Raw genomic sequence first — 144,179 nt, 5'->3', positions numbered from 1 at the left:
ATGGCCCTACAGAGGCCACGCTTTTGGACCTCTCCATCATCTAGTACCTGGACACAGACTGTTCCCAAGAATACAGCAAAACCTGGCGAGGCTGCTTCCTTCTACTGAGGGCAGTTAGAAGCAAGAGACTCCAAAAGGAATTAGCAGCCCACACTTCCAGTAACTGCAGAAGTGAGCAAACGAATGAACACCTTGCCTAGAGGGGGGTCTGGGCAAGACACCACAGCACTCACTGGGCTAACTGTCCAATGCATTCTCAGTAGGCAGGACCCTCAGATGGGTAAGAATATGTTGGGTCAGAGCATTAGGGTAAATCTCACACCATTTACCAGGAGGATTGTGAACAAGTCCCCTCCGTACCTGGACTCTCTTGTCTGTAAAATTAAGGTAACAATGGTGTCTATTTCCTTGAGCAGTCCTAGAGATTCCATGAGGTAGTATATGTATAATGCTGAAACACCTGCCTTACCATGGTAAGCACTGAATAAATGTTTTTTGCTCTCAGAATACTCCTCTCATATACTACTATTTCTATTTTAACAAACAAGTTTGGATAACACACTATCTTTTCTCTGGTTTGCAGTCTATACGGTTTGCACAGGGCTGGCTCCACCCCTCAAGCTCCGGGAATGGGCCTGTGAATGGGGCCTGGCCATTAGGGCAGCACAGACCTTGCTGCCAATTCTGGAACAAGTAGCCAACCTAGATTGAGATGAGGAACCCCTCCCCTGACGCTTCCACTAGACTTTTATCAAAGTGCTTCCCCCACACACACCCCCAAAAAAATCTCAACTCAAAAGATTATATAAAGATTCTGAAATTTCTAGGAATCCTCTTTTCTAAATTTTGGAAAGTGCCAGCTCAAAAATGAAGCCAACCCAAAAGAAATAAAGCCAAAATAGGAGAGACAGATTCCTAATGACTAATTGAGTTTCTGGATCCTGTCATATCTGAAACTAGCCTTCTGGTAAGAAAAAAACAAAAACAAAAAAAAAAAAGAGGGAAGAAAAGAAGAAATTCCCTTTTTGAATTGAGTTTGAGCTGAGTTTTTTCACTGGCCATGCTTGCCTAGGTAGGTAACCAGTGGCCTGGTTAGATGGCAGCAAAGCAGAACCCTCAACTCTGGCAACTGGAGCTGCTTCCACCACTCTAGTTTGCACCTTTCTATCACAAGGCCTTTCTCACTCATTTAGCCCATCAGGCCGTGTGCAGGGTCCTGGGGCTCGAAGAATGTAAGCTATGGCCTTGCACTCAAGGGATTTGCAATTTAGGGACCACTGGGCAGCAAGGTCTCTTAGCTCTAGTGGGGGCTCCCAGACCCACTGCCTCCACTGTAGAGCTATTCTTAGCAGTTGGGTGGAGCTTTCAGATCTTGGCTTGGAGAACCCATGCACTTCAGATAGCTGGTTTATTGCAGGAGAAAAAAGGGAGGGAAAAAAAAAAAAAAAAACAGTTGGCTCAGGTGGCTGCTTCTGAGAAAGGAGCACAGGTTCTTAAGCCTACAGATCCACAATCCTATAAGGTCACTCCTTGACCCAGAATAGCTTCAGAACAGGGAATTTTTCAGAATTTTAGAAAGCAGACAAGTTGCATTACCAGCAGCTCCAGTGAGATCTGGGACCACACCCCATAATCAAATGCATTATCAAGGCAAAACATAAATATGTACTCAAAGTGGGATAAATAGCCTCATAGATTCTGGACAGGTTTTGCCATCAAAGAATGCTGGTGCCAATGCTGTGTGGCTCAGTGGTTGAGCGTCTGCCTTTGGCTCAGTCATGATCCTGGGGTCCGGGGATTGAGTTTCCCATCGGGCTCCCCGCAGGGAGCCTGTTTCTCCCTCTGCCTGTGCCTCTGTCTCTCTCTGTGTGTCTCTCATGAATTTTAAAAAAAAAAAAATCTTTTTTTTTAAAAATACTGGTGCCAAACACAGTGAAATTCCTGGTTTTCAGAGCTTTCATGATCCTATTAACCCTTTCAGCTTCAACCCCAAGAGAAAGTCAGTAGGACGCTTCCCGTCCACTTCATTCTCCCTCAAGCTGTGTTTATCTCCTAACCCTGAGGAAGATCATCCTTAAAGTTCCTCTCAAGCTTCTTTCAGCCATCTGACAATGTTGGTGTTTGGGAGGAAGTTGTCCTGAACTGGTTTCCCTCCCCAGCTGCTGCCTTAGCTCCCACCCTCTTCCCACCTCACCCACACAATAGTCAATCGTTCTAAGCTTGAGCACACAGCACAACCACCCAGAGGATTTACTAAAACAGACACTGAGTTCTGCACCCAGAATTCCCAATTCAGTGGGTCTGGAGCAGGGCCTCAGAAATGCATTTGTAAAAAGCTCCCATGTACATCACTTGGATGCTGCTGGTCCTGGACCCCACTTTAAGGATCCACTGCATTACTTGACGGAGCTTCTTCATTCCACACTTCATTCGACACTGCAGTGAAGAAATCAATAAACACTCAAACCCATTTTTCATTCTTATAGAGATTAGCTCCCAAATGACCCCAGTGTGTATTTGATGGCTCACAGCTGCCTGCCTGTTTGACACATATAGAGACAAAAAGCCAGCTGGATACTTGTGAAAAGCTTGATTGCCATGGGATTTTAATGTCACCCTGAAGCCCAAGCTAGGCTCATCATTGGTGTAGGACTCAAAACAGCCATTCTAAAGGGGCTTGAAGGGAGATGGGGAGGTTCAATTTTGATTTTAAAGAAAATTTGCTGAATTGAAGTTATTTTTCCTAAACCACCATAGCATGTTGCTATGTGGTAAAAAAGATTGCATATAATTTTCAAAATTCATTAAATAAAATGCTATTTTCCTTTTAATATAAATAATTGTCACCTAACACGAGAACCAGTACATACAGATTCACTTCCTCCAGGAATTAGGGAAATCATGCAAACTCTCGTGTGTTGATTTTCTTAATTTCTCTCTTAATGCTAACATCAAGATATCTTAAACATTTTTTTCCAACTCTATTCCTCCATCTTCATCTTCTAGATCTTACCTACTACCTTCAGAAGAATCTCTTCTTACTGTTTCAATTCTCAGGGGAGAAATGGCCACATCTGATAAGTAAAAGCTAGGCTAGATCTATTCAAACACAAAGCTACACATTTAGACACAAGAATCAGTACTATCAACCTCTCATATTTTTGGTGTCCTTCAATCTTTACACATCTCTCTTCATATTTCCCTGACAGTGCATAACTCCATCTCCTTTATGATTTTGAATATTCTAGTAGTACTCATCTCACATGTATCCTTACAAATATCATTTAACCTACATCATAGGTTTAATTTTGGAGGGTTAATCTGGAAATCTATTCATGATTTATAATTTTGTAAGTCAAGAAATGTACATTTTTTCTGCAACAAAGATCTACAAGCTGGGATGCCTGGGTGGCTCACTTGGTTGAGCATCTGACTCTTGATTTTGGCTCAGGTCGATCTCAGGGTTGTGAAATCCACCCCTACTTAGGACTCTCTCCCTCCACCCCTGTCCCTACCTCTCTCCTCTCAACCCCCAGCCTCATACACCCTCTCTTAAAAAAGAAAAAAGAAGAAAGAAAGAAAGAAAGAAAGAAAGAAAGAAAGAAAGAAAGAAAGAAAGAAAGAGAAAAAAGAAGAAAAAGAAAAAAAAAGAAAAAAAAAGAAAAAGAAAAAGAAAAAGAAAAGAAAAGAAAAAGAAAAAGAAAAAGAAAAAGAAAAAGAAAAAGAAAAAGAAAAAGAAAAAGAAAAAGAAAAAGAAAAAGAAAAAGAAAAATCTACCAGCCAATCCATTCCTTGCTCAGGACTAAATTTCACTAGTCCTCTAAGCATAACATGTATGTTATAACAGAGTCCCTTAATGAACATAACTTAGCCAAGTTGATTATCAAGTTGAACTGGTTTTTTTCTTCCACAAAAAGATCCTTGCTTTTCAAAAGAACCAACCACAGTTTCCTTTAAATAGTCAGATGTAAAAGCATATTTTGACTCACACAAATTTTCATGCACACAGCTGTTGCTAAAAGCAAATGAGAAAATGAAATAGAAATGAAGGGTAAGTATCATCAGTCTTGTCTTAGGCCTGTAGACTCTGCCTTATTAGATTGACTCTCACTTCCTAACAGAAAGGCTCAAAGCACGTGCCTTTCCATGTGGATATTAGATTTAACCTTGGCCGACACTGCTACATCCCCTACCACAGCTCAACGATAAGTAGCCAGGTGAAACCTAGAACAAGGGATGTTTGCTGATGCCTTACACATAGGGATACCAACAGCAAGAATCACAATGTCTAAAGAGCAAACAATTTGTTTCCAAGTATGTTGTCTGTAGCTCATCCTTAGAGGAAGGGTTGTATCTCAGGAAGCTCTGTTCTAATGGAAACTAAATTCTGATTCTAATTTTAGGGTTCATGCATACCCTGTCCCTCAGGGTCTCTGACTCTAACCCTAATTGGAAATATTAAGGATGGGCCTTATAAATGGATTTTTAACATTCTGTTTCAGCCCTTAAATGCTCTTACCTCACCATAGGTCTTAACTACCCTTTAAAAACAAAATCCAGGGATCCCTGGGTGGCGCAGCGGTTTAGCACCTGCCTTTGGCCCAGGGTGCGATCCTGGAGACCGGGGATCGAATCCCATGTCGGGCTCCCGGTGCATGGAGCCTGCTTCTCCCTCTGCCTATGTCTCTGCCTCTCTCTCTCTCTCTCTATCCATGTGTGACTATCATAAATAAAAAATAAAATAAAATAAAATCTCCTTTCTAGAGAAGGACCAGGTGGGTACTTGTTGCTGAAAGACATACACCTCCCCCTCCCCCATACTCAGGCAACCTGCTTCTGTGGTAATAAGAATCCCATAACTCACTGTCTGAGAAGACCATGGGGCATACTTCTCCCTCCTATAGATGCCACTGTGCTTGAAATCACACCATCATTGATGGCCTAAATGCATATTTACTGGTGCCCCTATGTAGCAGGTGGCTCCTTAGCGGCAGGAAATGGCCAACTGGCTTCTAACCTCAGGGGACTCAGGGTCATTAAAGGGTCCCTTCTTTGGGGTCAATTATTGTTCTGTCTCTGTTACACCTGTTAATATGCAACTACCTGTGGACATAATAAGACATACTATGGATTTGTCCATCATGTCTTTCTTCCCCAACCTAAAGTATCTGAGAACAGGTAATTTTTAAAGAAACTAATTCACACAAACCTGTAGAAATAAATACAATGACCCACAGACCCGTTTGAGAAAAACAACTCTGTCACCTTAAGACTCACTTCATTGCAACCACGGCCCTCCTAGGAGCCAGAGCCATTCACCTGCCTTGACTTCAGCAAAGCACTAGATGGCACTAGAAACCCGCCACAGAAGAGCAATCGCATGCACAGACTGGGCTGACGTCTTCCAGAAGCATTTCACAGTGCTTCACATTTGCCCCCACCAGTCACTTCCTTAGAGAGAGCTAAAGAAGCAAAAACAGATATCCTAACAAAAGAAGCACCTACCGTTCTCACTGTCAATATTCTGATTTAATGCACATGGCCAGCCATGGGGCTTCAAGGCTACTAGGCGTTTCCAAGCAACTTTGATTTCTTATTTCCTCAGATACTAATTAGAGTTTCACCTACATCCCTGACAGAAACATGCAGACTTCATATGGATTTAAAAGGCTTTGGTAAACTGTGGTGGGTTATTTAGGAATCGCCATTAGCACACAAAATGAACAGAAATAAGAACACCTGGCTTAACATGCTACCCCTTCCAGAAACATCTCTATTTATTTTTTTTATGAATTTATTTTTTATTGGTGTTCAATTTGCCAACATGCGAATGATAATAAAAGAAGTGAAAACAATCCCTTCATCTGAAGGGAAAACAACTAATGGTTGAACGTAAATCACTATGAAGAGATTTTAAGTTTCCATCTCTTCCCACTAGAAAAGTCATCTTTCATAGCTTTTATTTTTATTTTTATTTATTTATTTATTTTTTTCCTTCATAGCTTTTAACAGAAAGCCCAGCCAGCTTTTCCTCCTCCTTTCCCTGACCTCAACATTGGTCATCTGTCTGGTCTATGCAACTGACTACACTCTGATGTACCTGCTGGGCTCTTTCCTTCCCTCTCTGCCCCTCAGCAACCACATTTTCAAATTTAGGGAATCCTTCTTTCTGACCCTAAACTTAATGTTGAGGTTCTCCCTCCTAATACTCACATACTCAACAGAAATCAAGCTGACCACCAACGTAAGCACCAAAAGTTAGCAATACCATTCTTTCATATTACTTTATAACTGATGAAATGTTTCCACCCAATACATAAGAGGACAAGAGGATGCAGTAAATTGCCTAAAGTCTCAGGGCTCACTGGCAGCAGGATTCAAACCTAAATCCAGATCCCCAGCACCCAGCATCCCAAGGACTATTCTGGAAGCTATAGAAGAGTCTGAAGTCCAGAATGACACTGCCTCACACCTTCACCTCCAGGTCCACAGACTTCCCATGGGGACCCAAGGTAAATTATGTCTAGAATCAGCACTACTGGGGTAGCACCCACTATTGGGGATGAAGGAGAATGAAAGTAGAAGTATTAACTCAGCCCCTTGCCACTGTTAAGTATTTAAGGGAATCAGAGAGACCTAAGATAAATTCCAGACTGTGCTGAACAAGACCCAAAGGAAACTTCCCATATCCCAGATTCAGCCTTGAATCTCAGGTACCTCAAAAAACCATGAGTTGGGGGGAGGGGGAGAAAGAGCTCTCAAGAACAGAGAGATCTGGGCACTAAAACAGGTTCTTGAATCCAGATTTCTTAACCCTCCCTGAGGATGGCCATCTGAGAAGTACATCCTAGGCTGTCGAAAAACAGCACCACAACATACCTTTTGCATTTCTACTGAAATCCCTTCCTAGGACTTGACAGTACACCTACTGACAGCCTTTCTTCCCATTAGACCATTCATACTAGCACTTCCTCTTTGGCACCACAGAGCTGCACACCCTTCCTGGGCCAGCCTAATCCTGACGAGCACACAGTGAACCCTTTGTAAGAGCTGGCAGTCCTTCCCCGCTGGGGAGAGTCCAAGACCTGGGAAGAGATTCCCTTCCCCTAGAGTGGGAACAAGGTGCCCAGAACACCTTTCAGTCCTGAACATTTCAACGTGGGGAAGGAGGTGAACAAGAATTAAGAATTGAAGACAGCCATTGAGAAGGGCCACCACCCACCCACTGAGGGTGCAATCTTGGCAATGGCCCCTCTAAAAAAATAGACATCAGCATGATGTATTTCAGCATGAAATACCTTCATCTGAGTGCTGGGAAAATGGCCATGGCTCTGTAGGACACCCCACTCCCCACACTACTCTCCTCGTTAGATTCCATACCTAGAATGGACTTCCATAGAAGTCATCCAAGGGCAGAAACAGAAACAAGACAGGAAGCTCATTCAATCATCCCAAGAACACATCGGGAAGCCTTGACAGCACAAAGGTAAGGCTGAGGTCACTGCTGCCCTGGGACTTCCACACCCGTGGTTGAGTCGTTTCACTATGCTTGGCTTCTAGTGCTGTCTTCACACACCTGGCTACCGAAGGACAGGGGGAGACTGGATATACACAGACACACGTGTGCAGATGTGTATGCATGTATTTAGGTTTCTCTGTAGCTGTACACATCTATACACGTATTACAACCCTTCATGAATGTAACCAAATGAAACTACAAAGGAAAAATAGCCCTACGCTCTTATAAAGCTTTCTTACCTTTATCAAAAACTGTTTCAACCATTACTATATTGTTTAATTCCAAGTCATGAGGTAAGGGCACCTGGGTGGCTCAGTGGTTAGGGGTCTGCCTTTGGCTCAAGTCATGATCCTGGGGTCCTGGGATCGAGTCCTCCATCAGGTTCCCTGCGGGCAGCCTACTTCTCCTTCTGCCTATGTCTGTGCCTTGCTCTGTGTGTCTCTCATGAATAAATGAATAAAATCTTAAAAAAAAAAAACAGTCACGAGGTATACTATGCAGATAACATTAGCCCTATTAGATGAGGAAATTAAACTTCTAATATATTATGGTTTGAATCAAAACTAGACTTCAGATTTAATGACTTATTTATGTCATCCTGCACCTAATAGGTCTTGCTTAATAAGTATACAATAATTATGTATCACCCAGTCTGGGATATAAACTTTCAATGTTTTATAAATCTATCTTAATTATTTTTGCTGGGGCACCTGGACAGCTTAGTTGGTTAAGTGTCCAACTTTTGATCATGATCTTGGTCATGATCTCAGGGTCCTGGGATGAAGCCCAACATCTCCATGCTCAGCAGGGAGTCTGCTTGAGGATTCCCTTCCTCTCCATCTGCCCCTCCCCCACCCCCTCACCAAAATAATCTTTTAAAAATAAATTTTAAAAAATGATTTCAGTTGATAACCCCACAGATCACTTTTTACCTCTATAATTAAAATCAAAGTAGAAATGAGCTAAAGTCATTTAGATTTTTATCTTAAAATAGCTGTTGGTCTATTATTTTCAGGCCTATCTGCTTATTAGAAATCAGCTGGGGATCTTTTTAAAAATATCAATGCCTTGGGCAGCCCAGGTGGCTCAGAGGTTTAGTCCCACCTTCAGTCCAGGGTGTGATCCCAGAGACCCAGGATTGAGTCCCACATCGGGCTCCCTGCATGGAGCCTGCTTCTCCCTCTGCCTGTGTCTCTGTCTCTGTCTCTCTCTCTCTCTCTCTCTCTCTCTCTCTGTGTCTCTCATGAATAAATAAATAGAATCTTATATATATATAATATATATTATTATAATAATATATCTATATTATATATCTATGAGTAAATAAATAGAATCTTATATATATTATATATAATCATATATATCAATAGATGATAGATAGATAGATAGATAGATATGATAGATAGACAGATATCAATGCCTTACTGTAGAAGACTCTTAGAACAGACTGAAGCCTACCCAAAATGGAGAAGCAGCATGATGTGGTTGGAATCACACACACCAAGACTGGCATTTTAATGCCATCACTCCACTCACTAGTTGTAGGGCATGGACAAATATCTGAATCTCACTCGCCATCTTGGTCTGTGCAGAGGCTACCCTGTTTCTCTGCCCATCCCCTCAAGTTTGGCGACTACTTTCCCACTTTCTTCTAATACCCAGAGCTACTATCAGCACTGCCTCATGTGGGTGGGGGAGTCCCACTTCATAGTTGTCAGAATTCAGTAAGAACATACATGCCTTCTCTGGGCCAGACACTGCCTGGGATATATAAAAGAATAAGACATGACCCTCCCTACCTTCAAGGAGTCCACTCCAGCAAATCATCTAACGGGTACCTGGTATACAGTAGGAGCTCAATATTTTGTTGAATGAACTAATAAGAGAATAGTAGATTATTAAATAACTATCAAGGTCTGAGCTTCACCCTGGCCAATTGAGGCAAATGTTTAGGAATAGACAGGGCAAAGCCCCACATAGGATTTTACTGTGCAACTGTGGACTTAGGGGTATGGGAGTACACAATGTCCTCCAATGTACACCTTATGCCAAATCATTTTGTACATTTTGTGTATGCACATATCTACTTCTATAATTTCAAGATCTCCAAATTTACCAGCTATGTAAGGGTCATTCTTTTCACAAACATTCAGATACAGGAACTCAAGCCACTATCTAACATTTGGTGAGAAACCCACTCACTTCCTTGATTTTTGAGGCATCCAGGAAGCACATTTTCCTGGTTCATCTCACTCTAAATCCCCACAATTGCCAGTTTCTCTGTCCCACCTGCCATCTTGCTTCCTGCAGAGGCTAGCCTATTCCCTCAGCCCATCCCCTCACCTTTGGCCATGACTTTCCCACTTTCTTTCAATACCCAAAGCAATTACCAGCCCTGCTTCATGGACCAAAGCTTTACTAAAAGTATAATAGAGGATGACTGCAGCTCCTAAAAAAAACTTTGGGGCAACCCAGGTGGCTCAGCGGTTTAGTGCCCACTTCAGCCCAGGGCCTGATCCTGGAGACCTGGGATCGAGTGCCACATCGGGCTCCCTGCATAGGGCCTTCTTCTCCCTCTGCCTGTGTCTCTGCCTCTCTCTCTCTCTCTCTCTGTCCCTATGAATAAATAAATAAAATCTAAAAAAAAAAAAGTTTCTCAGGAGATTCCCACTGCCCGGTTGATTTGTGTGCTTGCTTGTTTCCCTTAATCGTCAATAATTTTCTGCTTTGCTGTATCCAACTAGACTTTTCCACCATCCTTCCTTCTGTCATAGATCCTAGGATTCCTCACCACCTTCTCACCAAGATTCCACCCAGGAAAGCTCACAGTCCCTCGATTTTATTACACAAAGCAGTTTAGCACTTTGGTCTCCTCCTGTAGATCATTCTAGGAGGCTTAACTTTTTCTTGTTTTTCACCAAAATATTCCATCCAGTATTTTCCTAAACAAAAGGTTCATCACCTTAAGCATCTGATGGAAGCTTTAAAATTGCTGTTTTTCTTTGATCTTTCACAGACAATTTGTAGATAGTGTTCTCTTCCCTCATGACTAAGTATATATGTAGACAGATACACACATAGATACAGGTAGGCTTGGGAGCAGAAGGTCATTGGCTGTCATGTGTAAGAATGGTTACAAGCTGAGGGAACACAGGACATGACAGGGACATTTTGGGGAGTACAGAGAGAAGAAACCACTCTAAAGCATGTGGAGACAGCCTGAGGCAATCAGGTTGTTCTGAGAAGCACCCAGAAAAGGCCCACAGGTGGGCCAAAGTAGTTGAGCACTGAGCCATCAGAGAACGTCCCAATGCCTGTTTCACCTCTAGGCAACCTGAGATCTTGCCTCAAGCAATAAAAAAAATATTTACCAAGAGCCCTCCCTGGCCTCCACAAGTGACACACTCTGAGAGGGAGGGGATCTACACTCCTGAGCAGCTATTCAGTGCCAAACACTGAACTGAGTACTGTTACCATAACAAGATTTTGAGGCAAGGGATGAAAGAATTCTTTGGGCAGGATGCTTTCTGGACATCCCCTATATCCCCAAATTGCACAATCTTGCTAATGAGCTTTTTATTAAAGGATGGCAGTCTCCTACTCATGACCCTCAAGGTCTTAATTAGCAAGCCTGACAATTCTGGATTATATGTATAAGCAGCTGTTGCAGAGTTTGGCCGAATATACAACCAAATCAGAAAGATTCCAGGAACAGGATATCTTACCATGAGGAATGATCTAGAATTTGGGGGCTACAAAAGAATTCAAATCATCTAATTTACCCCTTATGACAAGAAATCAGGGTCCAGGGGACACATCTCTTACTAGAAGCTCTTGGCTTCTTAGTGGCATGGCTAAAACTACTTGGTCTCCTGGCTTCCTGTTGAGGGACTTTTTGTGAACACACAACCTATTATAAGATGTATCATTAATCTTTATTTTTTTATTAGTAGTGGCCTTAAGATATAAAACAATAACAAAGCCGTGATGGAGAAGAAATACATTTCCTAACAAGTGTCATTTCCTTTATGGCTACACTGCCCAGTTCTGTCTTTCTCCCTAATACCACACCCATCCATCTACCCCAACCCCACCAAATATTATATCGCAATGACAGAAGACAGAACAAGTCTTCATGCAACTGGCCATGAGAACAGCCTAGAAAAAGGCCATGGTTCAGTCTGACCCCAGAATGAATTAACAAAAAAATTTAGGGCCTTGAATAAAACATGGCCTTAGTCTTGTGGGCTTAAGAGATTTTATCTCAACACATTTTTCTCAACTTTATTACCTCTAGGTCTGCTACTTGCTCTACTAAAGATATCAATGTCAACCTTGCCTCTTAAAGGATGAGCTTATAAAATTCCCAGAATTTAGTGAAGATACCAGGCAATCCTCAAAGGAAGTATATCTCAGCCACAAAAAAAATAAAAAATAAAAATGCATAAGCTTTCCAAGCTAGGGCATGATGAGCAGTACAGTGATTTGAGTGGGAGTCAGGAGACCTAGATCTAGTCCAGCTCTTTTAGGGACACAAAACATTGTCCCTGTGGGTCTTGCTTTCTTCAGATAAACTCAAGAACTTTGAACTAATAATCCCTAAAGTTCTTCCATTCACATTTCTACACTTTCATATAGTCATAAGGACATCCTCTGTCATGATCTGAGTGGTAGGACTTAGGTTGGATCATCCAGAAGACTAGATATGCCTCCATAGGCCACCTTGGCAAAGCACTATAAGAAACTGAACGTTGCTAAGAAAAATTGACATTGAAAGAATAGGGTCTTTTTATTGGAATTTGCCCAGGTCCCTGCTGGACTTGGAAAGAAAGCCTCAGAAGTGCAGTGGCCATGCGCCTTGACTGAGGCTGTGGGGTTCTTTACCCACAGCTCAAGCACTGCCTCCCCCAGCATAACAGGGGCCTCCTCTGATACTGGCTCAGATGGTACTCATCTGGCCTGACCTCTCCCTCACACACACACACTATTTTCCTTGGAACTTTCCCTATAAACACTTAACTACAGCCCAGCCCTGCCCTGCTTATCTTAAATGAATGTACCAGGCATGGCTCCTCCTGGTCCAGAGCTAGGAAAATAAAAACACAAACAAGTCATGGCTACTTGAGGGAGGGCTTTCTAGACAGTGAAGAAGAGGCAGAGAAGACACAAAAAAGGAAGAGGTCATTGGAAATACTGAATGGAAGACCCAAAGGAAGGTTAGAGTGCCAATAACTTTTGGCTGTTGTTAAGTCAGGAAGGAATTGAGCAGTGGCCTCTCTACTACCCATACGTGAGATTAATTATGGAAGATGATGGGTAAGTTGCATGTTTGGCTAGCAGAGTGTACATTTCTCAAGTGCCTATATTCAAGAGGCCTTCACACTCCACACGTAATTTGGTGCCGGACACTATGGCAGCCTTCCAATTCAGCATTCAGAGCCTCAATTTCAAATATGGCAAAAATGTTGAAATTAGTGTGACCCTGATAGAAGCGAACACATCAATGGTAATAGTTAGGATGCAGTCTATATATTGCAAAGCTCAAAGGTGGCAAAAGAGCTCCATTATGTTTTTCCCTTTCTCCAATCCATCACAGAATTTGAGTCATACCAAGTGTTATATATGTTTGTATGTTGAAGCCCTACCCTCTAATATGATATTATGTGAAAGGAGGGCATTTGGGACATTAGGTTTAGAAGGGGTCGTGGGGGTAGGGCTCCCATGATGAAACTAATGTCCTTGTAAGAAGAAAGATCCGAGCACTCTCCATGAAGAGATCATATGAGAGGACAGTGGCTTACAAGCCAAGGGAAGAGACCTCAGAATGAAACTTCCTTTGCCAGCACCTTGACCTTAGACTTCTAGCCTCTAGAACTGCAAGAAATCCATTTCTATTACTTAAGCCAGCCAGCCTAAGATATTGTGTTATGGTAGCCTGAGCTAATACACCAAGACTCCGAAGTCACAGTCCTTCAATAAACTGCTCTACCAAGGCCTCAGGTGCATGCGATGATGCATAGGAGGTCTTGAAACCAGAGTTTAATGGACACCACAAAGCAGATTAAACAAACCCTGAGGGTCACTGGTTATGGAGTAGAATTTTCCAGACAAACAGACCTCTGCTGCCTCCTCATTTCTGTCTTTAATTTCTAGCACAGGGATTCCTTGACAGACTGAGAGGCAAGCCTGAACTCCTGACTCATCTGACCATTTAGCTTTCCCCTCATGATTTGCAGCACACCGTTTAGTTAGGCGCTAGGGATTTTTTACATGTGTTTTATTGTTTTAATCTCTCTTCTCCCTGAAGATTAATCATAAGCATCTGAAGCACACAGACCACACCTCACTTGTTTCCAGCCTCCACAAAGCCTGGCATAATATTTACCATATAACAGGAAATCAATATGGATATGATTTATTGGTCAAATAAAGAAGAACTTTTGTGGTCGGGTGAAGAATTTTTAACTTGTGTTAAGAGAAGGCCGGCCTTCTTTTACAGACAGGCTGAAGAGTTTTGCTCTCGCTCCTCAGCACCTAATAGCAACAATTGTTCATATCTGCCTATCACTTTGAAGTGCACAAACGACCTTCAAACATTCGGGAAAGTTCCCTTTCCCCCCACAGATCTGACAAGTATGATCCTCAAACCAGAGCCTCTCAGGGTGGAGGTGATCATCAAGCTCACCTCACCAACCACCACCTGTCTTCCTCCAATCTTCTCAAACACTTCAGGTTTGAGACCACCAAATCTAGCAAAATTTCCATGGTCAAAGTAAGAGTCCTCTCTTAAAAGTTCTATCTACTCACAGGTAGGAATCCTAAGGAAGAATATCTATACATGACTTAGAAGAATTAATTTTCTTGCGGAGATGGTCAGATTCCTCACATTCAAAACTCCTTCTTAGTTGAGAGCTAGCTGGAGTCCTTCATCCCTAGAAAGGTTCAAGAAGCAGACTCTATCCTGGGGTGTAACCCCACATATAAATTAGAGTGAAAGTCTCTTGGAGACAGGTAAATTACCTATTTCTTTTATAAAACCAGACAGTTTTTATGGGAAAAGTCAATCACGAAAGGATAACATCATGTCCTTAGGCAGAGGGGTGTATGCAAAAGAGGAAGGAGGTTGTCAAAATGCCTTTGTCCAAAGCTCCAAACAAATCTCCAATTTGTTACACCCAATGAACGCTTTCACTGTGCAGGCAACCCCCAAATAGGAGGTCAGGACGGGCATGGTTTCAAAACTGAACAAACAGAACAGATCTACTTCAATACAAGGACAGAGCACTTCACACTTCAGAAATGTCAGAATTGCTCATGAAATTTTACGTATAAAATTATACTGGGTCTTCCTGCCATATATATTTCTTATGACAGCAGTGAACCAAAAAATTTGACGGGTTTGCCCTCGTAGCAGCAAGGCTGTCGGTAGAATCATGCTGCTTGCCCCTTCTCCTTTCCGCCTCTGAGCACAATGAAAGAACAGCATTGTTTGTTTTCTGATAGAACAGCACTGGACCCACGAGCAGCAGAGCTGGGTGCTGCAAGTCCTGGATTCTGGCCCATGAGTCATGGCTGCGTCATCACTGAGTAGATAGGCCTGAGGCAAGTTACTTAACCTCTCAGAGTCTGGTTCTTCATCATTCTCTGGGGATCCTATCTATTTTATTCAGGAGTCTTGAGGACTAGATACTGCCTACAAAGTACTTAAGCACCGTCCTCAGTAGATATTCAATAAATGGAACTTCCCACCCTGTCCGCACTCCCCACTCCACACCATCCCTTCTCTAGGGCTTTTCCTACGCCCCTTAGGAACAACTCTGCCAACCCTGAAGATGCTACCTAACAATCCCAACCACGTCATCGGAGGAGCAGTCACTGAGTCAAAGTAAGGTGGGCATAATTTCCTCAAGTTTCCAGAAACACATTTCTCAAGGAATTTATGAAACAAGATATCAAGAAAAACAAGACATCAAAAACTGTTGTCTTGATTTGCACAGAGCAGAAGCCTATGAGATATTTTGTGTGATAAATGGTTTTCGTGCCTTTGGGGTCTTAAAAAAAAAAATCAGTGTCCTATTTAAAGCAGTAAGATGACTTCTAGGTCTCCTCCCTCGGACTCTATGCTCCTGGCAATCAGGGAGTTTCTACATCACCTGGGAAGGACTCTCCAATATTAGCAGAGGAAAACCAGGCCAGGAGAAACTCTACTCTTCTCCTTTCCTGACTTAGCAATTAAATCAGAGACTGTTTTAGTCTGTTTCTGTGGAAACCCACCCCCACTTCCCAACCCTTCAATAAGGATCAGCCATTATTTAGCTGGTTTCAAACTCCATCAGGTGTTATAAAAAAAAGAAAAACACCAAACAAATTTAAGATCTATTTATTCCAGAGAGTATGTACAGGGGAGAGGGGCAGAAGGAGAATCTCCAGCAGACTCTGCACTGAGTGTGGAGCCCAACGTGGGCCTCAGTCTCATGACCCAGAGATCATGACATGAGCTGAAATCAAGACTCTGACAACCAACTGTGAGACCCAGGCACACAAGGTGTTAAACTTTTCTCACTGTGAAGGAGCAATTAGGGGCACCTGGGTAGCTCAGTGGTTGAGCGTCTGCCTTCGGCTCAGGGTGTGATCCTGGGGTCCTGAAATCAAGTCCTGTATTGGGCTTGCCACAGGGAACCTGCTTCTCCCTCTGCCTATGTCTCTGCCTCTGTGTGTGTGTGTGTCTCTCATGAATAAATAAAATCTGAAGGAAAGAAAGGGTGAGGGGAAAGAAAGAGGAGGAAAGAGCAAGCGAGCAACTGTCCTGATTTCAGGACCCCGAGGGAAGCAAGTCCATGTTAGGTGGCCCACCCCCGCTGAGTTTACACAGAAACACAGACCCTCAAAATCTTCTAGTTTCTCACCAGCAACAATTTTGTCTGTTCTCACTGTTGCTAACTTTCTCTCGCTCCCCAGGTCTCCTGCCCAAATACTCATGTTGGTCTTTGCATTGCCTACTATCTTGTTTTTACCTTTCCCAGATCACTTACTACGTTCTGATGCGTGTCCCAATTATTTAGAAAGGTGCATGTCCTCCCCGGTAAGCAGTGGGCACCCTGAGAGCAGGGACCCTATCTCACTATCTCATTTGTCATCACCCCTCCCCTGACCTTCAGCCACTACCCAATGCCTGGCCCACCATGAACATCCAATGCAGGCTGTTGAATTCCTTGATCACAATTCTTAACTTCAGTTGTCCATATGTACCTAAAAACCAAGTCCCAGGGACCTCTCACTTTGCCACGGCGTCAGGAGAGAGCATTTGAATAGACCTCAAAGAAAAGAAGGGCCTGGACGCCTGGGTGGCTCAGCAGTTGAGTGTCTGCCTTTGGCTCAGGGAATGATCCTGGAGTACCGGGATCAAATCCCACATGGGCTCCCTGCATGGAGCCTGTTTCTCCCTCCCTCTGCCTGTGCCTCTGCCTCTTTGTGTCTCTCATGAATAAATAAATAAAATTGAAAGAAAAAAGAGAAGAAAGAAAGAAAGAAAGAAAGAAAGAAAGAAAGAAAGAAAGAAAGAAAGAAAGAAAGAAAAGAAAAGAAAGAAAGAGAAAGAAAAGAAAGAAAGAGAGAAGGGTCTGGGAAGAAAGGAAGCCAAAGAGAAGGCCAAAAAGCTTTCTTCTGCACTATTCACCATACTTCACCATACTTCATCCCTCTGCCCACCACATCCGCCCTCTGGTCACCTAGAGCTACACTACCTATTTGACTAGGATCAGGGACCGGTTTTACCTGAAAAGCAGCTCAGCCACACTGAGGCTTTTTTTTTTTTTTTCAAAGATTTATTTATTAATTATGAGAGACACACACACAGAGGGAGAGGGAGAGAGGCAGAGAGAGAAGAGAGAAGCAGGTTCCATGCAGGGAGCCCGAAGTGGGACTCAATCCCGGGTCTCCAGGATCACACCCCAGGCTGAAGGCAGAAGCTGAACCGCTGAGCCACCCAGGGATCCCAAACACACTGAGACTTTCAAAGGCTTCCCAGATCTCTAATGAGAAGGACAACTGCATTCCCATTCAGGATCCTTTTTTACCATGGTCTCAAAGCATTGTCTAACTAAAGAAGCAAACTTTATCAAATCACCTGTTTGGTTCACCTCCCACCCACTATTCCTAACATTGAGGTCTTTGGAGCTGAGCCCCCGAAGGGTGAGGGTGTCCCGCAAAGTTGTGACTGCAAACACTATGTCGGTGCATCCACCCCTCCACCGGGCTAGGTGGCTCGCAAGCTAGCCCAGCACTGCTACGGTCACCAGTTTGACACAGGATGTTGCCTGGGAAGAAATGCTGGGAGCCCTTTTGCAGTGGCTGCAGCGATGTTTCTGACCTAGGTTCCCACAGCCAGAACAATGACAAGGCTCTTTTCAATTCCCTTTCTTTCCCCGAAGGTTTGGAGAAGTCTCCTTCATGAGGCCTGGCTGAGTCATAGACAGACACAGGGTTCTGGACTGCTCCCCACACATCCCTCACGGGTAGGATGCCCCAGGCATTTGCCTCACAAGGGCGGGCTCTTTACAAAAGCTAGAGAGGCATTTTTCCCTTTTAGGGCTGAGGGTGGCTCTGACCATTAGAGTATGTTCCATTAGCAAGAGCAGCCAAAGATTAGAGAGAAAGCCCAGTTTCCCTCCACAATGATCCCACCCAGTAGTAATTTGAAAAGGCTGAGCAGCCCAGCTCTGTGGCTACCTCTGAATTTAATCTGGCCAGGGCTCTATACTTCTCAGAGACAGCAGGAACCAAGACTAAAAACTGGTTACAGATGCTTATACAGACTCCCTCCATCTCCCTCTACCCCAGACTTGAACAACTAGGAGACTACCTGGGGATTGTCACCTCTGTTACAGTTCTCCTCATCCCATGTGAAGGTACACAACACAGTACATCCTGGGCTCCCACGACAAAGGCACAAGGATAGGTATATTCACCCAACATGATTTGTGGCCACACCAGTCACCCAGCTGCTGAAATAGCAGCCCAGAAGTCATTCTCATTGCTTCGTTTCCCCCTGTATCCAGTGGGTTAATTCTAAGTGGCTCTTACTCTTCCTTTCCCCTTTCTGCCATTGCTAGGCTACGTCCAGCTGATTTGTACTAGGTTCACTGCTTTTCTCTTTGAACGTCCTTCCACAAAGCTGCCAGAGTAATGTTTGTAATGTTTAAGTCTAATTTGATCATTCCCTTGCTCAAAATTCTGCAGCAATCCCCCATTCAGCGTGGGGATAAAAACTGACTTTTTCAGATTCAGGATTTGGTCCTCCCCGACTTGTCCATCCACACTTTGTAGCTCACCTTCTCCTGTGACTGCAGGGACTCAAATTGGCTTTGGGCTCACTCTAACTGCTAAACTCTTGCATTCCTCCAAAAGAGTTCCCTTCCCTAGAATGCACCTGCTCTCTGGCTTGTTCCAAATTTTTGAGACCTCCAAATATTCGACTGACTTGCCTACTTGCATTCTTTTTCCCACGCCCAAACCAGGACATATGTTAGTTCATTCTTCTCTATGTTCTGTTTCTTTAGCCAGCCAAGGTCAGCAGACGTTTAAGGAGTTCATTTTCTTTGCTCCTCCATTTTTCAAGCAAGAAAACCTTAAAGGGTGTCCCACAGGGTGGAACCTGAGAGTGAAGAATGTAGTGGAAGGCAGAACAAAGCAGCAAAGAAAAACTGGGTTCTTGGTATCTTTGAGTGACTGAACCATGCCTGTCTGGAACCCACTCTATATCTAGACTTTTCAATTATATCAACCAACAAATTCCTTGTATTATTTAATGCTGTTTGACGTGGGTTTTCCAGCTCTTGCAGCACAGGGTACCTTATCTGATGCAGCAGAAATAGTATTCTCTTTGGGTGGGGGGGAGCAGCTTTCCTTAGAATAAATGATAAAATAAAACCAAGGGGGTTCAGTAAATGTGGCTTTAAATAGAGTCGAGATGTTTGAATTCCACGCTATGATTTCATTTGTATGTGGAATCTAAAAAACAAAACCAATGAACAAACAAGAAAGCAGAATCAGACCCACAGATACAGAGAACAAACTGACAGTTGCCAGGGGTTGTGGGAGGTGGGCAAAATGAGTGAAGGGAGCTACAGGCTTCTAGTTATGGAATGAGTAAGTCATAAAACAGGGATAAAAGGCACAGCATAAGGAATATGGTCAGTAGTATTGTGATCCTGTTGTATGGTGACACATGGGAGCTACACTTGTGGTGAGCATAACAATGTACAGAGCTGTCAATCACTATGTTGTACACCTGAAACTAACTTAATATTGTGTATCAATTATAGCTCTGTTAAAAAAAATTCATCAGTGGGGATGCCTGGGTGGCACAGTGGTTGAGCATCTGCCTTCGGCCCGGGGTGTGATCCTGGAGTCCCAGGATTGAGTCCCACATCGGGTTCCCTGCATGGAGCCTGCTTCTCCCTCTGCCTGTGTCTCTGCCCCCCCCCCGCCCCCCGTGTGTCTCTCATGAATAAATATATAAAATCTTTAAAAATAATTGAACAGTAAAGCTAAGGTATGAAAAAAATCCTAAAAGCAGCTTGAATTCTAAATGAAAATTTGCCTCCAACTTTTGGGGTCCCGGCTTCATTTTTCTGCCTATAAATTAAGTATATTCTTACCAATTCCTAATTTATAATACAATTGATAGGAATAAATTATAGAAAAATACCTTAGTCTGTTTGAACTGCTATAGCAAAATAGCACAGACTAGGTGGTTTATAAACAACAGAAATTTCTCACCGTTCTGAAAGCTGGAAGTCCAAGATCAGGGTGCCAGTGTGGTCCATTTCTGGTGAGAGCCTCTTTTAGTTTGCAGACCACCAATTTGTTGCCATGTCCTCACATCATGGTAGAAGAGGTGAGCATGCTCACTGAGGTCCCTTTTTTTTTTTTAAAGATTTTTATTTATTTATTCATAAGAGACAGAGAGAGAGAGAGAGAGAGACAGGCAGAGGGAGAAGCAGGCTCCATGCAGGGAGCCTGACGTGGGACTCGATCCTGGGTCTCCAGGATCACACCCTGGGCTGAAGGCCATGCTAAACTGCTGGGTCACTGGGGCTGCCCTCAGAGGTCCCTTTTATATGGGCACTAATCCCATTTACAAGGCCTCTACCTTCATGACCTAATCACCTCCCAAAGGCCCCAAATACCATCATCTTGGGCTTTTGGTTTCCACCATAGGATTTCAGGCCATAGTGAAAGAATTTTGCTGCTCCTCCATGCACTTGCATTTGGTCATTTAAAAAACATTGCTGAGCATTTATTATGTGCTTAGCAGTGAGTGTCATATATATATGGACACACCCGAGATATCCTCTAGGCTAGGGTTTGGCAAACCACAACTCACAAGCCAAATCTGGTCCCCGTCCTGTTTTTGCAACTAAGTTTATTGGAACTCGGCTGTGCCCATTTGTTTACAGACCATCTATGGCTATATTCATGCTGTAACAGCTGAATTGAGTAGTTGCCACAGAGACCATATGACCCAAAAAGCTTAAAATACTTACTATCTGGAACTTCCCAGAAAAAGTTTGCCAACCTCCACCCTGGGCTATTTGCCACAGCTAAAAGTTCTGGTTACCATAAACCCTCCTTCCCCGAAGAGCCATAGTGAAGTATACTTCATCAACTTTTGTGTAACACAGTCCCAAATACCAAATTACACGCCTCGAGAAAGAAGAAAGTGTTCTTCAACATATATTCACTCGAAAGAATTTTGAGTTTCCAGAATTAACTGGTACCACAAATGAGATGCAGGCCCCGTGAACGATCATTAGGATCCTCCTTGAGAGATGGGCAAAACTCATCCCAGCTGGTATCAATGAAAAACCAAGTGTGGACAATATGACTCATGAACAAAGAAGAGAGGTTTAGTTTTTCTCTCCTCCATCCTCTTCCCCTGGTGCAGTTTATTTCTCAGAATAGTGATCTGATTTCAAGTTTCTTGGATTAGAAGGGAAAAATAAACACTGGCCCATTTCTAAGTATTAATGCAAAAGATGAAATCTAGAAATTAAGTCCTTGATCTTTTTCTTTTTTCCTATATTGGTCTGTGGTGACTCACAGATTAGCTCCTAGCCTAAATATCCTGATTTCCATTGTGCACTCCAGGCTTTCTCAAAGCTCTATTCAGGTGCTAGAGGGATTAATGCCAAAATCACTCACATTTTTGTACATTGGAGTGAAAACAGCACAGGCTGTTGAACCCAACAGAGACCTATGTGAATTTGTTTTGCCACTTAGAATGTATATGACAGGGGCGCCTGGGTGGCTCAGTGGCTGAGTGACTGTCTTCAATTCAGGGCATGATCCCTGGGTCCTGGGATCGAGTTCTGCATCGGGCTCCCTGTTCTCTCCCTCTGCCTATGTCTCTGTGTCTCTCCTGAATAAATAAATAAAATCCTTTAAAAAAAAAAAAAAAGAATGGATACAACCCAGAAGAATGTATTTTTCTTCTCTGAACCACACATTCCTCAATAGTATGCAGAATGCTAATTCCTATTTTTTCTAGTCCTTGGAGAATCAAATGAGGTCACACCTGAAAATATCGAACACAGTTGAGGCACAGAGCTTGTTTTCAATAAACACAGCTTTCTTCCTGCTTTCCTTCATCCTTCTACACAGGAGAAAATAAAAAGCATACCCTACTCTGAACAAGAGAATCACAGCCTCCTATTGTTTTGAGTCTTTCCTGTGTTAAAAGAGAAACACAAGTTAAAAGCTGAGAGATACAAAGAGATTTAATTGTGTTCTGGGACTTTCTCCCCATTACTCCAACTCCCAGCCCCAAGATTAAAGATGAGAGTAGGTTTCCATTTCTAAATGAACGGAATGCTGCAGGCATCAATCAGTAGTAACCAGTAATGGAAACTTGGCTGCTAGTACCTTCTCCGAGGCTGTCTGACACATTTGGATCTAATTGGCAGTCTGCTTTGGAGCAGCCAAAAAATATAGTGTCATACACATCACAGATCAAAGCGGAGGCAAGCTTGCTAGCAGCCATGCAGCTTCTATTGCCAGAATCAGGCAAGCAGGTCTGTGGGTTTTGTTGAGGGACAGGTAAAGGCTCACCACCTTATTTCAAGAAAACCTCTAAAATACCCTGTTTTAGCTAGCTTGGACCCAAAACAGGAAGGCACAAGAGAAAGCATTCAGGGTAGCTGGCAGCTTGGGTGGTCAGAGAGACCAACTTATTTTCATCTTGCCATGAAGCATGTTGGAAATTAATTAATATTCTCTACTGGGCTTTGACATAATGAGTGACTTAGACTTTTCAATAAGAAATATGCCTCAGCCTGAGGCTCAGGAATGTCAGTTATACCTAAAAACATTCTTACATCCATTATTTGTAGGAGAAAACAAAATTTCTCCTTCAACTACAAACCAACAAAAAAGAATGCTTCTTTCTAATTCTGACCTTACACAAAAATACTGACTCCTCAGAATTTAAAGATAAATGTTCCCATTGAATACTGTTTATCTTTCTAATGTCACAGCCCCCCTAAAAGTTACAGAACCCTCCTTTCAGATAAATATGTACACAACACAATTTTGCATATAATTTCAGTATTGACAGACTTCCTGAGGACCTCCCAGGGATTCCCCTGGGCTCCATAATTCTTAGATTATACTTCCTAAATTAAAGATTCCTGTATCAAAAGTATTAAATAGAGGGACAGAACCACTTACTAAATGAAGGTTTACTCCTGAAGGTCTGTCATTACTTCTAATTTGTGCCAGTCATTGTCAATTACCTACTCCTATAAGGACCCCCAGCTCACCAGCCAAAGATTACTACAGTCTGGTGTCTTCCTGGTCTCAGAATCCCATGGAATATCTGCTAGACAAATCAAGGGGGCTATGGCCCAAATTCCTAGATAACTTTAACACAAAACAATGAAGACAGTGGAAAGCCTTCAGACATAGGAATTATTCACTTACTCCACAAATATTCACTGTACACCTATTACTTTCAAGGCATTAAGGGTGCCAAGTGAACAAGACAGCAATGATTTCTGCCTTCATAGAGTTTATATCTATGTTATAAAGTTGGCCCTACATTTACCATATCAAGTTATCCAAAAATATTGCAAGACTTGATTTTCTCATAACAGATGATTATCATTTTCACCTTGGTAAGTGGCCGTAAATATTGTTTTAAATGGTAATGCCAATGCACCTGATTCACAGTGGACTTTCAAGTATTGTCCATTATTATTGTTATTAACACTACTATTGCTAATAGCAAGCATCTATTCTTCAGATTATGTATCACTGCTGAAAGATCTTACAACATCCCTACTCTTATTGGGTTCATACATATTACCAAAGTATTGCACAAGCATTGGAGGAAATGCCAAAGAGGAGGTTCGGGCTCAATTCTACAGTTCTGGACCTTCATGTACCAGCCTCAGTTGGGTTGTTTCCAGAATGAACTTTCATTATTACTCATTGATCACTGTGGAATTGCTCCTTGTTTAAGACAGTTCTTTCAGCATGAGTGACCCTCTTCTTTATAAAGGCTGGTATCTTCCCTCTTCTAAGAGGCTCCTGTATTTTTTTAAAGAAATTCCTTTTTATTCAAGTTGCTGTTATTTTCCACTTCAGTCTCCAGCACTCAAATATCCTATGTCACAAGGTAGCTTTTAACACTTGGGTGACTCCATCCTAAACCACATCACCTGCTAAACGTCCTTGAAATTGAGAAGCAGCAAGTTTGTAGAACCAAAATATCTGCAATCCAACCACCAGGAACTACCCACTGCCTTGATTATAGGAAGTGTGGCTGTCTGACATCTGTCTTGAACATCAGACATTACACTTGGAATGTGTTCCATTCTATGGGATACTTCTAGAATATTAAAATCAATCCTAAAGGGCTATAAATTCATTTCAACTCCTACCTGTGAGAAGTCCTGCATTCCTGTTGGGAAGACTAAGGCTACAAATATAATGAGAGGAGGAAGAGGACTAGAGAAAGATAATGACAACCAGAGTTACCATGGAGGGATCAGCAAGATGTTGGTCTAGTTAACAAAGGAAACACAAATCTAGGATTCTAGAAATAGAAAACAAACAAACAAAAAAAATCCATCAGCCTTTGGGGCATAGAAACAGCACCTTGAAGTCAGACATGTCTCTAAATTTTAGTCGTCAAGGGAAATACCAAAATGGAAATGTTACACATTTTCTAAGCAACTATTGGGAGAAAGTAAACCAGTTGACCACCTGTAGAATATAAGGGATGAACATTGAAATATGATGTGAATTTTCTTTTTTTTATTTTTTAAAGATTTTATTTGTTCATGAGAGAGAGAGAGAGAGAGAGAGGCAGAGACACAGGCAGAGGAAGAAGCAGGCTCCATGCAGGAAGCCCGATGCGGGACTCAATCTGAGGTCTCCAGGATCACACCCTGGGCTGCCCGCGGCGCTAAACCGCTGTGCCACCAGGGCAGATGATCCACTTCAGAAGAAGAGTCACAGAAATCTATCCTATTATATTAATTATCGGTGTGGTTGACTCTAAGCCCTAAGTCCACTCTTCATCGTCTGTTCTGTAGAAATGATACGGGCCTTTTAAATATTTCTTCTTTGCCAGTTGGTACAATGCTGAGCTTTCTCAGTGGAAAGAGAGGAGGGACACTGGAGAAAAAGAGGGATTTTTCTCCTCATGGTGTGGTAAGCCCATTTTTGCCAGACTCCTACAGGTCCTGACTTCTCCAGCATGGGCACCTGCAGTGCATGGCTTCTGCATATCCAGCTCTGCAGTGAACCATCCCTATAATGAATGTCTTCTTCAGCACCTGGTTCCTACAGTGTTTGGGGGCAGCCAGCAGCACTCAGTGGCTAGTTGCTTTTCCTGCACTCCCTCAGTTGGCCTTGCAGTGAATTGCAGGACGCAGAGCTTCCCTATGGATGGCACCACAGCACCTCAGAGGGTGGATCTCCAGCAAGACCCACACAGCATCTAGATGACTCTTCCATGATCCAGTGAGCCAAAGCTGAGCTCACCCCAGTGAAGTCTCTACGTCAGCCCTGTTGGAGAGGGAACACTCCATCCCAAACCTGGATGGAACAACTGCCCCTTATATCTGATTTTTGAATTATCCTGAGTTCTCTTTACTTCTTATAGGCCAGTTTCCCATTATTCTAATCGTCTATTATAGATACTAAGTCCTTATGTTAACCTTCCTTTATTCTAATTATTACTCTGTGGCTCTGTCTTCTGGTTGGGTCCTGACTTATACATTTGGGAACCATTTGTGAATTCATTCGGGGCACAAAAGCCATTGTTTTAAGGAAATAAGGTGCTATTTCTTCAAGTAGAGGACCACAGAACTAGCATGTCAGAAATGATAAGAATCACTTCCTTATTTGTACCATTACTCCACCTAGAATAAAATTGTAGTTAGGACGCTGTGCTAAATTATTTAATCACATGTCTATCCATTTAGAGCCTGTTCAGGGCATGGCTCATATATTATTTGTTGTATCCTATACACCAGGAAAGTGCTTAGTACACAAGAGGAGCTTCACAAACAATTTGTCCAAGATGAAACAACTACTTAATTTCAGAACTAATGTATTCTAGTCTCCTTTCCAAAGCCTTATTAACATTTAACCTTTAAATTCTCAAGCGATTGGATGCTCTATAATTAAAAAACTCTGGGATAGGTGATGTATTAAGTGTTCTCTATGATTAATACTGGACTCTTCCTCCAGGTTGGCTTGGGTTCATTCTTTCCTGTGAATATTATTCCTGAACTTTCCCTGGTTATTTGCTAGAAACCATATGCCATCTTAATCAGATGTTGTATTTATCTCCGTGTGAAAACTTTGAAGATTTAAAAGCAGATGAAATTGTGCATGAGGGAAGAAGGGAATAGAAAAACTCTCTGTGCCCTCTACTATAGGCATATTAAATAAGAGAAACTCTAAAGATTTAAAAATTATAGTACTTAACAAGAAGAAAACTAAAACCACAATATTGGGGATCCCTGGATGGCTCAGAGGTTTAATGCCTGCCTTCGGCCCAGGGCGTGGTCCTGGAGTCCCAGGATCAAGTATCACATCAGGCTCCCTGTGTGGAGCCTCCTTCTCCCTCTGCCTATGTCTCTACCCCTCCCTCTTGGTGTCTCTCATGAATAAATAAATAAAATCTTAAAAAATAAAATATAAAATATAAAATAAAATAAAACTGCAATATTATTAGCAAAGTTAAATTTAAGGCCAATAAGCCTTAAAAGGAACAAAAGAAGCTATTTTATTTTCATATTAGATAGAATGTAAAGGTAGGTTTAATAGTCATGAATATTAAAAAAAGTCATGAATATTTTTGCACTAAACATAGAGTATGTGTGAGCTTCATTATATAAAACAGAATTTTATTTCAGAACAGGAGTCCTGCAGAAATTGAAGTATCTCTTTCCTTTCTGTGAGAACTCATTTTAATTAAAGCAGTGATTTTTAAAAGTACAAAAATTCCAAAATAAAGACTAATAAGAAGAAGCCATCAGTGCAGAAAAGAGTTCAATAAATTGCTAGTAAACAGAACATACATGGAAAAGCATTGACCAATGGATAGAACACAGCAAACAGTAGCCACCCAGTATACAAACAAAGAGGGAACATGCTCCTACAATGAAGGGAATTAACTTGATAGAACCCAAAGGAAATCTTGACTGAGAAGCAGAATATACAACAGAGATGGGGAGTGAGAACTGGATCTGGATTAGGAAAACCAGTTGAAGACCTGTATAAGGAACAGTCCACCATGGCTCACTACCTGCCTTTCCTTTAAAAAAAAAAAAAAAATTTTTTTTTTTTTTATTTATTAGAGAGCGGGAGAAAGAGAGGAAGAGCATGAGTGAAGGAAGGAACAGAGGGAGAGGATCTTTCAAGCAGACTCCCTGCTGAGTGTGGATCCCCATGCTACCAGGTCTCAATCCCATGACCCATGAGGTCTCCACCTGAGCTGAAACCAAGAGTTGGATGCTTAACTGACTGAGCCACTCTGACGTTCTTACATCCCCTTCTTTGGCCAAAAGTTGAAGAAGGCATTTACCCTGTGGCCAAATATAGATGTTGATGATAGATAGATAGATAGATAGATAGATAGATAGATAGATAGATAGATAATAGATAGATAGATGATAGATTCTTCTCTAAAGAAAGTGAGTAAAATGTCTCCTGGGGAAGAAATAGACCAATTAGTGTGGAGTTGATAATCAGAGAAATGCATCCTAATTTAGAAGAAAGTTACAGTGTAGAGGTCAATTCCCTGACGAGTCAGCTCAGAGAGAAGCCCCCTCTGTCAACAGAACTCAGCCATATACGCCCCACTCCTGATCACTCAATTCACTTATCCTAAGTATGAACAGACAACCAAGAAACAACAAATATTTGAGAGAATCCTGGCAGCATCAAAGAGATTGTGGCAAACTTTTTAAAACTTTTTTCTTTCTTTCTTTCTCTCTTTCTTCTTTCTTTCTTTCTTTCTTTCTTTCTTTCTTTCTTTCTTTCTTTCTTTCTTTCTTTCTTTTCTTTCTTTCTTTTATCTTTCTTTCTTCTTTCTTTCTTTTTTTTTAAAAAGAGGAGAGCACAAGTGGGAGGGGGGCTGGGAGGACATGAAATGGAGAGCAAGAGAGAATCCCAAGCAGGCGCAGTGCCCAGCATGGAGCCCAACATGTGGCTCAATCTCACGACCCTGAAATCATGACCTGAGCCCAAATCAAGAGTTGGACACTTAACAGACTGAGACACCCAGGCGCCCTGCAGGGAAACTTTTTTTTTTTTTAATTGAAATTCTGGGATCCCTGGGTGGCGCAGTGGTTTGGCGCCTGCCTTTGGCCCAAGGCGCGATCCTGGAGACCCGGGATCGGATCCCACGTCGGGCTCCCGGTGCATGGAGCCTGCTTCTCCCTCTGCCTGTGTCTCTGCCTCTCTCTCTCTCTCATACATAAATAAAAATTTAAAAAAATAAAATTGAAATTCTAACTACCATCCTTAGAGAGATTAGAATAGATATTGCATTTACAGCAGGATGCTCTGGGTAAGGAAAGTCTGCAAATAAAAAGGAGCTCTTGGAGATTAAAAACAGTTGTCGAAACATGCATTGAAATAGAATGGTTGACAAGCAACAAAGTCTCCCATAAAGGAGAACACAGAGATGGAAGAAGTGAAAGAAAAGGTGACACATGTAGGGCGACAGAGGATTCGATATTTAATAGGAGCATTAGAGAGAGACAATGGCAGCAAAGAAATAATGGAATAGTGGAAGGAAAGTTCCCAGAAGAAGACTTGTCTTAACATCGAGATTTGTGAACTAATAAGAACAAAGGAAAAAGTCTTACAGCTACAAACGTGACTATGAAAGTTAAGAACAGAAGAAAACAAATCTCCTGCAAACTAATTAGATATTGGAAGGCACGGAATTAATATCTGTAAAAATCTGAGTGGGGAAAAAATTACAATCTAATATTCGGTACTCAGCCAAGGAAGACAAAAAAATAATTCAGACAAGTAAGGACTCAGAAGTTTTCACCTCTCACACATATTTTAAATGAAGGCATATTCTAGCAAAAAAAAAAAAAAAAAGAGGAGGGGATAAATCAAGAAACTGAAGATCTGAGATTCAGGAAACAGTAGATCAGAACCAGAAGCAGAAAGAGATGTCTTAACATGACAGAGTGAGGGAACTGGCCTACAGGTACAAATTGAGGCAGGAAGGAAGATTTGAAGGTAAGAACTGAAACCATAAAACTCCAAGAAAAAAAAACGTAGGTGGTAAGTTCCGGCACATCAGTTTTGGCAGTGATTTTCGGGGGGATTTGACCCTAAAAGCAAAGGCAACAAAAGCAAAATAAACAGGTGGGACCACTTCACTCTAGAAAGCTTCTGCATGGCAAAGCAAACCATCCACAAAATGGAAAGGCAACCTACAGGATGGAAGCAATATTTGCAAAATCTTTCCTTTTGGAAGAGGTTAATAACCAGAATATATAAAGGACTTACACGATTCAATAGCAAAACAGGAAAAATGCACACAATCTAATTTTAAAATAGGCAAAGGACCTGAAGAGACATTTTTCCAAAGAAGATACACAAATGATGAGCAGGGGCTCAACATCATTAATCATCACAGAAAGGTAAATTGAAAATCACAATGAGCTATTGCTTCACACCTGTCTTCAAAAAGACAAAAGATGGGGCACCTGGGTGGCTCAGTGGTTGAGCATCTGCCTTTGGCTCAGGTTGTGATCCTGGGGCTCTGGGATGGAGTCCCGCATACTTCTCCCTCTGCCTATGTCTCTGCCTCTCTGTGTCTCTCATGGATAAATAAATAAAATCTTAAAAAAAAAAGACAAAAGATAATAACACATGTTGGCAAGAACATGGACAAAAGAGAACCCTAATGTGCTGTTGAATGGTGAGCCACTCTGGTACAGCCACCGTGGAAAATAATATGGAGGCCTTTCAAAAAATGTAAAATATAATTACCATATGATCCAGTGCTCCCATTTCTGGGTTTATATCCAAAGGAAAAGAAAACAAGATATTGAAGAGATATCTGCACTCCCGTGTTCATTGCCACATTATTCACAGTAGCCAAAACATGGAAACAACCTCAGTATCTATCAACAAGTGAACAAAGGAGATGTAATATGCACACATGCATATCTGTACGTGTATATACACACACAATGAAATATTATTCAACCAGGAAAATGAAGGAAATCCTGCCATTTGTGACAACATGGACGGATCTTGAGAGCATTATTTTAAGTGAAATAAGCCAAACAAAGACAAATACTGCATGATATTACTTATATGTGGAATTTTTTTAATTTATTTTTTATTGGTGTTCAATTTACCAACATACAGAATAACCCCCACTGCCCGTCACCCATTCACTCCCACCACCCCTAGTTTGTTTCCCAGAGTTAGCAGTCTTTACGTTCTGTCTCCCTTTCTGATATTTCCCACACATTTCTTCTCCCTTCCCTTATATTCCCTTTCACTATTATTTATATTCCCCAAATGAATGAGAACATATAATGTTTGTCCTTCTCCGACTGACTTACTTCACTCAGCATAATACCCTCCAGTTCCACCCACATCAAAGCAAATGGTGGGTATTTGTCATTTCTAATGGCTGAGTAATATTCCATTGTATACATAAACCACATCTTCTTTACCCATTCATCTTTCGTTGGACACCGAGGCTCCTTCCACAGTTTGGCTATCGTGGCCATTGCTGCTATAAACATCGGGGTGCAGGTGTCCCGGCGTTTCATTGCATGTATCTTTGGGGTAAATCCCCAACAGTGCAATTGCTGGGTCGTAGGGCAGGTCTATTTTTAACTCTTTAAGAAACCTCCACCCAGTTTTCAAGAGTGGCTGCACCAGTTCACATTCCCACCAACAGTGTAAGAGGGTTCCCTTTTCTCCGCATCGTCTCCAACATTTGTTGTTTCCTGTCTTGTTAATTTGCCCCATTCTCACTGGCGTGAGGTGGTATCTCATTGTGGTTTTGATTTGTATTTCCCTGATGGCAAGTGATGCAGAGCATTTTCTCATGTGCTTGTTGGCCATGTCTATGTCTTCCTCTGTGAGATTTCTCTTCATGTCTTTTGCCCATTTCATGATTGGATTGTTTGTTTCTTTGGTGTTGAGTTTAATAAGTTCTTTATAGATCTTGGAAACTAGCCCTTTATCTGATATGTCATTTGCAAATATCTTCTCCCATTCTGTAGGTTGTCTTTGAGTTTTGTTGACTGTATCCTTTGCTGTGCAAAAGCTTCTTATCTTGATGAAGTCCCAATAGTTCATTTTTGCTTTTGTTTCTTTTGCCTTCGTGGATGTATCTTGCAAGAAGTTACTGTGGCCGAGTTCAAAAAGGGTGTTGCCTGTGTTCTCCTCTAGGATTTTGATGGAATCTTGTCTCACATTTAGATCTTTCATCCATTTTGAGTTTATCTTTGTGTATGGTGCAAGAGAGTGGTCTAGTTTCACTCTTCTGCATGTGGATGTCCAATTTTCCCAGCACCATTTATTGAAGAGACTGTCTTTCTTCCAATGGAGAGTCTTTCCTCCTTTATCGAATATTAGTTAACCATAAAGTTCAGGGTCCACTTCTGGATTCTCTATTCTGTTCCACTGATCTATGTGTCTGTCTTTGTGCCAGTACCACACTGTCTTGATGACCATAGCTTTGTAGTACAACCTGAAATCTGGCATTGTGATGCCCCCAGATATGGTTTTCTTTTTTTAAATTCCCCTGGCTATTCGGGGTCTTTTCTGATTCCACACAAATCTTAAAATAATTTGTTCTAACTCTCTGAAGAAAGTCCACGGTATTTTGATAGGGATTGCATTAAACGTGTACATTGCCCTGGGTAACATGACATTTTCACAATATTAATTCTGCCAATCCATGAGCATGGAATATTTTTCCATCTCTTTGTGTCTTTCTCAATTTCTTTCAGAAGTGTTCTATAGTTTTTAGGGTATAGATCCTTTACCTCTTTGGTTAGGTTTATTCCTAGGTATCTTATGCTTTTGGGTGCAATTGTAAATGGGATTGACTCCTTAATTTCTCTTTCTTCAGTCTCATTGTTAGTGTATAGAAATGCCATTGATTTCTGGGCATTTATTTTGTATCCTGCCACGCTACCAAATTGCTGTATGAGTTCTAGCAATCTTGGGGCGGAGACTTTTGGGTTTTCTATGTACAGTATCATGTCATCGGCGAAGAGGGAGAGTTTGACTTCTATTTGCCAATTTGAATGCCTTTTATGTCTTTTTGTTGTCTGATTACTGAGGCTAGGACTTCCAGTACTATGTTGAATAGCAGTGGTGAGAGTGGACATCCCTGTCTTGTTCCTGATCTTAGGGGAAAGGCTCCCAGTGCTTCCCCATTGAGAATGATATTTGCTGTGGGCTTTTCGTAGATGGCTTTTAAGATGTTGAGGAAAGTTCCCTCTATCCCTACACTCTGAAGAGTTTTGATCAGGAATGGATGCTGTATTTTGTCAAATGCTTTCTCTGCATCTAATGAGAGGATCATATGGTTCTTGGTTTTTCTCTTGCTGATATGATGAATCACATTGATTGTTATACGGGTGTTGAACCAGCCTTGTGTCCCAGGGATAGATCCTACTTGGTCATGGTGAATAATTTTCTTAATGTACTATTGGATCCTATTGGCCAGTATCTTGTTGAGAATTTTTGCATCCATGTTCATCAGGGATATTGGTCTGTAATTCTCCTTTTTGGTGGGGTCTTTGTCTGGTTTTGGAATTAAGGTGATGCTGGCCTCATAGAACGAATTTGGAAGTACTCCATCTCTTTCTATCTTTCCAAACAGCTTCAGGAGAATAGGTATGGTTTCTTCTTTAAACGTTTGATAGAATTCCCCTGGGAAGCCATCTGGCCCTGGACTCTTGTATCTTGGGAGGTTTTTGATGACTGCTTCAATTTCCTCCCTGGTTATTGGCCTGTTAAGGTTTTCTATTTCTTCCTGTTCCAGTTTTGGTAGTTTTTGGCCTTCCAGGAATGCGTCCATTTCTTCTAGATTGCCTAATTTATTGGCGTATAGCTGTTCATAATATGTTTTTAAAATCGTTTGTATTTCCTTGGTGTTGGTAGTGATCTCTCCTTTCTCATTCATGATTTTATTAATTTGAGTCTTCTCTCTCTTCTTTTTAATAAGGCTGGCTAATGGTTTATCTATCTTATTAATTCTTTCAAAGAACCGACTCCTGGTTCTGTTGATCTGTTCCACAGTTCTTCTGGTCTCGATTACGTTGAGTTCTGCTCGAATCTTTATTAACTCTCTTCTTCTCCCGAGTGTAGGATCTATTTGCTGTTTTTTCTCTAGCTCCTTTATGTGTAAGGTTAGCTTTTGTATTTGAGTTCTTTCCAGTTTTTGAATGGATGCTTGTATTGCGATGTATTTCCCCCTTAGGACTGTTTTTGCTGCATCCCAAAGATTTTGAACAGTTGTATCTTCATTCTCATTAGTTTCCATGTATCTTTTTAATTCTTCCTTAATTTCCTGGTTGACCCTTTCATCTTTTAGCAGGATGGTCCTTAACCTCCACGTGTTTGAGGTCCTTCCAAAATTCTTGTTGTGATTTAGATCTGATTTCAAGGCATTATGGTCTGAGAATATGCAGGGGACGATCCCAATCTTTTGGTATCAGTTCAGACCCGATTTGTGACCCAGTATGTGGTCTATTCTGGAGAAAGTTCCATGTGCACTTGAGAAGAATGTGTATTCAGTTGAGTTTGGATGTAAAGTTCTGTAGATATCTGTGAAATCCATCTGGTCCAGTGTATCATTTAAAGCTCTCGTTTCTTTGGAGATGTTGTGCTTAGAAGACCTATCGAGGGTAGAAAGAGCTAGATTGAAGTCACCAAGTATAAGTGTATTATTATCTAAGTATTTCTTCACTTTGGTTATTAATTGATTTATATATTTGGCAGCTCCCACATTCGGGGCATATATATTGAGGATTGTTAAGTCCTCTTGTTGGATAGATCCTTTAAGTATGAGATAGTGTCCCTCTTCATCTCTCACTACAATCTTCGGGGTAAATTTTAGTTTATCTGATATAAGGATGGCTACCCCTGCTTTCTTTTGAGGACCATTTGAATGGTAAATGGTTCTCCAACCTTTTATTTTCAGGCTGTAGGTGTCCTTCTGTCTAAAATGAGTCTCTTGTAGACAGCAAATAGATGGGTCCTGCTTTTTTATCCAGTCTGAAACCCTGCGCCTTTTGATGGGGTCATTAAGCCCGTTCACGTTCAGAGTTACTATTGACAGATATGTAGTGTCACCATGATATCTATTCAGTCCTTGTTTTTGTGGATTGTTCCACTGGACTTCTTCTTAAAGGGGAATTTTAAGAGGCCCCCTTAAAATTTCTTGCAGAGCTGGTTTGGAGGTCACACATTCTTTTAGTTCCTGCCTGTCTTGGAAGCTCTTTATCTCTCCTTCCATTTTGAATGAGAGCCTTGCTGGATAAAGTATTCTTGGTTACATGTTCTTCTCATTTAGGACCCTGAATATATCCTGCCAGCCCTTTCTGGCCTGCCAGGTCTCTGTGGAGAGGTCTGCTGTTACCCTAATACTCTTCCCCATAAAAGTCAGGGATTTCTTGTCTCTTGCTGCTTTAAGGATCTTCTCTTTATCTTTGGAATTTGCAAGCTTAACTATTAAATGTCGATGTGTTGAACGGTCTTTATTGATTTTAGGGGGGGATTTCTCTATTTCTTGGATCTGAATGCCTGTTTCCCTTCCCATAATTAGGAAAGTTTTCAGCTAGGATTTGTTCAAATACATATTCTGGCCCTCTGGCCCTTTCGGTGCCCTCGGGAACCCCAATTAAACGTAGGTTTTTCTTCCTCAGGCTGTCGTTTATTTCCCTTAATCTATCTTCATGGTCTTTTCATTGTTTGTCTCTTTTTTCCTCAGTTTCCCTCTTTGCCATCAACTTGTCTTCTATGTCACTCACTTGTTCTTCCACCTCGTTAACCCTCGTCATTAGGACCTCTAGTTTGGATTGCATCTCATTCAATTGATTTTTAATTTCTGCCTGATTAGCTCTAAATTCTGCAGTCATGAAGTCTCTTGAGTCCTTTATGCTTTTTTCTAGAGCCACCAGTAGCTGTATAATAGTGCTTCTGAATTGGCTTTCTGACATTGAATTGTAATCCAGATTTTGTAACTCTGTGGGAGAGAGGACTGTTTCTGATTCTTTCTTTTGAGGTGAGGTTTTCCTTCTAGTCATTTTGCTCAGTGCAGAGTGGCCAAAAGCGAGTTGTATTGGGAAAAAGAGAAAAAGAGAGGAGAGAAAGAAGGAAAGAAAAGAGAAAGAGAGAAAAGAAAAAGGAAGAAAAAAAGAAAAAAAAAGAAGAGAAAGAAAAAGAAAGAGGGAAAAAAGGTGGGGGAGGGAAACAAATAAAAAGGCAAAACAAAACGAAACAAAACAAAACAACAAAACAACAACAAAAAAACAAAACAAAACAAAAAGAACCATGGGGGAGTATCTTCTGATTCTGTGTACTTTAAGTCCCTTGACTTCCCCTGGAACTTGTCCGTCTCGCTGGTCTTCGGGGGGAGGGGCCTGTTGTGCTGATTTTCAGGTGTTAGCAGTTGGGGGAGCTGCTCTGCCCCTGCCTGGTGCAGGGCTCAGTGGGGGTTGTTTACCCCGTGAGGCCGCAGGAGGAACAGCCCCAGTGGCGGGGCAGCTCTGCAGCCCTGGATTCAGCCCCCGCAGTAGCTCCGGAGCTCTCCGTCTGCAGGGCCTGGAGGCTCCGGGCCGGGGCGCTGATCTGCTCAGCTGGGGCAGGAGCGTCCTCGCTGTCCTGGGCCCTCCCGGCCTCTGCCTGTCCCGGGTGGAGGCCGATCCTGGGCTGTGTCCCGGCGCCCTGTGCTCCGGCGCCTGCGCTGTTGGATTCGCGCTCCCGCCCCGCAGCCCCCTCCGCGGAGCCGCCCCCGAGCCCCCAGAGCTGCTCCGGGTCCCCCGTGCGCGCTGCAGCCCTTAGGGAGCTCGGCGCACTCTCCCGGGGCGCAGGTGCCTGTTAGTGTCCCCGGGAGCCCGAGGGCATCCCCGCCCTCCTGGGTCCTGCTCCAACTCCCCACGAGCCCCTTTCCCCCGGGAAGGTCGGTGCAGCTCCTGCGTCCTCCGGGACGGGGCTCTCCTGTCCTGGGGACACTCGCCCCGGCCTCAGCCCGGCTCCTCGCGGGCCCCTCCCCCTCGGAGGCCTTTTATTTCCTTATGTCTTTTTCCCCGTCTTCCTACCTGGATAGAAGCGCGAACTCTTCTCACTGTAGCGTTCCAGCTGGTCTCTCTTTAACTCTCAGGCCGAATTCATAGATTTTCAGGATAATCTGAAGGTTATCTAGGTTATCTAGGTAATTTGGTGGGGACAGGTGACTTGGAGACCCTGCTCTTCCGTCATCTTGCCCCGCCCCCTCCGGATTTTTTTTTTTTTTTTTTTTAAGTCAAACTCACAGCAACAATGGGAAAGGAGTTGCTAAGAGTTGGGAAGTGGAAATAGAGCTTGGTTCTTACCAAACCCTATCCTCTTATCCTCTTGGATACAAACTTTCAGCTGTAGACAAATGAGTTCTAAGTATCTCATGTGAAACAAGGTGGCTATAGTTGATAACACCACACCGTATCATTGAAATGTGCTAAGAGTAGAATTTAAATGTTCTTACACACACACACAAAGGTAAATATGTAAAAAAAAATAAAATAAAATAAAATAAAAAAACAAAACAAAGGTAAATATGTGCAGCGATGGATGTGGTAACTGATTGGAAGGAATCCTTTCACAATGCATACATTACATCGATATGAGGTATACTTGAAAAATCTTAGAATTTTTTTGTCAATTATCTTTCCATAAAGGTGAAATTAAAATAAATAAGTAAAAAGCTTTGTACCCTTAGAGAAAATGCTCATTTATGGAATATCTTCTAATTAGTTCCCACAAAATAATCCTCAGTATATTCCCTAAATTGGAAGTAGTACAGGTTATATGACCTCAATATAAAAATCAAAAATCTTAGAAATTTGTCATATTTTTTAAAGAGAAACAAAATATACCTGGAAACCAAAACATACCTTACCAAAACCATTATTAAATAGATATCACTATGGCGATTATTTTGCAGAAAAGACCAACAATGACAACATACTTATTAAAATTTGTTAGATGTTATCAAACTTACGTGTAAAGGGGGCAGCCCGGATGGCTCAGCGGTTTAGCACCACCTTCAGCCCAGGGCGTGATCCCGGAGTCCCAGGATCGAGTCACAGGATCGAGTCCCACATCAGGCTCCCTGCATGGAGCCTGCTTCTCCCTCTGCCTGTGTCTCTGCCTCTCTCTTTCTGTGTGTGTCTCTCATGACTAAATAAATAGAATCTTTAAAAAAAATTTACGTGTAAAGGAAAATTCATACCTTTTTATTTTTAAGATTTATTTATTTATTTTAGAGAGGGAGAGAACAAGCATGAGGGGCAGAGGGAGAGGGAGAGACAATCTCAAAAAGACTCTCTGCTGAGCATGGAGCCCAATGCAGGGACCCAACCCTGAGATCAAGACCTGAGCCAAAACCAAGAGTTGTTCGCTTAACCAACTGCGCCACCCAGGTGCCCCACCCCCAAATTCATAGTTTTAAATGCTTTTATAGCTAAACAAGAAAGAATGAAAATAAGTGAAAATTTCAACCCAAGAAGTAAAAAGGAAAAAAAATTAAAAGATGAGAAATGCAGGAGGGAAATTTACAAGGATTAAAAACTAAATTAATGAATTAGAAAGCAAAATAAAATTAACTAATCCAAGAATTCACTGAAAAAACTAAGAAAACAGATAGGGATCCCTCAGTGGCTCAGTGGGTTTAGCGCCTGCCTTCGGCCCCAGGGCGTGATCCTGGGGTTCCGGGATCGAGTCCCACGTCCGGTTCCCTACATGAAGCCTGCTTCTCCCTCTGCCTGTGTCTCTGCCTCTCTCACTCTCTCTCTTTGTCTCTCATGAACAAATAAATACAATCTTTAAAAAAATAAAACATAAATATCTGGCTATCAAGAAACAACAGAGAATGACTCAGATAAAAGGAAAATTCTGAGAATCAGAGATTGTTTTTAGTTTAAAGACCTCTCTATCTGACTCAGTTCTTCGCTCTCTCAATACAACAGGAGTATCAGCAGAATTGACAGAGGAACATCTGTGTGTGCTGGGATCTATCGAACTTAGGACAACAAACAGTGCAAGCATTTCTCCAAGTTACACCTTTCTCCCCTGCTCATCACTGATCAGCACAGAAGTGCGGAGGGCTGGGGCTTTCTGCACGTTGGTCTCTGATCATTTTATGCAACTATTCCTTTCTTTTTTTTTTTCCCTAAAATAATGTGTATTGATTAACAAAGGCCAAGTTGGCCAAAATTCAGTGTTCCTCGTTTCTCTTCTCTGGTCTCTGTTCAGCTATAATTAAGCAAAGCTCCCACAGCTACTGGGTCAGACTCAGAGAGCAAATGGTTTCCATGAGTAAAGGGCAAAATGAGGATACCCTAATGAGGTTGAGGATCTGCCTTCAGCTCAGGTCATGATCCCGGGGTCCTGGGATCGAGTCCCACGTCGGGCTTCCTGCATGGAGCCTGCTTCTCCCTCTGCCTGTGTCTCTGCCTCTCTCTGTGTGTGTCTCTCATGAATAAATAAGTAAAATCTTAAAAAACTAAAATAAAATAGAATCACTGAGTCAAGTGGTTTTGCTATAAGCTTTAGTTCTCCACCTAGAAGACAGAAGTATGTCTAACATAAGATTACATCAGTATCTCTTACTAGCAGACAGAACGGCAACTAAGGGGAAAGACACACCTTACTGGGCTTTCAAAGGGAATTCCTTGCCAAGTAAATGAAAACAACGTGGTCAATTGACGTCCTCAGAGCGCTTTCAGAACTCAGCTCCATTTCCCGTCTTTGTTCAGCTGGCTGTGTGCTACAGTGGCTCCCAGCTTTCCCCAGAACAGGAGCAGGTTAGGTGGGTTGAAAGCACTTCATAATCACTAATGAACTCATCAACACAAGAAACTCTCCTGTGCCCCTTGCTTTGTAAGAATCAAGTAGAAGCAGGAAGCCAAGTAGGAGATGGGAAATCCATCTCCCACACAATTGTTCTACGTTTGATCTGGCTGCCCAGTTATCGTGCCCCATGAGTGATTTTATTTATTCTCTGCTTGGTTTCCAAAGAGGATTTTAGGGTAAAACCCATGAGTAAGCTTCATGATAACAAAACCTCTTCTGAGCTGATTTTGGGTAAAGACCCAGAGCAACAGTATGGGGACTTTCAGATTCAAGTCAATAATATGTTCGAGCAAGAAAACAGCAGCGTAACGGACTACTTTTTAAAAGCACTTATGGAGCATCTCAGTGGCTCAGTGGTTGAGCCTTTGGCTCAGGTTGTGATCCCGGGGTCCTGGGATCGAGTCCCACATCCGGCTCCCCGCAGGGAGCCTGCTTCTCCCTCTGCCTGTGTCTCTACCTCTCTCTCTGTGTCTTTCATAAATAAATAAAAAAATCTTTAAAAAAAAACTAAATAAAAAGCACTTACTCTAAATGATATGATCACCAAAATGTTTTTAAATTTTATATGTATGAAACATCTTTCTCATTTGCGTTATTTACCCCCCACACGTTTCTCTGTGGACACTACGTTGCATCAGGCCTTAATTAAATAATACCTGGACAGATGCCACAGTCCTCTCTAACTTCATGCTACTCTCTTACAATTCAACCAACACACTGCTGTCAGATTAACCAGCAAATGTATACCTTTGCACAAACTACTCCTTCAGGTCACAGCCCTTAAATGGCTCCCACTATAAAAAGACCCACCAACTCCTGAGCCTGGAAGTCAAGTTTCTTTTCTCATCTGTATCTGGCCCTCCTCAGCCCTACAGGTGCTTTATCTCAACTTAATCAGACTATTCATCACACCCCAAGGCACGTTGGTGTCACCATACCCCCCTCTCTGGAATGCCCTCATCCCCTTCTTTGCAATCACAATCCTAACAATCTTCTAGAGTCTTGACTCAGTATCGGTTCTGTGAACCCCTAGCCAAAGAGTTTCAGTAATGTCTGTGCTCCTCCACATGCTCATAGCACAAAACTCTGCCACTCCCCTGGCATTTACAGGCATGACCTGATAGGGTTATTCATCATCCTATGGCCCGGTGTGCTTTCTCTCCCAAACCAGAGTAAGCCACTGGAGGGGAGCAATTGCCACACATCTGTCTGTACAAAGAAGGCTCTGAAAATGTGCTTCCTGACCAGTATGGTAGTCTGAAAGGCTTGCTTCTTCAGTGAGTTCAGCTATAGGTTCATGCTGCACAAACAGGTTTAGCTGCATCCCAGAGGGACTCAGTGGGTACTGGAGAACACAAGATGAAAAGGAAGTATCTTCAAAGAAGTTCATTTTATTTAGGTAATTTATAGTGTTATCTTTTCAATGAAATCAAAATAACACGGAGTAGTTTATACTTTTTAGATGAATTTTAAAGACAATAAAATTAGAAAACAAAACAAGATGTCAAATAAGTTTCTAGTCTTCAGTGGTTCACTTCAGGCAATACTTCCAGGTCATTTCGTTCTTCCAGGGGTGAATTCCTGTTCCTACACCAGCTGAGGATGTTTGTGTGGAAATATTTGAGAAATACCCTGTAGATTATGAATGCACAATAAGGAAAGAGTACAATCATTTCCCTTTGTTCCCCCCATCATTTTTTCCATTTTAAGATGCAATCAATACACATTTAAAAGATATTTTATTTATTAGAGAGAGAGAAAGTGCACACAGGCAAGAGGAGCAGCAGAGGAAGAAGCAGGCTCCCAGCTGAGCCGGGAGCCCAGTGTAGGGCTCAAGGCATGACCTGAGCCGAAGGCACGTGCTTAACTGACTGAGCCCTTCCTCACGCACCCACACACATTTTTTTTTTCATTAAAATGGGTAAGAGAAATTAAATCTGCGGATTTTTTTCAACTTTTTGTTTTACTTACTTGGTTATGTCACCAGCTAGACCCCAAAACCTGACCTTCACTGCCCACCTGCTTATATTCACCCACCTTTGTCCCACATCTTTCCTTAAGCTCTTCTTTCCAGCTTTTCTCTGAACTCAGGCAGATGGAAAGAGAAACCACCCTTCCAGCCACAGCTACTGCCCTGACCCAACCTCCAGCCAGCCAAGACCACCCAGACCAGTATGAGCAGAACCCCTGACCTGCTCCTGGGCAGATGCACCAGGGAGTGACCAATAAGGACCTTTACTTCATTATAATTCTAAAATCTCCACCCAATGAGGAGAACAAGCCTCATTTACATAATGCACAATGGATGTAGAAGCATCTTTCCTTAAGGTGCATGCTCAACCTATGCCCACCTCTACATTTGATGGCAAGGCTTCCCTAACTAGTCACCCTAACCCTCAATAAAAGGGACTCATCCGCCCTTGTTCAGGGAGTTACAGCTTTGGAAGTTATTCTCGGTAATCTTATTTGCTGCAAATAAAGTTTTCTTTGTGGGACACTTCCACCTGTTGTGTATCTGTGACTCACCAAGGAGAGAACTCACATTGGTTCATTGGGTTACAGTTCTGATATATTCGTGACATCTAATATAAACATTAGAAATAAGTTTAGTATGACTACTCTGAAAAATGTTACTCTTAAAAAAAATGTTACTCTTAGCTGAGGGTCACATTGAGCTGCAAGGTGCTGCAGGGGTGTCTTTAGAATCAGCACCATGGCAGAAGACATCAGGTCCAAAATCAAGAACTACCAGACTCCCCCTTTTGACAGCCACTTCCCCAACCAGAACCAGACTAGGAACTGCTGGCAGAACAACCTGGACTTCCACCGCTGTGAGAAGACAATGACTGCTAAAAGGGGTGATGTCTCCGTGTGCGAATGGTACCGGTGTGTGTACAAGTCCCTCTGCCCCATATCCTGGGTGTCAGCCTGGGATGACCGCCGGACAGAAGGCACATTTTCTGGGAAGATCTGAACTGGTTCCACCCACCTCTCCTCTGTCCTCCATCCTTCTCCCAGGGTGGTGAAGGGGGACCTGGGTACATGGTGATCCCCACCCTGGGATCCTGAATCATGGCTTAACTAATAATAAATACTCGTTGGAAAAGTGTAAGACTGTGTATGTGTAAAAGAACTGGGTGATCAGGCAAGAAGCTGGGATGGGAATTAATACCTTGAGCAATAAGAGGGACTTCAGGGGGATTGTTTTTTTTCTTTTTTGCTTTGTTTTATATTACTAAACTGATCACCTTCTCTATACTAGACAGTATAGTGAGTGATTATAGCCTCAGGCCCCTGTATGTGCAAAAATTTATCTGTATGTTCCCCTTTATTATCTATACAATTTCAAAAAAAACTTTTCTTATGTAATTTTTGAACCACATGGAAATAGTATAATAAAAATTGGGGATCCTTGGGTGGCTCAGTGGTTTAGTGCCTGCCTTCAGCCCACAACATGAACCTAGAGTCCCAGTATCGAGTCCCACATCAGGCTCCCTGCATGGAGCCTGCTTCTCCCTCTGCCTGTGTCTCTGCCTCCCTCTGTCTGTCTCTCATGAATAAATAAATAAATAAAATCTTTAAAAATAATAAATGATAAAAATAAAATTGTGTACCCCCCCAAAAAAATGTTACTCTTAAATGTTAAAAGCCCTAAGTGGGAATATTTTTTCACAAAAGAGAGCAATTCTCAGTTAAGAACAGGTTATTGTGGGTTTCAAGCAATCCATGGAAAAATAAACACATTTTGGTTCGAAAATAAAAAAAAAAAACTTTTTAAGCACTTAAAGATATTTATGTAACTTTTTAATTCTTAATTTACTGTTTGAAATCTGGAAGTAGTTTTGTGTTTTACTTTTGAAAGTAAAATTTGTTATTTAGCCTGAATAAAAATTTCATTGTACCTAAGTAGATGTAGATGTGCCAGTTTTCCACCTAGGTTTTTACTACTCACACACAGACACACACACACACACACACACACACACACACACATTGTCACATACTATCCTATCCATTAACACATATACATATATACCTTCAATTTAACTCAATTGATAGAACATGCAATGTGTTGAGAACAATATTGAGAACAATTAATCAACAGCAAGCAACTAAATGTTAAAAAGAATCCTCAGACTGACACACTCAGAATAGATAATCCATAATGTGCTTCGAATAAGGATATTGAGGCTCTGACATCTCTACTATAAAAACTAGAAGAAACATGTCCCTGGAAATTCCCCAAGCAACTTTTGCTCTAAGTCTTTTCAGCCACCGAAAGCTGTAAACAAACCATGAAGTTCAACTTGTTCTTTAAATTTGCTCATCTTAACTGGTAATATTTTTCACACCCTTCTGGAACTATCCATAATTTGATGCCTGGAAGCTGCTTCTGGCAATTACCAGTTCCTTGTCTAATAAGAAGTTCCCTTATGCTAACTACTCTCATGCATACGATCTTTTCCATCTTACACAAAAGGTTAGATTTGAATTGGATTTAGAAAACAGTCACTTCCAATTGTCCAGATGAGGAAAAGGGAGCCAAAATTACTTGTACAGTGTCCAAAGCCATGAGGGACTAGAAGAGCTCTCACACTTCCTTCTACTTGTCCATCTCTACTCAGAAGAATGGCTGTTCTAGCTTAAAACTTAAAACATCTGCTCAGGGTCTGATTGCTGCACTGGGTGGGAGAGGGGAAGAGGAGACGATCTTGATTTCTGGTGAGGATCTCTCAACAACACACAGCAACCGGTTAACTCAAATCCCTTGCTTTAGTGGTCTGACTTGAATGGAAACACCATCCCATACTTAAAACCAGCTCTCACAAGGCATTGTTCCTTCAGAAAGCAACACGAGATTCAGTCTAATCTTGAGTCTTCTGAAGCTTTGATGAAAAAGATGAGATTGGGTTTTCTTCTAAGTCCATTTGGGAAAACCGGTGTCCTATAAAGACCAAATGGGCCTCCCATCCAGAAGAAGGATTGCAGCTCACACCTTGGCCACCCCAGGTCAACTGAAACTTTAGACCAACAGTCCCCTTGTAGGAAAGCTAGGTTTTGCTCTTAACTCTTCCCTGAGTTCATGAATTCTTCAGCTGATGATAGCATCATGTCTGTGAAGTGTTGACCTCACAAAGCAGAGAAACCAAACAACAGAAAACTAAACTACCCACCGAGAATGACCAACATAAGCAGGTTCCCATTTGTCACTTTCAGGGAAATCAGAGATGGAGCAGAAGAGAAAGTCAGAGATCTGGAATATGAAAAGAACTTGGGTTAACATAAAATGCAAACAGAAACCAGCCTTGAAAATTCCCCCAAGCAGACAAAACCAGTTGAGTCATACAAACAAAGCTTAATTTAGCTTATTTTGCAAGGCTCACTTGACCTGGGTCATTTCTTGCTTGTGCCTCTGAAAATCCTAAGCAAAACTCAAACCGTTTCCCGAGGTTGATGTGAGGTAATCAGTGCTAATTTCCTATCATTTAAGAAAATTCTAATATTCTAATCAATCCCTGCTTTCTCACTATATAAGCTGCTTTATCACAATATCTGCTGAGCCTCATTCCATATTTTAATCTGAATGCTTCTTGTTTACAAACTGTCTTTTTTGGTGTATGCACAGTAATCTCTTACTCATGTCTACTCTGGCGATTCAGTGGCTTTACTTCTGTTATTTCTGAACTTTTGCCATTCCATGGCATGAGAAGTGAGATCCAAAAAAGACCCCCAATGAGTCTGAGGACAGCAAGCAAATGGGTGCTGGTACCCAGAGAGCCCACAAGCTCACTGCTTTCTCATCAACCCTGAAATTTGAAGGTCTCTCTTGGACCTAAGCTCCTCTGTCTTTGCATTCTGAGCCTCCCACTGTTCTGTGCATGCTTGCTTTCTGATTTTATTTGTTAAAGCTTCTTGGGAAGTCATTCTATTCTGTTCAAAAGTAGGGGAAACGTGATTGCCTGTATTTTTTAATAGCTGTTGGAAAACAGGGATCCTCATAGTTAAAACTTCGTAGGTTATCTTTTTTTTTTTTTTTAAGTGTACTTGAGAGAGAGAGAGAGAGACAGCACAAGCAGGGTGGGGGTTAGCAGAGGGAGATGGGAGATGGAGAAGCAGGTTCCTGCTGAGCAGGGAGACTGAACAGGTGGGGCTCAATCCCAGGACCCTGAGATCATGACCTGAGCTAAAGGCAAATGCTTCACCCACTGAACCACCCATGTACCCCCATTAGGGTATCTAAAGACAGAGATGGGTTCCAGTTGTCCTATGGACCGCTTTTTGGGAAATGAGTGAACTTTTGAAATTGTAGTGGCTATTTTGGGAAATCGAACTCAGATAAATCCACCATAAGGGACATCCTTAAAAGAAAGGATTCCAAACCTCTCAGGGACAATGAAATACATTATTTGATTGGTGTAGAGAAGTTTCTAAAAGATAAAGTGACTCCAAAAATAGCTCTAAAGCCTTACAGCATGAAAAAAAAAATAAATAAAATAAAACTTTATAGCATACAAATAAAAATATTTAATTAAAAAAAAAAAAAACCTTTGGTCATCTGAGCAAGTAACCTTAACTTAGTTCATCTGTTAAAACATAATTTGGATACAATTGTTCTTTTGAGTTTTATCCCTGAGTCATGGCTAAAACTTTTTAAACAAAAACTATAAGATCTCTGTTTGTATCTTTCTGTATGTTTATGTATGTGTATGTATGTGTGTTATAGATATGATATTTTTCTACCTCCAGATGATTTTGCCAAAGTGTATTTGTACAGAGCTCTACTTAGCTTTTTAAAGAAAATTAGGTGTTACTATGAATCAAGTATATTCTTAGAAATACAGAAACTAGCCTAAATGATTTTCAAGTTCACATGATCTGAGATAATCTTTGATAAATAAAAGCTAGTTTAAGTTTGTTGGTTTCATAAAGCGGGTGTGTCTTCAAAATTTGTCAACATGAAAAATATCATAAGATAATGGTTAGCTGTTTAATGTCTAATCCAAACCTAATTGTAAAAGCAAGTTATTAAATAAATGTAAATAGGAAAATTTTCTAAGTTGGACTAAATAATAGATATTTATTGAATATGTAAGTCATTTAAAAATAAGATAAGCATTAAATGACAAATATGTATATTTTACTTTGGGCTTTTAATTCTTATAGAGAGACAAGAGATATTTAGGTTTATTAGTAAACATGTGTTATGCTACATTGAAAAAAAAATTTTAAGATTATTTATCTGAGGGAGACAGGGAAGGGCCGAGGGAGAAGGAGAAAGCCTCAGACTCCCCACTGAGTACAGAGCCTGAAGTGGGGCTGGATCCCAGGACCCTGAGATCCTGACCTGAGAGGAAATCAGGCATCAGACACTTACCTACTAAGCCACACAGGTGTCCTGAAATTTTTATTTTAAAGAAGAACACACTTCTAGAAATTATGAAATGTATTTACAAATTGCTACTCCAATACAGGATGCTTATATATGATAGCTCACAATTGCTTGCTTCTGAGGTTTCTCTGGAAAGATAACTAAGATTACTAAAGATCACTAAGAGTTAAAATTTATAATCCATATGTAAAAATAAAATGCTAGAAATAATAAAAAATGAATGAAAACAATGTATGTGAAGAGTAGATTAGGAAAATAGTTGTGTTTTTTTTGTTTTTTTTTTGTTTTTTTAATGAGGAAAGGCCTGAAGGACATGAAGGAGTTTGGTTGGTTGGTTGGTTGGTTTTTGGTGAAGAAAAAGGAGAGCAATTTTGTCCTGAAGTAAAATAATTGTTCCAGAAAAAGAAGAGAAAAAGATACAAAAGTTGAATGGATACGGAAAGTGGTAGAAGGTTTGTGGGAGAGGAATCTTGAGAAAGGAATTTTATGTGTGGTTGAGTCTAAGACTGGAATGGATTTCTTTAAGCTACAAAAGAAAAAAAAAAGGAGAGTTTTAATATCAAAAGTACACTGCTGTAATATTTGAATTTGGTTTTCTGTTAGATTATTGATCTGCTTTTAATAAGAAATTGTAAGCAAAGTTTTTTCTTTATCTTTAATGTGATCTGCCTTGAAAACTGAGATTCTGTGTTTTGTCTTTGTCGGGTCTTTCGTTATTTAAGAAAACTGAGTCTTCTGTATTAAAAGAGTTAATATTTAAAAAAAAGAGTTCATATTTTTTACAGCTATGTAACTTTTTGTACATGTTAAATTTGATGGAAAATAAATAAATAAGAGGTGATGCTAAACTTTCTATAGGGGATATTTGTATGAAATTCCTAAAATCTCATAGGTCTTAGTATAATGATATCAGTTATAATTTTAAAAAGTATGGCACAGAAATAACCACATTCCCTTGTCAATTGCATTATAATGAATTCTCATCAGATCTTTAACCATGGCCACTTTTAAGTCTTTGGCCATTTACAGACAGCTATTGCTTTCATCTTGATTCTTCTCTGAGAGCATTTACATTGAACTATGAACAGAAATACTCCATCTTCAAAGAGATTCATGGAAAAAACCCTGACAAGTACTCTCTAATGTAGGTTTCTGAGAACTTGAGGATCACGACACCAAACTGGGTAAGAATTTCTAAAACTCGGGGGATCCCTGGGTGGCTCAGTGGTTTGGCGCCTGCCTTTGGCCTAGGGCATGATCCTGGAGTCCCGGGATCGAGTCCCATTTCGGGCTGCCTGCATGGAGCCTGCTTCTCCCTCTGTCTGTGTGTCTGCCTCTCTCTGTGTGTGTATGTGTGTCTTTCATGAATGAATAAATAAAATCTTTTTTAAAAAAAGAAAGAATTTCTAAAACTCTGATGGAAAACTGATTGATTCATAAAGCTGCTAACCTAAGGAGCAAAGCAGGAATCATTACGAGGGACTGAATGACCTGATGAAGATGGTTCTAACATTTTTTAAAAGATTTTATTTATTTATTCATGAGAGACAGAGAGAGTCAGAGACACAGGCAGAGGGAGAAGTAGGCTCCCTGTGGGGAGCCTGATGTGGGACTCGATCCCAGGATCACACCCTGAGACAAAGGCAGACACTCAACCCCTGAGCCACCCAGGCACCCCAATGGTTATAACTTTTTAGGATTTCATTTAAAACACTGCTAGTTCTTTAGCATTTTGTTTTCAAGATTTAAAGGACCCCTTTCCTCTTTTAAGCTCTCTGTAATTTACAGCAATTTGGTAGAGTGTATCTTTGCAACAAAGCTTGAAACGTTTACGTCCTTCTCCCTACTTGATCCCTCCAGCATTCAGAAACTCTTATAAAATGTTCTTACTTTCATGACATTATATGTGCTTGCATAAGTTCAGTAAGAATCTGTTTTCCTTGAACAAGGCCTTGGCTCGGCTTCCTAGCCTCCAGAGACTTGAAAGTCCAGTCTGAGGATTCCTTATGAAAAGCTCCAGCAAAGCAGGTTTAAAAGAGCCTATGTGGTCAATCACTATGCTTACTGCGGTTATATAAATAATCAGGACAAGTTTATTGAAACTAGACTTAATTTTCCGACAGATAAGACTTACTGTGGTTATCTTTGATGAAAATTAAGATGATTTATAGAGAAAAGTTATCTGATATTTATGGATATCAGATTTGGAGTGGCTCATTGTCTTTGAGGTTTTATGTTCTACCTATAAACTGGGCTGAACTCTGAATTTTCCTAGTTTCTCCCAACATTTGGCTAGAGCTCTCCAAGAGCTAACATTTCCAGTTTTCTCCCACTCCTTTGTTTTGTAATTGCTATGGAATTAAAACTGCCCTTTCCAGAAACCATGGACACTAAAGCTGGGCTACTTGATAAAAACTTTAGAGACAGCTCATGGGTGGGGACAATCTTCATGCCTGTTGCAATGTGGCCACTCAGAAAAATCATCCAAAACATTCACATTGCACACCTGAAAATCAGACAGATCACCACTGTCTGCCCCTGCTCCATCTGAAGATGCTTACAATCCAACGTCTAGAAGTCCTCTCAATAGGTTGCCCTCTGAACTCAGGAACCAGTTTTATAATCTGCTTGAACTATTAACCTTGGTTTGCCTTTTATTACCATAGAAATGGCTCTCATTAAATTACCTGGTTGCTCACATCATATAGAAGCCTCATTTAGGTGGAAGCCCACCTGCAGTACCACCTCTTAAAACAAAACATCCTCATGTTCATCCTGTCCTAAGTAATCATGAGGACATGTGACTGCTAATACATCGCGTTGTGCCTATGGGAGTTAAGTTCAAAAATTATAACCCATTTGAATTATTTAATTGGCCAAAGCTTGGCTCCTACGAACCTCTGCTCAAGAAAACTTTTCAATCCTTGACTATTATTCTTTTTATAGTGATCATATCAACTTCTCCAGTCTGTTCTGTATTCTCTAGGGCTTTAAACATCCGTCAGCAGCCACTCACACACCAAATGGTATCCGTCAGGATCAGACAACTGGATGAAATCAACAATGACCACAGAAGTGATGAAGATGTTGACTACATCTTGGCCTGATGATGCAACTGCACAAAAACATCAAATGTGTGGATTCTTCAGCCTGACAACATCAACGGTTGTTAACAGAGTAACATCATACTGTTGGTAGTACTCTCAGCCTACTGAGAGAATGACCAAAATGGGAGGGGGGGGAGGATTTAAAAAATAAAAATAAATAGAAACCAGTCTTGAAAAATTCCCTGAATTGCAGTTTAAAACCAGTTGAGTCATACAAACAAAGCTTAATTTAGCTTATTTTGCAAGACTAACTTGACCTGGGTCATTTCTTGCTTATATGTCTGAAAATCATATGCAACACTTGAAACTACCTCCTAAGGTTGATATGAGGTGACCACTGACAAATACATTATCATTTAAGGGAATTTTAATATTCTAACCAATCTCTGTGAAGGATAGACACTGTTTTCTCACCATCTAAGCTGGTTTATAAAAACTAACATGGAGATTCATTCCATATTTTGGCTCAGTGAGTGCTCCTTGTTCACAAATTGTCTTTTTGGTGTGTGCTCAATAAACTTTTACTAATCATTACTTGGGTGATTCATTGGTCTTCTGCTATTTCCGAACTTTGACAACTCAACGCGGCTTGTAGATACACAGGACCACAAGGAAGGCACGAGAAAGAATTGAATTCTGCTTGGAATCAGCGAGCTTGGAAAAGAACTCTGAGCCCCAAATGACAACACCTAGTCAATACGTTGATCTTGAGGGTCAGCATCTGCCTGAGGCTCCGGTCCTGATCTCAGGGTCCTGGGATCAAACCCCGCTTTGGGCTCCCTGCTCAGTGGGGGGGTCTGCTTCTCCCTCTCCCCCTGCCTGCCACTCCCCGATTGTGCACACACACTCTCTGTTAAATAAATAAATCTTTAAAAATAAAAATACCTTGATCTTAAGCCAGAGAGATGCCGAGCAGAGAGCTCAGCTACATCATGCCAAATTTCTGATGTACAGACACTGAGGTTAATAAATGCATTGTTTCAAGACACTGAAAAAAAAATTAAAATAATGCTAAGAGGTCCTGTGCTGGCTCGTGAAAGATGTTTCTAGCTTTGCCACTAACCCATCGTGTGACCTTGTGCCATGTTATCTAGCCCCTGAATCTCACCTCTCCTCTGTCATTGGGGGTAGGGGGACATAATACTACTACTTGCTGGAGTATTATGAAGAGCAAAAGAGACTGTGTTTAAAGTACTTTGCATACATGACATTGTGTAAATGCAAGTTTTTACAGCAAACTCCCCCCACCACCAAAATCACTGTGTTGATATGAATTTTGCCTTTTCTCTCCACATAGCTCCCATTTTCATGGAGCATACAATTAGATAAATATTTGTCTGCAAAATATTTTTTTATGGAAAAGCAACAAAAAGGAATTTTTTTAAACCTAGAAAGATATTATCTGGAGAGGTCATTCCTCCCTCGATCCACATTCACAGGCTTGAAATGTATTAGCCCCATCTTCTCCTTTGGGAACAGTGTCTGGCTGAAAACTTGCCACCCACACAGCCACAGCACACACAGCGCAATGGTTCCCTTCCTCACACCTCCTAAAAGGCAATGTCCTTCTGACACTTGTGATCTCATCTGGCCTGAGCCAGGATAATGAAATGACATTGTGGATAAGCAGTTGGACCTAGACCACACCACCAATCAAGAGCAAAGTGACACCTGGAACTGCAGTCATCTTACAGCTAGCTGGGTGTAGGTCCCCTGATCCTACACCATCTGGACTCATGGGGGGAGGGGGGGGGTGGCAGGGAGAACAGAGGACACTGCCTGCTTGTTCTGTGCCAATGGTGACATCAGATTTGCCAACCCTCTCTCGACATTCTGTTCACGTGCCCTCGCAGTGCCAAAGTCCCAGGGCCAGGCTTGAATTCGGGACACATCACGGAGGGCAGTGTGTGGATTTCTGGACTTGTTTGCTTTTGGTTAAACAAACGAGCTTGGCTTCAAAAATTAAGTCCAGACTGATCAATAATCAGAAGTCTTACAACTCGAGAAAAATTTCACGTTCATTTTATTTGGAGGCATTCAATAGCATTAATGTTAACCACCCACCCATTCCTCCAAAAAGAAGATATGTTCCTTCGATCACACTAGATCATTAAGGAACTACAAATGGTGAACATCAGACTTCATTCTCATCTAAAGTCTGAATTCAGTTTCAACATATAAAAAAAAGGGGGGGAAACTGATAAAATTGTATTGATAAAATTGAAAAACATAGAGGCAGAACATGGAATTCAAAGCACAACTTCTTTAAACACGTTAGGAATTCATTCAATAAATTCATTATTTAGTGCCCCATTTCTTGCTTTTGAAACTGCCAATCGAAGGACTGATTTAAAGATTGGCCACATATACACAAGCTGGTTGTGTTAAAAGGAAAAGATTTGGATTTAACAATTGCTCTGAGGGTTGACTGTAAACATTAAAGGAACCTGTGAGAATATACTTTATATTGTGGAGAAGAGACAAATGTGTTGGCATCTGAAATAAGGACATGGACCCACCTGTAATTCTAGTTCCATTGTTTGGAAGACACACACCACGGAGTGATTTCTTCTCCTCCTCCACAACCAGAGAGTGACTGGGATTGACCTCAGGGGAGGCCATCTGCCCCAGTCACATCAAAACACAGACTCTAAATGATCATTTGAAATAACAAATTATTCTTACATATGCCTCCACCGATGCAGATCATTGAGAGGGGAGTTCATGCTCTGGGAACTCACAGATACAGGACTGAGGCAGGATCAGAATTCCTAACTAATGAAAGCGTGAAAGTATTCTGAAGGAGTCTCATATTCTTTTTTCTGGCTGCCACTCATCAGTCGTGTCACCCTTGGCAAGACAGGAACATAAAACCACTGCTTTCTCTATGAAATAGACATAATATCTACTCCATTTATCTCATATGATTGTTCTCAAAAGTTCTTTAAAAAACATATGTAAAAAAAAAAAACATATGTAAAAATATATGTCAAACATTGTAACTGCTATTGAATTATTTGATGAAGTTCATTTCTTTCTCATAACATGGAGCGGGATACTATCTTTAGGGTCAAAACATACATTATCTAACAAATGAAAATAATTGAATTTCAGAGAAACCTGATTATAATTCTTCAGATTCACTAGGCTCATGATTTACATGGCAAGGAGTTTGCCAGTTGGGCACTGATTAAAATCACTGCTGTATAAAATGGTTCACTCAATAATTCTTCGGGGATGCAAACTCAAGCTTAGCAAACAATGACACTTAAAAAATGAAATAATGTTGACATTCTAGGAAATGATTAAGCAAATTAAGAAGCCATACCCAAAAAATCTTTTAATATGATCTTATTGATTTCCTCAAAACTGAGTGATGAGACTACGGAATTTGAATCGGAAGGTCAATCCTAAGTCTTTGTCATCAGTATCCTACTGCAGCCAGATAATGGTCAATGAAGAGGAACCAACACAAGAAGATAGGAATGTGAGCTTTCAGTTTTGCAGAAACACAAGTTCTAGTTGGTAACCAACTTACAAGGCATTCAACCTTTGGTGAGTCCTGCCTTGAATACTAATCAAATGGAAATGACCTTAACGCTCATGTAATTCCCTTAACTTTCTTAACCAGGAAATTAACATTCCTCCAACAGACTTGTGGAAGGTTAGAACTGGCCATAGACAGCACGTAGTCCAACCCTCATTTTAGAGAACTAATGGCTTTGATGCCTGGCAGCAGCATTTTTTATTAGAATGATCAAAGACCTCAGTTATTGGTTACTTCTCTGGATAAGGACCAATGCCTGTGCGCTGACCGTGTGGAATATCGTACACACAACACAAATGCCTGCAACAAGTGAAGGCATTATACTTCCTCTCATTTTTTTTCAAGAAACAAGATAGCAAGAGTTATTTGCATAAATTGGTATCACAGATTTGGGTGCTTTCTGTAAATTCTGAACCTAGGAATTACTAGTGTTTGGGTGGTTCCTGGAGGATAAAATTGAACGTGTCTAGAAACATGTAGCACAACAAAGGTTTGCCACACTTGCTTTCCTCCTCTGCATTTATTGGGGCTACAGAGACTAAAACAGCTATTTCCCTCTCAAATAATCAGAAAAAAAAATACAATACAACAGCAATTTCTTAAATACATAACAAAACTTTCTGGATCTTGAATCAACATGAGATGTAACAGCCTACAGATATCATTTGACAGCTTTATAAAATGTCATTCATCTAAGGCATTAAGAAATTGTCTTCAGAGTGACACATATATACACGGTTCTATATACATAAAGGCATCCATTCATGAACAGAAAGTCAAGCACTGTGTAGAGAAGGGTTAAATAACACATATTTAGATTCTGAATAGTTTTTAGGAGACAATTTGGGGTTCCAAGAAACAGTGATTTACATTCACATAAACATGTAGATTTTCAAATCTAGATAGGTAAAGTTTTCATGATGAAGGATATATGAAAATCCACACTGTGAATTCTTTGTTTTTCAAAGGCTTCTTTATCAAAATAGAGATTTCAAGTCCAGAGCAAACACCCATTGCGTGAACAAACAGAATGCACACGATTCTATGATCGGCTTCCACAGGCCTTTCCCCTTTGCCTCCCTACCCCATAACAAGAAAAAAAATTCCCAGGAGGGTCAGCAGCTAGCTGTTGTGCCCTTATATCTTCTAGTGTTTCTGGATGAGGGGTGGGAAACGGGGGTGGGGTGGGGTATTACATCCAGATTACAATCTAGTGAAGGAGTTTCGATTTCTATTTCAAATAGACTATATGCTCCAAGAACAAAGATTTTTGCCATGACATCCAAACATCATCATGTAGAACCATATTACTTCCTAGGACAGAAAAAGGATCACTAGGAGAAGATAAGGCTGACATACAGAGGAAGGAGACAGGTTGAACTCTCTCCCTGGCCAATTATCTCAAAGGAAAACATCAATCTCTATTACCCAAGTTGTCGGCTATCTCCTTTGTAAACAAAGTTTCTACCTCAGCTTACATCTTGTCCTTTGATGGACCAGAGACATATAGGTTAGACCCACTAACCTGTTCCTGTTGATGCTGACAATCTTACACAGGCCAATTCATGTGCTACAGAAGGAAGAAGTTACGATTTTCCAGGCACTTTTCAACATTTAAAAACTTAAATCCAGTTGTTTAAAGTCTGCTTCACAATCAACACCCTATTCCCTATCCTCTACAAATAAGTAACTGATTCTGTTACAGTACCTTTATGAGAAGACAAGTTCCTTCAGTTTTGCCAAGGAAACAGTATGGATGTCTTTCTCTACCTTTAACTCTAAATTTAGGACCTCCGCCTCTGATAACACAGGATGTTAGGTTATTCGAAATCAGCCCCTGTTCAAAGATTCTTTGCAGAATCAAGGTCAGAGAGTTCACTCTTGCCAGAGTACATTGCCACAACAGACATTCTTGATAGAAAAATTCAATTTCAGCTGAATCCCTGCGATCCCCTGAGCAGTTATAAATGCCCTTTGCTATACTGAGGCAGTGTTAAGACAAAGCAACTTATTCAAACTTATGTACAACTTCTATTTATACTAATATGAAATACATCGATAGAAGAGGGTATTCTTGTTCTGAAGTGTTTAGAGTTTCAAAGGAAAATAAAGACACTTAAGATTGAGAAATTTCCAAAACATGATTAAAAATGTTTTTGGTTGGTTGCCATTCAAAAGTTTTCCCAGAGTTCTCATCTAAGTTCTATACAAATGGTAAATAAAAATGTACACGACCAAGAGATGTACTATACATATATCAGATATCATTATGTACGTGTGAACCAAAGTTCCTTAAGTATACACATCCCCACTTAGGATACATTCCGTTACATCGGCAAAGCATCATTCTTTAATAATAGATCCAGGATAGCAGCAATTTCATAACCTAGTTACCCAGTTACCTCGGGAAAAGACGATGGGTTCGGACAGTCCCTGATGCAGTGTTGCTAGTTTCAAGGAGAGCGCTCTATGAGCATTCTACGTGGTCTCCTGAAGCACCAGGCTACGTTGCTAATGGCAATTATGTAATCCTGTCATTGGAGAAAAAGTTACTGTCTTTTCAAAACCCGTTTATTCAAAATCTGACCGATGGATATGGGAAACATAAGGTCGCAATAAGGCAATACCAACCCAAAGCATCTATGATAAAGCATTTACATTTTATCTCTTACATTTTTTGTTGTGTTATCAGTGCTTTGTACACACAGGAAGTATTTGGATTGCCCTGACCAATGGTGAAAGAGCAATACAAACCTTTTCTGAAAGAGCAATACAAACCTTTGCTGAAAAGAGAGCTGCTCTGAGTTATGTCTCAAAATATGTAAATAACTTGATTATCAGTGTTTTTACAGACAGAGATGGCATGACATTGTATTAGGTATTGTTTTCAAAGAGTTATGATTATGAGTGTAGACCTTTGGGTAAGTTATGAACTTGCAACCAAAATTCACATATATAATATGCAAACAACCCTTTAGGTTGATTTATAATAAACCATATTAGTCCCAGAAGGAAACACAGAATGGCTTTGAGGAAACATTTATTTTGTGTGTACCACTGGATATACTCAAGCATGCCCAATGGATGGAAATTCTAGGTAGGCAGCAAGTTACACAGATTCTTGGTGTACACATGGACTCTGATACTCACTCGTGGTGTGTACTTTTAGGTCCAATTCTCAATGTGCTGGGTGCATGAACACAGAGCTCAGGAAAGGGCTCTGGTACCTATGATGAAGGTTTTTAACCTCTGCCACTCGACCCGTATTTCACATAAAATAATCCTGTAGACCACAGCTACTGGCTGTGGGAGGAGAGTTTATCACGTTATCAAAGTTGCTCTTGCCTAAGGAGAGCCACTCAATCAGGCCACATTGTTTTACAGGCTGCAACCCTTTCACACTGGGAAGGGATAACTTCCTGTGCACAGCAGTTTCTCCTGCTTGAAGCTGAGATCATACATGGAGAAACCTATTGTGTTCCTGCCAAGTCACCGTAGGAATGCCGGGAACAGCACACCCAGTAGCCTGCAGAGGCAGCACCGACATATCCACTCCCTAAGATCCGCAGCCTGCTGCGTGGCAATTAGGACAATTTCCCCTTAAAGGGTATTATCCTTTCCCTCCTACAGGGGTGGGGTGGGTTTCTCCCCTGTGGTGGTCAAATCAACACAGACCAGACTCTGGCTGCTCAGTTACGATGCGTGTTGCCAACTATGACAATACATTAATTCTACTGAACGTTCACTCAGGCTCCCTGGATGCGGCTGGAAGTTGGAACAGTCTAGTGGGATCCTCCGGAGGATAAAATGACGATGGGTTAGTCCCTTCTCAGCAACCTCAAAGCTTCCCGACATGCTCCGTGGACATAGCCTAGAAGGCAGAACTCAGTTGTCTTTACACAGGAACACACCCACCAGGCCATGGCCTTTTCTGATGCCAAAGGCAGGCAGGCAGGCAGGCAGGCAGGTGAGTTCAAAGTCTGGACACAGAGGCACTTTCAAAGTTTGGCAAGGAGGAGGCAAGTTCACTAAGTGGGGGCTTGATCACTGTGCTTCTCTTTATAACCCTAGATGTCTGTGGCACATGGACATGAGTGGAGTCCTTTAGGTTGTAGATGGATCATGCGTCTTCTTCTTGCCCCGACAGGACTTGCAGACACAACAGATTATACATGGGGAAGCCAGGAGCAGCAAGGGTGAAGTCACCAAGGCAATGATGCCCAATCCCACCAGAATCCCCACCACCTGGAAATTTAGAAGAAAAGCCTACTTGAGCAGTTAAATCTTCCTATATGGATACTATAGCACCTGCTGCAGATTGAATGTTTTATCCGCCCCCCACCCAACACACAAAGATTCATATATTGAAATCCTAATGTCCAGTACAATGGTACTTGGAAAGAAGGCCTGTGGGAGGTAATGAAGACATGAAGGTGCAGCCCTTATGATGGGATTAGTGCTCTCCCTTTTAAAAATAGACCTCAGAAAGCTTGCTTCCTGTCCCCGAGTCCAGTACCATGTGAGGACACAGTGAGAAGGCAGCCATCTACAGACCAGGAAAACGGTCCTTGCCACAACCCAAACCACACTGACACCTTCTAGTCTCCAGAACCAGGGGAAATATGTTTCTAATTTTCAAGCCACTCGGTTTATGGTAATTTATTCTAGTACCCTGAACGAAGACACCACCGCAGGCACATAAAACAGTTCCAATTATAGGAACTTTTGGCCAATGCCCAGCAATGATCTGAACTGGATTTAAACCCAGGAGACAGCGAGGACTAGATTGGAGGTGAGAGGAACAAACTGGACGCTAATTTGAGCTCTGGCACAAGCTCCGTGTAATCCCGAATTGTTGCTGTTGGCTCTCTCTCTACCCGGTCTCCTTGACAGTCTCGTAGGGATGCTAATAACGATTACTAGGCTATTAACACTGACGCCCTTAAAAGGAACGTAGTCTTTAATAAATATGAAACACTATTAAAAATAAACCAGGACTCCCTTTGAACCTGCCACAGAAACACACAATGGCATGTACAGAGGGATCTAAGCCCCAGCAGGGCTCATAGGATTTTAGAGCACTGCCTTTTATAGGAAATACGACTTATGGGGCTTTAGGAAAGTGATTCTACTGTGTTTTTCAAGAGGAAAGAATATCTGCCTTCATTCTGCAGGTCACTGTTAATTACTTGGCTGCTCTGGGGCCCTGCCCCTGCCCCATGATCCCCAGGGGTATCATGCTCATGAACTAACTTTCGGCAGTTGCTTCATTACTATTCCCTGGCCCTGCCCCCAGAACTCCCCAGAAGCTCCTAGCCTGGGATGTGTAAGTAGAGAACAGGGTGGGAAGAAGGAACAGGTGGGCCTTGTGAGCCATCCCAAGTCAGTGTATCTCACACTCCCTTCAAGGGCAGGGTACCTGTGTTCGGTTCCACATCACTGAGGCTCTCGAGTGGCCCAGCTTATTCCTACATGGCCCTTTGTCATAATGTCTGAGGAAAATGTCATTCTGAAAAACAAAGACAGAAGTTTCGGTGAGAACGCTGTTTTGAAGTGAGAAATAAATGCTAACCACATTGGATCACCTTGGTGGAAGCAGAAGCTCTTTCAGGGAATACGAATTTCAAGGCCACGATCTTAGAATGTACCTCAGTACGTTTACAAATCACTGAGTGAAAACAGATCATAACCATCAAGACTCCTGACTGAGTCTAGAAAGGATGAGTGTCCTGAGCACTCATCCTTCTAGAAAGGCGGCTCTAGCCCAGGTGGGCCATGGAACAAAGACTAGGAGTGACACAGCCAGCAGGCTGCTGCAAGAAACACGTGAGAAAAAAAACACTAGCAGCTGAGCTGGGAAACACAGACGTGGGGAGACATGGGGTCCTAAGAAGGTAACGAACGATGGGAGGAGGAGGAGAAGTAATCGCAGATGAGGGGAAAACCACTGGGCAGAGGCAGGAACCTGGTTGAGAGAAATGACAACTGAGAGATGAACTTTGCTGGGAAAATGATGGCCACACTTTCAATACGAACTTGAGACATCCAAGCAGTACTGATTACAAAAGGCAGCTGATTACACAGGTGAGAATTTGGGGGAAAAGACTTGGGAATCATGTATATAGGGTGGAGAAAAACCGCAGGAGATGACATCACCCAGGGAGAGAGAATAGACCGGCAAAGGGGACGGTGAACATAAAACACGTAAGAATGGGTGAAGGAGGAGGAGCCTGGGGAAGCTCAGTAGGGTAAAGCATCCAACTCCTGATTTCGACTCAGGTCATGATCTCAAGGGTCATGAGATAGAGTGCCACACTCTGCACAGAGCCTGCTTAAGATTCTCTCCCTCTCCCCCTGCCCTCCCCCCCTTTTGCTCTCTTACTCTAAAAAACAGTAAATAAAGAAAAAGGATGGGTCGAAGAGGCACCTGGGAAGGAAACTGAGAGGTGGCCAGCAAGGTAGAAGGGAAACCAGAAGAGATGTCATCACTGAAACAGAGCCGGTCAAGATGTCAAAGGCAGCAGAGAATCTAGGTAAGAGGAGGACAAATATCCATTGGATTTTACTCAAAGGATGTCACTCAAAGCCTTGGAGAAACACAATCAAGACTGTGATGATGTGGCAAGCTGAGTGTATTTAAAGACTGGAGGTAAGAAAGTGTCAACAAGAGGTGATGATGCTGTTTTGAGGCTTGGCTTCTAAGAGGAGAGAGAGAGAGAATGGGATAAGGGAGAAATGTAGGCTTGAGAATAGTGTGACTCATTTCTAAATGCGATACTACTGAATACACAGAGACGTTACTGCAACATGAAATCCTAGGAGAGAGGAGAGACAATTGAAGGGTACAAGTCTATGAGGTCCCCAAAGCAGAAGATTAAGAACATTTCATCCTCTGAAACACCAAGAATGAGGACCCAACTCGACACCTCAGCAAAACTAAAAAAAGCACTTAGGTTTGGTCGCCTGTCTCAGGCTTGGCTCTTGGGCAAGCATCCTGCTCCCAGACCCATGCTCTGAAACTTTCCTATAAACAAAGATCAACACCGCCAGCTGACACAGAGCACTTGTCAAGAAAAAAACGTCATTACCAACAAGCCAGTACCCCTGGCTAAAACCAAGAAGATGAGATCTCAAAACACAATGACCAGAAAAAGATGCTTCAATATTAGAAGTCTGTGTATCCAGCCTTCTAACATCTGTACCATTTCAACTCGAGCCCCAGAACAGTCCAAGAAACAGAACAACGTGTTCTTTGCAACAGCATACCCCAAACATATTTCAGCCAAAGGATGGAGAGATTTGGGCACACATCTTTATTCCCTTACATCCTTGCCTCTTAAAAAGAACCTCATGGGCTCAGCCTCCTTGTGGGTATGAACCCAATTAATATTCTGGTTAAACCTGAAGGCAAACAGAAAAGAATCTTTTCCTTTGTAAAACATGAGGGGTATGCAATCAGTAAAACCACACCCAGGGTATCACACGTTTGGAATCATGATTGGTCTAATATCACACAGAATTGTAATTCAAGAGGTTATGAGAAATACAATTCAAAAAAAAAAACAAAAACCTTTCTTTTGACCTGAGCTGCTGAGCTTTTGAAATGTCTAAAATGTCAGTTTTCTTTCCCACAATTTATACCTCTGCTTGAAACACTGAGATCAGGCTGATTAAAATTCTTACTCACAGATGTCATCTGAAACAACTTACCTCATTTTCAGCTACAAATCACGCAGGTGGTGGCAGCACACGCCCCGTATTAACTGCACACAGACTCATGGAGTGTGTGATACTAAAACACCACAACTGCTTATCAAGTTGCAATGAACTAGGCGATTGAAATGACAAGTTGCGTGGGGTGCTGGGTGGCACAGTTGGTTGGGCATTTGACTCTTGATTTCAGCTCAGGTTGTGAGCTCAGTGCCATGAGATCTGAGCCCTGCACTGAGCTCTCAGCTCTGTGTGGAGTCTCCTTGAGATTCTCTCTCTCTCCTCTCTTACTTTCCCTACCTGTGCACAGGAGCACATATGTGCACGCACTCTCTCTCTCTAATAAATAAATCTTTTAAAAAGAAATGAGAGAAAATGAGAAAAGAATGTCCACCTCACCATGATGGAGGGCTTACCCTTGATGTGGACATATTTCAATAGTCCAGATTGCCACAACAGGGAGTTATCTATTCCTCTCTGTGACAGCACACGTGTGTTAGAATAAACACAAGCATTGGAGTTAAGACCTGCTGATCAGTCCTTCACACTATTTTTTACCTCTGAGGTCACCATGAGCCTTGGCACGGGACTGAATGAACTGCACCTGAACTGGGCAAGACGTGCTTCATGAATGGTGAGGGGAAAGGTTCACCGGGACAGATCCCTCTGTCTGGGAAGGGAGCCACTGTCGTGCCAACAAATGAGGCGTGGTTATTTAAGACATCCTACTGATTTGAGTGGCTTTTTTCTTTAAGTTCAAAAACAAGAGGACAACCAAATTATGATAGGCAGGATAACGGCTCTTCTACAGATGCCTGTGGCCTAACCCCTAGAATTGGAGAACATGTTGCCTTCCATGGCAAAAGGGACTTTAGGAGTGTCACTAAAGAAAGAGCTTGAGATGGGGGAGGAGGGCCTATATCACCCAGACCATAGCAATCTAATCACTGTATCACCTAGACATGGTCAACCTAATCACTGTATCATCCAGATGGGGCCAATCTAATCATAGGGTCCTTAAGCACTGAGAAGCTTTCCCAGCTGTGGTCAGAGGGAGCTGTGACAATGGAAGAATGGGTTGGAGAGATGTGATGTGCTGGCTCTGAAGATAGAGAAAGGGGCCCCAAGCCAACAAATGCAGGCAGCTTCTGGAAGCTGGAAAAAGCAAAGAATTGGATTCTCCCTTAGAATCCAGAAGAGAATGCAGCCCTGAGGACACCTTAATTTTAATCCAGTGACACTCACGTCAGATTTCCAGAGTACAGAACTAAAGACAATAAATTTGTGGTACTTTGACACAGCAGCAATATAAAATGAATACGCTGATAGTTCCTTATGTAATATAATAAAAGGAGACAGTGTCCCCAAAGCAGAAAATGTCCCTAAAACAAGAGCTTGCCTTTAAAGCTGTGCTGACACAGCTAAGGTACTCAAAGAGACATTTTATAGACATTGAAAGCAGGCTCAGAAAGTATCACTAAGAAAAATAAACTTCTTTTGCAGGACAAACATAGGCTCCTCACTATTTTAAAAGGAAAGCCTGTAGGATCCTGGTGGTGGCACAGATACAGTGTAGAGAAAGACCACATGAGAAGACACTTCCGGGTGGAACTTACATCCAGGTTCTGGAGACAGTACCAGCAAAACGTGTGCTTGCAGTTCTTGCACATCATCTGAGCACAGCCTTCGTTGCGTTCGATATAAACCCGACAAACTGGGCATTGCTTAATGGGCGCTTCTGCGTCTGTCCCAAAGAGGGCCCTAGAAACAGAAAGGATGAGAAATCATAGGGTGGGGATCCACTGCTGCCAGGGTTTTATTTAAAAGCTAGAACCACAAGAATGTACACACTAACCAGAGGTGGGGAAGAGTGGGTTGAGTGTAATTAATTAGTCACCAACTGAATTCCTAGGGCCCCTGATGGGTAGGTAGTGAACTCTTATCTGAGCTTAATTTACTTCCACAGAAGAGGGTGTGGGTAAAAAGAGGAGGGACACAGATTATTAGTCCTTCAGATAACTCACAACAAAAAAGAACTCTAATTTATTTCTCTTTGGCTTGGAGCGAATTATTTAATTGGATGTGCCATACCTGACTTAATTCATCGTTTTGCCAAATTATTATTTCATTCTCTGAGCATACGCTGTCTAAATAAAAAACACAAGAAGTCTGCTGCACAGTAGAAAAACTAGCTCAGGATCTGACATGGCATAGATAAATCTTTCCAGTGATCTGTTCAGAAAAACAAATGGAAGTGGTCGAGGGAGGCAGTAATCAATACTCAAAAAGAAATGCCCAGCATCATTAAAGAGATCTTCTCCGAAGGGCTCACAGCCTTAAGGGGCATAGACAATAATGAGAACGCGCTGAAGGAGAAAGGTTAGGGGAGCCAGAGCACAGCCTGCCCTTTAGCTACTGTTCATCAAAACCAGCACCCAGTGACATCAAGTCCATAAAGTGTGGTCAGATCCAAGATCAGATCTGGTATTCACAATAACATTACAGCAGTGAGACAGTTATTATTTTCCTTCTCTCCCCTCCACTTTCTTTTTTTTTCCCAAATAGAGAAACAGACTCATAGAGGCTGAGTGACACCCATGAGGTCCCAGAGATAGCAAGTGACAATGTCAGAACCCAAGTCCTCTCTCCTCTGGGATCTTTACATCGTCCTATGATACCTGCAGACCCTCCTGCCATGGCAGTGAAAGTGCAGAGGGTACTGGCTAAGAAGGGATGTGCCTGCCCTGTGCATTACATCTAGTTTTCTCTTGGTTTGCTTGATCTAAGATTCGAGCACAGTATCATAGCCAGGTAGTGTTACTATTCCTGAAGAATGGTCCTACACACTCTGTGGCTGTGGGGTGAGTAAGCCAACTGGACTAGAACACTGGCATCTCTGTTCTTGCCAGTGCATAACAGCCAGAGCCTCAAGCAAAGCAAGGGATCAATCACAAAGGTCTCTGACACTGGGCCCTTCTACTGCTGGAAAAACCCTCTGAACTGAGAGGTACAGATTTAATTGCTTCTCATTGTAACTGAATCTGAACCTTGGCACCATCTTTGCAGAGCACAAAGTATTGAGAGATGTAGCCTTTTTCCTCTAGGACCTATGAATTTAGCACTGCACTGCCCTGAAGAGCTGCTGTTTCTATTGCAGTGCTCTGACATGACTGGCACACCTCACAAGCTTGCATGCAGCATAGTCAGGTAACAAAATTATTTCTTCATCACTCTGCAAGCAGGAAGAATGAGGTAAATCAATAGCAGGTGGTCATGACTCCTATGCCAATAACTAGACAAAGCCATGACTTCCTACTGAAAACCTGTGGACCATGCGCCTCTCCACCTGAAGAGAAATCCAAATCTATGCAAACAGTTATTTCATCATATCTGGGAGACTCTCCAGGGGTAAATAACTAAAATCCCCTTAGAAATGCTTTCCTCATTATTCTCTGTTCACAACTCACCAATTCTGAGACACTTCTCAGGGAAGTTCCACAGGGAAATAACCAATCTCTACATTCAATCACAAGATAACTCCTCCAAGCAACATATTTGGGGTTTCTGAGAAAATCAGTGAATAATCCCAAAGACCATTTCCTTTCTTACCCGTGCTCTGTTGGCAGGACAATAGGCTGACTATCTCTACAGGAAACTTCTGCATGCCAAGCATCCTTGCAACATGAGCAGAACTTCAGGTGACAAGACGGACACTCCACCTGCACAGGCTGTCCGGGGTCACTTGATGCAACAGGGCACACCGTCTGACAGTCTGCGACAGGACACCATGTTCTGTAGGGGTCCAAGTGAACTTCTAAAGTATAAAAAAAGAAAATGTGATGGTCTATGTATCTTTCATAAAGGCCTGAGGCTCTTTCCCCTTCATTTTTCTCTTTGACAGGTTGGTATTTATGGAAGATCAGTCCACCCAAGGGCAGTGATTTCTTTCTTTCCTTTTTTTCTTTCTTTCCTTTCTGTCTTTCTTTCTTTCTGTCCTTTCTTTCCTTTCTGTCCTTTCTTTTCCTTTCTGTTCTCTTTCTTTCTTTCTTTCTTTCTATTTTTTTTTTTTTTTTTTTTTTTAGGGCAGTGACTTCTACTACTGCCTTCATATGGACCCAAACCTACAAGGTCACTGAGCCCTGCCACATTTCTCAAAATAGCTACTAATAAAATAGGCCACCACTGCCCTTATGAACAGATAGACAGTGTTCTCACTAACCAAAATTTGCAATTCTTTTGGAATACTTCTCACCTTTTAGCACTCCATGTATGCAAAATCTCAAGTCCCTGCTATAATTATTTTGGGCATTATCTTGGAGGAAATTTGGACCTGAAGGGTCTACCAAAGCCAAAGGAAAAAGAAAGTCACAATGGATTTTGTCCTTCCAGGCACCGAGAAATAAGTAGTGAGGTTTCTTCTATTTTTTAAGAGGGAACTGAAAGAACAAGGAAGAAATAAAACGGTTTAGGGACCAAGCAGTATCTGGCATGGCTGAGCCAAGAGATCAGATTGGCTGTCGATTTGATCTTCGGTTGTCCGACCATCGGCTAGTTAGAGACATTTATAAAAGGTTCACATGCTCTAAAAACAAAAGGTATGGACTTTCACACCCCATAAAGTGAGAGTCACTTATAGAATACACCAGCTACGTTCATGTGGCCTGGAGGAAAGAATATGGGGTTGGGGGTAACCCGACTATCATTCTATTCAAATGTTTACAAATCTTGTCCAGTTCCTCACTTTCTATTCAATAACAAATCTCATGTTCTTGTCTTATGATGTGACCTTTAAAGGAACATATCATGTGAAAATGGTATTATTTGAGGAGTAGACTAGCCCTTTTTTCTCTGAACCAAAGTGTTTTGCAAATTTTAAACTGATGAGATTCCAGTTTTAAATCTCCTAAGGCTTATGATTCTTGGAAATTTCCATGCAGGAGGCAAACAACCCCAAAGAGTGGCGCAAAAAGGAAATGAAGGCATTAAGTATGAGCTTAGTTTTAAAGGTAATAATTTTACAAATTCAGTACCAGGGGAAATAAATCCAAAATGTTCCAGCAAACACTGCCTCCATTAATCTCTCATCTAGAAAAGGCCAACAATCAGATCTATGATTATAGGTTTTCATTCAAAGAGAGCATCCTTATGTATATTTTCTTATCTAATAATTCTGAGAAATACAGGTTGATGGACCAAATAAAATCAGAAAAGGGAAGCCTATTATTCCCCTAGGTGTTCAGACCCCAAGAGACCCTTGAAAAAGAATCCCTAAAAGTTTGGGACAGGCTGGTTAGAAAGTCAAGGGGACAGTGACACACCATAGGCTCCAAGGTCCTGAACTTCTATTTCCACACCATTTATATATATTTTCTTTTTTTACAAATTCTTCTAACTGCTACAAACACTAAGTCCAAAGAAATGAAGGCTGGTATATAAATTAGAGCTAACAGGACAGCCCGGGTGGCTCAGCGGTTTAGCACCGCCTTTGCCCAGGGCGGGATCCTGAAGACCTGGAATTGAGTCCCACATCTTGCTCACTGTGTGGAGCCTGCTTCTCCCTCTGCCTGTGTCTCTGCTTCTATTATTAATTTATAATAAATAAATCTTAAAAAAAATAAATTAGAGCTAACGATTCCCACATCACATGTCTACTTAACCACCCATTCTAAATCACAGTTTAAAAGACTGGCAATACAGAAGAGAAAGGAAAGGAAAGACACATATTATAGTTAAAATGCATAGCATCCCTGCAGATTACCTTAAAAAGATAAGACATACTTGTCTTAATTTTGGTGTCACAGAATCATCATCTTGTTTATTGCCGTGCTCTATTCACTTCATGGAGATGGCCTTTCTCTCTTTAGATTATAAGCAAGGGCTACTTATTTTGTTTAGATGCTCCATGACAGAGTGATGGGATGCTACCTGTTAATTTAAGGCCCAGTCATTGTTGGTTTTTCCAAAAGCTAGATATACTCCTCTGCCAACAACTGACTTACAATACATATACTACTCATACCATCTTGAATTGCCTTGCACTGGAATTTATTTTCCTTTCTCTTCCAGTACTCTCATCAACAGATGTACATAGCAAACTAAAATCATCCAATACCAGCCCTTGTATCAAAAGTATGTTATGATCTTTATTAGACTCTAAATCTCCACCCACCTCAATTAGGGCTCTCCATATTTGGAAAGACATCAACTTGGCAAAACATGGAACTTTACATGTAACACTTTCAAAATTAAACATCCTTTATGAAGCACCATTTAGAGGGCTGACAATGAAAAAATTTCTAACATTAAAATTAATAATTACCCTTGCTAGAACCCTACTTACTGTCTCCCTATACCTAGCATTCATTTCACCTTCCTGTTTCATGTCAGTCCTTGGATGAGTGATCTACATTGATTCTCATTCCTATCCCCTCATATCTTCCTTAAGTCTCTTAAATAAAGTTTTTATTCCCACTTCATTAATAGACTGTTCTCTGAAAATTAAAACTGCCATCCCTCTACTCATATCTAGCAAATGTTTCTCATTCCATCTTATATCTGATACTCTTATAAAGCTCTTCCATAAGATACTAGTCTCTCTATTTTCTTCCTACAACCTTCCGTCTCCATTAGCATCAATATTGCTTCCTTTGGGCAGCCTTGGTGGCTCAGCAGTTTAGCGCCACCTTCAGCCCAGGGCCTAATCCTGGAGACCCGGGATCGAGTCCCACGTCAGGCTCCCTGCATGGAGCTTGCTTCTCCCTCTGCTGTGTGTCTCTGTGCCTCTCTCTCTCTCTCTCTCTCTCTCTCTGTGTGTGTGTCTCTCATGAATAAATAAATAAAATCTTAAAAAAAAATACTGCTTCCTTTGGTCCCATCTATGGATGGTATCTAAGACTCAGTCCTAGATTTCTCCTGTATTTTACTTATTTACAGAACCCATGCTATGACTAAGTCTCAATCTTGCTTTAATTTGGACCATTCCAGACTTCTTTAGACCTATCTCTTAGGATGATATGCCTAAAAACTTAGGCCAATGTCTATTATTCATTGTTCATCCAACAAATGATCAATTTCAGGGACTTTTTAGAGACCCTCGGGCTTACAGAGATGACAACAGAGGTTTGCTTCTCAGAAATCTCAGTGTGAAAAGGACAAGAGATGCTTACAATGAACAAAATGCAAAAAAAACCCAACAAACAAACAAAAAAACAAACAATGTAATAACTGCTAGAACACCCTACAAGATGAAATAAATGAAATTATGAATATCTGTGAGCAGCCCTTAGGGGTGAAGGTAAGGAATGTTTAATATCCCCAAAGTTTTTTTTTAATACAGAAATATTTTAATGCTTTCCTTATACAAGTATCCATAATGAAGTTTCCCCTTTTAATCAGCTCTAAAATCAGGAAGTAAAACTGGTCCTTCCTAATCAGGGTACCAAGCAGATGGCACATGCAGAGATAAAACACAAAGAGATTAAGTTAGAAAGAACCAAAGCACCACATAAACAGAGATTAAAAAACAAAAAACAATCCTTGGAATAGCAAGGGAAATTAGAGTCTCCTTCCAGATACTGGAATAAAGATTCTGTACTTAAGAAAACCCTGAGCAGGGAACGCCGGCAGTCACCTCCTACAGTGGGGTCTTGCGAGCAGATAACAACTACTGCATCTTGTCCCAACTCAGCATTCAGTGACATTACATGAACCAGCTGCTTGAGAAATCAGTCAGGGTGAAAGTAGTTATACCCCAGTAGTTGGCAAACACTATAAATCAGAACCTTCCCATGCCCCCCTAAGTCTGTACGCATCACTGAACAGTGTCCAAATCGAGAGCAAATACTTAAATATATAAACCCTACTTCAACACAGTCAAGGTGGGGGGCACAGAGTGGGCAATTGAAGAACAGAACTTAGCACAAGAAGAAATGGAGACTACAATAGTGACCATTCTTTTATTTTTTTTAAGATTTTATTTATTTTATTCATTCTTTTAGCCGTATTTGCAGGCCAGTCTATTCTACTTTCTGAACATCCTGCATACAGACAGGTATTATACCTGATGTAACCTCTCATGTCTCCCATGGGTACATATCTTGCTTTTTGTACATCTGTCTGGGATCTTCAAGTCCAATAAGAGCCACCCTAGAGGATAGGCAGGCTGTTTCTTCCACTTGGAACCATAGCATGTCACAAGTAAGTATTTCTGGAGCTCCCTATCAGGCCTCTAAGCACTCCTTACAGCACCAATCAGATAGGATGCACTCAGTACATTCCTGTCCACCTGTCCAAAACAGAGAACAGGTATCTACTAATTTAAACCAATTACTTCTCTTAAACGGAGAATTCAGTCACCTTTTTATTTATTTTTACATTTTAATTTAAATTCCAGTTAGTTAACATACAGTATAATATTAGTTTAAGGTGTAGAATTCAGGGGATCCCTGGGTGGCTCAGTGGTTTCATGTCTGCCTTCAGCCCAGGGCGTGATCCTGCATGGAGACTTCTTCTCCCTCTGCCTGTGTTCTCTGCCTCTCTCTCTGTGTCTCTCATGAATAAATAAATAAATAAATCTTTAAAAAAAAAGTGTAGAATTCAATGATTCATCACTTACATATGACACCCAGTGGTCATCCTAACAAGTGCCCTCCCTAATCCCCATCACCTATTAAACCCATCTCCTCATCTTCCTCCCCTCCAATAACCTCAGTTTGTTCCCTATAGTTAAAAGACTGTTTCCTGGTTTGCCTCCCCACCCCCATGTTCATCTGTTTAGTTTCTTAAATTTCACATAGTAGTAAAATCACATGTTATTTTTTTTATGATTTATTTCATTTAGCATAATACTCTCTAGCTCCATCCATGTAGTTGCAAATGGCAAGACTTCATTCTTTTTTTGGCTGAGTAATATTCCATTGTGTGTGTGTGTGTGTGTGTGTGTGTGTGTGCGCGCGCGCGCATGCTATGTCCTCTTTATCCATTTGTCGGTGGACATTTGGGCTCTTTCCATAATTTGTCTATTGTTGATAATGCTGCTATAAACATCAGGGTCCACGTGTCCCTTTGAGTCAGTATTTTTGTATCCTTTGGGTATGTATACCTCATAGTGCAATTGCTGTATCATCAACCCCCCTTTTAAAGAATTTAAATCAAAAGAAAGCACCGCTAGCTCGAATCTAACATGATTAAAGCTTAGAGAAATGCCCATCAATACATGAAGCACAGTAGCAATACAGTATCATGTGTTTATGTAATGTTTGATTTTGGGCACAGGTATTCTTTACACAAGTACTTGAGCTTGTCCTACAGCTTTTAAATGTTGTTCTGGTTATGTAAAAGATACTTGCCAAAGGAGTCATGCCATTGTCTTCTAGATAAACTATTAAGAGGAGAGTAAAGAACTATTCTGGGGCAAAAAGACAAATCTAGCCAAATTCCTGACAGTCCTCTCAACTTTATATTTCTGTGTTAACATGAGGAGCTGAGTAAGTTAACAAGGAGTTAACAGAACATTCAAAAGAGCAGTGACTCAATGTCTCTTACTGGAGATGGAGGTAAGACTAAAGAGATTTATCCCTTGCCATCAAACAGCATGCACACGCCTTCTATAGAAATTCAGGAAGGACATTTTTGAATGAGGAGAAATGGTATACTGGTGCCTCTGGGCCAGAACGTACAAAGAACACTTGAATGATTTGTTTTTTTCCTCTGCCTTCTTTATTTTTGATTTATGGGAGACCTCTCCACTCAAATGCACACTTTCTGCTTCTTCAACTGGGTAACTATTAATTCAGTTAGAATTACTAGAGATAAGCCTCTGGGATGTTACATTTGTGTGAGAACCAGATGACACTAAGCAAACAAACATTAGTTCTGCTTCTGAGAGATTATTTATAGCTGTCCATTTTTTAAAAACACATTTAAGTCGATAGGTTAGAACCATGAATAAGCAGTCAATCTACACGTGGTTTTGATCTGAAAGATTTCCAACTGATATCCAAACAATGGGAACGAAGAGATTTATACAAGTAATGAGGCAGTGAAATTTTACAAGGAGCAAAGTGAGCAAAGGGAAGAGTCATAGGATATAATGTGGGTCTGATCACAGATGACAATGATAAGGCCTAAGCATGGGGAATGCTATGGCGGGGGGTGGGGGCATAGTATTAACACAAACATGGTATGGGACACCTGGGGACTCAGTGGTTGAGTGTCTGCCTTTGGCTCAGGGTGTGATCCCAGAGTCCAGGGATCGAGTCCCGTGTGGGGCTCCCCACAGGGAACCTGCTTCTCCCTCTGCCTAGGTCTCTGCTTCTCTCTGTGCAATCTCTCATGGAATAAATAAATAAAATCTTAAAAAAAAAAAACACACACACAAAAAAAAAACACAACACAGTGTACACATAAGCTGTCTGTCCATTTTCTGTTCATTTTCTTTGCTACGCAGCCTGGCATTGAGATTTTGACTCTGATGGCCAGCTGGACTGCTCTTTCCACAATGGCTTTGTGGTTCTTAGAGGAGACATTTTGAGCAATCTCTGCACAGTAAGATTCGTTGCACATCAGGAGCACTCCAAGCTCCTTGGTATTATGGACTAGAAACTTCTGGAAGCCACTGGGCAGCATGTGCTTTGTTTTCTTGTTGCTCCCATGACAATGTTGGGTATCAAGATCTGGCCATTGAATCTTCTGTGCACCCTATTGTCAATGACTCTGGGTTTCCACCAGTTATATTTAATTTTGACATACTGGTCTGACTGGCACCAGATGAACTTCTTGGTCCTCTTTTTAGTAATCCTGGGCTTCACCAGGTCTGAGGGTGGCCATGATGCCAAACAGGAGATGGCTGCTACCTCCATGGGCAGCACCGAGGGAGACAGGAGAGTGCCCTCTTGATCAGGGGAGAGCCATGATAGGATTATTGTTCTTAGAAGACTACTCTGGCTACTGTGGGGAGAATGGATGGTGGTGGAACGAAGTGGCAACAGAGAGATTAGGAGGCGATTGTAGTGTTTTAATCCAAAGTGATACACTGGATTATATGTTAGAAGTACTGACAATTTGGGAGCATACTTTGAAGGTGAAACTGTCAAGATTTCCTAGTAAAGATGCAGTCATCCCAAGTCAACCACCACTGACTTAGAAAGCCTCCTGGAATGTACTATTTGTTGAATAAATGAATGAAACAACATAAGAAATGGTATCTGTAATCAATTCCCTATGGTGATAAAAGGTAATGGTGGCATACACAGCAAGGTATTTCCCGAGAACAGAAACAACTCAGAGAGACTTTTGTATATGGCATCTTGGAGTCTCTTAAGAAGAGCGTTCCCCAAAAGAACAGGGACCCACACATACAAGTCTGGCCAGATTACACTGAAGAGCACAACATCTGCCCTTCTGATTGCTCTTCAGCCCAGTTCCTAGAAGAGCAGCTACAAGTCAATGTCCATAGAAGCTAAAACAAGGCATTTTATTTTTTAAGAACTAGTAGAGTTTCAATATGCCATTAAGAGCACAATTTTGCTGTCTATCTGTCAGATAACAGAGTCAACCACGAATGGAATCTACAGGTCAGATTAGCAGAAAAGGAATAATGCTGAAGGGGCATCAGATATTGGTCCTAAACACATGCCAAAGAGGGATGAAGTGATGGACACCAGGTGGAAGCCAAATCACTGTCCATAAACAAGAGCTGCCTCTCCTCACTCTTACCTCCACCCCAATGAGCTGAGGTGACAGTGGGATGGTTGTAGGGGAACAGTATTAATGCAAAATTTTTAAAAACACTTATTACAATTACCATGAATTCAATTCTAAGTCCTGGCTCTTGGCCTAGGAAACAAGAGTTATTAGGTATGTAGATAAAATACACAATCATTTTATCTTAAACCTAAGAAGTTTAAGATTTAGTTTCTTCCCGCTTCAAATTTCTATTCCAAAGCTGGAGGAAAATGATCTTGTGCATATTCAACTAATTTCTTCTGCATCAGCAGTGATGATGAAAGCTCTGAGATGGGGGTAAGTTAGGGAATCTAGAAAAAGAGAAGCCAGGAGGCCTATGTAAAGCATTCCCAGTGGTGCCTCCAGCACTTTAACATGAACATGATTTTGCAGTGATTAAATATAACATACTTGTATCAGAGACGGACAAATTCACAAACTCCAACCAGAACTTACTTATGAAAATTAAAACTGGTTAAAGCTTCACGACTATTTGATCTTAGGACTGCTTGTTCATATTAATTGTGCAAGGCAGGAAATGCTATTTCAAGCTATTTCTACTTCTGTATTCTAACAATTATTGAGAAATAGAAACACTAGGAGAAAATACAATCGCCATGAGACCTAAGGACCATGTCTGACCCCAGTGATCGTTTTCAGTTTTTCACAACTGAACTCAAGACTCCTGGATTCCCCTACCTGAAACTCCCAGCATTAGATATGTAGAGTTTGCTTTTTATTCTGCTGTAAATTCTCTTAACTAACATGAGTGCATTTTCTGCCATCCTCTGCCATCGTGAAGTCATGCCAAAAAAGATCTCCCATGATTTCTTATTGTGGGAAACGGGATACGGCCAAGCTAATTATCAGCTGAAATAAACCAAACTCTTTTAGCTTTTATAACCCACTGCATTTTTAATTATGCCAAAGTTAATTTGCTTTCTGATATCTCAAAGAACAAAGGTCTTCTGTAGATAGTTAAAATGCAATTAAACTAAACTGATCAGAATTAACATCTGCCATAGTAAATAAACTCAAATAGATGTGGCCGTGAGCAGGGGGGTTGCTGTCAAGACTGCCAAGGAGAAGCACTGAATTTCAAACCTGGAAACAACTTCGGAGTTTATCTAGTCTAACACTGTTATGTTATCAGTGTTAACATCCGCAGATGTTAGGAGTTTGCAGAACTCATGGTTAGTGAGTATATGCTGGGACTGGGTGGGCCTTTTTCCTAGAATACCATTCTCTATGTAAAAACATAATCATGTTTTTTTTAAGATTTTATTTATTTATTCACGAGTGACACAGAGAGAGAGGCAGGCTCCCCAAAGGGAACCCAATGTGGGACTCGATCCCAGGACCCCGGCATCACGACCTGAGGCAAAGGCAGATGCTCAACCACTGAGCTACCCAGGCGTCCCAATAATCATGTTATTAAATAGATTTCCATTTCCACTATCAGCACAGGAACCTTTTCTCTTTAAAGTGGCCACTTTGAATGCTCCACATCAGCACGTCTCAATCTCCTCGGAGGTGGTCAGAGAAGGTGGATTTATGCATCAAGTGAGAGCATGAAGGAACCAGATATAGTAGGTGGTGTAAAGAATAAGCTTTCATTGTCACAGTACCATACAACGCTTTAAGACTCAATAGAAATGTGCTGAAAAAGACACAGATTAAGATGAAAAGGGAACAAGAGTGGTATTGTTGTGCTAGAGGCTCAGCTGAAGTATGATCTGGATTCTAGAAGATGCTTTCTTCATTTAGTTTAAAAAACTGGGATAAAGGTAAGATGGGGCAGTGGTGCTGACAAATAACAAAACAACAATGATAATGACAATAATAATTTACTGAATGCACACGGTGACAGACACACAATATTAACTCCCCCTTTACAACAGTCCTAGCAGGATCCTTCCACTAGTACCCTCCTTTTATAGATGAGGAAATGAGAGTGCACACAGGGAGAGGCAAACACTTCACACTGTGCCTTTCATTCGGGTCCCCTTTAGAAATGTCACCCTACTGATGATAAATGTCTCTTCTTGCAGATAGTTCAGGTTTTTAGCTGACACATCTAGAGGGTGCTGTTTTAGATTTAGAACTGCCCCACAAGAAAGAGTTGACGGTAAAGAAGAGGAAGTAGGAAGCGGAGGAGAAAGTGTTAGCATGCAGAAGCACAGAATAGCTTCATAAGGGACCCCTAGACTTAGTCACACATTTACCAACAAAACACCAGAAAAGCAGACTTGAAAAGTGAACAGGTGTGTGCACATGCACGCCATACACATGCACAATGAGAATGGGCTTGTGATCAGAAACTATGAAAAGGAAGATACCTAATGACAATGGGAGGTGTTACAAAATAAAACCAAACTGACAGTAAGGACATTAAAATCACACAGCCCTAAATGGAAAAACACCAAAAGAAACCAAATAATTACACCCAGAGCTCTGGCGAGATAAAACTTTAAGTGATTGGACACAAAAGAGGGCCTGGGAGCATTTCACCAAGGACAAATAAAGGCGCAAAATGAAATTCAAAGAACCATATTGTAAATGTTGAGACTCACAATGAAAGGAGGCTTGTGACAAATGCTGAGAACAGATGGCTTTCAGAGAAAGATGGAGCCACGGCTTACGGCAGTGTCTGGAAATGCACCTGACACACAATACATACTCAGCACACAGAAAAGTAGATATGGAACACATGAGTGGATGCAGTCGGATTACTAGATAACAGGAAAATAAATTGCTATTTTACTTCCTTTTTTTCCAAAGGAGAACACTATGACATTTGAACCATTTGTAAGAATTTCCAGCCACTATATGATGATACAAATATCCAAGAACAGACACATTAAGCTACCAACAAACTGAAGCAGTTTGCAATTATAATAAGTAAAATGGGGGTCACAAAAAATAGGAAAAGTGCTGAAGGACTAGAGATGGAAAATCTTAACCTAATTTTCCAAAGATAAACCAATACAAAACCCAAACTATTTTGAAAAAGTAGATTCTGGGCAAGCAGATTTGAGAGACAAGCAAAATTCTAGCATTAATCATCAGACATGTGCTTTGAGAACCAGTAGAAAGTACAGCTGTGATCACTAACATATGCCAAACTTAGTATTCTCTTTTCTTTGTTAATATTGGAACACTGACACAGAACGGAAAAGCCACAAACACCGTAGTAGCCAACGGAAAGTCACAGATGGAAGGAGAGCAGATTCATAGAATAACCAATCGATGCCAAGTGCCGTTTCTCCACTTTCTGTAAACAGTGATGATTTAGGCTCATTCCTATTCAAAATATTTTTCCCCCATGAAGACTTAGATGAAAACAAAGCTATAAAAGGCAAGCTAATCATATACATAACATAAAGCAGAGGACAATTAAAACACAGGATGACAAGATGAGGCCTTGGTAGGCAATAAGAATTGGGCAAAACCAATGAAAATTTTTATAATTAAGACACAGGGGGCTGCCACGAAGCTGATTCTACATTTTTCCAGAGCAACGACAATCTCTACAACTCTGAAATCCCAGCCAGTGAGTTTTCCTTTCCACCAATTTGTCATTTAGCTCATTCAACAACATTAGTATTTAAAGCATCCCAAGATCCCATTCTAAACAGTTCCACATAAAATACTTTTGTGGCAGGAGCACCTGGGTGGCTCACTTGGTTAGGCATTTGCCTTTGGCTCAGGTCACGATCTTGGGTCCAGGGATCCTGGGATTGAGCCCTGCATCAGGCTCCCTGCTCACTGGGCAGGCTGCTTCTCTCTCTCCCTCTAAGCCCCTCTCCCCTACTCCTGCTCCCTTATTCTCTCTCTTAAATAAATAAACAAAATATTTAAAGACAAAACAAAACATTTGTCACATAGATCTCAAAGTCACCTAGCCGGTAAGCTTTGAGTTTGAGATAGATACAAAGTCTACCAAGTAAAAATGAGGTATACAATTTAAATAAAGACTATGCAAATGGAGTAAATTTCATTATGTAAAACTGTATTCATTTAAACTTACTCTTCCTTCGCATGCTTATTTAATAATAATTCTTTATAATGGATGATAATAAAGAAGTACCTGAATTGATACTTAAAGAATTACAAATTGACTTCCAACATCACCTCAGGTCAAAATGTCTCTGGACCTTGGTTTCCTTTCTTATAAAATGAGGGAGTTGAGCCAAATAGTCACCAGATTTAACATAGCTCCAAATGTAATGTACTTCCTTCCATACTTTACAAAAGTAAAAGTGTCCAATTGGCAGTTCCTCAAACACTAAACATAGAAAGACCATATGACCCAGCAATTCCACTCCTAGGTATGTACCCAAAAGAACTGAAAGCAAAGACTTGAAAAGATACTTGTACCCCAGTGTTCACTGCAGCATTATTCACAATAGGTAAAAGGTAAAACAACCCAAGCGTCCTTCAACAGATGAATGGTTAAACATAATGTAGTATATATATACAATGGAATATTACTCTTCGGCCATAAAAAGAAATGAAGGTCTGATCCATGCCACAACATGGGTGAACCTTCAAAACATTATATTAAATGAAACAAGCCAGACACAAAAAGAAAATCTTGTATGATTCCACTCACATGAAATATCTATACTAGGCAAGTTTACAGAACAGTAAACAGAAGAAGTTACCAGGGGGTGGGGGAAAAAAGGGAAATGGGAAGTTATTATTTAAAGCTATTATAGTTCCTGCTTAGGGTGATAAATAGATGGTAGTGATGGTTGCACAAAACTGTGTATGTTCTTAATGCCACTTAACTGTACCCTGAAAATGGGTGAAATGGTAAATTTTCTGTTTTAGATAGATGTTATCTAGTTAAAAAAATGGAATTAAAAACAAGTATAGATGAAGAAGCTTAGGAACAGTCTATGTGATGCTATGCAAGTTTCAACCTCTCCAATCATCACTTTTTTCATCTATAAAGAAGGAATAATAAAATCTATTATTAAGTCATGGAATCTGTAGTGGGACATCTGCCTAGAACTTGTGAGAAAAAAAAAATTCCATGTATGAGTCAAACTATATGATCGATTTATAATGCATCAAAGCAAAGATATGCAAGACCACCTATGAAAGACTGGCACATGAGAGAGAAATATTCCTCTTTCCCCCTTTCTGACCTCCAGACTTTACTAATCCAGATTTAAAAATTAGCAATCAGAACACTGTATGTTGATGCTAGATAAGAGTTTATTTTATATACTCAATTAGACTCTGTGTTCTAGGGGAACAGTTTTCTCCTATTTCTCAGATATAGAAAAACAGATCATTTAGGGGTGCCTGGGGACTTGGTTAAGTCTCTGACTTTCGGTTTCAGCTTAGGTCATGATCTCTGGGTCCTTGGGATGGAACCCTGCTTCAGGTTCTGCTCTCAGCAGGGAATCTACCTCCCCTTCCTCTTTCCCTCTGCCCCTCCCCTCACTTGTGTGTGCACTCGCTCGCTCTCAAATAAATACATCTTGAAAAAAAAAATAGACCATTTAGTTCAAGAATGTACAGGATGTGACAGGAGGGAAAGGGCTCCTTAAAAAAAGATCTATGAGAAACCAAAAGGAGCAAAAATAAATAAATCTTACAGATAAAAAGGCAATACAAATAGAAAAGCTATATAAATTACTCCAAGGCCAAAGTCAGAAAGAAAATGAATCCAACAGATTGTACATCACATGAGAATGACACATGCAGCCATCAGTACGATTACAAGTGTTGCATCAAAGAACACAGTGGTGGATATGACATGCAGCAGTAAAAATGTTTGGGTCGATTAAGGTTTTGAAGTGATCTTCAAGAGTGGGAAAGCCCGAGGTAATACGCATTTTAACACACACATTCTTTGGTGCAACTACCCAACTTCTGCAGAACTTCTCTCACAGGAGCCACGTTATAAATATAAAACAAACAAACAAACAAAATATATAAAACAACCAACATAAGGAAGCTTCTCTTTCCTGCCAGTTGGCATTTTTTCTGTCCGTGGCCAAGAAAGCTGAAATTTTATGTTGCAATTACAGTTTTTCCCCCTCTGAGAACGCCCTTGTGGCTTTGTTGACAGCCCACAGCCTCCTTAACCTTCCGAGGAGGGTAGTGTGAAGATGACACGTGGAAAGCCACAACTCAGCATGGGGACAGTAAGAAGAGTGCATACATACCTCTTTCAAATTTTAACCGCTGATAAAGCTGAAACTGATCCATGGGCACCAAGCAGGCAATCTGAAACCAGAGATATTAAAACAGTGAGGTCTCTGTCATCTTTGGAAGCTAGGGTTCCAGCCTTCTAGGACCTCTACTTCTTGTCTGGCTTACTTTATACATACAGTGGTTCATAAACTTCTTTTTCTCTCCACAGTTCCAGTGGTAACACAAGCAGCAATTCCTACATTGGCCCCAGTCCTCTGCCACGGCTGGGAGTCACTACTTGAAGTACCCCAATAGGACTCACAGGTCAAATTCCATTCTTACTCTTGACAGGAGCTACTAAGACCAGACAACCCAACTTTTGGACTTCCCCAATTACTTGTGTACATATTGGAAAGATGCTCCTTTTTGCTCCACATTCATTTGAGAAATGCTTAAAAGATTATAGTTCTAGCTTTGGAACCCTTAAAAACTAAGGTCAGGGAGACTGTGCCTCAGGAATTAGGAAAACCTTATTAGTCTCCTCGGGACTAGAATCTTCTAAGCAATATGAAAATCATTTTTTCGGAAAAAAAATCACTTCACGGGGCCCTTGGTTGTCACTCATTGCCATTCATGTCCTGGTAGAAAAGAAATGCTAAAGCTGTTTCTTGTGGCTAGCCTCCTATTTCCATTTCAGATGGAGATATAAACCAAAGGTTTACTAGTAAATGACAGTGATTCAGACCTAACCAAATGACATTTCAGATTAATCCTTTTAAATTGCATTTCAGAGTTAGATGCAACAAAAGCTAACTGCTCTTAAACTGGCATTCTAAAATTAATAGTTCCACTGACGTCAACTATACTGATGTTGCTTACGAGATTTATAGCAGAGAAAACCCAAGGATTTGATATAAGGCTTTCTAAACATTTAGCAAGTTGATAGAGACACAGTTGTAGCCTTGGCAATTCTGACTCTCAAGCATTATATATTCTTTGGTATAAAGTTTATCTAGATGGAAGTTCCTACAACTTAATGGAAGGAAGTCCACTTTAAGAAAACAAGAGAAAAATGAGGCAGTTAAAAATTATACTTAGCAAACATAGTACATTTTAAAAGGTATTCAAAATCTAATCCTCCTTTTCATAAAAAAATTCAATTTGTTTATTTTGCAAAGGAATTAAACTAAGTTAGCTAAAATGTATGAAGGGCCACAAAACAGGCAAATTCAGTCTCTTCCATTCCAAGTACAGTAAAACATTAATTAATTATAACATTTTTCTCTGGGGGGCTGCATTTTCATCTGCACCTTAAATAAAGCTTCTGAGCAGTCACCGTAAAAAAATTATGGTTAATTTTATATGATGTGTGTTATACCATATATTTTTTTAAAAGTGTAGTTAGACTTTTATTACAGTGAAAGCCAGTTTTGTTTCCTCTGTTATAATACCACCTGGACCTCTTTCCTGAAAGACAAAGGTGTCTTAAAAAATCCTGAATTGGAGACAGAAGATGTAGGTAACCAAAGGGATAGGAGGCATTAAGGAATCTGAATTCAATTCCTGACTTAGTCATTGCTTCGTTGTAGGTAGAGAATAAATAAGGTAATAATACTTCAGTTTTGGGCCAAGCTGACTTGGAGATGATGTAATCTTGGCCCAAGAGATGTCAGTGAGCATCTACATACCTGTTTTTAACCACCTCCCCCGCCAAAAAGTTCTTTGATGCTATGGGACAGTCCTGGACTCTTATTTGCCTCCATCTAAAATAGTTTTGGGACTGACGAAGAACTTCTTCAAATCCCTCAAAGTCAACTCCTAAAAATTCTGATTTTTTCCCAATGATATGCCATACAATATAACAGCTAAGTCAAATACAGCTGATGGAAGACAAAGCAAACAGAAGTATTTTGGACACAGATGAATGCTAATGAGAAAAGTGACACAAATTAATGCAGTAAAAAGTCAACAACAGTGATGTTTAATTTTAAATTAGAAAGATAAATTTCATCAGAGGACACATTACTGCCAACAGGGAAGCCCGAGGTCTCTAATTTTTAGTCTACTGTGAATCTCCGATTTATTATTTTTTATAGATGAAAGATTTTTATGGAATTAAGATTTAATAAGGTAAATCAATTTTCTTTTGTAAAAAATTCATGATCAAAAAAAGTTCCATCATAACCATTCTCTTCTCAGCCCCCACCACTTAGATTTTGCACCTCCTTGGTATTCTGTTTGACAGTTCGCTAAGGGTACAGCACTGCCTGGAAGCCTGGGGATACAGATAAGGAAAGGAGACACAGAAGCTGCCCTCAAAGAACTTAAATTACCCAAGACACTTAAGGTATTTTTTGTTTAAATCTACTCTTTGGGGGATGGCTGAGTGGCTCAGTGATTTAGTGCCTGCCTTCAGCCCAGGGTGTGATCCTGGAGTCCCGGGATCAAGTCCTATGTCAGGCTCCCTGCATGGAGCCTGCTTCTCCGCTTCTCTCCTTCTGTGTCTCTCTTGAATAAATAAATAAAATATTTTAAAAAAATAAAAATAAATAAATAAATAAATCTACTCTTTGGGAAAAAAAAAAAAGAATAGACTCCTTGATCTTACCATTTATTGGCTTTTACAGATTAAACTAGTTCTCTAAAATGTTTCTATTAGACCCATGGCTTTAGATCAGAGAAAGCTGGATCTTGTGTTTAAAAAAAAAAAAGGCTGATCCAAAGTATTAAATTGCCAGTCCCACTGCTGTTTGGAGCTAAGTCACTATTGCTCAAGATCTTTTACAATTACAAACTTGAAATAAATGTGTTAGGATGATTACTGAAGGCTCAATCAGATCAAGGTTAAAAGGCTACTGCTTTAAAAATACAAACAAAACAGAATAGGGGCTCCTGGGTGGCTCAGTTGGTTAAGCATCTGTCTTCAGCTCACATTATGATCCCAGGGTCCTGGGATTGAATCCCACATTCGGCTCCCTGCTTGGCGCGGAAAATGCATCTCCCTCTACCCTTCCCCTCTGCTCATGATCTCTCTCTCTCTCTCTTAAGTAAATAAAATATTAAAAAAAAAAAAAAAAAAAAGCTGTTCCCTTCTCCCCCATTTGTTTATTACTCATGTATTTATTCAGGTCAGTATGGACTACCAATATTTATTGTATTCAGTGGGTCCTAATCCATTAATAACCAGATCCAGGGGATCCCTGGGTGGCGCAGCGGTTTGGCGCCTGCCTTTGGCCCAGGGCGCGATCCTGGAGACCCGGGATCGAATCCCACGTTGGGTTCCCAGTGCATGAAGCCTGCTTCTCCCTCTGCCTGTGTCTCTGCCTCTCTCTCTCTCTCTGTGTGACTATCATAAATAAATAAAAATTTTAAAAAAATAAATAACCAGATCCACATTCAAGCTGTAGAAACAAAAACTTCCAAGTATCTTCTCAACTATCAAGAGACCACTTCCATCACATCTAGAAAATTCTTATCTTGATTTAAAGTGATTTTTTTTTTTACTATTTCTCCCTTGAAACTTATATTAATCTGCCTGTTAAACAAAAATTTCTCTCTCCTCCAATCCAAGCATGAAAGACCATTTTTCTTATCTTTATCACTCTAGAAATTCTTTCCAAAAAGAAAGGAAATTTAATTCAAAGATAGAATAAATTCAGTTTAATTTTAATAGAACAAAGAGCACTAATAAGAGAACAATAAGAACAAAAAACTACTAATTGCTCATAATTGCTCTCTGGTTTGTTGGTTTCTGGTAAAAATGAACCTTAAGATACTTATTAAATATTCAGTTCCTACTTTATTGGAAGTCTTCGGCTTTCCATTCCACTCCAACTAGAGCACAGGATAACCAGGGCACTGGGAATATACATACATGTGGGGTGCTATGACTGTTACACATGATGTTAATTAAATATGTCTAACATTTACAACTGAGAAGAAATGAAAAATGAACTACACCTTTGTTTATCTTATTATCTATGATCATAATATCAGAACAGGCATCACCACCTTCACTGACACCAGCCCTACAAAAACTAAAGAAGAAAAAGGGGGAGGGGGCAGACAGTAGAGCCTGTTTGCCAGAGAAGCATTTATGCTGGAAGTGATGTGTTCCCATAATACTGACAATTGGTCAATATCTCATATATAAAATATAATGTGTATATAAAACTTTAAAATATATATATTTTCTTTATATATTTGAAAGAGAAAGCAAGACAGAGCATGAGCAGAGGGGGAGGAGCAGAGGAAGAGGCAGAAGCAGGCTCCCCATGGAGCAGGGAGCCAGATGTTGGGCTCTAATCGGAGAACTGTCAGATTAATGACCTGACCCAAACACAGACGCTTAACTGACTGAGCCACTCAGAAGCCCCTGTATAAAAGATTATTATATTAGCTTTTAGTTAGGAAAATAAAGTGGTTAAAACATTGAAGTTAGGGATTGGCTTAATGCAAGTACCACTCATCAAGGTCTAGAAAGCCAGGACAGATGAGAAAAGAAGAAAAGCCTAGACTTTACTTGGGTTTGGGCCCTTTAAACCATACTTCTGCTACAGTTGCTTTAGCAAAATTAATATTAAATTTTTTTTAAACTAAAGAGACCATAATTTTTTTTAAACTAAAGAGATCTTTATAGCATGTCAAAGCTGTGGGAATTTTTGAGGTGCTAGGACTAGCAAAAATCCTGGCAAAAGAATAGTATGGATAGTATGGATAAGTGCCTTACCGCACTAATACAAAAACTACCCATGTCTCCTATCTCAACCCAGAAAATAAGAACTGCACTTCCTAACATCCCCCCACTCATCACTTGAGTGTACTAACCAAGCTCACATATCCTTCTCTACATACTAGATATTTAAACCTGCTGGAAAAAGCAGGAGGGCATCCCTGTCTGAGAGCCAGAAGCCCCCCACCCCCCCCCCCCCGCCCCCAGTGACAAACATGGCAGCAGCAAGAGCTGGAATCCCAGGGCAGGAATTGTTCTCAAAGTTCTCTGAAGAGGGCCATTTGCTGTTCCTTTCTTACCTGTTCTACAGAGGCTTCAGGACACCTTCCCACATCATCCTCTGCCTCTCTCCCTTGGTTCCTCCATGGGTAAAGGGGACGTGCCCATGTGGACACCCATGCGACACATTCAACCCCCCGCTGCTTACTCTTCTTATGGTGGCCTTTATTTGAAGGAGTAGCTTAGAAACAGAAACATCATTCTCCACTTATCTGCAGCTTTAAAGCAAAGCTTTAGATACATTCTAAAGCAAAATTCAACTGGAACCCTATAAATATCTATTAACACTGGCAGAGCAGATTCCTTTATCTTTTGCCACCCCAAGTTTTGACTCCTCTCACTAACACACGTCACAGCCAAAGGTTGCTACAGACACACTTGGTCCCTTCCCGTTCAGATCCTTAGGCCACAACAACAGGTTGCTTGGTGGGGCATCCTTATCCTTATCCTCCCTTCGCCCCACCTCACATTGTGATTATGGAAAAGACGGTGGCAAGAGGAGATAGCAAGTGGGGGCTCCTCTGAAGGATAATTTGTGGGGAGCACGCAGACCTCCAGAATTCCAGCAGCCTTTCCCAAAGCCACCTTAATAAATGTGCAATATGAGTAAAAACCGTATTTATTTTGCAAATGTAGCTTCAAATTCCTACTCCACCCCTATCTCTCCCTCCTAGACCTCCACAGTGTCCCACCTCAACTGCCTCCTACAGAAATTCTGGGGTGCCCAACTCTGGGCAAGAGCAGCTGTACCCATCTTTGCACTGGGGCATGTGGCGGCTCCAGCAGCAAAATGCAGTCTGGTCATTTCAATGTCCCAGGACTTGGAAGGAGAACTGATTGCTGAGAAGCTGTTCCCTGCCCTCCTCTGCCAGCTGGCAGACAGAAGACGTTCAATTTCTCAGGCCATGTAACAGTAGGTCTGCGCTCACCAAATTCTACAGGGCCCAGAACAAGTGGCTCAGGCTCCCCCACTGAGTGCTGATGTGCTACTTCCCCAACAGTATAAGGGCACAGCTACATTAGTCATCACCTTTTTAACAGGACTACTCACTCCCAGGGCAGGCCTTGCCTAAAGTAACACTATCAGAATAATCAATCCGCCTCCCACCTCTTAGAATTCCATACTGGACAAGATTCCCTGATCAAGTACATGAGAAAAGCACACCACCAATTAAAACTCCCAGTGATGCAAGAAGAGCGAGTTCGACTTTTCCAGGGCCCCCAGCGAGTGCACCTCTAGCCACTGCCTCCCATCAGCCTGCGGGACACAGCAGTGAAGGTGCCTTTTCTACTCTCTTCCTCCATAAGCAAACAGTACTTGGTCAGGCATTAAATGCTCTGCTAATGAAGCTCCTCCTGATAAGTAAAACTTAGGGGGCAAAGCCACAGCTGAGCTCATCTGGAAGCAGTAAGAAGGAAGGCAAGACCCACAGTGGGCAGGAGCAGATGCATGGAACACAGGCAATCGTACGAGTCAGATCTACAGTGGAAAGCATTTGGAGAAAAGAGCTGAGAATGACTGGTGTCCTCTGAAGATGAAGAAATGTTATACTCATATGCATTTTATAAGACAGTGAATGATGAAGAACCATGTAACACAAACAGCAGCAGCACAAAGGTAACTTGAGTCTTAACCAGAATAATTTTTAACTGTGTTACCTGTGTATAATTAAACATTTTTTAAAAGGTAGAAGAGTGGTAGAAATGGAATCCAGTCAAACACAAGGTGAACAAGCCCCATTATGATATATTCAATCATATCTGGATTAAGAGCTACCTATTATTATAGGGGCGCCTAAGTGGCTCCACCAGTTAAGCATCCACAACTCGATCTCAGCTCTGGTCCTTGATCTCAGGGTGGAGAGTTTGAGCCCCGCATTGGGCTCCACACATTAAAAAAAAAAAAAAAAGAGCTGCCTATTACAATAATAACTACATACAAGGAAATCTTGATGTAAAGGAAGATGCTTTAGCCCAAGTTCACATGTATGTGGTATTTGCTTTGAAAGGAGTGGTCCCATATAAACTGGCAAAGCTACTAATATCTCTAACATAATGTTTTATTCATGTCTCAATTCAGTTTTACTCCAGGGGGAAAAAAAGTGGTCCATTGGTTAAGAACTTTGATGACTGTACATTCACGCCCATCTTTATTTAGTCAGGCTCTCGGCAGGCCAGTGAGAACAGAACCAGGCCCTTAATGCCCTGGAGTGTCCTCCTACTCATCTAATAGGAAACAGACTTCGAACAATTGAAGAAATACCATAGTTTAGTTCAAAAGATGTTTTTGTTTTGTTTTGTTTTGTTTTCCCCCATATACCCTTTGGTAATTTCTAAGAGACATTACAGCTTTCTTTGGTTTCCATACAGCCTAAAAGTTAAACAGTTTTTAGAGTTAAACTGGGTACAGAGAATGAGTGCTGGGAAAGTGTGATGAGAATGTGTGCGATGGGAAAAGGGGAAGAAATAAGACAGAGGGGAGAACTGCAGGCAAATATGAAAAGAAACTTCTATACTAAGAAAATGAGAAAAGTTAAAACTCTGGTCTGGAGGGCTAGGAGACAAACTGTGGCCTGTCCTCATGCATCTGTCTAAACCCTTTAGCTCTAACATTTGATATCCAAACTGTCAATGGCTGGTGGATACCATTCATTTAAAAGTCTACAACAACGCCATGTCACTGAACTTTCTGTGATGTTGGAGATGCCATATACTGTGCTAATCTGGCAGCCACGAGCCACACATGGCTACTGAGCATTTAGAACATGATTAATGCAACCAAAGGAATGAATTTTTTATTTTATTTAACCTTAATTAATTTAAATGTAAGTACCATATGTAGCAAGCGGCTACTGGATTGGACAGTACAAGGTCTAGGATACACGCCTGTCCATGGGTTAATGTCACTCTGCTAGATCCGAAGCCCCATGAGGATAGCACTGGGCCGGTCTTATTTACCTCTCTTCCTGACCTGGAACAGGGCCTGGCACATCGTGTACACTTAATAACTGCTGACTGATCAGAGTATCACAGAAGCATATCAAAAAGGAAGTATCTTTTCTAAAAGAATTGTACATTGAAAGATGCTCCTGAACACCCGAGTCTTATTTTAAAACCCACTGCCAAGTTGTATAGCCAACCTAATCTTTCCCCACTTTAATTTCCTTTTACCCATTTCTCACACAAAAGAAACCAATATTTCGCACCACAGGTTGACATATTCAATATTACGTTTTTATCAAAAATATTCCATTATTTCATGATTTTCCTAAAATGTATCACTTCTAAACTTTTATTCTTCCTTAGAAAACACTCCAAGCTCACTTGGACCACCTCCCCTAGCTGATATTCCATAAGTTGAACATAGATACCCAAATACAGATTGGTTTAAAATGGTCTATAAACATCTTTCTGCCTGCTTTGCTCACAAAACAGAGGAAGGCAGCCCAGGTGGCTCAGCGATTTAGCGCTGCCTTCAGCCCAAGGGCCTGATCCTGGAGACTTAGGATCAAGTCCCATGTCAGGCTCCCTGCATGGAGCCTGCTTCTCCCTCTGCCTGTGTCTCTGCCTCTCTCTCTCTCTCTCTCAATCTCTCTTCCTATCATTAATTAATAAATAGAATAGAATAAAATAAATCTAAAAAAAAAAAAAAAAGGCAGCTTCAAGGGCAAGCTCCTGATAAGGGATTGAAGAACTCATTCAAGAAAGCCATTTCTGATCCCATATAAAGATCAAACGAAAGGCCTGTGGACATGATTTTCAACTCCATCTATGTTTGTGAATGGCAATAGTTTATATTGTCTATAACTGGTTAAAATCTGTCACCTGTTTATCTTTAAAGTATTAAATATCACAAGACCACTTGCTATTTAGTCTCCAGACCACACATTTGGTAACCCTGATTTTCAGCACCTTCACCTATTCTAGAGCTTCTTCAACACTCAGACAGCATTTATAAATAGAACTGAGGTAAATAACAGCTTTAACAGGTTGTATGAAGAATCCATACGTATGTAGCAATACAGTACTCCTTTAAAAGTTAGCCTCTGTATTTTGTTTCTAGACTGCCTGGCAGGGAAGTGCATAAGGAGTCAAGATCCTAGGAAATATCATCAACAGGAAAGAGAGAAGGTCATGGGACTCATCTGTACCTCTGCTTCCTGCAGGGTCCCGTGGTTTAGGCACACTGTGTCAGGGCAGGCAATGGGAGCCCCACATCCTTCTCGGATTGCCAGCTGCAGGTACTGTTTCAAGCACTAGAAGTTAAGAAGAAAAAAAAGACCATTACTCATTGCATTTCAGTAGCACAAAGGTTACATAACCACCACGGCCTCTTCTTCCTTCACTGGCAGTCCTGGGCTCTTGTACTCAGGAAACATAAGTTATCACAAGTGTGAACGTTGAGAGCCCTCACTTTGGAAAGAATGCAAGATAGGTGATTAATTATGTATGACCTCATCCTAAGAATATTGAGTTTACTCAAGGAAACAAGTCAAATTCCCAAACACACATTTTATCTACCACTGATTTGGGAAAGAAGAAACACTCTTTTGCACTGATGGCAAAAGCCTTCTTTGTACTTTTTCTTTCTTTCTTTTTTTTTTTTTAACTTATGTGACTTCCTAGTTCCCTTATTACCTAGTGGTCCTTTCCCTCAAAGTTGGCCCAAAAGTAGAACTCTGTGACTCTCATGCTGAGCTAGCCAAACAGAATCAAAATACAATTGACCCTTGAACAACATGGGTTTGAACCATGTGGGTCCATGGATATGCAGGGTTTTCTCAATCAATACAGTACATAAATGTATTTTCTCTTACAATTTTCTTAATAACATTTTCTCTAGCTTACTTTATTGTAAGAATACAGCATATAATATATGTACAGTATATGTATGATCAACTGTTTATGTTATCAGTAAGGCTTCTGGTCAACAGTAGGCTATTAGCAGTTAAGTTCTGGGGGAGTCAAAAGTTATATGTAGATTTTCGACTGCATGGGTGGGGGGTCCAGCTGGTGCCCCTAACCTGTGCATTGTTCAAGGGTCAATTTTAAGATTAAGGCACTAACTTATTATCTAGGAACACTCTCAATAGCAAATACACCTGGGAAAAGTAATATCAAAGACAATTTGGGAGAATGAGACCTTCCAAAACTATGCATCTCAGTGGGAGTGATGGTGAGGAGGTTTGAGTAGAACCTGGGGAAAGAAGAAATTGTATTTAAAAAAAAAAAGAAAGAAAGAAACCCAGAGGGGTGCCTGGGTAGCTCGATAGGTGGAATGTCCAAATCTCAGTTTCAGCTCAAGTCATGATCCAGGGTCATGGGCTGTAGCCTGGAGTCAGCCTCAGAGCTCAGGGGGAGTCTGCTTGGGATTTTCCCTCTCCCCCTGCCCCTCCCCCTGCTAGCTCTCTCTCTCAAATGAATAAATAAATGGGAGGAAGGAAGGAAACCCAGAAAGAAGAGTCTTCTCATTCCCTCTTGCACCTGGATCTGGATCTTGGGCGGTGGTGGAAACAGAGTCAGACTGAGAAGGTAGAAGGATTGACGGCATTATGGATACCTCAGACTCCTTCCTTCTCCCTCCCAACACAGCCCCACACACCCACAGGAGAGTAAGGGCCATAGTTCCGAAAGACAGAGCTCTTAAAAATCCAGAAGTTGACTCCTCAATTTCCACTAATTTGCTCATAATTGGATGAGCTCTTGTCTGTATGCATGATGAAAAAAAGTCAAGCACACATGTTTGAGGAGAACACTCCAAAGACACATAAGCCAGTCTATGACTTAACAACTCTTAAAAAGTGATGATTACAACTGGGTTCAGATTTTTCAAATTTATGCATTTATGTATCAACCCGCTACATTAGAAATATTGCTGTTGCACCAACCTTTTATAAAAGCTTAATTATTAAACAAATTCTATGGTCAGAATACTGAAACTATAATTGTGAACCTATTCCTTTCACTGGTCATCTTTATTCTTTTTTTATTTTTTTAAGATTTCATTGATTTATTTGAGAGAAGAGAGAGAAAGCAAACATGAGGGGGGAGGGGCAGAGGAAAGGAGAAGCAGACTCCCCACTAAGCAGGAAGCCTGACATGGGGCTCAATCCCAGGACATGGGGCTCAATCCCAGGACCTTGAGATCATGACCTGAGCCAAAGGCAGACACTTAACAGACTGAGCCACCCAGGCACACCTATCTTTATTCTTTTTCCCTACCTGAAAAGAAAACTAATACAACAATGACATTATTTCTAGAAACTAATCATATATTTACCTGATTGAAATTACCGTTACAATGTACTACCAAAGCAATGACTAGAGCAAAATATTTAAACCAGATTTGTATTTCTAGAACTACTTAATAATTCCCTTCTTCAAAGAGTCCATTTTCCCCCTATGACTTCATCAAGAGAAAAAAATGGGAAAGTAACCCAAGTATCCAAAATAGAAGGGCATGTAAATAAATTATGCTAAATTCATACAACAGCATGCTGAAGAATCATGAAAAATATTTTCAAATTATGTTTAAACACACAGGGAAAATGTTCATGATTCAGTATGAACTGGAGAAAAAAGGTATCTGGGAACAGGGCTTCTCTTGAGGAATTCTTCCTACAGCTGACTGTACTATAGGTACTGTATTTTAGCTTTTATTTTCTTGTTTGAGAGAAGGGTGAACAATTCCTTGCTCTAGGAGTTTCTGTGCCAGACACAGTCTCTTGTGCTAAGAAGAATGGAAAAGGAGAAGAGAGCCATAACTTGGAAATATGGGGAAGAATTTCAGTACATGTGCAAAACTCAAGAGGCAAAGCAAAAAAGCTGGCTCACAAAAAGGAGGGTTACACCAAAGGACAAATGAATAAATGATGCAAAGGCCTGTCCACCCGGCTCTATTCCTAAGGACCTCGCTGCCATCCATCTGCCACACAGATTCCAGTGTGACCACCACCCATGTTCCCCAACTACCACTTGAAATTTAAGCAGAAAGGCTCTGAAAATGTATGGTCTCCAGGCTCAGGGGAAGGTATCTGAGAAAACAAAATGAACAGCATTATGAACATCTATTAGAATTATGTGGCTCTAGCCATGGTGCCATTCCCTCAGGTGACAATGGGAAAGTTACTCAAGTTGTGCCCCAAACCTGCTTCCCTTCATTGGAAAACCAGAAACAATTAATATCTGGCTATGGTTACCTCACAGGGTTTAAAAGACATGTACACACAAAACACAAACCTGGAATTGTATATACGGGAACCCTTTGAAAAATTCGCAAACTGCAGACTATTTGGTTTTATTTCTACTCTACTTCATTTAATCTTAGGCGTTCTATCAAAAACTTGGTGAGGAAATGTTAATCCTCTGATTTCTGAGATTATCCTTTCTCTACTCCCTTTGGAGAACCAGTTAATAAGCCACTGTGCTACAGAACCTCCATAAACAGAGCAGATATTTGCAACAGGACATCATACACACCTCCATTCAAGCCTCTCGCTAGAACTATTTGCACCTGTAGAAAAAGCTTAGAGTCCACCAAAAATAAACACTTTGTGAGTCTTTACAGGCAAAAAAAAAAAAAAAAAAAATCATTTCAACTTATTTTACAAACCTGTAAAGTTGAAATCTAAGCTTTCCCAGGAGTTTATCGTAGATGTTCTATTTGTTAATGTAATGTTCTTAGGTACTACATCCATGACATGTAAAGCCAGTAAATTCTAAAGCTGCCAACAAGGACACTCCTGGACACAATATTACGTGACCCATGATTCTAGGGGAGAAGTCAGAGCTATACATACGGGCTACAGGGCATGCATGCATGAATACATACAGCAAGCTATCAGGACAGCATAGGCACTTAACACTCCATCACCGTGAGCATGCATCTCTAGTCGAAAGGCAAGAGGGACAACCGCCAGCCCTAGTTACTTCTTCTTGTTGAATTTTCAAGCACCTTCGGTTTAGTCTGTCTTCCAACGGCTTTCACTAAGAATTTAATCCCAAACCCTCCCTTCTCTCCCCCAGCACCTCTGGCTGAAGCACAACAGAAGCAAAAACATTCATTGGAACTCCCCTGTGCATGTTATACAAACCAAACCCACGTAAATGGTTAACAATTCTAGAAGAGACTGGCTTCCAGACTGTAAATGAAGACACAAAGAAAGAGGGGGAGAAAAACACCATCATTTAGTCACATTAAAAAAAAATTCCCTCCCAGGCAGGCAGTCTCTGCTTTGCCGTCCTGCCAACAGCTCCCCTGCACTGTACTCAGTAAACTTCTATCTCCTCTCTTCTGCCCTGGGGTGAATTCTTTCACCACTGGGCCACCGGCCCCCACCTCATGCAACCACCTCACATTTGCTGGCCCTCCCAGGGAACCTCTGGCCCAGTGGGGCCTGGCTTCTCCCTGGATTATCTGGGAATTTCTTAGGACTTTCTCAGGAGGCATAGGGTGGGCTCAAGGAGGCTATAGGGGGAGCTGATGACCTCAGGCTGAGATTACTCCTAGGCGAGGCTCAGGCTAGAAGTTCCTGATGGGGGGAAGGAGGAGAAAGCCACCAGAGCTCTTGCCAGAAAGAACAAAGGATTTCCCCTCTGGCCCTTGGGAGAAATCTCCCCCTCCTTTCCCTTTCACTTTCTGGCCCCCACCTGGCAGTCTAACCTAGTCCTTCCCAGACAAGGGCTCCGGCCTGAAGGTCAGACTGGGCCCACCCATGAGGGGCCAAGGACCCCTTCTCTCTGCTCTCCCACTCCACCCCCAGTGTGTGGCACAGTCGGCAGCGACAACTAGTCCAGGGCGCATCTGCACACCTTGTGGATCCATTGACTGACTCTCAGCCACTGTGTGCTGCTTTCGGGCCCCCACTTTTTCCTCTGTCCCCACTGGTCCGGCCACTGTCTTGACCTACAGGCAAAATATGCTCCTGCATATCGGACTGACTCCATTCCATACACAGGTGACAAGTCCACAAGGACCTGTCTGAGAGTCCCCTCCTGCTGTACCCCAAGGACCCAGCCACCTTGGAGTTTCACTTAAATCGCCTATGAGCACGTTAATCTAATACTAAGCTCTGCCTGTAACTGCACAGAATCCCCAATGGCCCAACAAGTTTAGGTAGGGACAGGGTGTCCCCCACCCCACCCAGCAGGAAACAGCTACTGAAGGCAAGACTTCCATCCAAATGCCAAAGTTGTGTCATTGTCGGTCAGTCAGTGGGGAATACAGAGGCCCTTTTTTGGCAATAGGCTTGAGCTATGGAAACCCAAGTAAGGTAAAAGGGCCCCGTCGACCAGCAGTCTGAATGCAAACAGCCTTGTTAAGTGACTCACTTCAAAATATCCATAGGCTGTAGCTGACCAATGGGTTACTCACAACCTGACACAGATACCCAAAAAGGGAAAATTCAGTATGTTCCCGTACCTTCTTGCTCCCTCTTCTCTCCCTCCCCTGTAGTCCCCATCACAACCTCCTGGCAGATGGTCTGTCCTTTGCTGCTCCCTTGCAGTGTATTCCATAAAATTCTATCTCCTTAAAAAAAAATTACATTCCATTAAATAATAGCATTAAACAGATGCCAAAATATGCAATTTTCGTAACAGAGTCTAAGGGAAATGTTTTGAAAAAAACTTTTTGAAAATCCTTATGACACACAAAAAGAAAGAAATTTTTTTTCCCTTTTTTAAATAGTCAACATTCCACTTAATTTGTATGGGAGAACATAGAAACATTTTTAGGCCATGGACCATCATATATAATAATGATTTTTTTTCTCTCCTCCAAGTCCTGTCCTTGTCTTGCATTTTCTATCTCTATCTCATTTTCTATCTCATTCTCTCTATATATTCACAAATGACATTTCCATCCACCCAGTTGCATAACCTGGAAATGCATGGATCATCTCTAACATCTCTTTGTCTTACCCTGGATCCAATAAATGCCTACTAGAAGTCTTCGCCTGTCTAACCATGCCCTCACTACTTAACAGAGCCTTTGAATCCCACTGTCCCAACATACCAGCTTCCCCACATCCCCAGTCTTCCCCAGCTCAGTAAATGGAACCAATTACCCAATTACTCAGCCAAAACAAAAACAAAGACACCCTTGATGCCTCTTTGCTCAAACTCTCAACCAAAACATGTCCCCAAACTAAGCATTTCTCATCATTTCCGCTGCAAACTCAAGTCCCCATCACCCCTTCTGGAGAACTCTGCACTAGCTTTCCTGCTGGTCTCTACTCCACACAGTAGCCCAGTCCTCTTCATACATCTTTCTAAAATATAAATCATATTTTATTCTCCTGCCCCCAAACCCTCCAAAGAATGTGCATCTCATGTAGATGGCCTCGCCAACTCCTTACCATGGCTCATATGGTCCTACTTGTTTCTGACTCCTGCTCAGCTCATTTCTACCACATTCTCCCTTTACTCTGGGAATATGAACCTGGCCACTATTTCTTCGACATGTCACACTTGGCTTCTTTCTTGGTTGGAGCCATTTACTCTTCCTAGAATGTCCTTCCCCTAGGTGGCTCCATCTCAGATCATTCAGGGGATGCTCAGTGTCACCTCCTCAGATCGGCCTTCACTGACTAAAAAGGCCAATCTTCCCTCCCGTATCAGGCCTTCTTACCCTGCTTTATTTTTCTTCATAGCACTTTCTATTACCTATGATATTTACTTGTGTCTTATCTTGTACCACTAGAAAAAGTACAGGGACATGGTCTTCTTGGATGGATTCCAGAAAAACACGTAGAAGGTACTACAAAACACATTACTGCATGATTTTATACATTCCAAAGTCCTATCCATTCCATGTCCTAAGTATTGATCAGGCCTGTTCACCTCTCCCAGTCTCTTCCTGCCCCATACTTAGACCACTTTCCATTACCTGCTACCTGGACTTCTGCCTTAGTCCATCCATTCACTGATCTTCCTATCTGATTTGCCTCTGTCTAATTAATTCTCCACACTGCTGGCGAAAGGAACTTTAATACAAGTCTAAATCTGATCCCTTCTGTCATCAGCTTAAAACCCTTCCAAGACTGTAACCACTCTTTATGTCTCCTTTGTAGCACTTATTATAATTAGGACTTAAAAACTAGGTGTATATAGGGGTGCCCTGGGTAGTTCAGTGAGTTAAGCATCTGACTCCTGATTTTGGCTCAGGTTATGGTCTCAGGGTCACAGGGATGGAGCCTCATGTTCGGCTCCATGCTGGGCATGGAGTCTGCTTAAGAATCTCTCTCCCTCTACCCCTCCCCCAACCCTGTATGCGTGTTTGCTCTCTCCCTCTCTCTCTCTCAAAAACAAATTAGGTGTATATAGTTATGTACCTCCAAAAGCCTCACTCTCTCCACTCAGTCTACCTGCTAACATTACCAGATATTTCAACCTTTAGATTTCTTTTATTAAAACCTCATCTCTAGAATAATCCTGTCACCATTCACGAATAGTTAGGACAGGAGGATAGTCAGATGAGGCAGTGGCTTCCTAGCAGAGGTCAGAGCCTTGAAGAAAAGGATATAAGACAGGTATGTTTCTATGGACAAGAAACACTTGAAACTATGAGGCACTAATGGGCAGGGTGGCTGTGATATTATGATTTAAAAGAAGTACAAATACATTCTTCCTATTTCTTGCACAGAGCTTCTAAAACTTTTGGGATCTCCTAAGGAATCAGAGAGATCAAGGTATCTTCTGTTACGTTAACAAACAGAGGCAACTTTGGGAAGCTCCCCGCCCCAGGTCAAAGCACCAACCCTATGAGTAGAGGGCCAGAACTTACAGTCCCATGCATCGACTGACCTCCAGGGAAGGGGAGAGAGGCTGGAAGTTATATCCTGGGCCACTGGGGATTGATTCAGTCATGCCTAAGGAATGAAACCTCCATAAAAATACAGAAGTCAGAGAGCTTACTGGTTGGTGAACACACACAGATTTATTAAGAATGGTGCACTTTGGAGCACATGGAAGCTCCATGCTCTTTCCCCACACCTTGCCTTATGCAGGTCTTCCTGCTGGCTGTTCCGGAGTTATATCATTTTATAATAAACCAATAATCTAGTAAGTAAAATGCTTCTCTGAGTTCTTGGAGCTGCTCTAGCAAGTTAATTGAACCCAAGGAGGAGGTCATGGGAACCTATCATTTACAGCCAGTCGATCAAAAGTGCAATTAACAACCTAGGCTTGTGACTGGCACTCAAAGTAGGGAGACTTCTTTGATCTAGGCTTGTTTGGATAAAGGTCTATTCAGATTCTTTCCCCATTTTTAATTGGGTTATATTTGTGTTTTTATTATTGAGTTCTAAGAGTTCATATATTCTGCAGGTGTCCCATATTGGATATGATTTGCAAATATTTTCTCCCATAATGGGTTTGGTTATCTTTTCATTTTCCCGAGGATGCCCATCATGAAGGTTTTCAATCTTGATGAAGTCCAATTTTTTTTTCTTTTGTTCATGCTTTGCCTAATCTGAGGTAACGAAATTTTTTTTATTTCCCATATTTTCTTCAAGAAGTTTGCAGGTTTAGCTCTTACAGTTAGGTACAATCCATTTGATTTAATGTTTGTCTGTGGTGTGAAGAAACAGTCCAACCTCCTCTCTTGCAAATGGCATCCAGTTGTCCCAGCATATCGAAAAACTATTCTTTCTCCCTTTGAACTGCCTTGCCATCCTTGATGGAAATCCATCGACGACCGACATGAGAATCTATTTCTGGAACTGCCAATTCTATTCCATCAACCTGTCTATCCTTATGACAGCGTGACACAGTTTTGATTATTACAGTGCTGTAGTTAAGTTTGAAATCCGGAAGCAATTTCTCCAACTTTGTTCAACTTTTATGAGATTGTGTTGGTTATGCTAGGTCCCTCAATTTTCCATACAAAATTTCAGACAAGCTTATTGATTTCTGCAAAGAAGATATTTGGGATTTTGATAGGATTTGTATCTGTAGATCCACTTTATGGCCATTTTAACAATATAGGCATGGCTTGTGTATCATGCTTCCCAGATACTATGTTTTTTTACAAACTGAAGATTTGTGGCAACCCTGCATCCAATCCAGCAAGGCTATTGCACCATTTTTCCAATAGCATTTGCTCACTTCCTGTCTCTGCGTCCTACTTTGGTAATTCTTTGCATATTTCAAACATTTTCATTTTATATTTGTTATGGTGATCCATTGGTGATTGTGACTCATTGAAAGCTCAGAGGATGGTTAGAATGTTTTAGTAATAAAGTATTTTTTAATTAATAGGGTTTTTTTTTTTTTAGATGTAATGCTATTGCACACTTAAAAGGCTACAATATAGTGTAAACATAACTTATATGTGCTGGGAAACGAAAAAATTCGTTGGGCATGCTTCATTACAATATTTGCTTTATTAAGTTGGGAACCAAATCTCCAATATCTCCTATGTATGCCTGTATTAATCCATGAATATGGAGTGTCTTTCTATTCAGTGTTCTTGAATTTCTTCCAACAATATAGTTTTCAGAGTAGAAGTTTTGTACTTCTTTTGTTAAACTGATTCCTATGTATTTTATTCCTTTTGAATTATTGCTAATAATTGTTTTTAATGTGCCATTATCACATTATCCTTTGCTAGTGTATAGAAATACAATTAACTTTTGTATATTGATCTTGCATTCTGCAATCCTGTTAAGCTGATATCAGTGTTTCCAAACTCTGTTATTTCAATATGCAACCAAGAACCTCTAGTCCAATTCAATCTATGCCCTCAAGTCTAATCAAGGAAATACACACATCATCACTGCATTTAACTTACTCTGTAATACTCAGAAGTATAATATCCATAGGCAGGAAGGACCCCTTTCTATCCAGCATCTCTGTAGAGAATGCATGCATCTAGCTAGTTCCAGAAGAAACCATAAAGGAAGCCTAAGAAGGAAATTATATATGTAAAAGTTAAAGCTCTGATTGAGATCCTCTAAACACTTAACCCAAAATAGGGCTGTTACTGTTTTTGGAAAAGGGTACTGAGATCCACTTTGTAAGTTTGAGAACAGTCATTCAATATGGGAGATTAAATCTGGCCCCCCATCGAAAGTACCTCCAGTTCCCACCAAGCAAGAGTGATCAAACACTTATATCTTTAGCTCAAGTGATCATGAAACATCTAAATTAAGAAACTCAGTGATGGAAACAGCTCTGAAGAGAAATCCACTGGAAATGCTGCAGACTGATCCAGCCCTCACAATGAAATGACTCAAACTTGCTAGACTGGAAGCACCTTTCAATCAAAGCAGGGAGCTGGCACTAAGCTTGGGAAGGATCTGCTTTCAAAACAAGTAATTCAATAACTCTCCGATTGACCTTTCAGAGGCTCTCCCTTTTATCCCACCATGGTTGCGCTTCTTAACAGAGGGGCCCCCACTTCTCAAACGAGTTCCAAAGAGATCCTTCTGTGCCAGGTGCTTACAACACAATCTACCCAGAAAAGCAACCGATGGTTCCAGGAGAAAGAAAATAAAGCTTGCCAAGTTTACATCCTTCCACTTCCTCCAAAGAAACATGAGATCTTAGAACTGGCAGCCCTCAGCTGGCCCCCAAGCCCTAGCCAACAAGCCCAGGACAGGCAGTGAGGATAAGCACACCCCAGATTAAACATCGGGAGATTCCACTGAACTCATTTATCACTTTCTTCCTCCTCCTCTTGTGCACCCAAAGAGTCCCTATTTGAACTCTCAGGCAGCCTTCCTGACTCTCCCAGAATGCACAGAAGGCCTCAGCAATACAGAGGAAAACAAATCCCAAATTAACGAAGGGTCAAAAAACCCCTTCAGCCATGATGTAGGGCTATGCAAGTTAACTGCATAAAATATAACCATCAACCATCCAAGTAAACGCAGTGAAGAATGTAGGCTTAGACTCTACTAGAGAATTCACAGGGAGTATCCATCGGTTTCGTCCATACAAGGGATAGAAGGATAAAAGGATGGAGAGATGTGTGATAAAGCAAGTAGTGTAAAAATTTAATGATGGAATCTAAGAGGTGGGGGGGAATATAGATACTCATTGTTAAACTTCTTTCCCCTTTGTTGTATGCTTGAATGGTTCCGTTAACAAACTGATGTACAAATTTTTAAGCTAAAAAAGAAAAAAAGAATTACACCATGCACCAAATCTCAGATCTTAATGTTCCTTAAAGCAAGAATCATCTGGGTTATATCCTATATAAACCCCCCATGTCTGTCTTACTATTTAAACTGGAGTCTGAATAAATTAGTGGGATGAAATTTTATTAATTAAAATTAATGGTAGCAAAAAAAAAAATAAAAAAAAAAAAAAAAAAAAAAAAAAAAAAAAAAAAAAAATAAAATTAATGGTAGCAACATTACTGATCACCTAAATTTTTGAAATTTCTCAAGAATATTTACATTGTATAAATGAGACAAGGAAGCTAACTCATCTCATTTTCTACAGGAAAAAACCTACAAAAAAAAAAAGCCAGCGTGCAAAATAGTTTACACCAATGACCCAGAGGTCAATCAACTGTGACTTCCTTGACTACATTTACAAAAGAGAATTATTAGATTTAAGAAATGTGAACTCTGAGGAAGTTGAACTAACACTGAGTAGGCTGAAATTGAGCCATCTTGTAATATTCAAAATTAACTTAAGTGATTTTATTCAACAACTCCATAGCAAAATCACAGTACCTTTCTACTTATAATAGAGATGATAACAAAATTATGACTATCCATTTATGGCATAATTTTCCCCTAGTTTTTCTACTGTAAAAATGTGAATGTTGAAGCGCCTAGGTGGCTCAGTGGTTGAGCATCTGCCTTTGGCTCAGGCATGATCCTGGGATCCTACAGGGAGCCTGCTTCTCCCTTTGCCTTTGTCTCTGCTTCTCTCTCTGTGTCACTCATGAATAAATAAATAAAATCTTTTTTTAAAAAAGTGAATGTTTTTGACATAGCTAGATAAGCAAATTTCTAAAATCAGGGGGGTTTCTACATGGTGCTTAGTTTTACTTTAATTGCCATAATTTGGGATCCCTGGGTGGCTCAGGGTTAAGTGTCTGCCTTTGGCTCAGGGCATGATCCCAGAGTCCCAGGGTTGAGTTCCACATCAGGCTCCCTGCATGGAGCCTGCTTCTTCCTCTGTCTGTGTCTCTGTCTCTCTCTCTGTGTCTCTCATGAATAAATAATTAAAATTAAAATTAAAATTTTAATAAAATTAAAATAATGAAATTATTTTACATATAAAATAATTGCCATAATTTGAGTCAGTCTTCCTTTTCTTTCTCTTAATAAATCCACAGGCTTGCATACCTAAGACTACTCTTGACTGTCTTAAAATCTATCCTTGAATGGCCAGTTCCCAAAATTTTTAAAAAGTTTTATTTATTTATGTATTTATTTATTTGAGAAACACAGAAAGAGAAAGAGAGGGTTGGGGAAGGGGCAAAGAGAGAAAGAGAAGCTTCAAGCAGACTCCTCGCTAAGCATGGAGCCCAATATGCTTGGATCCCAGGACCCCGGAATCATGACCTGAGCCAAAACCAAGAGTCGGATGCTCCCCAGGTGTCTCTATACTGGTTTCTTAATGTGTAAACTGAAGGCTAAAAGTAAATAGGGGGAAAAAATAGCACCCTTGCCTTTTACATATTACATGGCACATATTTAAAGGCCTTGCTTGTCCTTCCTGGATTTTTTTTTTAATAGATGAATAAACTGAGGGTCAAAGACACTGGAAAAAAAAAAACCCTACACCCTACACCCTACATTCATGTGGCTAATAGCTCACAAACACTTACCAAAAGAGTCAAACCAAAAGGACCTCCCTCCTGGGGGTAAGGAAATGCTTCAAAACCATTGAGGCTTTTGGTTAACACAGAGCTTATGTATTTCCATGGAAATGAGGCACTGACTACGACTAACCTCATCCCAAGAGGTGCCACGCGTATCTGAAATCCACCACTTAATCAATCCTCAATGCACTTAAATATTGAGAAAATGGAGCTTTAGAGTTAGCTGAATTTTCTAGTTAGTTTGCAACCTCTGGCTTCAACTTGTCTAAATTTTTATAAGTTCCTTTTCCTATATAGCAACATCTAATCAGTGAACATAAACTGTTTTGTGTGATAATGCATTTCTCACCAACATTAGGACCAACATTATAAACATTATTGTCCATTCGTTCATGTCTCCAAAATACAATATACTTTTCTTGATAGGACTTATTTTTCTAAGCTGACAGTACTGTGAATACCATGGTGTAAAATGAGCTGAAACTATACTGGAACTGGACGAACTGCGTATTTTTTAAAGACAGATTCATGAGATGAGCTTGTCTTGCTACAATTTTCTTCCTCCTTAAAAGAGGAAACATTGATTAAACAATGAGATATATTCTTTTCACATCTCAGATTAGAGAAGGCAAAAAATTTGAAAATATCCAGAGTGTCAAGGAAGGGGGCTTTCCTACATGTATGATGGGAGCTATCAACACAACAGTTTGGAAGGGCAATTTAGCAACATATCCAATTAGAATGCACATACCTTTTTATTAGGCAATTCCACTTCTAGAAAGTTTTCCTAAACAGATACAGTTTCACATTTATACAAGTACAAACACTTTATCAGAACAAACACTTAAAAAGAAAGGTGGGTCTATATACTCTTAACATAGAAGCATGTCCAAGACACTAACTTAAATTTGTAAAGAAAAGTTAAAGAAAAATTATCTGTAAAGATCCCATTTCTCTATTACATGATGTGTGTGTGTTTATATGTATATGTATATAAATATATATATATCCATCCATGTGTTTACATATTTGCACACAGAGAAAGAGTCTGGAAGGCGAAGCGATCATACAATCAATACCTTGGAAGCTTTTATTTTGTTTTAAAACCAGCACGGGAGGTTCAATTAGTTAAGTGTCTGACTCTTGATTTCTGCTCAGGCCTTGGGGTCGTAAGATTGAGCCCCACACCGGGCTCCACACTGGGCATGGAGCCTGCTTAGGATTTTTTCTTTTCTTTTCTTTCTTTTCTTTCTTTTTCTCTCTTTCTTCCTCTCTATCCCCCCACCCCTCCTCTGCTCTCTCTCTAAAAATAAAAATCTTTTAAAAACCTAGCATATATTACTGGGTTATTATTAAAAGTCAGCCTTTAAAAAGGAGAGCACAAGGAAACATAGGGTAAGAAGGAAGAAAATAAAGCAACTAAGGCTTCAACTCTATTTCTTTTTATTTTTCTTTCAACTCTATTTCTACGTACATCCTCTAACCCCCATCAATGTACATGAAATTGGTCACCAAAACCTTCACATTTTAGCTGAAATCAGTCTGGGACCGAAAGCCCTTCTGGATTACACTGGAAGGGAAGAGAGCAATAGCCATGTGCCCTTTCCTTCTGCCTTGCCCCTGGGAGCCTTCATTTGCCTGCTGACTTTCCATTTCTATGAAAGAGAGAAACAGAGGACCTAACACCCTACACATCCCACCCAGAAATGACTGCAAACTTTGCAGAAGTAGTGGCAGTAACTGGAGAAGCTCTCTGGTTCTGGCACAGTTGCTGCCGCCTGACCCCAGTACTGTACGACAGTGGTCATCAGGTGAATGATTTGCTTGGGATGGAGGGCTGAGTGGGCCTCAGAACGTGAACGCACAAACCCAGACATCTGTTACTCAAGTAAACAGGGAACTACTGTAGATTTACTTCATGATCTTTAAAGTAGGGATATTTTTTTAACAACTGAGTTGGGCATCACTTTATGGATAAAATGGGTTAAAGCCCTTAGAACAATGGCTCATGCTGAATAAGGTGGATGAGTGCTTGCTGCTGTCATGCAACAGTGATGGTTACTGATGCCTTTCTTCCTGGGCTTCTGCCCTCAGTGAACTTCAAGTGTGGACGGGAGGGTAAAATGGGTCTAGGTCAGATTGCTGGAATGTAAGGCAATACAGATACTTGGTTTGGTTGGTTTTTTTAAAAAAGATTTATTTATTTGAGAACAAGAGAGAGAGAGAACATGAGCAGGGGGAGGGGCAAAGGGAGAGAGAGAAGCAGACTCCCCACTGAGCAGGGAGCCCAATGCAAGGCTTGATCCCAGGACTCTGGGATCAGGACCCGAGCCAAAGGCAGATGCTTAACCAATTGAGCCACCCAGGCACCCCTGCAATACAGATATTTGTATGAAATCTATTTGATTCCATTTTAATGCTAAATGCTTTCAGAGAAGAGCTGATCCTTTTTACACTAGGGTAGCCAATGCCACCAGGGTAAGAACTATGTTTGAGTTTTTCACCCATAAATCCCCCCAATCTAGTATTCTGCTTGACAAAGTCAGTATTTGTTGACTTGTAATTGCCCTGATCATGCAGTGAGACTTCCTTAGTTACTGAGCAAGTGACATATTGAAGGAAGAAAGAGGAAGATTCTAGAAAGTAGGAAAGACATGAAGGTGTGAGATACATCGCATAAGAGGCAGCAAGACTTCAGCGTCAGCCCTAGGGAATATGATTCAAACAGGAGTGCGTGCAAGAATGACAGGAGTGGCATTTCGACAGCAACATTGTGAGAAATCAGACATTAGCATCCAAATACAGAAGAGGGAGAAATTGGGACATGAAACTAATTTTCATACTCCAGACGTCAAAGTTGCAGTCTGCCATAATAAATACTGCATATGTGGGTGAGGGGAGTGTTCTCCAAGCTCTCGACAGCCCCCTTCCTTCCTCTTACTCATTTGCTCCCTTCCAGACCATTCTGTACTCTGCGCCAGAGCCATCCTGCCTCCCTCCCTCCCTCCCCCATATCCAAACAAAGCCCTTCAGTGGCTCCCTCATGCTCTTTAACAAGATATACAAGACCCTCCCCAAACTCACTCTCCAACCTCATGCCCAAGCACCCCCATGCCCCCCACAGTATGTTCCAGGGACGTCTCTTGGCTCAGCTCTGCAGGATGCCACTCTTCCTTGGCTCTGTGTCTTCACATGTGGCTGCCTCTCCTTCCTGTGGCCCTCTTCCCATCCACAGCCTCACCAACACTGCCATCAAGCAACCTGCTGGTCCCCTCTTGGTCTCAGCCACTCAGGAAACCTTCCCTGACCTCCCCAAGTCTACTTTAGGTGGCTTCCCTTGCACTCCCACAGCACACTGTACTTCCCTCATCAGGGGGTCTGCTTCCCATGGGAGAAGTGGACTGGTTATGCCTATCCACACAGCGCTGTGGCTGGGACGTGGCAGTTACCAAATGGAGGAGTAGAATCAGGATTCAAATGAGAACTGACTGAGGCACCTGGGTGGCTCAGTCGGTTAAGCATCTGCCTTCAGCTCAGGTATGGCCTCAGGGTCCTGGGATCAAGCTCCCCGCTCAGCAGGGAGTCTGCTTCTCCCTCTGCCCCTCTCCTACTTGTGTGGCGTGCTCTCTCTCTCTCTCTCTCTCTCTCTCTCCCCTTCTCTCTCTAATAAAGAAATAAATAAATTTTTAGAAAAAAGATAAGAATAGACTTACAGGAAATTGGAATAAACATACAACTACAAAAAAATAAACAGAAAAGCTTTGGTGACTCAGTACGTGTAAGGGAAAGTTTTCTCACTGTATTCCCACTTCTGTCTGCTTTCTGGTCATGGTTTGCACATTTGGCCAGCCTATCATATTCTGATATGTGGTTTGAAAAATTAAACTTTGGCAAGGTAGGCTGTGGAAAAAAAAAAAAAAAAGTCTCCACAACACACCAACACAGATTGCCAACGTACCATCTTTTTATAACCTTCTTTGTGAAAAAGAAATTAAATCTTGTTCCTTATTCTAGTACCACCCCCCTACCCTGAGACCATATGCTTTCCTAAGAGAATACAGAAATGCCTGAAGTACTTGTTCAACTCATGATCAAAGTCAAGAATGTTGTGCAAATAAAGCTTGTTCCAAAAGCTGGTGTTAACAAAAGGGGTGGTGGGGGGAGAAATGAAGTGCTATTTATTAATATCCCCACAATGGATGGAGAACTGTGGGAGAATTTTTAATGAGCAATCTTGTCCTAACAATAAGATAAGCCTCATTCAAATAATACAGAGCTAGCGAGTAGAATAAAAATTAGATTTCAACCAGTTTTGTTCTGGAGAGCAGAACCAGGTTGGAAATAGGTTTCAAATGTATACAGAAGAAGAGATAGCTTAGACTTAAAATTCTGTAGAGGTACTTGGGTGGCTTGGTCAGCTGAGCATCCTACTCTTGATTTTGGCTCAAGTCATGATCTCAGGGTTGTATGATGGAGCCCCAAGCCGGGCTCCATGCTCAGCAAGGAGTCTGCTGGGAATTCTACCTCTCCTTCTCCCTCTGCTCCTCCTCCGCACATGCATGTTTCACCCTCTCTCTCTCAAATGAATAAATAAATCTTAAAAAAAAAAAAAAAGAGAAATTTTGTACTTGAATAGCCAGTGTCATGGTATGTCCCAATCCTGGAAGTTTTCAAGCAAAATCTCGATGATCACACTAAAATTAGTAGACAGCTATGTACACACTAGCTTCATTCCAGGCACTGGACTACATGCTTTCTCCATATTATCTATTGCAACCTTCTCTATAATCTTAGATGATATATTATCATCCCTATATTCTATAAAAGAAAATGAAGCCTGAGACTACCCAAACACGAGTGGCTACCACTCACTGGTTCCACGCCACTATCACCTCTGGTCTGGATTATTGTATTTATCTTTTAGCTCTCCCTGCTTTCATCCTTGCCCCTGCAGTTAACTCTCTATGCAGCAGCCAAGGTGGCTGTGATGGTTAATTTTATGTGTCAACTTAACCAGGCTACAGGATGCCCAGATACTGGGTTGCAACATAATTTCTAGGTGGATCTATGAGAGTGTTTCCAGATGAGACCAGTATTGAAATTGGTAGACAGAGGAAAGTAAACTGCCTCCCCATGTGGGTGGGCCTCACCCAATCAGTTGAGGGACTGAACAAACCCACACGGCGGAGGGAGTATTCATTCTTTCCATTCCACCTGACAGCATGAGCTAAGACACTGGTTTTCTCCTGCCCTCAGCCTGGAACACACCAGTGATTCTCCTGAGGCTAGGCTCCAGCTTGTAGGGAGATCAGGAAACTTCACCTCCATAATTGTATGAGCCGTTAAAATACGGTTAAATCATGTTACTTTGTGGATTAAAGCCCTCCAAAGGCTTCTGTCCTCACATGAGACTAAGGCCAAAATCCTTACAATAGCCTGCAGGGTCCTCCAGACAGACACCACTACCTCTCTGATGTCATCTCCTACTGTCTCCCTTTGGAGAGACACACACACATTGACCTTTCGCTATGCCTGAATGCCACACACAATCCCAGTTGAGGACCTCCATACTGCTCCCCTCTCCCAAAAACTCTTTTGCCAGATATCTATACAGCTTTTTTCTCCTGTCCTCCAGGTCTCTAAGGAATACCTTACCAGCAAGACTTCCATGACCATCCAATGCATAGCAGAAACACCCCCCCACACCCCCTGCTGGCTCCTGCAGGCCTACTGTCCCCCACACCGTGCTTTGTCTTAACTCAGAGCCTCTATCAACATCTGACTTGCATGTCTGCTTGTCAGTATCTGTGCTTTGCACCAAAATCTGAGCTATGTGAAAACCAGGCCTTGATCTGATCATTCACCACTAGACCTTGACCCTCAGAAATATACAGGGCACAATAAATATTTTTGTATATGCTGAATTAATGATGCCCAAGTAACCAGATTTGAGACCCAGTCTTGCAGATGCCAAACCATACTGGCATCCAGAAAGAGGAGCCACAGTGGAGTCACTCAGCCCAAAGAGTGTGGTTTCCTTTTGCTGCTCTTTGCTTTTGCCACATTTAACCGCTTGCCTTGAGTGAGTGGTGAGCGCTGGGCATGGATGAGATCATGGGGCCAGAAAGCCAACTCCTCCTTGAGTCATCCCACTCCATTTCTCATGCTGTTTCCATTTGTTCCCACTTCTCAGATGCTATCTATCCTGCAGTGGCTCCCTCCTCCCTCGGTGGTGGGAAAATATAGGACCAAAATTTGCATTTCAAATCAGTGACTTGACTGATAAATACAAAGTCATCGTGGCAAATACAAAGCATCATCAGAACTCTTGAGTTTAAGCGATGAGAATATTGAAGTCCTTTACAAACAGTGAAAACCCGAGAGAGAAATTCACTCTATCCATAAGACTAACCTTACAAACCAGTATGTTTTAGTATCAGAAACCAACAGGAGGGCGCCTGGGTGGCTCACTCAGTTAAGCTGTCTGCCTTCGGCTCAGGTCATGATGCCAAGGGTCCTGGTATGGAGCCTGCATCAGGGTCCTTGCTCTGCAGGGAGTCTGCTTCTCCCTCTCCCTCTGCCTGCCGCTCCCCCTGCTTGTGCTCTTTCCCTCTGTCAAATAAATAATATCTTTAAAAAAAAAAAAAAAACCCCAACAGGATAAGGAAGGGCTTAACACTGGCAGCATTTACTTCTGTCCATTTAATGTACTAGAAAACAGCAGAATGCAGAGAACTGGAGAATTTGAAAGCTTCAGGAAGGGCTGGCAGGTCAGGACCAGAGGGCGGGACAAAAGATTTTCCTGACGTTGCTGGCATACGATGCCTCATTATTTCTTGCAGTTCCAGAGAGTTCTCAATAAAAAATACTTAAACTAACACTAGACTATACATAGCAAGCCAACAAGTTATTCCATTACTGGGGGTAAGCAGTTTTTAAATAAATGGTAGCTTGAGACACTTTCATACGATGTCCTACATGCATCAGAAATGTGCTTATCTATTCACTCTTATGATTTGAGGTTTTGTTTATTGTTATTTTTATTTTAATTCCGATAAGTTAACATACAGTGTTACATCAGTTTCAGGTGTACAATAGAGTGATTCAACACCTCCATACATTACTCAGCGCTCGTCATAGTAAGTACACTCTTAATTCCCTTCATTTCCCCCAGCCCCCACCCCTCTGTTGGTTCTCTATAGTTAAAAGTCTATTTCTTGGCTTATCTCTTTTTTTCCTTTGTTCATTTGTTTTGTTTAATAATTCCACATATGAGTAACATCATATGGTATTTGTCTTGCTCTCACTGACTTCTTTCACTTAGCATTATACTCTCTACATCTACCCAAGTTGTAGTAAATGGAAAGATTTCATTCTCTTTATGACTAAATAATATTCCACATATATACATTCATACATACACACAAACACACACACACCCCACATCTTCTTTATCCATTCATCTATCAGTGGACACTTGGACTACTTCTATAGTTTAGGTATTATAAATAACGCCTCAATAAACATAGGGTACATATCCTCTTGAATTAGTGTTTTCATACCCTTTGGGTAAACACCCTCTTCTATTTACTTTCAAAGTTGTATTGCTTTTCCTCTAAAACCTACTTTCACCTCTTCAGTTGAAGCACCCAGCCGTCAGCCAACCTTTGGACAAGTCCAAGAGACAAATCTCTCTCTATATCCTAATTGCTAGTCTGTGGGTATCTCATAAGGTTGAAATCACCTATATATAACTATCTTTTTATAAAAGGCTAATGAGGGAGGCAGTCAAGTCTTCACAGGATTCCCTTTCTCTAAAACAGTTACTGAAAACCAGAACAGCTCAGCATACTGACAAAACTTAGGAAAGAAAGGAGTAACGAGACGCCAACTTACAAGAGACCTGCCACTGCGCGAGCCACTGTACTGGAGTTCCCACCTGATGCTTCCTACGACCCTCTGAGATTGGTACGCTCCTCCCATACCTCTCTCCTCCCTCCAGGTGAGGACACGAAGTTTCAGAGAAGCCAAAGATCTTGCATACAGTCACACTCATTGATGGCAAAGCCTGAACGTGAGCTGGGATCTTCCTACCTCCAAATATGCTAACCACCACACACTGCCCTGGAAAGCAAAAAATAGAGGTGATAGTAGAAAAGCACCATTCCTTCTGAAATCCCAATGTGGACGTGAGTTAGAATCCAGGAAAAGAACCACCGCAGGTTCTCTGCTTCATTTGAAAGTTACCAGCCCGTGTGAGTACACATGTGTGCACCGGTACACACACACACACACACACACACACATACACATGCGCCAGCGCACGCACACACAGCAACTCTTTCCAAACTGTAAATGTCTCCTGGGCTGTATGTGGGCTTTTCATAAAGGTCACTCAACAGGGCCCAAGGAAAAGAAGGGCTTGGTCTAAAAAGTTTTATGTTTCCTCTCACTTTTTTAAACATTGGAAAATCCATTTGGCTCAGAGAAATGAATAGTAAAAGGAGTTCTAACTACTTGGAGCCAACAAAATGTAATGGAAAAAAGGCAAGAATATGGCTGGACATTATTTTCTTTTTGCTCAGCACATCCTGTCTATAATCTGAAAGGTAAATAGGCCATGCCCAACATACCGACTCTTTTCAGGTGAAATTATCTAGGTTATAAAAACAAGCAACAACTGTATTTCCATTATTCTTTAATTCGTGGCTGAGGGAAATAGCTTCCAAACTAAATCTGAGAGGCAAAAATTGCTCACCAGGGAGCAAACCCATAAATTTTCCCTCCTTTGATAACTGACTTTAGTGAATTTTTTTTTCTTCCACTTGAATTAGAATTGTGTGGTTATTATCTGAAAGAGTGTGTTGCAAATGCCAGGAAAGGAAATTTTGAATTTTCATGTTTGGGTTATTTAAATCCACAGGAGAGAGGGAGAGAGACAGAGTTTTTGCATATCATTAGTTAGTAGACTACCATCCCTGAGATATTTAACCTTCAAGTGCAAGAACAAGTAATTTTGCAACTCTCCCCATAATCCCTAAATATCAACTTCTTTGGCTCCATAATGCTCCTAGTGATCTCTGAGTTCAGTCAGGCTAATGAGAACTATGACCATTTCTGTCCTGTATAGTTAGCCTTCCTTGCTTTATACTACATTTTCTTCTGCATATCAAAGCTGAGCAAATAGTCTTACAGAAACCACCACTGGAAACAGCACACACAAAGTTTCCTTTAACAAGAAAGTAGCTATGCTGATGGATTATCTGAAGCAACATCCATCACATTCTGTTCTCTAGATGTCATTTAAATCAAGAATTACCTACATGTAATGATTTAAGGCAGCATTCTCTGGCACACAAATTGTGGAGAAGCTAATGGGTGGGTGTTCCACTAAAAAGATGGCATGGTCAAATGGAAATGCCTCTTCAGAAGTTAAACAGGGTCCCCCAGCTTTTTTTTTAACCACAAGATTTCACAGAGCCTACAGAGTGCATTATGTGCCTTCCAAAAAAGGGAGAGAGAACATACCAGTTTCTGAGCTAATTTGATTATGGAACACTTTATTCAAGGGCTACCTCTGTTTTACAGAGCTGAAGGTCCACAGAACACACGTGGACTGAGGCAGATCTCCCTAAAGACAGGGAATCTCCCTAGAGGAGATCTCCCTAAAGATAGGGAATGAGCTGGCTCATTTTCATGGTCAAGTCAGACACTCCACCTCTATCCATACTGCTCTCCCAGAGCCCACTGATCTTGGGAACAAAATATTTAAGCTCACAGCAACATGGTCAGGGATACTTCTTAGGGAAAACAGGGCAAAGATAAAAATTTATAAAAAGCTTTACTGAATCTATGTAAGTACACCGTATCCAGCAGGAGGACCTTTCATTTGGTCATTCTCCTAATGAGGAGGGCAGAGAGAACTATCTTAGCAAAACTCTTTGAAATACACAGTATGCGCAAGAAGTCTTTCCTAGTCAATAATTAGGAGATGTCATGCAGTCATATTTAAAGTTGGAAATTAGTAGTATATGGCCTATTAAAAAATGTCACAAGGGCCACCTGAGTGCTCAGTGGGTTAAGCATCTGCCTTTGGCTCAGGTCATGATCTCAGGGTCCTCGGATGGAGCCCCACATTGGGCTCCCCGCTCAACAGGGAGTCTGCTTCTCTCTCTCCCCCTTTGCTCCTCCTCCTCCACTCATGCTGTCTCTTGCTTTCTCTCTCAAATAGAGTATCTTCACAAAAAAAGTCACAAATTTCTTTTCAGCCTTAAAAACACAAGACACACTTGGTATCTTTAATATCAATATTGAATATCTAATATTTCAGTGCAAACTGAAATCTGGGGGCTCAGACACATTCTTTAATAGTTTTTTAAAAGAAGGAATAAAAGGTCTAAACAATAAAAAGTTAGAGTAGCATTTCAGGTGAGTCTGATATCAGTTGCCAATTTATAGACAGTAATGTAATCAAATACAGCAGCTAACTATTATTTTGGTAGATCACAGGGAATGATGGGCTATCAGGAAGGTTAATGTTTATAAGGCACAAAAAGTTCCAGACTTGGAGAGATATCAAAAATACCAAGCCATCTGACTTTCTACTTTGGAGCACTCCCCAACAATGAGGAAGTATGATTGCAGATGACAGGATAATCTAATTGTGCTAACTCCTACCTCCAGATTACCAAAGGAGAACCGAGAAGCTGCTGTGTTGTCTTTAACTGGGAACCAAGATCTATTGCGACAATCCTTGGGAGGGTGTCAGATACGACCTCTGCGTGTGTACTTCTCTACCCGACGCTGATGCACAAACCTGAATCCTGAACCATGAAGTCTCATTGCAAAAACTGAATTCTATATCCTGCTTTTTGAACATCAGTAACCCTGAGACAGAAATTTCCATCCCACCTTTAACCAAACGTTGCTTGTGACTCATGCATTTCAAGGATTAGGCAAGGGTCCGAAACATATGGGAGAAAGTCAGAGAACTAATGCCTTTCAAAGCACAGCACTGGGCAGCAGAGCAAGACCAAAGGAAGCTGAAGCCCCCCCCTGGCTGACAAGGTCACTTCCTTAAGCAACACACGCTGATAGAAGAGGAAGAGCCAGTATAGATGTCACCGTGGCCTCCTCCTGATGCCCTACTCGACCTGCAACATCCCCTGCCTGTTTGCCACCTCCCTCACCCCGCTGTTTTTTCTCTGAGCCCTATTACTCAAGCCCATATAACTCACCCATTTATTCTGTTTATTGTTTATTATGCAACCACCTTTGATGAGATACAGCTCCTAAGATCTTGCAAGGATCTCTGCTGGGTTTTGTTTCTGAAACTGGGAAGTCCCAGTGCCTAGAACAGTTGCTGGGACACGGGTCCTGCTCAGTGGGGGGCTCCATGATTAAATGAATAAACACTACTACTCGCGGTCATCTTTGGATCTCAGCATTGGAGACATAAGGGAAGGATTTTAGTCACTTTCCTTTTTTTACCTAAAAAAGTCATTCCAAGGCTTCTCCCTACCCTAATCCTCAATCAAAAAAATAATTTTTTAAATTGCTATAAACAAGCTTGAGAACATTCTGTGTTGATTAGATTAGCTAACAACAACAACAACAAAAAACCACCGAGATGAGGCAAAATTTATTTTACCTTAACTTGTTATCTGCTTTTTGTTTTATTTTCTTTTTTATAGTATGCTTAAGAAACACACCTCTTGATAAATAATTCTACTTCCTTAATGACTGCTTTCTCCCCTTCCCCTTGATGTAAGCACTGGTCTCTGCAACTGAACAACTCAACTTCCCTCTCAAGTCAGGGCATTAAACCCACAACTGCCTGGGGATTATTAAGCTTTTTGTATAATAAACATTAACAGTCTGCCCACACAAGACCTACCAAAGCATAGATAAATGGTAAATATTTTAACCTGGGCATCAGGCCTCTCCCATCCTGAGATGCCAGCATGTGTCCTACATGACTCTGAATCCATCCTCAGGTTAAAAGGGTAGTTGATTCAAATACATATAGGAGAGAGACAGGTAATAAAAACAGGGTAAGGGCACCTGAGTGGCACAGTCAACTGAGCCTCGGACTCTTGGTTTTGGCTCAGGTTATGATCTCAGGGTCATGGCATCGAGTCCCACGTCCAGCTTTGCAGCTCAGCAGGGAGTCTGCTTGGGGTTCTCTCCCTCTTCTGCTCTCCCCACTCACATGCTTTCTCTCTTTCCTTCTTTAAAATAAAGAAAAATAAATCTTTATATATTATATATATGGAAAGAGGGAGGGAGCGAGGAAGGGAGGGAGGGAAGACCATCTATTTCTGGGCCTATGAATACAGAGAAGCTACATCTTACCACTTTTTCATTTTCTCATGAAATTTCACAACTGGGAATCCAAACAAAAATGTGTTGAGCCCAGACGTGGCCCATGAGCATCAGTTTGCAACTCTTGTTTGAAGCCTCAGTTCAGAGATCACTGCCACCAGTATGTCCGTCCCACCTCCAGGTGGGGGAGACGTTCTTTTGATATGCTATATCTAGCTTCCCCTGATCCCACTAAACTTGTATGGCTCCTTCAATGTGTCCATCCACCAAATGGGAAGTATCTCATTCACTGCTACATTCCCAACATCCAGCAGAGTGCCTGGCATACAGCAGAAGCTCAAAAGATTTCTAAATAAATGAAAATTTGAATAATACCACTTGAGTTCATGCTTCTAGTAGCCACTTTGAATTCATCAGTCTGTTTCCCATCTTCACACCTTAACCAACCAATCTTCAGGGAAATGTGCGATGAGGGTCAGAGACATTAATACCAAATGTCAAACTAAAAGAGACAAGCCCATCCCTGGAGTTCTACAGGGTTCTCTTGATTATGAAGAATAGGTACCATTCAGCATATTGTAAAAATAGAAAAAAAGGGAGATATGACAAAGTAAAAGAATTATATATCATGTGCTTTATAGGAGATGAGCAAGTATAGGAAAGAAAATTCAGGGGATCCCTGGGTGGCGCAGCGGGTTGGCGCCTGCCTTTGGCCCAGGGCGCGATCCTGGAGATGCGGGATCGAATCCCACATCGGGCTCCCTGTGCATGGAGCCTGCTTCTCCCTCTGCCTATGTCTCTGCCTCTCTCTGTGACTATCATAAATAAAAAAAAAAAAAAAAAGGAAAATTCAGTAAAAATTGCTACCTGATTTCTCCATCATTCAGAATATCTGATAAACTCCTTACAGATGGTAGTTAACTAAGGCATGTTAAAAATATTTCTATTTTGGGGCACCTGGGTGCCTGAGTGTTGAGTGTCTGCCTTCGGCTCAGGTCATGATCCTGGGTCCTGGGATCGAGTCCCACATCAGGCCCCCTGCAGGGAACCTGCTTCTCCCTCTGCCTATGTCTCTGCCTCTCTCTGTGTGCCTCTCATGAATACATAAATAAAATCTCTTTTAAAAATTTCTATTTTGTTCTTGCCTAGTACTTAAGAACAGATTCTTATTTAACCAAGCATTAAATTTCACACATACATTATCCTTTGCCTAAAAAACAGTGACGATCAGATTTACCATTCAAGATACTATTTGGAAACCGATCCAAACGTGGAGTTTTCCCTCCCAAACAGGAGCCTGTTGTAGCAAACCCTGACTTCTCAGAAAGCCATAGAAACCTATCCTGTACATTTTCTCATTCTCCCCTTTTGCATTTCCTCATGCTCATGATGACAGCATCAAGGAAAACTCACAGCGGTACAGAAGATGCACCGGCATTCCTGGAGTGTGGTCATCTTGTCCAGGGACTGTTCACACAGGCAGAGTTTGCAAGTGACGAGGGGGGCTGGAGCCAGGTCTCCTGGCATCGGATTTTCCGTGGTCATGGTGAGATAGTGGAGCCTACCAATGGAGCCCATCCACCTGTCCTCAGCGTTCTTCAGTTTCCTCGATCTCTGCAAGAAGGTCCAAAGCAGAAAATATGATATTCATTCACACAGTTGTTGTTTAACCAACACACCTGCAAACCAACAGAGCAAACCTTTACCTTCTCTGATGCCTAGTGCACAACAGAGGCATTTCTGAGAACCATGGGCTACAGAGCTTGCCACCTTGGCAAGGTGTTCCTGAAGTCCTGACATTTATTTTTAAGATTTTGTTTATTTATTCATAAGAGACACAAAATGAGAGGCAGGGGGAGAAGCAGACCCCCTGAGGCGAGCCTGATGCAGGACTCAATCCCAGGATCCCAGGATCATGCCCTGAGCTGAAGGCAGATGTTCAACCACTGAGCCACTCAGATGCCCCTGGAGTCCTGACATTTAAAGTGACCTCACCATCTAGAGGTGTCTGAGTAGCTCAGTCAGTTAAACTTCTGCCTTCATCTCAGGTCATGACCCCAAAGTCCTGGGATCAAGGCCCACATTGGGCTCCCTGCTTAGCAGGGAAACATGCTTCTCCCTCTCCCTCTGCCCCTTGACCCTACATGTGTACACACCTCTCTCTGTTGAATAAACAAATAAAATCTTTAATAAATAAATAAACAAACAAAGTGACCTCACCATCCTGACTCATTGCATGTAAATTATGGGAATGAAAGGACCACAAAGAACAAACACACCATTCAGGAGTGGCATCACTACAATCCAACAGATTAAAAAACAAAAATACTTGAAAACAGGATGTCACTCAAAAAAATTAAAGAATTGCCATATGATCCAACAATTCTACTCCTTGGTGTACACCCAGAAGAACTGAAACTAGGGTGCAGACACTCGCACATCAATGTGCCTCACACCAGTGGTCATGATGGACAAAAGGCAGATACTATCCAAATGCCCATCAAAGAGATGAATGGATAAACAAACTGTGATACAAGCACTCAATGGAATACTATTCAGCCTTACAAGGGAATGAGACTGTGACACACGCTACAATACAGATGAACCTTGAAGACATTATGAGAAGTGAAATAAGCCAGACACAAAAGGGCAAATATGGTGTGATTCCATCAATGTGAGGTACCTATCAAGTCAATGTCAGAGAGACAGAAAGTAGAGGCAGAGGGAATTAGAGAGTTACTATTTCATGGGTATGGAGTTTCTGTTTGGAATAATGACGAAGTTCTGCAAATGGATAGTGTGACGGTTGCACAAGATTGTGAGTGTGCATCATGCCACTGAATTATACACTTAAAATGACCAAAATGGTAAATTTTATGTTATGTATAATCTTACACCAATACATTTTTTTCAACAGTGTTCACTGTGTTCATCAGTGTTAACTGTGTTCCTTCACATACGTCATTTCATTTCAACTTTTGCAACCCTGAGGATTTTTTCCTTCGCTCCGTAGAGGAGTTGAGGTCCTCAGAAGTTAAATAATAGGCCAAAATTCTCAGAACTTGTATAGAGCAGAGCAAAATTCAAACCTCCATCTTCTGAAACGATGCCCAAAGCCTGGTCCACTACGCAAGGGCTGCCTCACAAGTGGGTTTTACATGGAGGGATGGAACATGGAGAGAGAGAGAGAGAGAAGGAAGAAGGGGTAGGGAAGAGGGAAAGGAGAGAGAAAGAGACCAAAAACCTATGACTACAAGTATCATAAGATTACTAAAACTATACAGAGTGAAATCTGTCTCCAAACATGGCATGAATATAGAAAGGATTTTTCTACACTGAAAAATAAAAATTAGAGCTGATGCCCTTCTACTTGTTTTTATTCAGATTATCTTTACAAGAGGTAAAGTAATTGTAAAAATAATCTTCCATAGTTTAGATCATATCAAGAAATTCCATGTTCTAATTACAGAAAAGCAAAATCTTAAAGTTCTTACTATTTTAAAAGACTGTGGCCAACAGAAATCATTCTAAAGAGCCTCTCCCTCTACAAGAACCAGACTCTTTCCTTCCCACCCCCCCATTTTTGGGCAAAAGAAATTACATGTTTGGCATCTGCTACACAGCCCTACAGTGGCTTACGTCTCAATATATACGCACAAAGGTACGCAACAATGGAGAGAAAAACAAACTGGATTAGATGGAAGGAAAAAGAAATTTTTGAGGTCCAGCTCCACCAACTTAATATCATACCAGAGAGAATCAATAGTTACTAACTCTAGTAACCTGAAATATTCAAGGTTTTTCCCCTACTCCCTCCCTGAGTAGCAGTAGACTTAATTAAAAATACATTTGAATAGGAAGCTAACCAGTGATTGGCTTCCATGATATTTCTTGGGAAAGGCCCAATACGGTTCGAGACATGGTGTTCTTATTTGATTAACTATTAATTAGCTATCATCCAAGAGCAAAACAACATGCCTACCAAATTCAGTATTTTGAAGGGAAAATCTATCTTGAAGGTCAATTAGGAGTCAAAATAAGTGATTTTGTCTGTCTCCTCCTTGCAGTTGACACTTAAACAACTATCATTTGTTTGTTTCTCCAAGACACCTCCGTTCTGTAACACATATATCACCAATCTCCCCCAACTGTTGTCTTCACATTTCTGTTTTCCCAACATGATGCATACCATATATTCCAATTATCTTTGCACTCAAAAAGAGAAATCCCAAGTCAAACATCAAGAAGTACACTTCTCATGATGAGCACTGAGTAATGTATTAATGTATAGAACTGTTGAACTGCTATATTGTTCACCTGAAGCTAATATAACACTGTATGTTAACTATACTGGAATCAAAATGTTAAAAATTAATACAATTTTAGAAGAAGCAGAAGAAATGTAGCCAGCAAATGCTTCCTGAGGAGGAAAGACAGGAATGACACAGGCTGAACCACCTTCCCACCACAAATGTCAATTGCATGAAGAGCCCATTTGGAAGAAGCAATTATGAGTAGGTAAATCCTGTTGTTCCAACCCAGCAGAAGACCTAGGTATTCTTCAACAAAGTCAATTATTTCTTATAGCCTTAACCTATATTATTTTGGTTTTTTGTTTCTTTTTTTTTTTTTATGATAGTCACAGAGAGAGAGAGAGAGAGAGAGAGAGAGAGGCAGAGACACAGGCAGGGGGAGCAGCAGGCTCCATGCACCAGGAGCCTGATGTGGGATTCGATCCCGGGTCTCCAGGATCACGCCCTGGGCCAAAGGCAAGCGCCAAACCGCTGCGCCACCCAGGGATCCCTTTTGTTTCATTTTTTAATATAACCTCTACCCTCAATGTGAGTTTTGAGCTCAGGAATCCAAGACCAAGAGCGGCATGGTCTACTGACTGAGCCAGCCAGGTGTCTCTCTATATATATTTTTAAAGGTTTTATTTATTTATTCATGAGAGAGAGAGAGAGAGAGGCGTAGAGACACAGGCAGAGGGAGAAGCAGGCTCCATGCAGGGAGCCCGACATGGGACCCGATCCCAGGTCTCCAGGAACAGGTCCTGGGCTGAAGGTGGCGCTAAACCGCTGAGCCACCCGGGCTGCCCCTCTCTTTATTAAGGAGACCTATAACACTTGAGAAACAAATATGTAATTGCATACTTCTTAGGTTATCTCTTAGAATTCTTTTGAAAGCAGAACTAGAAATGGTCTTAATCGTGGCCACCTGAAACATAATCTCCTCTCTTGCCATGTCCATTAAGTTTCCACTCTCTGCTTTGTGAGTTACAAAATCAAAGTTACAAAAATATAAAAATAGGGACACCTGGCTGGCTCAGTGGTTGAACATCTGCCTTTGGCTCAGGTCGTAATCTCGGGGTCCTGGGATCGAGTTTCGCATGGGGCTCCCCACAGGGAACCTGCCTATGTCTCTGCCTCTCTCCCAGTGTTCTCATGAATAATAAATAAAATATTTTATTTAAAAATAGCTATCACCTCCAAAAGTTTCCTCCTGCCCCCTTTATTTATCAGTGTGTGTGTGTGTGTGTATGTGTGTGGCAAGAGCACTTAACATAAGATCTACCCTCTTAGCAGATTTCTAAGTATGCAATATAACACTGTTAAGTATCAGCATTATGCTATTCCACAGGCATATAACTCATCAAGTTGTATATATTAAATATGAATAGCTTCTTGTCTGTCAATCCTACCTCGATAAAGTGGTTTAATATACACACAACTTTTTAAAGTGTAATTTTTATGACAAAAGCCTTTTCCAAAGCAGAGACCTGTTTTGTTAAAACAACAACAAAAATTCCAAGCATTCCAAACAAGGCAGTGCTTGTAGTGGAGACTCAGGAAGGAGGTCACGTACTTCATCTCTTTGAGATGTGAACAATCCAAAATGATTCTTCAAAAAGAAATGATTTATGTTTCTGTGTGCCATAACACCAATTCCCTAAAGTGATGGCATTCGGACATTTTTTAAAGCAATGGAATTTTAGAAAAACACAATTGTAAGTGAACTGCCACCATTTCAAGGAGCTAAGGGGAGACCGTGCTGGGGCCAGCAGTACTAGCAGAGCTGGGCCAGGTCCCCTGGACCTTTCCCTCAGCAGCCTCCCAGACACCATCACAGAAGACAGAGACTTCATCAGACACAGTTTGAAACTAGCTTCTTGGTTTTTGCTCTGGGCAAAATCAGTAATGAACATTTTAAGAATGAATGAGTGCTTCATTTAAAAAAAAGAAAAAAGGCATCAAACAAGAAATCCTTTCCCCATTGATTCATTACATAGAGAGCTCTGCAAGCAATCATTAGGAAAACCCTGAGACTGTCTCCCACAGATGCTGGTCAGTGGCTCTAAGGCATCCTAGTGGTCCTCCGTTTATGTCTTCCCAGGATTCCTGGGTCTCATGACATGCAACCACCAAGAGCAGAAGCTCATCTGCACACCCAAACCATGAGCATTAGCATGACTCTCGGGGGGTGTCCAGAAGAAGGTGACCACACATCTGCAGCTCCGGACTCTGTCACAGGATACAACTTCACAGGTAAGCTGACAATCCACACCCACACCCCTCTGGGTTCCAAGAAGTCTTCCCTCCCGAGAGCTCATAACTCGTTCTCACTAGCTTGCTCAACTTGTTCTACCTCATACCTCATGTTTTACCTAAAATAAGAAAGTGACTTGAATGCTCCGGCCTACTGCTTGTTTAAAACAGTAGCAATTATAATTGCTTTTATAATTACTACAAATGTGACTGAGCCTCTTACTGGGTGTCAAGAACCCAGTGAGAAAAGAATTTCTGGCAGAGAACACAACCGGCAGGTTGGGAAGAAAAGAAACCTGACCGCTGCCTTTAGGTTTGAACTTTCTAAAGTTGGTGGCAGGGTTGGGAGAGGCGGTGGTGGTGAAGGCGGACTTCACCCAAACTGTAGAAGCATCACTTGCTTAAATATAAGCAGCCACATGACAGGGCAGATAGGCTGGGGCGTGCAAGCAAAGAAAGGCCCTTTAAATCATCTGATTTTGCACCAAATTACCAAGAAAGGGGAATCAGCGGTTCTTCCTAGCCTGATTGTCTCTTGTACCATAAAGTGTTCATTATGTGAGGAGCTAGTACTGTCAGATAGAAAAGAATATAAAAGTCACTTTTCCCCTCATGTGTTTTGATCAGAATTGCCAAGGAAAGGAATACTTCACAAGCTATGCTGGAAGCACAGGATGTATAAGGAATTTTCATATTCTGCTGGTGGCCTGAAAAAGCAATCTGCTCCAAAAATGCAGAGGGTGTGAGAGCCAACTTTCAAAGTATTTTTAACTAACGTAGGTTACGCCTGTCTCACTACCCAAAAATCACAGCAATCATTCCTTTGCACAAAAAGATAATGCAGTTGGAAGGGATACTGCTTTACCAGGATACTTATCTAGTTATTCAGGAATTTTTACACCATTCAGCAAAAATTTTTGAACTTAGATAAATGGATAAAGCATAGTTAAAGAGACCCAGAGAGGGAGAAAGTGAACAAAATGAGTCAAGTGGATATTATTGATGTAACAGAAGGTTTCTGTAAAAATCTACTTGATCTGTGCTGAGATCTTACTTCCAAACTATGCCATGCCATGAAAGTTGAAGATTTACTCAAGAATAAGGGATATTGAAAGAATAAATAAATAAATAAATAAATAAATAAATAAATATATATATATATATATATATATATATATATATATATATATATAGAATAAGGGATAAAACAGAGGAATACTCTCAAAATGTTTACATGCTCATGTAAGACACCGAGTCATTCCTGTGAGGTAGCTGGAATAAAAGATATGAATGCATGACTCACATAGACCTAACAAAGGAAAAGGTTTTCAACAAGGGTAGGTAGTGGGGAAGGTAAGGCTGAACTGTTGCCTTTATAATGGAGAGATTTTTCTCAGGAAGCCGATACTCTTAACAGAGTAGAATGATATAGCAATCGGAAGATCCCATCTCTGCTTTGTTAGGAGAGCTCTCCCAATACCAACTAAGAATGACATGGCAGGCAACCAGATTCTACTCAACAAAATCTGAAAATTAGTATCGCATTGACCTTAGCACTCCTGCCTAATACAATTATTTATTTAGCTGCTAGTTCAGGCCCTTAACAGAAGCTATTAATGACTCAGATAGTACTGACTGAGTCTAGTGAAGTGCTGGCCCATCAACAGCCAATAGCCATTTGTTCAAGTTCTACCCTAAATACAGTCTGGAATGGAAGGTAGACCAGCTGGCTGAGAATGGGTGTTACAAGGATTTATGGTAGATCTCCACAGTGGCCGGTGCTGTGGTTCTACTCTCAGCTTGCACCTTTGCATCATTTAAGGACTAGATGAGCCAGTACAAATCCAGTAATATCAGAAAAACAGAAATAGGGACACCTGGGTGGCTCAGTGGTTGAACATCTGCCTTTGGCTCAGGGTGTGATCCCAGGGTGCTGGGATCGAGTCCTGCATTATGCTTCCCACAGGGAGCCTGCTTCTCCCTCTGCCTATGTCTCTACCTCTCTCTATGTGTTTCTCATACATAAATTCTGGGGAAAAAAAAAAAAAAACAGAAATATTTTATATCTATTTAATTATTTTTTAAAAGAATATTGCTCAAGGCCAATGAGTAGATATCTGGCAGCACATATAGGACACCACTTTGTCATTATTTGCAAAATATATATTAGACGCTGTTCTCTATTATAAACAAATCTAATAAATACTTAATTCTTAGATGTGATAGAAGTAAATATTCACCTACTTAGGCCTTGTGAGGTAGCAGTGTTGTGTAAAAGACTGTTTACCATTGTGCTTCATGGGATAGGAAGGGGACAATGGTGTCTTCCCCCCCCTGCTTCTCAGCCTCATTCAGAGGAAACCAGGAAATAAAAAATACTTCAGTCTGTAATTCCTTAACTTTCAACATCTTCATCTCAACAGGTACCAGGATGGCATTAAGATTATAAATGTGTAACCCGGAGATTGTTAACTTCTAAAAATGGAACTGGTGCGCAAACATATCCCATTAACTATTACGTGGGTAAAAAGGACAGACACTCCATTAGGACTAGCTTCTTAAATATTAGCAGATATTGCTTCTTAACAGTCTCTTTGCTATTAGATTCTGTATAGCCTAGTACAGCTATTAACAAGATCTAATTTTCTTCCAGCTTTATTGAGATATAATCAATTAATAGGATTGTATAAGTTTAAGGTATACAATGCAGTGATCATACACATGTTTGTATATACCTGTATGTCTATACATGTTTCAAAACGATTACCATAAGGTTAATTAATACATCCATCACCTCAACTACTTACAATTTTTTATAGTGAGAATAATAAGATCTAATTTTTACTTTTTTTCGCCTACAAAATATATAGAAAGATCTGTCAAGATAATGGCCACCAAAGTAGATGATGTTGGGATAAGCTAATTCTCTAAATCCTATAGAGTACAGGCATCTGAGATGGCAAATTTTAACATTGGCAAAATGTTGATCCTTCTCCTAAAAAGTACATTTCTTTTTTCTTGCCTTCTTTCCATGTTCTCATTACCACTACAGGGAAAGGCCCAAGAGGAGAAAATCCATTCCCAGCTTTCCTAACAAAAAAAAAAAAAAAAACCTTAACAAAGAAGGTAGGAGTGAAAAGGAGAATAACAGCTCAATGATATTTTTGGCATTGCAATTTTACACTCATCATGGTAGCTCCCTCCTCGACATCACCACTGTGCCCAGCCCACCCCGTGTTTTAATCAGTGGTTCCCTTGCCTCCCACAATTATTCATACAGCCCTGCTGAATAATTTTCTTTCCCCTGCCTGGCATAACAACAAAGTCCAGAAGCAGGAAGGGACGCCACTTACAGGCAGGTCAGACAATGATGTAATTAACAGATCAAGGAGAAGTGTTATTTCAGAAAGCCCCATAGAGCAAGAGATGGGCTTATTTCTCGGGTCAAGACGCTGCCAGGAAACTACAGTTGCTAAAGCACGAATACCTAAATCAAAATGTTTTCTCCAAATGAATAAAAACATGTGTATATATGTATTATCCCGTCTTGCGAAACTTTCATACAGAAGTTTTAAACACAAACAAATTTAAAAACCGGTTTGAGAGAGGACTCCTTTCCATCTCACACTAAGCAAGGGGCAGCCTGCTTTTTTTTGTATGCCTTTGCCAAATCAATTCCTTAAAAAAAAAAAAAAAAAAAAAAAATCAATAATGCAGGAAACCAAGTTGACCCACAAGGAACTGAATTCCACATGTTAGGTGTTAGGAATGTCAAAGTGGTTAAAACCAGTCCCCACTTACAAAGAATAAACTAGTGGAGGAGGTTGTCAACAGATAGTTTTATGTAATAATACACAGGACAGTTTGTGGGCTTATAGCTTCAGCCACAAGTCCAATAAAGAGCCAAGTGAGAGATGTCTTGCTTGTTCTGTCTTCCCTCAAAGACAAAGAACCAGTTGACTCAAGGCCTGGGACTCAAACTCATGACTGCAGAGGAACTGGCAACCAATGAGACACGGCTTTCAAAGTATGTTCTTTAACAGAAGCTACAAGCTACATGATCAGCTGTAGCTTCTGCTATAATTTGAGAAGTATATTGCCCCTAGGTGTGTTTTCAGTTCAAGAACGGAGGTCTCATCACATACGAGAAGTTTCTCATTCTGTGTTGCAAAAACATTGACCACTTCTACTCTCCTGAATGTACAGTCTTCCATGTTTTAATAACTACCGCAGTGTGATGCATTGGGTTTAGAAGTACCCATCAAATGAGCAAAAGCAAATGCCAAAGTTAATAAAAATAGGAACATTGTACAAGACCTCCCACATGTACCTGAAGGTGAACAAACAAATTGAAACTTAAATAATTAAATAAATGAACTTCGGTATTGTTATGCCACTTCGAGTTATGTAAGGCTCAGACGACATAGAAGAAACATTACAAAAAAAAAGTCAAGATGGCAAACCTCTAACAGGCTCAGGTAAAGCAACACAAATTAAAAATTGCAACCCCAAACAATGTCATATCCAAGCTTATACCAACTCCTTCAAGACAGAGGCCACATCTTATCCTTCTCTTTATCGTCAGCATCTAGAGCACATCTGGCAGTCAGTAGTCACTGGATCCTGCAGTGGATACCATTTTTTTTTTTTAAGATTTATTTATTTATTTATTTATTTATTTATTTGAGACACAGAGAGAGAGAGGCAGAGACATAGGCAGAGGGGGAAGCAGGCTCCCTGTAGGGACTCGATCCCAGGACCCTGCAATCATGCCCTGAGCTGAAAGTAGATGCTCAACTGCTGAACCACCCAGGTGTCCCAGTGGAGAACTTCTTTACATGTACATGGAGGAGAGAGAATATGCAAGGCCTGGCTCTCACGTGTATTCACTTCCAACAAATGCCAAGGTGAAAGCTATTGGTAATGTGCTAGAGCTAAGGAGCTTCTATAAACTCAGGTAGGGCATTCTTGCCAAATCAGATCTCAGGATTCCGGAGCAAGGGCTGCAGATCCCTATTTCCCAAAACTCACCGTGGAAAGCATGATTTGTGTGGCATCTTGGCTCCTTGCCCGTATCCAAAACAATCAGTTGCACAAAGTAGGTTTAGTCAAAACTGTTTGGACTTCGACCCTCTACCAACATCTGGGTTCAGCAGGATTCCTGACCTCTACCTCAAACTAGTGATTTCAAACACTAAGAATCTCACTCAACAAGAAAGTAACGTTTTAAGTCAAGGCCAGGGCAAACACGGAAGCCAGGATTAGCAGAAACACTACAAAGATAGGATTCTGAAGTCCTCAGAAATGTTTCTGAACACCCAAAATATTAAAGCTGCTTCTCAAAAACAAAAAATATAAATATACTTTCTCAAATTAAAAGTACTATTGTTGAAAAGAAAGGTAGTTTTGGGGAAGCTAAATGGTTATTACATAGATAAAATAAGCTTTTTTTTTTTCTTTGTAGATAGAGCATAACTTTTCACTCTGCTGCCAAGCTTGCGTCAGAAAACCTAGTTCATAATCTGGGAGACCCAAAAACTTAATTATTTGGAAAAAAAAAAAAAAAGACATGTCTTAAACTGACCTAGTTTGAAAGCCTGGATGCCTTTAAATTGCCAATGAACTGAAGCCATTCATGAGAATGGAGCTTTTGAATGCTGAGAATGTTCTCTGGGGCTCAGTGCAAAGATATTTGGCACAGATGACTGTAAATATTTGTAAAACTCTGGGTAAATGGACAGTGCTTGACCACACTCACACCTCACTTCCAGCACAGTAGTGCAGGATAAAGTTATCTAGGGTGATTGCTTCAGGGTTTGGGGGGGGGGGGGGGTTGGTTATGTTTTCTTCTGTTTTAAATAAAATGTCAAGCTGCCTAATTCTGCTACTTGACATCCTTTTTATTCTTACATTCTCTATACACGTTTACCTTGTATTTGTTTACTCATCAAGAAGTTTCAATTTGTCAGAGAAAACTTGAGAAACAGAAGAGTTTTTTCTCTTTCCTATTTTTCCAAGTGTGTGCCCTCCACAAAGAAAAAGAGGTGAGTCACAGGTGCGCACAGGTAAAACTGGAGGTGTGTGAAAACGCGGCCTTGGACTGAATACAATTCTCTCAATGTGGCTCAAGGGTCGGCTACATAGATCTTTCTCGCCCCCTCCACCTCCTCTTCAAGATGGTTTCAGAAATACTTGAGGGGCTGCTACTTAGGAACAGAATTAAGTTCTGTTCATAAGGGAAGGGAGGACAGAGTCAGGAGAAGGAGGGATCCACAGAGCAATGGGATGTGAAAGGGACCAGGGACCATCTCAGCGCAAACTGCAGCAGCCAGATCCTTCAGTAAGACTGGCTGGATTCCTTTTTGCCTCTTACCCACACCCTGAAAACTGAGTCATCTCAAAGTTCATTTATTTTGTTTCTGGGCCTAGACCCCCCCCTCCTCTCCCCCCACCCCCAATCTGCTGCTTCCGAAATGCTAAGATACATTGTTCTTTAATCAGACCTTGCAGTGTTCAATTAACATCCAGAAACGCCGCATTACAGGAGCACAGTCCTACAGGGACCTACAGGGACCTACAGGGACCTACAGGGACCCCCCAGCTAACGCTTAGTCAAGATCGGTGCAGCAGCAAGAAATGCAGTGGCACACGATAGTGGAAGCAAGAACGAGGGCATTTCTCCAGAACAGGAGAATTCATTCCTGAGAAGTCTGAGCGTGGGAAGTAGAGGCAGGCATCCGGGGCAGACGCACAGCGGAATTCCCGAAACTCCTAAACCAGAGCAAAAGGTGCTTGCAGAGACCTCAGCTCAAGGGACCCTGTCTCTGCGGACAAGGGGATCGCTTTCATTTTAACTTAAAACTTGAGACCAGCAACAGAGGATCCGAGTCCCGCTCTGCCTTATCAGCAATTCCCTGACAAAATCATCAGGATCAGCAAGACCCCCTCGTCCTCCCGCGATGCAGGTCGACGCCCGGGCCCCAGGGCCGCGCACTCCCGACACCGGGCGGCGAGCGTCTGCGGTGGTGCCGACTGGGGGTCTGGTCTCCCCGAGAAAGGCGGGGGGGTGGGGGCTGAGCTCACGTCGACCTCGCCCATCGGTACATCCCGCGGAGGCCGTCCGATCGATAATCACCTTCTCTTTACCTTTCCAGGGGCGCCCGCTGGTGAAAGTTAACAGGTGTTGGAGGCGCGGAACGAGCGCGGTGCGGCGCGGCCGGGGCGCCGCAGCCAGGAAGGGAAGCTCCGAACCAGGGAGTCCGAGACTCGTGTCCTTTTTCCTTTTCCCCCCTTTTCCCAGGCCAGCACCCCGCCGGCCCCGCCACGCCGAACCTACCTGGCAGGGGAGCCGCGGTCCTCCGGGCGCCGCCGGGCTGCCGGGCAGCGACCCCCGCGCGCCCCGCCTCCAGGCTGCGCGCCCCGGGGAGGCCCGGCCGGCTCCGCGCCCCGGGCTCGGCGCTCGGCGCTCCGCAGGGCTGCGGCCGGGCGGGCGGGGAGGAGGGGAGGGGGCGGGGAGGGGAGGGGAGGGGAGGGGAGGGGAGGAGGGGCGGGAGCCGCGCCGGAGGAGGAGCGGGGCCGCCCGCCGCCCGCCGCCCGCCGGCCGGAGCGCCCGGAGCGTGGGGCGCAGCTCGCCAGCCCCGAGCAGCAGGAGCGCTGCGAGCCGCGCGCTTACTTATACAGGAAGCGCAGGCGCGGCACTTCCTACTTGGCATCTGGGTCGCACTTGGAGAGCAGGTGAGGGGCCCTTGACCCCCGCCCCGCCCCGCCCCGCCCCGCCCGCAGGCTGGACCCCTGCGCTCGCTGCACCGCTCGCGGCCCCTCGCCCTCCCCTCCCCCTCCTCCTCTCTCCCCCTCCTCTCTCTCTCCTCCTCCTATCTCTCCCTCTCCTCCTCTTCCTCCTCCTCTCTCCCTCTCCTCTCTCCCCTCCCTCTCCTTCTTTCTCCCTCTCCTCCTCTCTCTCCCTCTCTCCTTCTCCCCGCTCTCTCCCTCTCCCCCTCCCTCTCCTGCTTCTCCTCCTCTCTCCCTCTCCTTCTTTCTCCCTCTCCTGTCCTCTCCCCACTTCCTCTCTCCTCTCTCTCTCCTTCTCCTGCTCCCCCTCCTCTCTCTCCTCCTCCCCCCTCCTCCTTCTTGGTCTCTCTCTCTACCCCCACCCCCTCCTGGGACTACCGCTGCAGAAATCCGGGGCAGGGTGCCTGGCTGGCAACCCTTCAATGCCCTTCACCCCACCCAGACCAGGCAGGACATTTCACCTCTTGGCCTTGCAAGCTTGTGGCTCATCCGCCCTTGTTCCCGCTAGGACTCCTTCCCTCTCTCCCTCCTTCCCGGCTCTTCGAAAATCTCTCTTTTACTTGGGATCCCCAACCTGCCTTCCCACCCTGGCAGCACAATTGTTTTTATAGAAACATTTCCCAGCCACACATCTCATCGGAAACACCCTGTCCCTGATTTGTCCTTTTGCGTCTCCTGATTAAATGAGAACACAGGCAATTCAGAGCAGGACAGTCTTCGCTTACCTCCTAAAATAAAGGCACACCTTGATGACACAGTGATTTTGCTTGAAGTGCTTTAGCAACAGATTGGATGTGGGAACCCACTGTGACCTGGCAGGCAGGTTGGATCTGGTTGAAGAGAAGGTAACACAACAATCCAGAAGCTGTAGGGTATGCTATGATGTGCCCTCCTCACCACAAAATCTCTGACACTTAACTTGTGTGTTTAAAACATGATACACCTACTCACTCCTCACACCTGCCACCACCTCTCCTCCCCTCCCCATGTCACAATCACAGTCCCTAATCTGTTGAACCCTTGCAATTTAGAAATGTCCCTGCTGTGATACAGGAATCTTTCTGTACCTGCTGGGCAACCTCACTCTACTTTTGCAAAGGCAGCCAGGAGTGTGCTTCCTAAAAGGAACAGACCCAACTGTCTGTTGTGGAAGGGATCTGAGCGTGCCAGTGAAGCAGGGGCAGTGGGTACCACTCCAGACAACATAAGGAAACTGCTTCTCAGCCCTCCCTGTTCAAGAAAACCTACAGGTCAAAGCCATGCGCTTGAAGAAAACAGCGTACCTACATGATGGTAGGACAGGCCCAGACCAGTCCATTACTGGGGGAGGAAGAGAAGGAAGGCAAGGAAAATAAGACAGAGAGCACACAGTAGGGAGGGACCCAAAGTAATAGTATCTATCAGAGGACATTTGAGGCTGAAAAGTTGTTCTGGCAAGTTTAGTCGAAATGCCTAATTTTGAAGACAAGGAACCTGATGGCCAGGGAGTTTGAAGTGGTTGGCCGGAACCAGAGAGGGGCAGAACTGGAATGAGACCTGAATTGTATTAGGTGAAAAGGTACACGTTAATGACCACCCCACGGATGGTCTAGCTCCAAATTTAGCGGTAGTTAGGCGCTAAGATAATCAACTTTCAGGTGCCTGGGGGGCTCAGTTAAGCATCTGCCTTCAGCTCAGGACACAATCCTGGGATCCTGGGATCAAGCCCCACTTCGGGCTCCCTGCTCAGTGAGGAATCTGCTTTTCCTTCTGCCTCTTCCCCTACTCATTCTCTCTCTCAAATAAACTCTTTTAAAAAACAAATAAAAATAAATAAGATAATCAACCTCAAGGTATTTTCTTACTGTAGTGGCCACTGTCGATGGAGAGGCATTAGGAAAGATAAACAAAGCCCCTTCTAAAAGGTTAGTTTATTCATTAGTTCAATGCAAAACTTTGGCACTGTAGACCAAAGTTCAACACAGAATCCACTTTCTAAATTATCATGCAATTAAGTTATAATCTTTTGTCAACAGGATAAGGGAAGAAGCTGCTCCCCTGAAAACATATGTTAAGCAATGATCATGCCGCCTGCTGTTGCAAATGGCAGAAAGAAAGGGGGGAAAACTGGGTAACTAAATAACATCAGCATGGATTATTTTCACTATGTAAGTTAATAAAAAGTACATTAACATTTTAACAGGATTAACTAAACACATAGAACAACTCTTTCAGATCTGGAATAAAATAACTAGGAATGAGGGGCTCAATCCCAGGACCCCGGGAATCATGACCTGAGCCGAAGGCAGACGCTTAACCAACTGAGCCACGCAGGTGCCCCTCAATCATTTATTGATCTCTTCCCAGACAAGCTGTTAGATGCTAGAAAGACAAAGATAAATTGGATCTGGTTCCTGTCCTGAAAGAGCTCTCAGTCCAGGGAAGGAGTCAGACAAGAAAATCAAGGAGTAGGGTACTATGGTGAGTGAAATGATAAACATGATGCTCTCTGGGAGTACACAGAAGAGCTGTGGAAAGGGGTTGGTGAAAACAATCAAGAAAGGCTTCCCTGAGAAAGTGATTCAAAGCTGAGTCTTCAAGCAGCCACGTGGGGAAGGTGGAGAGAGGTGAGCCAGCTGCAACAGCCCCTGTAAGCACCTAGGTAGTCCTTGTCCTAAGTCAGAGCACATGCATTCAGAATCAAAGAATGAGGGCCTGAGCCAATATAGTGACCATTGGCCTAGAAAGGAAGGGGATGAGTGGAGAGATGTTTGAGAAACAGAAGTGAGAGGAGGGACCTGGTATCCAATTTGATGTGGAGGCTGGGCGAGAGAAGAGCCCAGGCTGCTGGTGCCAAGAAATGAGAGTGCAAACAGAGGAGGAGCAGTCATACAGAAAATGATGATTCCATCTGAATCCTTCAGAATCTGAGGTGCCTCTGGGACATACTGGAAGACTTGTCTCATAGGCCATCAACAGAAGGTGGAGAGTCTTTTAGTAATCAGCAACCTTGAAGTAGTGGTCACAGATGAGCTCACCAAGAGCTGAGATCACCCACAAAAGGTAGCACACTGTAGAGAGAAGCAAAGGCTTTGGACCCATACAAACTTTACTGCCCACTCATTACTGTGTAAGCTTGAACAAGTTTTAACATACCCAAAACTCAGTTTTCTCATCTATGAAATAGGAATGATGATATTCATCGCATAGGCTGTTGTGAGGGTCAACAAGGGGTTTGTAAAGTATCAAGCACAGTGCCTAATGACACTACACAAGTCTTTACGGTGGGCCAGTGAACGTCACCTCCTGAAATTGTGCAGCACACAACCTGCTCAGCTGTACAGCACGGCCCTGTCCTGAGATGCAGTAAGAATTCGGTCAATGTTATTCATCTAAGTAAAGGAAATGAGAAGCGAAAAGAAAGGAATCGGAAAAAAGAATCCAGGGACACCTGAGTGACTCAGTCAGTTAAGCATCTGAGTCTTGATCTCAGCACGGGTCTTGATCTTGGGGTGGTGAGTTCAAGCCCTGGGTTGGACTCCACGCTGGGCATGGAGCCTACTTAGAGAAAAAGAAAGGAAGAAAGGAAGGGAGGGAGGGAGGAAGGCAGCAAGCAAAGAGAACGCAAAGGAACCCCAGTATTTAAAGGGTAGGTGAAAGAGAAGCCCCCCAAATATGCCTAAGGAGGAACTGCTTCTTTTAGGCTGCCAAAATGAATGTAACATTTGATATCTCAGACTGAGAAGTAAAATCCAGCCACTATCATCTAGAACAGTATTTTGTCTGAGCAATAACAGACATGATATTACAAACTGTCCACCTGAGACTGCAGTCATGTGGATATTCATCATAGAGAGTCATCTCCCAATCTGAATTACAGACCTTCCTAAAGAAAAGGCAAACAAAATCTTCACATTAACAGTAAGTAATCCAAACTGTAACAGGAATTCCATTACCTTGCGATATACCAAAAATCATAAAAAAGCAAACCCAGAGTAAATCCAAAGCTTGCTCAGAGTTTTCCCTACATAAGGAGGCTAAAAAACAAATATAGAATAGAATTACTAGCTTTCTCAATATGTATAAGATGCTACATAATATATACCTATTACATGTAGTATCTAATAGGTGTGTGTTATAAAATGCACTGAGGTCCTACATAAGAAGTGAATCAAGTGGAGTTTCTTCTCGTCAACATTGCTCTCTTTAATATAAAGAAAAATCAAGATGCATTCTTATGCAGTTGAAATTACTCCTCTAATATACCTGAGTCGGTAAATTAGTAACACATACCTTAGATATGACATCTTAATTACATCCCGCACTAAAACCTAAATTAAAGAAAAAGATTTGCTCAGTTTCAAAAACCAGACAAAAGAACACAAGTATTGGGAAACCAGCTTCTGCAATAAAGTGCAATTCTGTCCACAGGAAAAGATGTAAGGCAAAGGTCACCAGCTCTGCCAATGCCAATTTGGTCATTTCTGCTTTCCAAACAGCTATAACTCCATTTGCATTTTTCTGGTGCATCTAATGGTGCTCATTTATACATTCAGTCAACATTTATTGAGCGTATTAAGCATAAAACTAGGAGTAAGACACAATATAGGGCACCTGGGTGGCTCAGTGGTTGAGCATCTGCCTTAGGCTCAGGTCATGATCCCTGGGTCTGGAATCCAATCCCGCATTGGGCTCCCGGTAGGGAGCCTGCCTCTCTCTCTCTGTCTCTCATGAATGAATGAATGAATAAATGAATAAATAAATAAATAAATAAATCTTTTTAAAAAAGAGTCAGACACAATACAAAATAAGACTTAAGAACATCACAAAAATAATGTGATAGAAACTATTCAAGGGATATGTTCAGGATGACTTGACAGTCATCCAGTTACCTGAGACTTGATAACAAGGTTTTCAAAAAGCTGGAAGTATGTCATTTGGTTCTATTTCAACCATACAAGAGCATCTGAACATCTCACAGAGCAAGTCAAAACCTGCTGAGCCCCAACAAGAAAAACTTGACCAGAATCCTCTCAGGCCGTCATTGCCATGATGCCACACAAGAACCCATCGTGACTCCAGATGGAGAGCTTACAAAAGAAAAAGACTCCAAAGGATTCAGTTGTTCAAGACTCTGAACATTCCTTATATAACACCACTAGCCAGCTAGGGTTATAGGCCAATAAGAAAATGGGATTCAGAATTATTGTTCATCACCGAACTACAGAAAAAATGACTGCATCAGCCCTGACTTAAGATTCTCCACGAGAGGGGCACCTGGGTGGTTCAGTCTGTTAAGCAACTGACTTTGGCTCAGGTCATGATCTCAGGGTCCTGGAATAGAGCCCCATGTCCTCCTCCCTGCTCAGCAGGGAGCTTGCTTGTCCCTCTCCCCTCCCCCATGCTGTCAAATAAGTCTTTAACCAAAAAAAAAAAAAAAGATTCTCCACTTAACATCTCCAAATTCCTACGTATCAGACAATGAAAAAAAATCCCTAAACAACGTTCCCATAAGTCATCATCCCAGATACTGTAGCAATTGGTTGCCCCCTCTTCTCTTCCTACAAAATAATGAATCATAAAGTCCCCAGTGAAACCAGAAGCCAGATAGAACTAACAAATATTATTGTCTGCAACAGATCAAAGAAACCAAACTAAGGGCGTGGAAGCCACAGCTAGATGAATGCTGGATTGAGAAATGCAGGTACCTTGAGAGGGAGGGATCTTCTTCGGTATCCTCCAAGAGAAAAAAATCTCCCCTACTCGTGGGAAGCTTATTTCCTTTCCACATCTACCACCTTACACCTGAAGTCGTCCAGACCTTCCTCAGCACCATGCCGCAGTGTGGTCCTCAGGAAGAGCAGCTCAAGGACTTTTCTTTTATTAACAACTTTAGCAAAAACCAGAGACTCCGTGCAACAATGTCTGCATTGTCAACAGAATGGAATCTGGGGGATCCCCGGGTGGCCCAGCAGTTTAGTGCCTGTCTTCCGCCCAGGACGTGATCCTGGAGACCCAGGATCGAGTCCCACATCGGGCTCCTTGCATGGAGCCTGCTTCTCCCTCTGCCTGTGTCTCTGCCTCTCTCTCTCTCTCTCATTAATAAATAAAATCTTAAAAAAAAAAAAAAAAGAATGGAATCTGAAAGATCTTTCTTACAAATCATTGTTCGTTCCTTAAGTAGATCCTTCTCATTCCCCTCGGCCTCTGGAGAGCAATCATAGATTAGGAAGCATATGAAGATCAGCTTAAATAAGCAAGGATTGCAGTCATGTGACATGTCTTTGCAAAATGCCTTTTCCAAGGACCTCCCAATAATTTTTAAACTCATATTATGCCTGACCCACTCAACTATACCTATCTCAAGGAAGTCACTGTGCCACTAGTTACAAGTAATCAACATCTCATAAGGCCAGGAGTGAAAAAAATAATTTACTGCCCGGAGTCCTCTCTATTCTTTCCACTTCTAACTCAGCTTTCTCTTTCTTCCTCAACTATGGCACCTAGGGAGCGCTCAAATTATTCAAATTATTCTTGTTGTCTATCTTCCTCAGTGGTCAGAAGTGTGTCACAGCATGTTTTTCACTTCCTACTCTCATCAGCCCCTCACTGACCACATGCTAAAGATAACAGCCTATGGTGTCTTGTAAGCATTTTTCTCTCTGCTCACTTAAGCACACCACATGTGCACACATGTGCACACACACATCATTTATCTCACATCTGTGAATTACCTATTCATATTCTTTGTCCATTTTGTTTTAGAATCATTTATATTTTTCCTGTTCGTAAGAGGTCTTTTATATTACACATTGCCTGAAATATGTTTTACAAACGCTTCTTCCAAATGAAGCTGATGCCTTGATTTATTTTGTTACTACTTGGACAAAATGGTTTTTGATGGTATATATTCAGATATGCCTCCCTTTTCTTATCTAGCTTCTGGGGATTCCAGTCTTTTTTAAATTAATTAAAGTACAGGTGACATATCTTACTTTCAGGTGTACAACATAGTGACTTGACAATTCCATTACAGAATGCCCACCACAGTAAATGCAGTTACCCTCAGCCCCCGCACAATGTTATTGCAGTATCATTGACTAGGTTCCCTATGCTGTACTGTTCATCCCTGTGACTTACTGACTTTATAACTGGAAGTTTGTAGTTCTTAATCCCCTTTATCTACTTTGTTCACCCTCACCCAACTGACCCTGCTCTGGAAACCACCAATTTGTTCTCTATATTTAACAATCTGGGGCTTTAGGGCGCCTGGGTGGCTCAGCAGTTGAGCGTCTTTTGGCTCAGGTTGTGATCTCAAGCCCCACATCAGGATCTCATAGGGAGCCTGCTCCTCCCTCTGCCTATGTCTCTGCCTCTCTCTGTGTGTCTCTCATGAATAAATAAATAAAATCTTAAAAAAAAAAAGATTCTGCAGTTGTTTGTTCATTAGTTGTTTTTTAGATTTTACATATAAGTGAAATCATATGGTATTTGTCTTTCTCTGACTTCTTTCCCTTAACATTATGCTCTCTAGATCCATCCATGTTGTTGCTGCAAATGGCAAGATCTTGTTCTTTATTATGGCTGAGTACCATTCCATTGTGTATATACCACCTCTTCCTTACCCACTCATCTACTAATGGACACTCAGGTTACTTCCATATATTGGCTATTGTAAATAATGCTAGGGGTGCACATCTTTTCAAGTTAACGTTTTTATTTTCTTCAGATAAATACCCAGAAGTGGGTTTACTGGACTGTATGGTATTTCTATTTTTAATTTTTTAAGGAACCTCCATATTATTTTCCACAGTGGCTGCACCAATTCACAACCCCATCAACAGTGCACAAGGGTTCCCTTTTCTCCACATCCTCACCAACACTTGTTATTTCTTGGCTTTTTCTGAGTGGTGTGAATGAGATCATTGTGATTTTGATTTGCATTTCCCTGATGGTGAATGACATTGAGAATCTTTCCATGGGACTGTTGGTCATCTGTATGGCTTCTTTGGAAAAATGTCTATTCAGGTCCTCTGCCCATTTTTTAATTGGAACTTGTTTTTTTGGTGATGACTTAAAGAGTACTTTATATATTTTGGATATTAATCTGGGGCTTCCAGTCTTGATTAAAAAGGTTTCCCAATGACCTGAATGATATATTTCTAAATCTACTCTGTTCCAATGGTCTACTTGTCAATTGCTAAGCCAACACCATCTTGATTATAGTGGTCTATAATATTGCTATATTTCATACTTAACTTCAATAGGGTATTTATCAATATAAAACTTTATGATCATTTTATCCAATTTTTAAAAACCCATGTAGCTATTCTAGTTTTGAACTGTGGGAAATTTAAATATTATGTATATTTTATGGTTTTATTATTTAAGGGAACAATTCCTCCATTTCTCAGAATTCACTGCTTAGAGAAAAACTTTCAATTTCTACATTTATCTCACATCCAGCCTTCTCCCCAAATAGTTTATTAATTCCACTAGAGTGGCTGTTCTGTTTCTAATTTAGTCTTGATTCGGGGGTGTATATACAGTCATCTCAGCTACCAGAAAAATTTTTTTTAATCTCTTCCATTCCAGTAAATATATCAGCAATATAATTTGTTATCTCATTGCATTTCCTACATTACACATAATGATAAATAAAAATGCTGGTCAGACATTCTAATCTAGATCCTTATTTAACTGGTTTTAGTATTTCACCATATAAAATAAAGTTGTTGTTAGATTTTTCACAAATAGTCTTTATGTCTAAATAGTTTCCTTCTATTCCTCTGTAGGAGTTTTATTAGGTTTGGTACTGAACTATACTAAATGTTTTCTCAGCAACTACCAATATGATCATGTTACTTTTAAATTTTTTACATAATGGATTCGGTGGCTGGATTTTCTCATATTGAACCAAATATATATCCTGGAATAATACCTTCTTGACCCTGTTGTATTATCTTATACTGGTATTAATGGTACGCTGGCTTCATAAAGTGAATTGGGGAGGTGCTTATCTTTTTTCTATGACCTAGAAAATTTGAAATAACAAAGTAATCATCCGACTCTTAAAGACATAATGACCATAAAATTGCCCAAACGAGGACACTCTGAGAATGAAAAAAGATGCTAATAAAATCAAATAACTTTTAAAATATATAGGGGATTCACAAAATAGTTGGTTTGCAGACAAATACATTGGTCTGCAAACTGGACTGGACTGAATGGTTTTATTCAAAAACTGTTTTCAGAAATAAAACTCTAAATGAATAAAACGACATGCTTGTATTCATTAAAACTGTTTTTAAACTTTATTTTGGTTTATCTTAACATTAAAAATATGGCAAGGGGAATTATTCTTGGTGCATATTCAAGTACTTAATTATTGTGTTACTGAGTTGTTGCTATTTTTATGAAAGATGTTATATTTTCAATATAATCTTATTTTTTAAATAAAAATTCCTGCACTTTTCTTCAAAGGCACATTTCATATTTAATACATTTGAAATTATTGAACCCTTTGATTAACTCTTTTATGTAGAGCATAATATTTTTAATTGAAAAGATACTTTCTCTTCAGTGCTCAAATACCTAGTAAGCTCAGAGAAAATTCTACTACATGGAGTAGATTCTTAATTTTTATATTTATATTGAGGCGTGTAAATATTTAAGCCAAAGTATTTTAAAAGACACTGTATTTTTTCCTTTTAATACCTTTCTTTGAGAAATATTTATACAAGAAAATTCATTAAGTGAATTCTATTTGTGATGCTTTTTACTGTATCATCAAAGTTAGATATCTTGAAATCACAGACCTTCTAAAATTCTATCTATTTTGAGTTATTGAGGAAAACAGAAGTATATCCAATTAAAAATAGTATTTCTATCAAAAGACTCTTTCCACAGTCCAGATATTCCAAGTGGAACTATAAAATTTCAAAATTGAATTCTGTATACTGTATTTGAATTCTTATCATTTACTTGCTCAGTTCCTACCTTATAAGGATAAATTCTACTTTTTCAGAAATAAAACTTTAAATGAATAAAATGACATGTTTGTATTCATTAAAACATTTTTTAAACTTTATTTTGGTTTATCTTTTTTTTTTTTTTTGGTTTATCTTAACGTTAAAAATATGGCAAGGTGAATTTGCCATATTTTTCCTGTTTGCAAGCTTTGTTTTCCATAATTACAATTTGTAAAACTTCAAAGCCTGAATATTTGTTTTTCTTGCTCCATTAACTAATACTTTGATTAAAAATTTCTAACTGGACTCAAACAAAATACAACCCAAATTTAGAGGACCCCTTTGCAAAAAATGGTCAATACTATCCGCTAGACTGATTTACAAAGCAATTCTTCAAAGACTCAAAATATTTATTAAATCTGATTGATAATGGGATGCAAGGACAAAAAACAAACTGCGTGCCAAAGGACTTCCATCCATATTCAACGTCACCTCCATCACAAAAATGTCGTTCACCAACTTAGTGTATCAAGAAAAATATTTGTAAAATGTGGCTGTTATTTCTATTTTCACTGAAGCTTGTTTGAAAGAAATAATGATTTCTATGTGCAATTATATGTGCACATTTATATTCCACGGATTTCTTATTCTAGTAATTCCACTGTGTATTCTTTGATATTGTGCGTCACCAAAATCCTTATTCGTGTTCTCACTGAAAAATAAATAATTTTCATTACTTTCCAGGGGCTGAATGTGAATGTGGGGATTGACTCCAAAGGGGCACCAGGCAGCTTTTGCGGTCGGTGACTAGAGGCAGCCTAAAACTGAATGGCAGTGCTGTTTGCATGATTGCAGAAGTTTACTGAAAGTCTTCCAACTGTGCACTTAAAATGGGTAAAATTTCTGGTAAGTAAATCTTACCGCAACAGAGTTGTTAAAAATATATAAATTTCAGGGGCACCTGGATAGTTCAGTTGGTTAAGCATCCCAACTCTTGATTTCAGCTCAGGACATGATCTCAGAGTCATGATTTCACGGTTGTGAGATGGAGCCCTGCATTGGGCTCCACCACAGGCATGAAGTTGCTTAAGATTCTCTCTCTCTCTCTCCCTCTGCCTCTCCACCTTGCTTTCTAAAATCCAAAAAAAAAAAAATTATATATATATATACATATATACACACACACACACACACAAATATATATATATTTCATTTTTTGATGGTAAACTTTTAAACAAATTTATAATAGAATCCACAGTAATATTAAATATTTAAACTTCAGAGGAATGATTTTTCTAAAAGCTTTTCTGAATTCTATGAAAATAATTACACCATTTAGGTTAAAATTTTAATTGACTTTCTTTTTGAAGCATCTGGTAACATTTACATGAAACTAGCATAATCTATGTGTTAACTCATCTGCCAACAGATCAACAGCAATGACCTCACTTTTTAAGGTGTGCATAAGCTGACTTAAAGTTGAAAATGTGCAGAATAGATTTGGAAGAGCCATTTGATCTAAATGAAAAGTCATGCTTCACAGAATAAAATTTAATGACACCTTCTGTGGCTGCAGGTGCTAAATCATGACCTTTGGGCAAAGCATTCTTAAAATAATTACAAACTTTTAAAGTAGATAGGGATGTTGCTTCAGTAGATGTGTCAATTATACAGTCATCACCATCTTCCTTAGGAAATAGAAATTCAGGACTCAATTTTTCATGAAACTCTCCCACCACCAGCAGGACTGGGAGGAGTTAGTGGTCCTTAGCCACCAATACAGGAATGTGTTTCATTTTCTTAGGCAGGAGCTCTACATGCTGTTCTTTAAAGGAAGTGTAAGCTAACTTGCATTTGGAGAGAATTGGAGGGGGGGGAAGGGTTGGAATACAGGATCATACTTAAGCCTCTTAAAGTAAAAACATTCCTCACAATACACATATCACACACACTATTAGAGATCATAGCACAACCTGATAACCTAAGAGGACTACCATCTCATCTCATTTTAGTGCACATTAAAATAATAAAGTCCAGAACCAATGCTGAGATGGGACAACAGGACATTTTGTGTAAAAAATTGTCCGTTCCTTCTAAATTTTCAAATTTGTTTCTATAGAGTTTTACAGTTTTGATGTATAATTCTTTCAGACTCTCCTGCTTCTGTGGTTGTGTTTCTTCATTCCTCATCTTGAATATTTTTACTTTTTCTAATTTTTTGTCTTAGTTAATCTTTCTGCTTTTTTTATCCTCTAGTCCATTAATTCTAACTTTTAACTTTATCAGCATCTTTTCTTCTTTTTGAAGGAAATATAAATATGTATATAATATATAATATAAATATATAACATGTGTATGTTATTTATTTATTTACTGTTACAAGCTTTCCTTTGAGGAAAGTTTTGGGATATACTATGCCCTAAAAACTGGGGTATGAAGTATCATTTTTACTGCTTTCTAAAGAATGTACCATTTCTTTTTTATTTCCTCTCTGATCAAAGGTTTATCTGGGAGACCATTTCTTAGTTTCCAGGGGCATTTGGGGGGGGTGTCATATTTTTATTATAGATTTCCAATTTAACTGGAATATATACTTAGGAAATGTGATCTTAAACATCTCTACATTTTATATTTGGTATGGCTTTGCTTTGTTTTTGTCCAAGTGGATTGGTAATCCTATTATTTCTAGTAATTGGGGTTTAGAAAATCTCACATCTCCAAAGAAATGCTCCCTGAAAGGTGTCTCGGTGATGTCACCTGATAAACTGCCCTGTTCACCGAAAGGCTCAATCCCAGGAACAAGGGTTGTGTTCCAGTGTCCCAGTGTCCCGCTGCAAAAGCATTCTGACTTGCAAATCTGGAACCATTACACTTCTAAGTAGAAAACAAGACACTTAATTATTTTTAACAGCCGGATGATTGTATCACCTTGGAATTTAATCAAAACAAACGAAAGGCATGCAATACTCCTGGATGGTACCCAGCAAACACCTAGTTCAAGTTTTCGTTTTCTAATTTGCCATCTGATTTCCTCCTCAGCATTTGTCAGCACTGATAGACATCAGGTAAACCTGCTGCCCACCTACAAATCCAAGAGAAAAACATATTCTTGCATATCCAGAGTGCCTCTGCCTGATTCCCTGAAACCTTGAAGTGCCAGGAGCTGGAACTATTTTTAAATGGGAGCAACTGCTAAAACAGGTAGTCCCACCAAGGCTTTGAAGAGTCTGTGCTCACATCAGATCTGTGCTGGTAAGACTCTCACAATGAGCACATTTGATAGAGGAAATCTTGTTTAAATCACCAAGGAAATTCCAAATTCTTACCAAAGAATTAACGGATATTTCAACAAATACACACTTAGGGCCAGGGTGTTGTTGCTTTTTTTTTTTTTTTTTTTTTTTTTTTACAGTTTCTCCTAAAAGTTCATAAAGTAGAAGCTTCCTTAGGTCTGGCCAGTTTGGGGGAGAAACAGATTATACTGTTGAGCACCTACTGGGTGCCAGGCAAGATACTTTGTACTAATTATTTTGTATATATTACCTTGTATCTTCACAGAAGTAGTCACTGTAGAAAAATATCTACAGTGATCACATTTTTAAATGTTTAGTAGCTGATATATCAGAAAAAGGCTCATAAGAGTACAGATTCGGCTACAAAGCTGTCTCATGATACAGACCATTTAGGGTTAAACTATGACCCTCACATTTTTACCTCTAAGTCCGGTTTGTGATTCCAGCAAACTTTTATTTCAAACACGGACCAATACGCCCACTCATTTCCTGTGAAGTAATCGTTACATAAAATTAATGAAATAATACCTGAGCTAATCAAATGACCTCACGAGATCCAATCCCACCCAAATGATTTTTTTTATTTGGCACAAAATTCAAAGTAACCTATGACCTGCCCTCCCTTTTCAGATCCCCCTTCGGCCCTCTTCACTTTGCATCTAAGTGCCAGCCATATGGAACTCTTTTCAGGCACTCCAAGTTTCTCCTCTGGCTCTCCATGTTCCCATGCTATTCTCCCCACCGTTTTCCCCTGATGAACAGCTCCCCATGCTCCAAAATGTCACTCAAGGGGACACACCCTCTCCGCATCCACCTGCCTCCTCCCCCATAAGACTAGATGGCCTCCTCCATCAATGGTCTTCCATCGTCAGCATGGTGCTCTTACTCTGAGTGACGGAACTCACTCAGCAAACATTTATTAGGCTCCTATTACCTACTCCATTCATTATTAGGTGTTGGCAGTACAAAAATAAATAAAACACACAACATTTCACATGATGTAGGAAAAGTCAGATGTGTATGCAGGTCAGAGCAGTGCCACGTGGACCCAGGAAGGAGCTCTGTGAGCCCTGCCCTGCAGCACAAGGAGAGTCTGGGCAAGAAGTATGGGAAGCCACAGAGAGGAAGCTGGATGAAAGGAACCACGTGAGCAAATCTAAAGAGAGGGACAGAAGATAAGTTGTACTGAAAGCAGAAAACATTTCCCCAGCTAAGGCATTCCAACAAAAAACAAAAACAAAAAAACCTCAACTTTAAAACGACTCACTAAAAACTAAAAATAAATAAAAAATAAAAATAAAACAACTCACTTAGGGGTACCTGGGTGGCTCAGCGGTTGAGCATCTGCCTTTGGCTCAGGTCATGATCCTGGGGCCCTGGGATCCAGTCCCACTTCTCCCTCTACCTATGTCTCTGCCTCTCTCTGTGTGTCTCTTGTGAATGAATGAATGAATAAATAAATAAATAAATAAATAAATAAATAAATAAATAAATAAATAAATCTGTTTTTTTTTTAAATACTCACTTATAAACTTTCAAGCTATAATAAAAGCAGATCATCATAGAGCACCACCTCTAACTTTATTCCCAATAGTTATTCACACCCAGTGCTTTCTTAAATCCAGTGAGGCTCATTAGTAATTCGTTAAAACTTCCAGATTTTATCTGAAGGCAAGAGGCGCTTTTATGACTGCCCTAAGAAGCATCTGTGACTAGAGATAAGCCATCCAGGTGTGGGAAACATGAACACAGCAAACTGAGAAACAGGGTGAAGAAGGATGACTCCTTCACCTCCCTATGTAAAGGGGAGAGAAAATAAATCAAGACAAATGATAGAAACTTTAGAGTCGGGCTCCTAGACCATCCTACTGGCATTAGATAGAGCCTCCCCAACCCCATCAAGTATCTGTCTTCCTTTCTCATGACCCTATGCGCACACTTGGGCTGAAAGCTCTCCTCCTCACTAGTCCAAAATCATATTATCTTTGATCAACAGAGACAACACTTGTCAGGGTGCTCCTTAGTATGATGTTGTTGCTTAAATCCTGGGAAACAAAACACACATGCACAAAGCTGCCAACCTTTCACTGTTACACACACTCCTGCACAGGTCCTGAGGCAGCACAGGTGTTTTGGTCCCTGCCTCTGGCTACCAACACTGGAGCAGGGGGAGCACAAATCAGAGCTGACAAGAACATGGTGAACTTGCGTGGCCTCCTGCCCACTTCGTGCTCGTGGTTTCTGTACACCAGTTCAGACTGTGCAAGATGTTCCTCTGATATTGCATCGACTTATGCCTCTCACCAGAAAACATGATAATAAACGCTCCAAGTGGGCAGGAGGCAAACACTGTGGTCTACACCACACCCCGAATTACACCGTGCTTTATAGATGCTGTGCTCAAAAATGCAAACGAGGCTGAAATGACAGAGGAGTTTCCTTTCCTGCATGAGTATTGTACTCTTGGTTTGGAATGAATGAATGAATGAATGAATGAATAAATAAATAAACAAACAAATGAACAAATTTGTAAGTGAACAAGTGCAGGCTCATTGTAAACTAGTTTGTTATAGAGGAAGGATCATTCCAACCTCTGAAAATGAATTTAAATCTGTTATTCCAGCCATGTTACTACATCTGATGCTCTCACACACACCAGCTCACTGAACACTCACAACAGCCTCTCGCCGCTTTTGTCATTCCCCTTTTCCAGATGGAGAAACCAGGCGCTGGAAAATGAGCAGACTTCCCTGGGGTCAAAAAGGCAGTTCCTGGCACAACACAGACTAGGACCTAAGAACCAGGTCAAGTGACATTCTGTTAGCACGCTCCTGCCTCCCAAAGTAAAGTCATAGTAAAGTCATCAAGCTCCCCCTTGACCTCCAATCAGGACCTTTTTTTTTGTAAGGAGGCCAAAAATAGAAGGCTGATGTAAAACATTTTAATTCTATTTTTAACCATCTATTTAGGGCAAAAGGCCAGGTGTTTTGCCAAAACAAATTAGATGATACTCCTATCTCAGCGAAAGCCCAATCTTAAACTGAGAGGAAAAATATAAAATGTACACTGGGAAGAAGAGTCCAACAACTCCGAGTACCTCCATTCTCGGCATTGGCTCCTGCAAGAAGGAAGAGGCAAATTTCCTGGAAGAGTGAACAGTCAAAGTGTATGACTCAAAGACTATTTCCGTACATGATCCTATTTCAACCTTGTTGTCCATCTGCTTGCTGAGAATGTAAAGTTGTCCAGGTCCAAGTCAGAAAAGGGGATGAAATCATCTACTAAAAACATTTATGCAGGATCTCCATGAAGGCGATGTTGCGATTACATGTTGCGATTACACAACACAACCATGCAATTAGAGCCCAACACACACCTTCCCGTTACCTACCGAAACTTCTGTGCGATCGTGATGCTTCACCCCAGGGAGGTAAGTAAGTTCAGGGACTCAGCTAAACAAATGGGCAATGCTATAAAATTCATTATTAATCTGCTGCAGGCTAATTGAGGGGGAAAAAAGCAAATGAAAGAACTGCATACAAGAAAAAATAGTTAATCCTTTACACACAGGCTCTGAATAACCAATAACAATACCTATTTATGAAATGTTACAGCCAGTCATTCTTCCCCTCTCCCCTTGGTCCTCCTCCCCACACTCTCTTATCTCTCCTAGGGAAGTCACTAAGGATAT

At 41.2% G+C, this 144,179-nt stretch overlaps 2 protein-coding genes and 1 long non-coding RNA gene across 5 annotated transcripts; 2 read left to right on the top strand and 1 right to left on the bottom strand.

Moving 5' to 3' along the window:
* Positions 1–41,846: 41,846 nt before the first annotated feature.
* Positions 41,847–42,272, top strand: LOC102156642 (cytochrome c oxidase subunit 6B1-like). Its single transcript, XM_038584252.1, has one exon. It carries the CDS (start codon positions 41,874–41,876, stop codon positions 42,132–42,134), a length of 261 nt encoding a protein of 86 aa, XP_038440180.1. The 5' UTR covers positions 41,847–41,873; the 3' UTR covers positions 42,135–42,272.
* Positions 42,273–53,705: 11,433 nt separating this feature from the next.
* RNF144B (ring finger protein 144B) lies at positions 53,706–127,810 on the bottom strand. 2 transcript variants are annotated; one of them, XM_038584251.1, is made up of 8 exons: positions 127,707–127,810; positions 114,326–114,526; positions 87,954–88,058; positions 78,824–78,884; positions 64,524–64,728; positions 62,531–62,675; positions 58,624–58,713; positions 53,706–57,449 (listed from the first exon to the last, which is right to left on the bottom strand). In XM_038584251.1, exons 2-8 carry the CDS (start codon positions 114,488–114,490, stop codon positions 57,309–57,311), a joined length of 912 nt encoding a protein of 303 aa, XP_038440179.1. In that variant the 5' UTR covers positions 114,491–114,526; positions 127,707–127,810; the 3' UTR covers positions 53,706–57,308. The 2 variants fall into 2 exon arrangements, with proteins under 2 accessions (XP_038440179.1, XP_038440178.1); XM_038584250.1 differs by lacking the exon at positions 127,707–127,810 and adding an exon at positions 126,794–126,895.
* On the top strand, positions 127,053–141,799 carry LOC119867664. 2 transcript variants are annotated; one of them, XR_005384363.1, is made up of 4 exons: positions 127,053–127,191; positions 137,940–138,101; positions 140,235–140,396; positions 141,119–141,799. It is a non-coding gene; the product is annotated as an uncharacterized LOC119867664 (long non-coding RNA). The 2 variants fall into 2 exon arrangements; XR_005384362.1 differs by lacking the exon at positions 141,119–141,799 and having other exon boundaries at positions 140,235–140,563.
* The last annotated feature ends 2,380 nt before the right edge of the window (positions 141,800–144,179 follow it).

The sequence above is a fragment of the Canis lupus genome, chromosome 35 (assembly GCF_011100685.1).
Source record: "Canis lupus familiaris isolate Mischka breed German Shepherd chromosome 35, alternate assembly UU_Cfam_GSD_1.0, whole genome shotgun sequence".
Lineage (NCBI taxonomy): Eukaryota > Metazoa > Chordata > Mammalia > Carnivora > Canidae > Canis > Canis lupus.
This window is presented reverse-complemented; position numbering and strand designations above follow the sequence as displayed.

Excerpts from the sequence above, each read along its gene's own strand:
- LOC102156642 (XM_038584252.1), top strand. The coding sequence starts at position 41,874 with ATGGCAGAAGACATCAGGTCCAAAATCAAGAACTACCAGACTCCCCCT.
- RNF144B (XM_038584251.1), bottom strand. The coding sequence starts at position 114,490 with ATGGGCTCCATTGGTAGGCTCCACTATCTCACCATGACCACGGAAAAT. Across the intron at positions 64,729-78,823 it reads GCGGTTAAAATTTGAAAGAG|AAGTTCACTTGGACCCCTAC; the intron begins GTATGTATGCAC and ends TTTATACTTTAG. Across the intron at positions 57,450-58,623 it reads TGATGTGGAACCGAACACAG|GTGGTGGGGATTCTGGTGGG; the intron begins GTACCCTGCCCT and ends CTAAATTTCCAG.